The sequence below is a fragment of the Mesoplodon mirus genome (genome assembly GCF_964341445.2).
Source record: "Mesoplodon mirus genome assembly, chromosome: 14".
In the NCBI taxonomy this organism is placed as follows: Eukaryota; Metazoa; Chordata; class Mammalia; order Artiodactyla; family Ziphiidae; genus Mesoplodon; species Mesoplodon mirus.
The window spans coordinates 1073255-1217433 of record NC_138990.1 but is presented as its reverse complement, the minus strand read 5'-3'; the positions used below and the strand labels follow the sequence as shown (position 1 = coordinate 1217433).

Here is a 144179-nt window from a genome sequence, read left to right as displayed (position 1 = left end):
CCTCAGCCAGCTCCAAAGCCAGACGCTGCCAAATGAAGTAAAAAGCAGGGGCTTTATGAACCAAGGACTTCCTATACAGGGATGGGGAGGCTGTTGTTTTAGTGGCAATGTGGGCTGAGGCTGAACTTGCTGAGAGGGAGGGCCCAGAGGGGACAAGCCCCAGGAGGGCAGATCCTAGTAGGCAAAATGAATGATGCAATTTCCACTTCAGGACCTTCTTCTAATTGTGAGAGGTGAGTGTGTGTGTGTGTGTGTGTGTGTGTGTGTGTGTTTGGGGGAGGTGAGCTCAAGGCCTCAGCTTAGAGCTAGACACTCTGGGGGAGGAGTGGAGTCTCTTGGGGGGGAAGTGTGAGTGACTTTGGTGCTTAAAGTAAAACTTTCCTATTGTCAAAATTCCCTTCAATGACCTGCATCTGCCCATGAAGTCCAATGTTCAGGATAAGCATATCCTACTCTGCTTAGGAATTCATTTGCACACTGACATTTAACACTTAAGAGCCACTAATGATGGTGGTACAACCTTGTAGATGTAATGAATGCTCCTGAATTGTACACTCAAAAATGATAAATTTTATGTTATATATATTTTACCACCTCCCGCCCCTCCCAAAAAAGAACCACTGAGCTGGACTAGAGGTTGTGATAAAAGGCAAATCTATATATATGTGGATGTGGGACATTTAAATAATTCTCTTTAACCTCCAAAAGGAGGATAGGTGGTCAATTTCAAAGAGTTCTTGCTTGTCTACAGGATTTATTACATTCTGACCTTTCTCTTCTTGAACTTTTTATTATGAAAATTTAAAAATACACTTAAAAAGTGGAGAGAATTGAACAATGAACCCCCTTTGAATCCAGGACCCAGCTTTAACAACCATCACCTTTTGCTGTTCTTGTTTATTTAGCCCTCTAACTTTCCTTTCTTTCTCTTTCTCCCTTTCTTTTCTTTTCTTTCTTTCTTTCTTTCTTTTCTTTCTTTCTTTTCTTTCTTTTCTTTCTTTCTTTCTGTATTTTAAAGCATATCACAGGCATGTTTACAGTTCATCCATAAACACTTCAATTTTCCTATTCTAACATTAAGTTTTCATAGCTTAAATCTCATTAAAGGATTCATTTGCTGCTGTAAGCATTAACGAGATAAGTTAGCTTTGTCATTATCATTGCTATTATTAGGTTCAAAAGTCAGCTCAGTTTCTAAGTTAGTATTTGCTATTTGGACCACCATGTAATAGGTGATCCAATCTTCAAAAACTTTACACTCTACCTGAAAAAACAAACAATGGATATAAAATAAGATTGTGCAGAATTAAAGGCTACAATCACCAAACCACAAATGTCAAAGGGCAGCCAGTGTAAATTCTGTAATAAGACCTGAATCTTGTGCATGTCAGCTGTGCAGGAATTCAAGAGAGAGGGCTGCCTCTCTGAACCAAGCAGTTGGAGAGGTCAAGATAAGAAGATATCAGGAATGGGTCTGGAATAGATAATCTCTATTCTTGGCCCTGAACATTTGGTGTCCCTCACAAGATCATTTGTAACTGGCAAGATTTAGAGATCTAGATTGCTAGTCTTTTTTAGTTGATAATACCTTTCTTTTCTTTTCTTTAAATAGATCTTTATTGGAGTATAATTGCCTCACAAAACTGTGTTAGTTTCTGTTTCACAACAAAGCAATTCAGCCATATGCATACACATGTCCCCATATCCCCTCCCTCTTGAGCCTCCCTCCCATCCTCCCTATCCTACCTCTCTAGGTTATCTTCCTGTGCTATGCTGCTGCTTTCCATCAGCCAAATATTTACATTCGGTAGTGTGTATATGTCGATGTTACACTCACTTCGCCCCAGCTTCCCCCTCCCACCCTCACGTCCTCAAGTCCATTCTCTATGTCTATCTCTTTATTCCTGCCCTGCAACTAGGTTCATCAGTACCATTTTTTTTCAGATTCTGTATATATCCGTAAGCATATGGTATTTGTTTTTCTCTTTCTGACTTACTTCACTCTGTATGACAGACTCTAGGTCCATCCACCTCACTACAGATAACTCAATTTCATTTCTTTTTATGGCTGAGTAATATTCCATTGTATATATGTGCCACATCTCCTTTATCCATTCATCTGTCGATGGACATTTAGGTTGGTTCCATGTCCTGGTTATTGTAAATAGCGCTGCAGTGAACATTGTGGTACATGACTCTTTTTGATTTATGGTTTTCTCAGGGTATATGCCCAGTAGTGGGATTGCTGGGTCATATGGTAGTTCTATTTTTAGTTTTTTAAGGAACCTTCATACTGTTCTCCATAGTGGCTGTACCAATTCACATTCCCACCAGCAGTGCAGGAGGGTTACCTTTTCACCACACCCTTTCCAGCATTTATTGTTTCTAGATTTTTTGATAATGGCCATTCTGACCAGTGTGAGGTGTTACCTCATTGTAGTTTTGATTTGCATTTCTCTAATAATTAGTGATGTTGAGCATTTTTCATGTGCCTCTTGACCATCTGTATGTCTTCCTTGGTGAAATGTCTATTTAGTTCTGCCCATTTTTTAACTGGATTGTTTGTTCTTTTGATACTGAGCTCCATGAACTGTTTGTATATTTTGGAGATTAATGCTTTGTCTGTTGTTTCATTTGCAAATATTTTCTCCAGTTCTGAGGGTTGTCTTTTTGTCTTGTTTATGGTTTCCTTTGCTGTGCAAAAGCTTTTAAGTTTACTTAAGTCCCATTTGTTTATTTTTGTTTTTATTTCCATTACTCTAGGAGGTGGGTCAAAAAAGAACTTAGTGTGGTTTATGCCAAAGAGTGTTTTTCCTATGTTTTCCTCTAAGAGTTTTATAGTGTCTGGTCTTATATTTATGTCTTTAATCCATTTGTAGTTTATTTTTGTGTATGGTACTAGGTAGTGTTCTAACTGCTTTCAAATCCTCTGCTGTATACTATTCCTTCATTTCTCCTATAACCTTCTTATACCACTGGTCCCCATCACAAACTCTTTATTCAGTTCTCTCCTTGGGCGTGCTTCCATCTACTCCTTGCTTCTTCTACCCCAGAACCTTCCAGATTCTGTTTATGTTGGTCACTGGGAAGGCACTGTCCCATCAGCCTTTCTCCAGCCTCCTGGTTCTTTAGTGGGGCTGTGGTGGAGCCCACTGCTGCTGTTTGAAACCAGTGAACTTTGCTTGTTTTTTGGACTTGAACTAGCCATGGACTCAGAGAGAGAGCCTGATGGGCAAATCCATGTATATGGTGAATGCAGGACTCCAGTGACTAAAAAGCAGTGGGTAGGGGAGGGAAGAAAAGAAGGAAGGGAGAAAGGGATGAATTAGGAGTGTAGCTGAGGGTGTAGAAGGGGCTGGTGGCAGAGGTCCAGTGCTCAGAACGTCTGGGGCCCAGCTCAGCTAGGACAAAAGCAGGACCTGATCATTACTACTCAATGCCCTCCTGGTCTATTCAGGCCATATCAGGGAAAATTCAAGCAGAAATCTAAGTCGGGTCAGAGTGAACAAATTCTGGAGGGAGAGAGATGAAAGATGACCTGAATTGGCAACAGGCTGATGTCAGGTAGTAACAGTACAGTGGGATTTAGGACCCTGGCAATCTGTAACCTCTAGCTTCCTGTTCTAGACACTTGTTACTTAGAGTGTGGTTTTGGGATTGGCAGCATCTGTATTACTGGGAGGTTGTTAACAATGCAGAACCACAGGTCCTGCTCAGACTTACTGAATCAGAAACTTGGGGGTGGGAATTCCCTGGCAGTCTAGTGGTTAGGACTCTTTGTTTCCACTGTGGGGCCCGGGTTCAATCCCTGTTCGGGGAACTAAGATTCTGAAGCAGCGCAGCACAGCTGGAAAAAAAAAAAAAAAGAAAGAAAGAAAGAAAGAAGAAGAAAAAAGAAACTTTGGGTTGGCATTCCTTGGCTCATGGCTACATCACTCCAAACTTTGCTTCTATTGTCGTCATATCCTTCTCTGACTCTGACACTCCTGCCTCCTTCTTATAACACTTGTGATTACATTGGGTCCACCTGGATAATCCAAGACTTCTATCCATCTCAAGATTATGAACTGAAGTACATCTACAACATCCCTTTTACCATGTAAGGTAATATATTTGAAGGTTCTGGGAATTAGGATGTGACATCTTTGGGGGCCCACTATTCACCCTACTACAGGAAGCCATTAGAGAAGTGACAAAACTTGACATATATTTTAAGAGTAATTATGGCTTCTGTTTTGAAAATAGTTTTGTGGGGGCAAGAATGGAAACAGGAAAATTAGTAACTATATCAGGGTGAGTCTTTAAATTCTAAGGACCTTGTTGGCTGGTCCCACATAAGCGAGCATATAATTCTGTTATGGGCTGAATTTTGGCCCCTAAAATTCCTGTGTTGAAGCCCTAACCCCTAGTACCTCAGAATGTGGCCATATTTGAATATAGGGCCTTTAAAAGGGTGATTAAGTTAAAATGAGCCTGTTAGGGTGGGCTCTAATCCATTCTGACTGCTGTCTTTATAAGAAGAGGAAATTTGGACAAATGAAGAGACACCAGGGATCTACGCACACAGAGAAAAGACCATGTGAAGACACAGTGAGAAGGTAGCCACCTGCAACCCAAGGAGAGAGGCCTCAGGAGAAACTAACCCTGCCAACACCTTGATCTTGGACTTCCACCTTCCAGAACTTTCAGAAATAAATTGTTGTTGAGCCACCTAGTCTATAGTATTGAGTTGTGGCAGACCTAGCAAACTGATACAAATTTAAAATGTCTTCCTGAAATCCAGATGCAGACTCTCCTCCTGATGCCTCAGTTCATGATTCTTGTCAGAAAAGGAAGTCGTGTCAGAAAAGTAGTTGGCAGGATCTTCCTGAAGTAACCTCACCTACATCCCAAGAGTGAACACTTAAAACAATCTTTGCTCTTTAAAAAACACTGTTTAAAAAAGGAAACGAAAAGCCACAGACTGGGAGGAACAATTTGTAAAACACATACCTGATAGAGGCTTGTATCCAGAATACATAAACCACCTAAGTAAGACATGGGCAAAAGATTTGAACAGATACTTCACATTAGACGAGGTACAGATGACAAATAATCACACAAAATGATGATCAACATCATTAGTAACTAAGAATATGCAAATTAAAGCCATAATGAGCCATCACTATGTACCTACCTACTAGAGTGGCTTTAAAAAAACTGACAATACCAAGTGTTTACAGGAATTCAGAGCAATAGAAACCTCATACACTGCTGGTGGGAATGCAAAATGATACAGCCACTTGGGACAACAGTTTTGTAGATTTTTAGAAGGTTTAAACATACTCTTACCGTATGACCCAGCAATCTTACTCTTAAGTATTAAACCAAGAGAAATAAAAATGTTTTACTGAAAGACCTGTGTGGGAATATTTAGAGCAGCTTTATTCATACTATCTCAAGCTGGAAACAACCCAATGTCTCTCAACTGGTGAGCAGATGAACAAACTGTGTCACATCCACACAATAGAATACCACTCAGAAATGAGAAGGAATGAACTATCAATATAAGCAAGAAAATGGATGACTCTCAAAAGCGTTATGCTATGGAAAGAAACCAGAAAACAAAGGCTACATACTGCATGTTCCATGACTTTTTGAAAAGGCAAAACTATAGGGATATAAATAGATTGGTGGTTGCTGGGGGCACACCAGTTGCCCGGGTGAATTTTGGAGAGGTGATATATAATACCATATAATTGTGGTCGTCCTTACATGACTGTATATATTTGTCAAAATTCATTAAATTATACATTTAAAATTGGTAAATTTAAATGTGTGTGAATCATACCTTGTAAAGCTGATTTAAAACAATAAGACTCCATACTACCTGGACATGGGGAGAGGATATCTAAGCTATGACTCGGGATAGACACAGTCCCTGTGCCTTGAGTCCTGATGGCTACTTCTATACAGGTCACTCTACCACAGTGGTGGAGCACTGAACCCCCAGCTGTCCTTGTCAGTGGAGGAGACATCAGGATCACTCACAGGCAGCTGTGACAATGTCTTTTTCCACGATGTAGCTGAAGAGCAGGGAAATGATTTTAATGCATATTAAAGTTTGAAAACCACTAGTTTAAAAGAAGGGTCTTTAGCAGTAATGTATGTGTGCACACAGGAGGTGCTATCTCTCTCTCTCTGTGTGTGTGTGTGTGTGTGTGAGAGAGAGAGAGAGAGAGAGAGAGAGAGGGAGAGAGAGTATCTGTCTGTTTGTAGGAGGGAGGCTGAGGGGGAGGGAGCAAGTATATAAGTGCAAGTAGAACGGGGAAGGCAACCTATGAGATTTTAATACCCTTAGATAATCTATGCCCAAACTACATTGGGAGAGCTAAGAGCCTGTTGATAAACATTATCTTTGGCTCCAACTACCTTCTCCACCACTTTTTCCCTGTGACTCCAAAGCCTCTCCCCCATCAGAGGCTCATCCCTTCTCCTTGAGCTTTAGGGACCTTATCATTGTTTTCATCAGCTGTTAATGAAAGTTGCTTAAATCTGTTCCTCAGTTCCTCACTGTTACATCCTATTATCATCCACCTTTTACAAAGAAAAAAGTTTCTTGTCCCAGTTTACCCAGTGAGTAAGTGGACAGCTTCCAGGTTTCCAGCTCCAGGGTCTCCTGGGTCAGATGGTTTCCATAATTTCCCACTACCCCTCACCATCCAAGAGTTTAATTCTGAATATTCCCTTTGTGACCACCAATCAGAGTGAGGAGAAAAATGGGGTGGTGGGGAGAGGGGGCCTGGCAACAGGGTACAGAGGTGACCAGGAGAGAATGACCAGGAGATGATGGTTTTGAGCTCCCTACAGTTTCTGTTCCAGGGCATTTGGCTGGGGACAGTGGGGGACAGAGTTGGGGAGGGTACACCTCTATAAGAGAAAAAGCTGCTAGAAGTGGCAAACAATGTAACTATAATTGTCAGGAGACCACCTCAGGAAGTGGACAACATGCCACAACATAGTCACAACTATGAGACCTTGGTAGAAAACCTCACCACGTGGGAAGAGCAGAGCCCGGAGCCTGGAGATAAAGATTTCTGTCTTGACTTATGTTTACTAAACCTTGAACAAGTCACAAACCCTCTTTCAGCAAACGGTTAACCCAAATAAGACAACATATTCCAATGCGTTTTGTAAAATGCTACACAAGGAGATATTATTTCAAAAACGGGCAAACCTTCATTAGAAGAGCAATCCTTGTGACATGAAAGAATGTCTTGTACCACCTTTCCTGAGGCAACGGTGCTGCTGCTTTACACTTGAGCATTTAAAAGCCAGCACTTGAAAGATTTATTTGCAATCTTTGCTCCAAAGTAACTTGCTGGCAACTCACTCTATCCTTTCTAACCCGGCACAGGCACAGCCAAATGTCAGTGTCAGTTATGTCTTGGGTAGCAGAATTAGAGTTGATTCTTATTTTATTTTTATATGGTTCTGCATTTAAGAAAACAAAGGCATAGACATGTGAAATAGTGGGGAGGTTATGGATAACTACAGGAGGTCAGGTGCGTTTGGAAGTTGGAATATTTGTGGGAGGAGATGGGATGGGAGCTTGATGACAGCCGTGCTGGGGACTGTGCTTGTGGAGTCCTCTTTTCAAAGGCCATTAGCCTACTCTGCTCTGGGTTTAAAGCTGTGGCCCTCAAAATGTGGTCCTTAGACCAGCAGCACTGCCCTTTCCTGGAAACTTGTTAGAAATGCAAATTCTTAGGCCCCACCCCAGATGTATTGCAGCTGAAACTCTGGGGCTAGAGCCCAGCTCTGTTTTAATTAGCCTGCATGTTGAAACCTGAAAACCACTGGTTTAAAGCATGCCTAAGCTGGGACAGTGCTCCTTGCTCCTGGTGAGCTGGCAAAAAAGAACCAGTTGCCTCAATCATCTATTAGCCCACTGTTTGTGTGGGGTTCCCTGGGTTGGTTCTTTAAGCCCTGGATAGGTCCTCTTCTCTGACATAATGGCAGTGAGATGAGGTCTTGCAGTTGAGTGATTAGTTGGGATTTTATTTACAGTCAGAGAAGCATCTGGGAGGGACAAACTTCACAGTGCTTGCTCAAATTTAGTTGCTTCTCACTTTGGGTTAAAAAAGATCTGGGACTTCCCTGGTGGCGCAGTGGTTAAGAATCTACCTGCCAGTGCAAGGGACATGAGTTCGATCCCTGGTCCGGGAAGATCCCACAAGCCATGGAGCATCTAAACCCATGCACAACAACTACTGAGCCCATGTACCACAACTACTGAAGCACGCGTGCTCTAGGGCCCATGTGCCACAACTACTGAAGCCCGCATGCCTAGGGCTCGTGCTCTGCAACAAGAAAAGCCACCCAATGAGAAGCTCATGCACAGCAATGAAGAGTAGCTTCCACTCGCTGCAACTAGAGAAAGCCCATGCGCAGCAACAAAGACCCAATGCAGCCATAAATTAAAAAAAAAAAAAAAAGATCTGGAAGTAACCCAGAAGAGGTCCTCAGAAGGCACCGGGTCATCTAGTTCTAGGGTGTTACAGTGTGCTCCTTGCTGGTCCTCAAGACTCTGCAGTTGCTCCCTGCTTGTTCCCATTATCCAAGGACAGCGCCTCCCACCTGGGCCTCCCCACAGAACAAGGAGGTCAGGGGCGCATCCCTCACGGCCACCAGCTCCAACACCTTGGACTCTCAGATCCCTCACCTGGAAACCATCTCTGCTTTACCTGCATTTACTTTGCTCTGAAACCCTACTTAGAAATACAACCACCCCTGTAGGTCTTATCTTCCTTACAGTCTAAAGTGTTTAGTATATAGTAAAGAGTTCAGTAAATAATAGTTACTACTATGGTTATTATTATTTTGTGTTAAACAGGGAGAGAAAGGGTGGAGGGCACCCCAGTAAGAGGAAACAGCAGGGTCGGCTGTATGGTTTGTAGGGCCCATTGCAAAGTGAAGCCTGGCCAGAGGGCTGAGAAATCATTCTCCCCTTCCCACGGGCTCACTGCCCCAACTCAGGTCTGATGGGTTTCCCCCAAGAGACTTCAACCTCTGTGCAGGGACATGCTGAGAACCTGTGTCAGGGGTGGGAAAGGGGTCGTTACTGAGTCACCTGCCAAAAATCATCACCAGAGCACTGCCAGATGAGGGCCTCCTCCAGGAAGAACACCTCACCTTGACCCTCCTCACCCAGGCACTCATTGCCCTGAGGCTGGAGGACAATGGAGGCAATGACCTGGGCAATGGCCCAGTTGCCACACAGGCAGAGGGCAGCAGTTGTTATGAAGTGGGAAGGGGGACAGTGGGCTCCAGGGCAAGGAGCAGATGGCCAAAACCTCATCCCACGTAGGCAGTGGAAGTGGGATCACACAGGAGCCGAGGCTCTGAGCCTTTGTGCATGCTCCATTACCCCACTGGACTTCACTTACAAATTCAAAGACATAATTATTAAGAATTTCAAGACAGCAACCACCCAGAGAGCCCTGTAAGTGTGGAGCCCTGTATGACTGTCCTGGTCATGTGTCCATGAAGCTGGTCCTGTGGGACAGAATATGTAAAGACATGGCATATAGTGAAACTGCAAGATGGTCCATTGTAAGAAAAGAGTAAGAGTAAGCTCTGAGATGAAGAGGCGTAGGAGGGGAGGCTAGAAAGACAAACAAGAATATAATATTTAAAAGATAGGCAAAAGTAGAGCCATAAAACTTTGATTTAAGTTAAAGGATATAGTAATATATAATCAATACAAAAAAATGGAAATATGGGACTGTATTAGTTTCCTAGGGCTGCTGTAACAAATTATCACAAATTGGGTGGCCTAAAGCCACAGAAGTTTCTTCTTTCATAGTTCAGGAGGCCAGAAGTCCAAAGGTCAAGTTCTTGGCAGGTTGATACCTTCTGGAGTCTCTGAGGGGGAAAGCTGATGCCTCTCCTAGCTTTTCCTGGTTTCCTGGTTGCCAGCAATCCCAGGCATTCTTTGGCCTGTAGATGCATCAATCCAGTCTTCACCTCCCTCTTCACATTACCTTCTACTCTGGATCTTTGTCTTTTCCTCTTCTTATAAGGACACGAAGCATTGGATTTAGGACCCACCCTAAATCCAGGATTATTTCATCTTGAGATCCTTTACTAATTATTCTTTTTACAAATAAGGTCACATTCTGGGGTTCTGACTGGACATGGATTGGACGAATTGGGGGGCGAGGGGACATTATGCAACTCACTACAGGGACAGTAAAAAGAAGAAGAATAAAATCATCCATGCTTCTGCTACCTAGAGCTAACATTGATGAATATCTTGTTATATTGGTGGTCAGTGCTAAGCACTAAGGGCTTGAGCGAAAGATGGGAGGCCGCCTTGAGAGGAGTTTGGGAGCCATGCAAAACGATTAGCAGTTGAATTTTAGAAAGATAATAACTTTAGAAAGATAAGACTTCCTTCTGGACTTCAGCCCCGCTACTCCCACCTAGCTTCAAATGTCTTTTACACTCAGAATTCAAGTTTCATTCCAATATATCTCTGGAACCATTGGTTATCATAAACAAACCTCCTTATTTTATTTATTAAAAAAATTTTTTTAAACATCTTTATTGGAGCATAGTTGCTTTACAATGGTGTGTCAGTTTCTGCTGTATAACAAAGTGAATCGTTATGCATATACATATATCCTCATATTTCCTCCCACTTGCGTCTCCCTCCCACCTTCCCTATCCCACCCCTCTAGGTGGTCACTAAGCACTGAGCTGATCTCGCTGTGCTATGCAGCTGCTTCCCACTAGCTATCTATTTTACATTTGGTAGTGTACATGTGTCCATGCCACTCGCTCACTTCATCCCAGCTTACTCTTCCCCCTCCCTGGGTCCTCAAGTCCATTCTCTACCTCTGCATCTTTATTCCCTTCCTGACACTAGGTTCTTCAGAACCATTTTTTTCTTTAGATTCCATATATATGTGTTAGCATACGGTATTTGTTTATCTCTTTCTGACTTACTTCACTCTGTATGACAGACTCTATGTCCATCCACCTCACTACAAATAACTCAATTTCATTCCTTTTTATGACTGAGTAATATTCCATTATATATATGTGCCACATCTTTATCCATTCATATGTCGATGGACACTTAAGTTGCTTCCATGTCCTGGCTATTGTAAATAGAGCTGCAGTGAACATTGTGGTACACGTCTCTTTTTGAATTATGGTTTTCTCAGGGTATATGCCCAGTAGTGGGATTGCTGGGTCATATGGTAGTTCTATTTTTAGTTTTTTAAGGAACCTCCATACTGTTCTCCATAGTGGCTGTATCAATTTACATTCCCACCAATAATGCAAGAGGGTTCCCTTTTCTCCACACCCTCAGCAGCATTTATTGTTTGTAGATTTTTTGATGATGGCCATTCTAACTGGTGTGAGGTGATACCTCATTGCAGTTTTGATTTGCATTTCTCTAATGATTAGTGATGTTCAGCATCCTTTCAGGTGTTTGTTGGCAATCTGTATATCTTCTTTGGAGAAATGTCTATTTAGGTCTTCTGCCCATTTTTGGATTGGATTGTTTGTTTTTTTGTTACTGAGCTGCATGAGCTGTTTGTAAATTTTGGAGATTAATCCTTTGTCACTTGCTTCATTTGAAAATATTTTCACCCATTCTGAGGGTTGGCTTTTCATCTTGTTTATGTTTTTCTTTGCTGTGCAAAAGCTTTTAAGTATCATTAGGCCCCAATTATTTATTTCTGTTTTTATTTCCATTTCTCTAGGAGGTGGGTCAAAAAGGTTCTGGCTGTGATTTATGTCATAGAGTGTTCTGCCTATGTTTTCTTCTAAGAGTTTGATGGTGTCTGGTCTCACAGTTGGGTTTTTAATCCATTTTGAGTTTATTTTTGTATACAGTGCTAGGGAGTGTTCTAATTTCATTCTTTAACATGTAGCTGTCCAGTTTTCCCACACCACTTATTGAAGAGGCTGTCTTTTCTCCATTGTATAGTCTTGCCTCCTTTATACAAAATAAGGTGACCATAGGTGCGTGGGTTTATCTCTGGGCTTTCTATCATGTTCAATTGATGTGTACTTATGTTTTTGTGACAGTACCATACTGTCTTTATTACTGTAGCTTTCTTGTATATTCTGAAGTCTGGGAGCCTGATTCCTCCAGCTCCATTATTCTCTCACAAGATTGCTTTGGCTATTTGGGGTTTCCATACAAACTTTGGCTATTTCTGTTTCCATCAAACTGTGAAACTTTTTGTTCTAGTTCTGTGAAAAATGCCAGTGGTAGTTTGATAGGGATTGCATTGAATCTGTAGATTGCTTTGGCTAGTATAGTCATTTTCACAATGTTGATTCTTCCAATCCAAGAACATGATATATCTCTTCATCTGTTTGTATTATCTTTAATTTCTTTCATCAGTGTCCTATAGTTTTCTGCATACAGGTCTTTTGTCTCCTTAGGTAGGTTTATTCCTAGGTATTTCATTCTTTTTGTTGCAGTGGTAGATGGGAATGTTTCCTGAATTTCTCTTTCAGATTTTTCATCATTAGTGTATAGGAATGCCAGAGATTTCTGTGCATTAATTTTGTATCCTGCTACTTTGCCAGATCCATTGATTAGCTCTAGTTGTTTTCTGGTAGCATCTTTAGGATTCTCTATGTATAGTATCATGTCCTCTGCAAACAGTGACAGCTTTACTTCTTCTTTTCTGATTTGTATTCCTTTCATTTCTTTTTCTTCTCTGATTGCTGTGGCTAAAACTTCCAAAACTATGTTGAATAATAGTGGTGAAAGTGGACAACCTTTTCTTGATCCTGATCTTAGGGGAAATGGTTTCAGTTTTCCACCATTGAGAATGAGGTTGGCTGTGGGTTTGTCATATATGGCCTTTATTATGTTGAGGTAAGTTCCCTCTATGCTTACCTTCTGGAGGATTTTTATCATAAATGGGTGTTGAATTTTGTCAAAAGCTTTTTCTGCATCTATTGAGATGCTAATATGGTTTTTCTCCTTCAATTTGTTAATACAGTTTATCACATTGATAGATTTGTGTATATTGAAGAATCCTTGCATTCCTGGGATAAACCCCATTTGATCATGGTGTATGACCCTTTTAATGTGCTGTTGGATTCTGTTTGCTAGTATTTTGTTGAGGATTTTTGCATCTATGTTCATCAGTGAAATGGGCCTATAGTTTTCTTTATTTGTGACATCTTTGTCTGGTTTTGGTATCAGGGTGATGGTGGCCTCGTAGAATGAGTTTGGGAGTATTCTTCCTCTGCTATATTTTGGAAGAGTTTGAGAAGGATAGCTGTTAGCTCTTCTCTAAATATTTGATGGAATTCTCCTTGAAGTCATCTGGTCCTGGGATCTTGTTTGTTGGAAGATTTTAAATCACAGTCTCAATTTCAGTGCTTGTGATTGGTCCGTTTATATTTTCTATTTCTTCCTGGTTCAGTCTCAGAAGGTTGTGCTTTTCTAAGGATTTGCCCATTTCTTCCAGGTTATCCATTTTATTGGCATATAGTTGCTTGTAGTAATCTCTCATGATCCTTTGTATTTCTGTAGTGTCAGTTGTTACTTCTCCTTTTTCATTTCTAATTCTATTGGTCTGAGTCTTCTCTCTTTTTTTTCTTGATGAGTCAGGCTAATAGTTTATCAATTTTGTTTATCCTCTCAAAGAACCAGCTTTCAGTTGTGTTGATGTTTGCTATTGTTTTCTTCATTTCTTTTTCATTTATTTCTGAGCTGATCTTTATGATTTCTTTCCTTCTGCTAACTTTGGGGTTTTTTTGTTCTTTCTCTAATTGCTTTAGTTGTAAGGTTAGGTTGTTTATTTGAGATGTTTCTTTTTTCTTTTTTTTTTTTGTGGTATGCGGGCCTCTCACTGCTGTGGCCTCTCCTGTTGCAGAGCACAGGCTCCAGATGTGCAGGCTCAGCGGCCATGGCTCACGGACCCAGCCACTCTGCGGCATGTGGGATCTTCCTGGACCGGGGCACGAACCCATGTCCCCTGCATTGGCAGGTGGACTCTCAACCACTGTGCCACCAGGGAAGCCCTGTTTCTTGTTTCTTGAGGTAGGATTGTATTGCTATAAACTTCCCTCTTAGAACTCCTTTTGCTGCATCCCATAGATTTTGGGTCATTGTGTTTTCATTGTTGTTTGTTTCTAAGTGTTTTTTGATTTCCTTTTTGATTTCTTCAGTGATCTCTTGGTTATTTAGTAGTGTATTGTTTAACCTCCTTGTGTTTGTATTTTTTACAGATTTTTTTCTGTAATTGATATCTAGTGTCATAGTGTTGTGATCTGAAAAGATACTTGATACGATTTCAATTTTCTTAAATTTGCCAAGGCTTGATTTGTGACCCAAGATATGATCTATCCTGGAGAATGTTCCATGAGCACTTGAGAAGAAAGCGTATTCTCTTGTTTTTGGATGGAATGTCCTATATATATCAATTAAGTCCATCTTGTCTAATGTATCATTTAAAGCTTGTGTTTCCTTATTTATTTTTATTTTGGATGATCTGTCCACTGCTGAAAGTGAGGTGTTAAAATGTCCCCAACTATGATTGTGTTACTGTTGATTTTCCCTTTTATGTTTGTTAGCATTTGCCTTATGTATTGAGGTGCTCCTATGTTGAGTGCATGTATATTTACAATTGTTATATCTTCTTTTTGGGTTGATCCTTTGATAATTATGTAGTGTCCTTCTTTGTCTCTTGTGATAGTCTTTATTTTAAAGTCTATTCTGTCTTATATGAGAATTGTTACCCCAGCTTTCTTTTGATTTCAATTTGCATGGAATATCTTTTTCCATCCCCTCACTTTCAGTCTGTATGTGTCCCTAGTTCTGAAGTGGGTCTCTTGTAGAAAGCATATATATGGGTCTTGTTTTTGTATGCATTCAGCCAGTCTATGTCTTTTGATTGGAGCGTTTAATCCATTTATATTTAAGGTAGTTATCAATACGTATGTTCCTATTACCATTTTCTTAATTGTTTTGGGTTTGTTTTTGTAGGTCCATCTCTTGTGTTTCTCACTTAGAGAAGTTCCTTTAGCATTTGTTTTAGAGCTAAAGGATTATTGTGTTTTTGCCCAGCTCCTTTAGCATTTGTTGTAGAACTGGTTTAGTGGTGCTGAATTCTCTTAGCTTTTGCTTGCCTGTAAAGGTTTCATTTCTCCATCAAATCTGAATGAGATCCTTGCTCGGTAGAGTAATCTTGATTGTAGCTTTTTCCCTTTCATCACTTTAAATATATTGTGCCACTCCCTTCTGGCTTGTAGAGTTTCTGCTGCGAATCAGCTGTTAACCTTATGGGGATTCCCTTGTATGTTATTTGTTGTTTTTCCCTTGTTGTTTTTAATATCTTTTCTTTGTATTTAATTTTTCATAGTTTGATTAATATGTGTCTTTGCACGTTTCTCCTTGGATTTATCCTGTATGGGACTCTCTGCACTTCCTGGACTTGATTGACTCTTTCCTTTTCCATATTTGGGAAGTGTTCAACTATAATCTCTTCAAATATTTTCTCAGTCCCTTTCTTTTTCTCTTCTTCTTCTGGAACCCCTATAATTCAAATGTTGGTGTGTTTAATGTTGTCCCAGAGGTCTCTGAGACTGTCCTCAATTCTTTTCATTCTTTTTTCTTTATTCTGCTCTGCATTAGTTATTTCCACTATTTTACCTTCCAGGTCACTTATCCGTTCTTCTGCCTCAGTTATTCTGCTATTGATTCCTTCTAGAGAATTTTTAATTTCATTCACTGTGTTGTTCATCTTTGTTTGTTTGCTCTTTTGTTCTTCTAGTTCCTTGTTAAACGTTTCTTGTATTTTCTCCATTCTATTTCCAAGATTTTGGATCATCTTTACTATCATTACTCTGAATTCTTTTTCAGGTAAACTGCCTATTTCCTCTTCATTTTTTTGGTCTGGTGGGTTTTTACCTTGATCCTTCATTTACTATGTGTTTCTCTGTCTTCTCCTTTTGCTTAACTTATTGTGTTTGGTGTCTCCTTTTTACAGGATGCAGGTTTGTAGTTCCCGTTGTTTTTGGTGTCTGTCCCCAGTGGCTAAGGTTGGTTCAGTAGGTTGTGTAGGCTTCCTGGTGGAGGGAACTGGTGCCTGAGTTCTGGTGGATGAGGCTGGGTCTTGTCTTTCTGGTGGGCAGGACCGTGTCTGGTGGTGTGTTTTCGGGCTGTGGCCTTATTATGCTATTAGGCAGCCTCTCTTCTAATGGTTAGGGTTGTGTTCCTGCCTTGCTAGTTGTTTGGCATGGGGTGTCAAGCACTCTAGGTTGCTGGTTGTTGAGTGGAGCTGGGTCTTAGCGTTGAGATGGAGAACTCTGGGAGAGCTTTCACCATTTGATAATACGTGGAGCTGGGAGTTCTTTTGTGGGCCAATGTCCTGAACTCGGGTCCCTCACCTCAGAGGCACAGGCCTGACACCCAGCTGGAGCACCAAGACCCTGTCAGCCACATGGCTTTTGGGAAGTCTGCAGTCTTCTGTCAGCATTAAGTAGGTGTTCTGTAGGAGTTGTTTCACATGTAGATGTATTGCTGATGTATTTGTGGGGAGGAAGGTGATCTCCACATCTTATTCCTCGGCCATCTTTAAGGTCTTCCTAGAAACCTCCTTGTAGCCTGAATCTCTTTAAAATAAACAAAAACGAACAAACACAACCTTCCCCTGCCTTTTGGAAATCTGGTTCTCTCTGGGAAGCACTGGGCTGTTCATTCACCAGTTACCATGTAGGGAGTGGGGGGCAGGTTGTCAGAATTCTTCTAGCATTTTGTTGCTCTTCCTGAAACATTTTCCTTCACCTTCTTCTAAAACCCTTTCTCCTTTGGGACAGTACCCGCCTGTCTTACCGGTGTGCTCTGTGGCTCTTCTTCCTAGTCCTTGAGGTTCTAGTGTCCCAGATTATTGTGTTTTTGCCCAGCTCAAGTTCTGTGCCATCTTGGGCAATTTTAACCATGAGGTCAATCCACCTATATCTGGATTCAAAATTTCCTGATCTCATGATTTATTTAATAGATCTATATTAAATTTTTGTATCCTATAAACAGAGAATATATAGTATTTTCCAGCATTCCTGGGATATTTAGCAGGAAGCGAAGGTTATCACTGCTCTCAAAAGTCTTTCCTAACACGTCACTCCTCTGCTGTCTCCTTTGTTCTTCAGAAACCAATCTTTTGAGAACCATGTCACTTTGTCCCATCACTGACATTGATGGTTCATGGGCATGTGACCTGTGTAGCTACATCAGGGCTCCATGCTCAGAAGGGCCCCACACTTGGCTTAATGATCTGCTGTTGCCATCTCGAAATTCTTAATAATTTTATCTTTGAACTTGTGTTTAGTAAGTGAAGTCCAATGAGACAATGGAGGATGAACATGAACAGAGGAGATACTTACAACATGTGTCTGCTAGTCCTTGCTGCCCATCCATATGGCATTCATGATGCCTGATGGGCACAGAATTCTATTTTATAGCCTCAGAAGCCACATTTTCCATTTCAACTAGGACTTGCTTCACATACAGAAAAGAAGGCATTTTAAGAAACAGAAACAATTGAGGAACACTGTCATATCCTTTCTTACTGCATCAGCCAACCGCTTACTCTGAAAATGATGACATATAGAAAGCAAAGTTCCTTCTCCTTTCAGTCCTTCCTTACTCATCAGTAAGCCTAAGGTAGGTAGAATTGTATACATTAAGAAGTGAAGTTAAAACAGGTGAGTTAGTTTTGTTCTGATAAAAATGAAATACTCACTTTGTAGCATGTACCAATTAAAAAATACAGATTCTGTGACTTTAGTGATTCTGCATATGAGTTATATGATTTAAATGCTCTTGCATTTGCATATAAAACTGGCATTCCACATAAAGATGAACAGTATACTTCATACTAATAATTTAAATTTTTAATTTTTTCTGTACTCAGAACGACATTAAATAGCAAATGAAAAACATCATGGGGACTTCCCTGGTGGTGCAGTGGTTAAGAATCTGCCTGTCAATGCAGGGGACATGGGTTTGAGCCCTGGTCTGCGAAGATCCCACATGTTGCGGTGCAACTAAGCCCATGCACCACAACTACTGAGCCTGCATTCTAGAGCCTATGAGCCACAACTACTGAGCCCACGTGATACAACTACTGAAGCCCACATGCCTAAAGTGCCTAAAGCCTTTGCTCCACAACAAGAGAAGCCACCAAAATGAGAAGCCTGCACACGGCAAGGAAGAGTAGCTCCTGCTCGCCACAACTAGAGAAAGCCTGCGCACAGCACTGAAGACTCAATGCAGCCATAAATAAATAAATAAAATAAAATAAAATAAAATAAATAATAATTTTAAAAAAGAAAAAGAAAAACATCATGGTAGGGCTTCCCTGGTGGTGAAGTGGTTAAGAATCTGCCCACCAATGCAGGGGACACGGGTTCTAGCCCTGGTCTGGGAAGATCCCACGTGCTGCAGAGCAACTAAGCCCGTGTGCCACAACTACTGAAGCCCGGTTGCCTAGAGCCTGTGCTCCACAACAAGAGAAGCCACCGCATTGAGAAGACCGTGAACCACAACAAAGAGTAACCTCCTCTCACCGCAACCTGAGAAAGCCCATGTGCAGCAAGGAAGACCCAATGCAGCCAAAAATAAATAAATAAAATAAATAAATTAAAAAAACCCCAACATCATGGCAAGTCAAGAGAGAAAACATGGAAGAAAAAAAGCTTTATAGATTTAAGATCATGACCCATATGGTTCCTCTCCACTTGGCATCATGCTGTGCAATTTCAACACTCATTTGTTTGATCCACAGTTCAGAGATATATGTTTTGGAAAAAGACAGTGTGTTTTCTTAAGGTATAAAGTTGTACATACATGAAATACTTAGAAAAATTGACCCTATTTTATACAAGTATGTTTATTTCAATACTTCTTATAATAGTAAAATTTTGAAATGACGTTTATGGAATATAAGGTATATGGAATGTAACATAAACCCTTCCCTGAGCCTCCAGCCTGCTGGTCTGTCCTGCAGATTTCAAATTTGCCAGTCCCCCCAATCACATAAACCAGTTCCTTAAAATAAATTCCTCTCTTTATCCACACACATCCTATAGGTCCTGTTTCTCTGTAGAACCCTTACTAATAGAAGGTTCTACACTTTTCTTCACTTGTCCATTTCTATGAACCACATCTGGATGGTGTCATGATCAGAACCAGTACCATCTCAGAAATCTTGTACCCATTTAGCACCTCAGATGGCATGCTTCTCTGACTTTTAGACCTGTGTCTACACACCTGTTTCTTCAGTCTCATTGAGGTCCCTGGTCTTGTCATCCTTCTATTTTCTCACCATCCATTGAGCCTCTTCTGGTTGACTCCTTTGTCCTTCCCACCCAGCTTAAGCTTCCACAACCCATTATTTCAGTCACTCTTATGCCCAAACTTTCAATTCCCTTTCCTTTGTCCTTTTGCTCCAACTGCCTTGCCAATTGCCAACTTTGGACCATCCTAGCTAACTGTTACCTTCACTTTTATAACCACAATTGATGTATTAGGGTTCTCCAGAGAGGCAGAATTCCTTCTTCCTCTGGGGTATGTCAGTATTTTTCTCTTAAGGACTTCAATTAATTGGATGACTATGGAGAGTAATCTGCTTTACTCAAAGTCTACTGATTTAAGTGTAATTACATTTAAAAGATAGTTTGACCAAACATCAGAGCACCAGAGCCTAATCAAATTGACACATAAAGCTAACTATCACAGCTAAGTAGCTGCAAAAACACACATTTTCATTTAACAAATATTTGTTGAACACATAGGATATGCTGTGTGATGAAAACACAAAGATGGATAAAAAACACAGTCCTTTTCTCCCCAAGGAATTTATCATCTCTTAGCGTGAGGCAGACACAGAAGCAGACACTTGTGATACAAGGTGATAAGTGCTATGATGAAAAATGTATTAGAGGTAATATCTGTTAGTAGGATACAAAATTTGATATGGATCTATTAAGTCAATGATAAGATCATGAAACTTTGAATCCAGACATAGAATGAATCAACCTCATAGTTGAAGTTGTCATATAGGATGACACAGAACTTGGGCTAGATAAAAAGGTGGTGACTGAACTGCATCTTGGAGAATAAGTAGGGATTGGGTAGGTACTGAAGGTAGAAGAGGACAGGGCATTTCAAGTTGGAAAGTAGGGCGATAAGGGAGCACATAGCTTGAGTCAAGAATCAGAGATAATGTGGTGCATCAGGAATTTGTGTTACTCGAGTGGAAAGGTGGGGAAAGCAGAAGGAAAGATTCTTGAGTTCCAAGAAACAACATCTGTTTACTGGGAATCTGCTATTGCCAGATACAAGTATGTGTATGAGGGTTGGGGGAGAGAGGATGCAGTGTGGGGTGCGTTGAAATGTTTCTACCTCCATGGAGTTAAAGCATAGGTTGGGGACACACACACACACAAACCCCCCACTATGGGTTCTCCATGGGCTGGAGTGATCAGAGGTGACTTTGGCCACTGTAGTTATACGTATCTTGTATTGGGGGCGGTGGAGGAGGGGCACTCCTAGGTGGAAGGGAAGGACAGCAGAGAGAAAAGGTGCAGCCATAATGTAAACAAAGGTTCAAAGGAGGCTCATAGGAGCCCATTTTCCACTAAGAAGAGACCAAGCTTGCCAGAGGGGAGAGTTTGTGCCAGGGAGGAGAGTAGGACAGGGAGAGTGATGATTACGAACTTAAGTGGTTTGGACTTGACACCATGTGCAATGAGGCTTGATCAAAGCAGTAGTGTGGTAAAAAAAAAACAAAAAACAAAAAGAAAACACCCAAACCCAAACAACTTTAGGTGATATGGATGTAGACACAATTACTAAAGTGTAGGGCTTCTGAAGGTGGAGGGAGGGTTAGGAGACATGGCAATATTATGAAAGGCTTTGAATGATAAGCTAAAGGCTTGAAGTTTATCTTTCAGGCTAGCATTTTTCAAAAAGTTTTAAAGCAGTGGAACTCTTTTTTTTTTTCCTCCAAATAATCTTAACAGAAGTCCAATATATCAAACAGATACAAGCAGCTGTCTATCAGGTTTTCCTGGTTTGAAAGCCCCTGATGAATGTGATGTGGATCCGAGGAAGTTGTAAACTCTGATGGCCATGTAAGATCTGGGTTGGAAGGGGAGAGGGTGAAAGCTGAGAGGAAGCTTAGAAAGAGATGAGAGTCCGGATTTTGGAGGAGGCAGCAGAGATGAAAGAAGCAGGTGGATTTGAAGAATTTTAGAGAGAAAAACAGACGAAGTGGTGAGGAAGCAGAGTCCAGCTTTAGTCAGGAGGGAGGAAGGAGAGCTCTTGGTGTGGTGGAGGGGTGAGGATCTTGGCTACCATCAGTGAGGAGAACTTAAAAACATCTGGTCCAGTTGTGTGACCACTGTTACAGATGATCATTATTTCTTGTCCCTCAAACTTCATTCAGTGCTGAGACTTTTTGGAAGAACTTCTGAAAGAAGCTTTCGAATTTAGAGTCTCATGAAAAATGCAGTACTATGTATTTGTTCATGCAGTCTGACAGTCTGAAGAAATAAAAGAACTCCTCCATTTGGGTGCCAGGGAAGTTTTATTTGAAAGATCCAACATGGTTCTTGATATCCTTAACACTGCTGTTAAGTCCTGTGCTAAAATTACCTTCACAGGTGCCAAACAGTCAAGAATTGTGAAGGGTTTGAGATTTTATCTGACTTGAAAGCTACAAGACTGCCTCATGGATGCTGGCAGAAGACACAAGATTCCTGGGCCAGAGACAAAGGACAGCTTATTACTCACAGCAATAGTAGTAGCTAGAGTAACACCATTTTTGCATTGTTTCATCAAACCCCAATTTCTACAGGGTGACATGAAAGAGCCAAGTAATGCCTGCACATGTAGTGGGTTACATTTTAAGAGAGGAACCCCAATTTTAGGGAACTCAGATCTTTTATGATGGATAGTAAGCCTACCTGAACTGTGTCCTGAAGGGAGACACTATCTTTTTTATTTTTTAAATTAAAAAATTTTTATAGAAGTATAGTTGATTTATAATGTTGTGTTATTTTCAGGTGCATAGCAAAGTGAGTCAGTTATTTTTTTCAGATTATTCTGTTATATGTTATTGCAAGATATTGAATATAATCCCTGTGCTATACAGTAAATCCTTGTTGCTTATCTATTTTATGTATAGTAGTTTGTATCTGTTAATCCCGTATTCCTAATTTGTCCCTCCCTCCCTCTCCCCTTTGGTAGCCATAAGTTGTTTTCTGTGTCTGTGAGCCTGTTTCTGTTTTGTATATAGATTCATTTGTATATTTTTAGATCCCACATATAAGTGATATCATTTGTCTTTCTCTGTCTGGTTTACTTCCCTAAGTGAAGTACTTCACTTACTTCCCTAGGTCCATCCATGTTGCTGCAAATGGCAATACTTCATTCTTTTTTAAGACTGGGTAATATTCCATTATATATATATATGTATATGTATATATTTGTGTATATATATATATACATGTATATATTTGTGTGTATATATATATATGTGTGTGTGTATATATGTATACACACACATATATGTGTGTGTGTGTGTGTGTGTGTGTGTGTGTGTGTATACCACATCTTAAGTCAATTTTCTGTTGATGGTCACTTGGGCTGTTTCCATGTCTTGGCTATTGTAAATAGTGTTTCCATGAACATTGGGGTGCACGTATCTTTTCAAATTAGAGTTTTCCTTTTTTTCCAGATGTACACCCAATAGTGGGATTGCTGGATCAAATGGTAGCTCTGTTTTTAGTTTTTTTTAAGGAACCTCCATACTGTTTTTCATAGTGGCTGCACCAATTTACATTCCCACTAACAGTGTACGAGGGTTCCCTTTAGGGAGACACTATCTTTATCATACTGGACAGTAAACAAATTTGTCTCATACTCTGGAGGAAGACACCATCTCTGTCTTCAAGGTGGTTTGCTGTATAGATATTCCTGAAAACATAGTCTGGAAAAAAGGCAGGCAGAGCTCTGATCCCAAGATATGCAGAAATGCCAGAGAAGTCTGGAGAATTGTCCCTTAACGTGGCAAGGCTCTAATAATGATGATCCAATGGGGTGATTAATTTCCTTCACTTCCTACCTCTTTCTCCCATTGGACCTATAATACACAGGTGAATTTTCCAGTTGACCTAAAAGGTCAAATCTTCTATTACACTGGCATTCTTTAAAATGTCTCAAAGATCTGACCATTATGTACCTGAAGGTCTCCCTTAAAGGGAAGTTCCACTTGTCTATACACAGTTTAATGATCCTTCACTGATCAGGTCTTCAAGCTACTTTGATTCTTTTTACCTCAAATCTCTCAGGTCCCTTTCTAGCTTGAAATTTTGTAAAACTTGATCAATTTTATTTATTTGGACCCACATCCTGAACTTATAATTAAGAGGTGTATAAGGAATGTTCAAAAACTCTCCGAAAGAATTTTCTGAAGTTTGAGAGAAATAAAATGCATATAGATCTTTGCAGATAAGTGTTGTAAAATAGAGCAGTAATACACCCTGGTGAAAGATTTTATGAGGTAGTTGAAGAGAGTAAGCTTCCACCCCTGGGAAGTCCTTCTAAGCCACCAGTCTACTTACTTTATATTCTCACTGGGATGGAGATTCACCTTCTGACACCTTCACATGAGGATGAGTTATAGCAACAGCCCTAAAGGTGGGACTAGGAACTGTAGTTCCTTCAGGCCAATGTTCTCAAGGAGGGTGTATCCTCTGCCTCTTCTGAGGCTAGAGGGCTGAAGTGGAAGCTGCATCTGTTGCAGTGACCCAGGCCTGTACATTGAATGAGACTAAGCTTGTTTCCAGGACAATGACTTACTGAATCAGGAATTGTTATCCATACCAAAGGCAACTAGGTATAGACTGAACATCATGGAGCTCAACCCATTTTGAGGTGGCTTGAAGAAAAACTTAGCTCAGTAAAAGGGACCTATATTGAATGGGCCAAACAAGTCCAACCAAATACTCCTTATTGAGGAATATAAATGTTAGATCCAAAAAAATAAATAAGTTAAAAAAAATAAATGTTAGATCCACAGAGAGACATTGGCAGACCCCTGGTAAGCAAAGCTGCAGTGTTTGAGTTCTCCTTGAGGCCTGCTGGTCATCCAACTTCTGGATCCACTGAAACCCATACAAACAGATTCTCTAGTATCTCACCTCTGTTTCTAACCCATCCTTGAAATCTTATAGAGTAATATTATTATGCCCTAACTGATTAAAAGACCTTTTAATCAAAGTGTGAATAGACCCAGAATCAGAGGTAAAGAAGTAGAGAATAAATCAAGGATTCTCAGTCTAGGACATCATAAACACTGAGTTGGTCAAACATCTGCTGGTAAGAAAAGAAATTAGTTTCACCTGTCCATACTGCTAATACAAAGGTAGAGACTTGCTCCTAGGTGCTTCGGAAAAAGTTTATGTGGCATGGTTGCTAATGAATGGGAGACAAAAATTTCAAACACGTTAGAAACTAAAGCTTCTTTGTCCACACTCCATCACTAGGGGATCTCATCCTTTCCCATGACTTTAAATACAGTCTTATGCGGGACAACTCCCACGTTTTATCTCCAGCCAGATCTCTGATATGAAAAAAGTCATAGAACCAGCTGTCTACTTGTCATCTCCACTTAGATTAACACAAGCATTTCAACTTAGCATGTCCAAGATGGTACCCTGGATCTACCTGCTGAGTCCATTCTTCCCCATATTCCCCTCAAAAAATGGTACTATCCATTTGCTTAAGCCAGAAACCTGGAGTCATTCTTCACCTCTCCCATCCAATCTACCAGCGAGTGTTGGTGGTTCTATCTCCAAACATGTCTTGACTCCGCACTATTCTTCCTCTCTGCAGCCATCACCCCTTGCTGCATCCTTCATCTTTTGTTGGCTGACTCAAGGGCCTCTTACTGGTTACCTACTCTCTTCCAATCCATGCTCCAGACAGTAGTCAGAGTGGCTTTAAAATATTTATACAGTGAATTGTGTCGCTCACCTGTTTAGTACTCTCTAGAACATAAAGTTCCTCTCGTAGCCCTCTAGCTTCTCCATGAATCTGAGCCTCATCTCACACCCCTTCCTTTATGTACTTCCCACAGTGACTTGTCCTTGCCAAACTGTTTCCTATTCTGTTCCCTTTGAGCATACTGTTCCCTCCCCTGGAAGGCTTTTTGGCCCCACTCTGCCTGGCTGGCATCTGGGATACCATGCACATCATGCAGTGTCCACTGAGGATACGTATCAAGGCAGCCCTCTTTCCTGATCACACAATTCAAAATGGGCTGCTGGCTTCTCACTCTCAGAGCACCACACTCTCCCCTCATAGCTTGTATCATAATTTGTATTATATATTTATTTGGGTTTTTACTTTTTAACTGTCTTGAAAATGCCGTAAGCTCCATGAAGGTAAAAAGCATATTTCTTATGTTAACCACTGTCTGTCCGAGTTTAATACAGTGCTTGGTATAACAGGTACTCAATAAATTCCTGTTGAATTAATGGATGAATGAATGAAAGCCTACAGGGCAAGGGAACAAGGTCTTACAGGCTGAGTAAAGATGAATTAAGCAGCAACATGGCACCAATACTGAGAGAACTTGAAGCATGAGGGCGTGACATGCTGGGTGCTTCTCTGAGAGTCCCATCTGTCAAAGCTCTTAGAACTGTGTGCTGATCGTTCTCTAAGTGGGAATAAATATTAACACACTATTATTACCCTGAATGCGAACTCAGCCTGCACAGTACTAGGCCTTATCTCTTGAGATGTTCACCAGACACAAAATGAAGAGAGATGGGTATTCTCTGCCTCAGCCAGGCTGAACCTCTGCCTTTCTCCCTCCTCTTACACCCCCATTCCATACCCTGATATTCTTTGCCCCTTCAAGCTGCTGTGTTCTGCCTCTGCTACTTATTTATCTTTTTGGTGCTCCATTCTCCACGCCCAGAAGGCTGCCCTCTCTTTTTGGGCCCTGCATTGCAGAGGGGTCTCCGGCATTCTGGCCCTTGCCTTGGGGGTGACTGCTGAATCAACATGGTGCTTGCGTCCTTCCCTCTGGGCTTGCCAACTGCCTTGGCTAGAGAGCCTCCACCTCCTGCCTGCCCCCACCAGCAAGCACTCGCTCTCACCACCAGTAGGTTAGCTTTGTGACCTGACACCCACTCTCTGAGGCTACACTGTAGCTGTCTCTCATGAGGGAGGGAGAGCTGTTCCTCATGCTCTTGTGGTTTAAGAAAGCAGGCATTACTTCATCACTAAATGCCTAGAGAAACCAAACCCCAGAATAAAAACAGACCCTCTCTAGAGTCTCTTTCTACTTCCTTTTTTGTTTGTTTGTATCTACAGTCAATAGAAATTAGAAGCATAACTTAATGGACACCAGAGTTCTGCTGGAAAAAACTGCCTTAGATATATTTATTAATTGTTTAAAATTTCATTATATTTTATAATGATGCACATGCTATAAAATTCAGCAGGTATGAAAAGGTAAACATGAAATGTTGTCTCTCTCCCCTGCCCACACTGCCCCCACTTCCCCTCTGTAACTTTCTTGCATAACCTTCTGGAGATCTTCTATGTAGTTACAAACATGCATATATTTTCACTCTCCTTCCCCTCCTCCCACTCTTACATTGTTCTGCAGCCTTCTCTTTCCTTTGAACATGTTCTGCTTCAATAATCCAAAAGCTTTACAACTTTTTATAGCTGCATATAGTATTCCATTATTTAGGCAAATTTATAATTTGCATTAATAAAATGATGTGTAATTTCACACATATTCAGGTATATCTGTGAATATATTCCTAGAAGTCAAAAGGTATGTTTATTTTTAATCTGATATATTGTCAAATTGCTGTCTGGAGTAACTTACAAGAGTGTCTATTCCCATACATTTTTGTCAGTGTAGTTTCTAAAATCTTTCAAAGTTGTCAATATGTGAGCTGAAAAAGTGTATCACTATTGTAACTCTAATTTGCATTTTTTCTATTATAAGTGAACTCAAGTATATTTTCATATGTTTAGAGCATTTATATTTGCTTTTCTATGATCTCTTCATATTCTTGCCCATTTTTTCAAATAGGATAATGGTCTTTTTCTTATTGAATTGTAAGTAATTATATTTTAAGGAAGGTTGTTTATGGTAGGTTTGTTTTGATAAAATTTTTTTAATGTAGCTAAATTCATCTTTCTTTTAAGGAATCTGGGTTTTTTTTTTTTTTTTTTTTTTTTGAGGGCCTCTCACTGTTGTGGCCTCTCCTGTTGTGGAGCACAGGCTCCGGACGCGCAGACTCAGCGGCCATGGCTCACGGGCCCAGCCGCTCTGTGGCATGTGGGATCTTCCCGGACCGGGGCACGAACCCGTGTCCCCTGCATCGGCAGGCGGACTCTCAACCACTGTGCCACCAGGGAAGCCCAGGAATCTGGGTTTTTGTGTGATGCTTAGAAAAGCTTTAATTGGAGGTTACTGCCAAAATTTTCCCATGATTTTTTCTAATAATTAATTTTTTAACATGTAAATCTTTGTTTCATCTGGAATTTATTTTGTTGTAAGCAGTAAGATAATAATCCAAATTAATTTTTCTTCACCGATCATCACCCTGATGCTCCAACACTATTTATTAGTTAATCCATCTTTTCTTCACTGACTTGAAAAGCCACTTTTAGCATATACTAAACCCCTATATGTCTCTGGGTCTGTCTCTGGGTCTGTCTCTGGTCTGTCTAATCATGATTTAAACTCTTTAACTTCTATCATTATGTCAAAGGGGTTACAACAGTATTTTAGGTTAGTGTTAGGGGTGCTGATGGTATCTAGCAAAGCTAACTGGGCCATGTGGAGACTGAACTCTTAATCCTGGCCTAAATCACTCATCATCCAGTCCTTTGCCAGCTACAACACAAGAGGGTCTGACACTTTAGGAGCAACGGGCCGGGGGTGTCTAGACACCACATCTTGCTCTCAGCTGAGCTCACAACCACCCTATGATGTAGTGTGTTCCTTGAGTTATTTTGGTTGCAAGAAATAGAGACTCTCTTGGGTTGGTTCAAAAAATAAGTGGCACATTCTCTTGCTATATAAATAAGGGGGTCATGAATCTCAGCCACCTCATCAGAGGAAGCCCACAACAAGACCTCATAGGAAGGTCTCATGTTTTTGTCTTTGTAAATTGCACATCATTTATATAGTTTAAAAACATAAGCATACACAACTCATCTTACAAGGTTGAATGCATGCGTGTTTAATGACCTATAGCAAACATACTAGAGCGTTCGTCTATGATAAGTGTTGGGGAGGAAAAAGGTGCAGCTATCAGGGTTGAAGAGTTAAAAAAATGAAAATGAAAAGAAATGAACTACAAGTAGAGGGACATTTCATGGGCTGATGAGAGTGTGCTGTGCATTGAAGAATAGTGAACCATTTACATCTGAGATTCTTTTAAAAATTAAAAGTCAAAATGTGAAAGTCCAGGCAGAACTCACAGTTCACTGGACTCCTTGAGGCAGGTCTCTATTTGGGGGGCAGGTTATACAGGGATTGATTAGAACTCAAAGAGGTAGTGGTGAGCTCTTCTTATAGGAAGAATAGAAAGCACAGGGTAGCCAGGTTTCATGGGCACTTAACTCCTTGTGACTCAAAGTAAGGTCCATGGACCAGAGACATGACTGTTACCTAGGAGCTTGTTAGAAATGTAGAATCTCAGGTCTCACTCCAGACCTGCTTAATCAGAGTCTTCCTTTTAACAAGATCCCCAGGTCATAAGAAAAAATCATTAAAATTTGAGAACCTCTGCTCTAGGACATAGTTTGGGAAGAGGAAGTGTGCTTAGAATCCAGTGCAACTCAACCTACTGAGCCATTTCATCATACCTCCATTGCATCATAGCTTTGACTGCAGAAGGGAAACAATTCTGAGTGGTGACAAGGTTCAGGATGTAGACTCAGAGAGAATGACCAGAATACAAAGAGGGTGGAGGTCGCTGGATATGGAAAGGTCCAGAAGCTATGAGGCTGGGGTCCTTGGTAGTTGTCCATGGGGCTGTTGAAATCTCCCAGGATTCTGCAGGACTTGGAGAAGACAGGAAGACTATGATCCAGGTGCCCAAGAGGGCAGGATGTCAGTAAAATGAGGAAAGACCTGGGGTGACCCAGCTGGAGGCCGTGAGTCTTAAAGAAGTGGGACTTTTACTCAAGAATAGAGCCAGCATTGGCACTGGGAATTCCGATCTCACCTGCCAACCCTCAGGAAGAGAAGCCTCTAGAGGAGAGCTAGGGTTCAGGTAAGGTCCAGAGGTAAAGGACACATTCTGCGGAGAAGCTAAGGATGTAGGAGAATTTCTCTGGTACAAAACTGGGCCTCCAGAAGGCATACTGTAGACATTGGGGTGTGAAAATAGAGGTAGGAAATTAGATGGAGGAGAGCAAACTTGGAGTAATACATGGAGAAGATGCAGGAGGAAACAAATGACTGGAGGGGAGCCAACATTTTGGGGACGGTATCAGTCAGGATAAAGTGGGTTATACTCCCTAAAACCAACATTACAGGTTGACATTACATCTGCTCCATGTCATCTTCACTTAGGGATCCAGATTGATAGAGGCTGTCTCTGTGCTTCCATGATATAGCCAAAGCTCAGTTTTTGGTGTGCACTTGCTGAAGTTTTCATTGACCAAAGCAAGTCACATGATCACATCTAAATTTAAAGGGACGGGGTTATGCAATCCTACTGTGAACTTAGAGGGAGAACTAGAAATATTTGGTCACTAGAGCTAATGACTACCACAGGTAGTGACTATAACGTATGGGGATATGAACCATGGGGTGAACGAAGTTTTAGGTTTAATAAAACTAAGTTATAGAACAGAATTCTGGGATAGAGTCATGTTGGCATGGAAACCAGCTGCCATCCACTGGGGGTGGCTGAGTCCTGATGACACCAGAAGTTTGTGCCTGTTCTGTTGGCATGAGTTAGTTCTCAAGATATTTCCAGAGGCTTAGTAATCAGAAATCTATAGACATACACAGTTTCCAGGATGGCATGTCAACCCTGTTCTTTGCTCTAAAAAGTTGGTCTTCGTAATTAATGGTTTTGTTTTTAGGCTAAAGAGATACTGGACAAATAACCGTCTCAGCTAAAAACCAAAGAACAGGGATATATTGTTCTGGATGTTTTAGCTGATACTTTAATCTTGACTCCCTGAACTTCCACGTCTCTTTGAGACACACACCAGTGTTGCAAGTGGAGCAGCCAACCACATATTTTCTCTGATGGCTAAAATCCTACCAAGAGTGATGTCACACTGTCCCCTCTGATAAGGTTTAGAGAAGCAAAGTTTTAATGTTCTTTGATTGACCAATGAGCAAGTGTCTTGTGGCCATTTTGAGTGCCAGCCTTCTAGTTTTGCAAAAATATAAATATTAAATCACGAATGTTAGCCTCACTGGGTTCTGGGACTATAGTTCCATGTATTCTGTTTGGATTTCTCCATCAGTTTATAAATTCTGTGTCTGGATTACTCTGCAGGAGGCAGGTGCTGGACCCTAACACCTTTGAAGAAGTAATATAGGGGACATTGTTGGCTGCCTACCACATCCCTTCTTTTCCCTAAAAAAACCTGATATTGTTTGGGGTCCACCAAATGACTAAGGGAAGGTAACCCTGTCCTCAGCTCCAGGGATGGCCCCTGGTTGGTCTAAGCCAGGTGTCTCAGTCTTGATACTCTTGACATTTTGGACTGGATAATTCTCTGTTGTTGGGGCTTTTGTATGATTATAGAATGTTGGGCAGCATCTTTGCTAGTAGCACCTCCAACTCCAGTTGAAACAACCCAAAATGTCTTCAGTTATTGTCAAATGTCTCCTGGGAGGCAAAATCACCCTCCCAGCATAGAACCACTGGTGTAAACAAACCATGATAACCTTACTCCTCTTTCAAGATAACTGGGTTTAGAATGGGTATGTGGCAATTTGGCTAATGAGATTAAGGGGAAAGAAGGCTGCTGGGAGTTTCAGGATATGTTTTTTTTTTTTTTTTCCCTTATAAGAAAGAAACCCAGGAGGAGGCAAGTCCTTTCTCTTTCTATGGATCTTGTAGTTTGTGGATGAAATCTGGACACATTGCAGCTATCTTGCTACCAGCATGAAGATGAAGCCAGCTCAAGGAGCAAGACAAGGCCAAGACATTCTCAGAGAAGTGGGGCCAGAGCCCTAATACACCCAGCCTGGAGCCCAGCCCACCACCAGGAAGCTTTTAATTTGAAACAACAAGTATCTTTATTGTTGGAGTCAGAGTGTTCCGTTCCTTGAACCTGAAATCATCCAAACTGAAGTCATCGGGTGATAGGGCCCCCACTCATTCCTGCTGGGACAATTGCCTTCTTAATTAAAAGTAATACATTTCCCACCACTGAAGTGACAGGACGTTAAGAAGTTTACTTGGCTTTCTGGCAAGTTCATAAGAAAACTGAGCTCCTGTTGTCTAGGGGGCAGGGGTGAGGAAGCTACAAAGATAAGGACCAGATGATGCTGGGCCAGAAACAGATACAGAGAAGTGCAAAGGGATCAAGCTGTGCTTAGGGGGTGGAGGAGTCAGATTTCAATGCTAAGACTGACACAGGCTCAGCTGATCCCCCCCAAACACTGAAGCCAAAACACCAGAGTTGCTACTGTTATTTTTTTGTTTAAACCATTGCCTGCACATTGGAATCACCTGGGGAACTTTAAAAATTATTGATGCCTGGGTTCCCCCTACCCTCCTCACAAGATTCTGATGTAATTGGACCGGTGTGTGGGCTGAGCATCGTTTTTTTTTAACTTAAACTTTTCACATTTGGTAGATTCATGTGTCTAACCCCAAGTCCTTGTCACTCGATTGTGTTGCCTTCACACTAGTAGGTAGTTTTATTAATTTAATTCCTTTTTTTTGGTGAATAAATAATACTTGTACCTGGTGTAAAAGATTACACAAAAAAGTCTCCCTCCTATGCCTGTCTACCAATCACCCAGTTCCTCTATCCAGAAGAAAGTTTATGACTATACTACACAGGTATATGTTTATTTTATTTTCAGTTCCTTTTTATACACTAATAACTTTGTATGCACACTGTTCTACATCTTGTATTTTTTGTGTGTGTGTGTGTGGTACGCGGGCCTCTCACTGTTGTGGCCTCTCCCGTTGCGGAGCACAGGCTCCAGATGCGCAGGCTCAGCGGCCATGGCTCACGGGCCCAGCCGCTCCGCGGCACGTGGGATCCTCCCAGACCGGAGCATGAACCCGCGTCCCCTGCATCAGCAGGTGGACTCCCAACCACTGTGCCACCAGGGAGGCCCCTTGTATTTTTGACTTAACTGAATCTTACTGATCATTCCATATTAATACTTAGCCTCTTTGTTTTTTAATATGTGATGACTAAGTAATTCCATTGTGTGGATGTGCTTTAATTTACCTAACAAGTCCACAGATAATAGGATTTAGGTTGGTCCCGGCCTTATTATGACAAATTATGCCCCAGTGAATAAATTTACACAACATGTGTAGGTATGCCTGTAAGAAAAATGGGATCTCAGGATCAACGGGCAGGAGTACTTGTAATTGATGGACAGTGTCAAACTGACCTCATGGAGCCTGTGTTCTCCTGTCAACAATGTGCTGGAAAAAACAGTAGCTCTCCCTGTGGTAGGGTGTGTTATGATTATTTGATTTCTGCCAAGCTGATGGGTGAAAAATGGTACATCAATATGTTTTAAATTCGCATTTTCGCTATTCTGAGTGATGTTAATAATTTTTCATACATCAAATAGCCATTTGTTCCTTTCCTTTGAACTGTCTCCTTTACTCAAGGTTGGTTTTTTTTAAATAAATCTATTTATTTATTTATTTATTTATTTTTGGCTGCGTTAGGTCTTCGTTGCTGCCCACGGGCTTTCTCTAGCTGTGGAGAGCAGGGGCTACTCTGCATTGTGGTGCGTGGGCTTTTCATTGCGGTGACTTCTCTTGTTGCGGAGCACAGGCTCTAGGCGCGCAGGCTTCAGTAGTTGTGGCTCGTGAGCTCTAGAGCGCAGGCTCAGTAGTTGTGGTGCTCTGGCTTAGTTGCTCTGTGGCACGTGGGATCTTCCCGGACCAGGGATTGAACCTGTGTCCCCTGAATTGGCAGGCGGATTTTTAACCACCACAGGGAAGTCCAACTCAAGGGTTTTTAAAATTTATTTTTCTTATATATGGTACACCATTTTTCCAAAGAGCAGCTCAACGCTGAGAACCACTATCTTGGACTCTTTCCTGTCTCCACCCCTCACTTTCAATCTTTTATTATGCCCTGTTTGGGCTATCTCATACTTTTCTCACTAATTTCACATCTCTGTCCTTCTGTCATAAGCCTAGTAGTGGCCTTCAGCATCTTTCCCCAGGACTTCAGTCTTACTTCCCACCAGTCTGTCCTCCACAGTGTTTCCAGCCTAGGTGCTGTGCTTTTGAGTGCTGATGGGATCCTATTACTTCCCTTTTGGCTGAGCCTTCCCTGCCTACCTGCCCAGCTTCCCTCCTGCCAATCCCCACTGAAATCTGCTCTCTAGACCAGAACACTGCATGCCATTCAGAACAAACCAATCTCTCCTATGTCCCCAAGATAGGACATTTGCTGTTTCTGACATCTGGAGTTTTCTTTAATCACTGAGTTCTTACCGCATAGACACTTGATATTATGAGTGATGTGCTTAGGTAACTGGTATTCAGGATCCACCATGTACCAGGCTCTGAACTAATGTCTTTGTATATTCTGTCTCATGATCTCCACTTTGCAGAGGAGGAAACTAGGGCTCAGAAAGGCCTGAGACCACACAGGGTTCCCATGTCACCCTCAGCATGCCACCATGCTCTTCTCAGGCAAACTGTTTGGGGGATACATAATCCTGTGGCTATCGGGATGAGGGGATCAGACATGATAGCCCTCATGTTTAGGATGGCACTGCAGGGGGGACTCATGGCAATATTTCATAGTGGCCTTTTCCTCATTTACTGTGACACTGAATACATCTGTGGAGAGGCACTGGGTTACAGAATGTGTGTGGAGAGGGTGAATCATCCAGCCAGGTCAATTCATTTATAGTTAGTTCTCCTGGTGTCATTTAGCCTGCTGACTATTTTCTCCTTCCCATTGAATACAGATACCCTATTTTAAAAGTTCGTTTGTTCGTTTGTTTTGTTTTTTAGATATAAGTGAAATCATATGGTAGAGGTCTGACTTATTTCACTTAACATAATAACCTCTAGGTCCATCCATGTTGTCACAAATGTAAGATTTCATTCTTTTTAATGGCTAAGTAATATTCCATTGTATGTATATACATCTTCTTTATCCATTCATCTATGGATGGGCATTTAGGTTGCTTCCATATCTTGGCTATTGTAAATAATGATGCAATGAATATAGGGATTGCACATATCTTTTCAAATTAATGTTTTTGTTTTCTTTGGAAAAACAACCAGAAGTGGAGTTAGTGGATCATATTATAGTTCTATTTCTAATTTTTTGAGGAACCTCCACACTGTTTTTCATAGTGGCTGCACCAATTAACATTCCCATCAACAGTGCATGAGGGTTCACTTTTCTCCACACCCTCACCAACACTTATTTGTTGTCTTTTTGATGATAGCCATTCTGGTGGTGTGACGTGATATCTCATTGTGGTTTTGATTGGCATTTCCCTGATGATCAGTGATGTTGATCATCTTTTCATGTGTCTGTTCGCCTACTGTATGTCTTCTTTAGAAAAATGTCTATGTAGGTCCTCTGCCCATTTTTAAATTGGATTGTTTGTTGAGTTGTATGTGTTTTTGTATATTTTGGATATTAACACCTTATCAAATATATTGCTTGTAAATATATTCTCCCATTTAGTAGATGGCCTTTTCATTCTGTTGATAGTTTCTTTCACTGTGCAAAAGCTTTTTAGTTTGATGTAGTGTCATTTGTTTATTTTTGCTTTTGTTTCCCTTGCCTAAGGACACATAGCCAAAAAAAAATATTGCTAAGACTGATGTCAAAGAGAGTACTGCCTATGTTTTCTTCTAGGTGTTTTATGGTCTTACACTTAAGTCTTGAATCCAGTTTGAGTTTTTGTATGTGGTGTGAGAAAGTGGTCCAGTCTGATTCTTTTGCATGTAGCTGTCCAGTTTTCCTAACATCATTTATTGAAGAGGCTGTCTTTTCTCCACTTTATATGCTTGCTTCCTTTGTCATAGATTAATTGACCATATAAGTGTGGGTTTATTTCTGGGCTTTCTATTATGTTCCATTGATCTATGTGTATATTTTTGTGCCAGTACATACTGTTTTGATGACTGTAGCTTTGTGGTATAGTTTGAAATCAGGGCACGTGATACCTTCAGTTTTTTTCTTCTTTCTCAGGATTATTTTGGCTATTTGTGTTTCCCTACAAATTTTAGAATTTTTCATTCTGTGAAAAGTGCCATTGGTATTTGATAGGGATTGCATTGAATCTGTGGATTGTCTTAAACTTTGCAATGCAGCGCATTCAGTGACTGTTGGGTGTGGTGGATGTGTTGTCAAGCTTTGGGCCTGCCCAGCCCCTTTGAACACCCTTCTTAATTTAGGACTTCTCCAAATTGTGACTCCTGACCCCATGGGCCTGTTTCCCCAGCTTTCCTTGCAGCTAGAGCATGGGCATGTGGCCCAGGCTCTGGTAACCAACAGTAAGATGTCAGTTCAGAAGCAAATACCATAAATAAAGGGGTGCCGTGCAGAATTCCTTCTAGCAAGGATGATGAGAGACAGACATCTAACTGTCAAAGGTGTCTATGGCACGTCCTGGCTGTAAAATCCTGTGCCCAGAATCAGGAGTTCGGCAGAGATATCTGAGCCCAGTGGCCACAATGATAGCATTTTTACCAGTGGAGTTTGATGGTATAACTTGCACATCATGCTTGGATGGCTAGCCTCTGAGTCTGAGTCTCTGGCCCTGCTGAAGATCCTGAAAGGGACTATAGATTCTTCAGTAAACTCCTTTTCTGCTTAAACTAGCTTGAATGGGTTCAGTTTGCAGCTGTGACAGATAAAATTAGATTGCTGTGTACACTGTGGCTTCTATTTTTCAATTTTAACTGCTTTTAAATGCCTCTTTTCCCCAATCCCTCAAATTCATACATTGAACTGTGAAACACAAGAGATTATGCAGATTATTAGTGTCCAGCGTTAAAGACAATGCAATACAAGTAGTCCTAATATTTATATTCAGGGCAGGCCCACGCTCAGTCTTAAAATTCTCTACGAAATCCCATTACTTATAACATGTTGCAAACTTGATAAATTCTAATTAGAAAAAGGAATATTTGGCAAGTAGAGGTCTCTTGGCAAAGTGGCCTTTTCCCAGTGCAGCTCCCTGAAGCCTAACAGTCGGGCTCAGGTCAGTCCTATGTGAGGCAAGAGCCAGCCTTGTGTAAAAACAGACTGTTCTGAACATAGCAAGGGTTTGCTTAATAAATATTTGCTGATTGGTTTCTCTCTTGGGGTTGTGGAATGTAAATTACATGGATGTGTTATTACTCTTCAACATTTGTGTGTCTCTCTCTCTGTGTGTGTATGTGTCTGAGAGAGAGAGAGAGAGAGAGAGAGAGAGAGAGAGAGAGAGAGAGATCTAAGGATCAATATATAATAAATTCCAGGCATGGAGTTTGGAGCCAGAAAAGTCAAAGATGTAAGTCTCAGCCTTGAGTGAGTAATACCTTTTAGTTTCCCATGTATAAGTTGGGGCTTATAACAATACCTACGCCAGCCACCGCTCAGGATTGGGAGCTTTGTAAGAGATAATATGCACTTAAAGTACCTTGTGATTATTATCTGGTCCATGAAATGGGACCAAAGAGGGGAGTGGGGAAAAGGCTCTAAAATTAGTGTGTGGAGAAGGGATCATAGCTAACATGACCCACTGGGTTTGGTCCCATTTTCCTGGGGTCAACAGGTTTTGTAGCACTGGACCATTGGGTTTCCAAGTATTTCTAAGCAGTAGGTATCCTCCTCTTCCTCCCCCACTCCTAGCCAAAGCCGTCAATTCCACCTCAGGCTTTGAAACATCTAAACCTATAGCCTGACTTCCCTACCCACCCTTAACTTCGTTCAGGCCCTGGTCCTATCTTTCAGCTTCAGCCTCTTTCTGCCTCTGGTCTCTGACCTCCTTCTCCTGTATCCACACGGAGGGCAATTATTGCCCTAAAAAAGCAAATCAGATCACATCACTTCTCTAAGAATCTCTGTTGGATAGCTAAACCTATATATCTATGGTGTTTCTATATCTAAAGAGGGAAGCCCAGTTATGAGACTGTTGCAATCAGGTGAGAGATGTTGGGTGTATGAATTGTTATAAAAAATGTGAAAAATGGCTATCTCTAAGATTTTTTCTATTCATTTATCCAACAAATATTTATTGCCTGCCTACCATGTGACAGGCACCATTTTAGGCCCTGTGGATATGAGGAAACAGCATAGGTACAGATCCTGCCCTAAAGAATATACGGAAAATCAATAGGAAATCAGAGTTATGTGATAGTGACTTGGGGAACTCCTTGAGATAAACTGGTCAGGGGAAAGTCCTCTGAGGAGGTGATATTTTGGTTGAACCTCAATATGGAGGAAGAGACAGCTGGACACAGATCTGGAGAAGAATATTTCAGAAAGAAGAAAAAGGAAGAGTTAAGGCCCTTGGGTGGGAAAGAGTTTGACATTTTCGAGGAAAACATCCTAGGGTGAGTGCCAAGCAGTGTACTGGGGAAAGTAGCGTAGAGTGGGGTGGACAGGGAGGCAGAAGCCATATCATATAAAGACTTAGAGGCCATTGTCAGGAGTTTGAATTTTATTCTAAGTTTGGAAGACATTAAAACTTAAGCCCGGGAGAGACACAGAATGGTTTATATTTTACAGGTCACTCTGGCCCCTGAGTAAAGAACTGACTATAGGGGTCAAGGTGGAGGTAGGCATGAGTGGAAGCAGGGGGCAAGGTAGGGCAATGTGGTATCGGCTCTGGCTGAGTTGCTGGTGGCTTGGCTAGGAGGTGTCCGAGGACACGGAGAGAAGAGGTCAATTAATAGGATCTATTTTCGGGACCAAACTGACTGCTGATGGATTAACTGGACATGCAGGTGAGTGGTAGGAAGGAATGAAGGATGATGTAGGGTGGGTGGTGACACAATTTGCTGAGACAACCGGGAAGGGAATAGATCTGGGAAGAGATGTTGAGTTCAGCTTTGGACGTGTTAAGTGTGAGACGCCAGTCACTTCAGTGGGAGATGACAAATGGTAGCTGGAGAAATAGGTCTGGAACTCTGGGAGAGGTCCTCGCTGTAGATTTACATTTGTGAGTCATCAGCGTGTAAATGATATAACTGTCATGGGGCTGGCAGGGAACACCAGGGAGAGAGTGTAACTGGATCAGAGAGGAGGGTGAAGGACAGCCCTGGAACACGCCAGCATTTACCAGTAGTGAAAACGGGGGCGGAGGAACCTGGAGAGTGAGGGTAGAGCTTCCCTGGCTCAGCAGAGGATGGTGCGTCCAGATGAGGGATTTGGTCAACTGTGCACAACATCCCTGAGAGGTGTAGTAAGACAAGGGTACAAAAGAGATAGGAATAGATAACCAACAAGCACCTACTGCTGTGTGGCACAGGGGACTATACTCAGTATTCTGTAATAACCTATAAGGGAAAAGAACCTGAAAAAGAATATACACACACACACAACTGAATCACTGTGCCATACACCTGAAACTAACATGACGTTGTAAATCAACTATACATCAAATGAAAAATTAAGTTAAATTAAAAAAGAAGAGATAGTAACAGACGATTTGGCACTTTGTAGGTCATTATGGTGACTACGACCAAAGCAGTTTTGGACCCAAGCCTGATTGCAGTAAGGGAGGGAGGGGCGAAAATGTGTAGTTGGCAAGGGTACATAGCTTTCAAGAAGTTTTGCTGAGAGGCTAGATCATGGATGTTTATGTTTTTTCTATTTGTATATTCTTATTTTCCAACAACGAACATTTCATATTCTGTTTTATTATTATTATTATACATTGCAGATAGCACCCCACTGTTTATGAGAGAAGGAGAAACTCCTCAGGAGAACACTGCAAACCCTCACCTTCCCTCCCCTGCGGCCTTTCCAACCCCAGGCTTGCTATTCTCCACAATCACCAGTCTCCCGGAGGGTGCACTCACTCTTGCTGGCTTCCACCATGTATAAAAGTCTGGTGCCAGCATATGATCCAGCAATCCCACTCCTGGGCATATACCCAGACAAAACTATAATTTGAAAAGATACATGCACCCGATGTTCACTGCAGCACTATTTACAGCCAAGACATGGAAAAAACCTAAATATCCATCTATAGATGAATGGATAAAGAAGATATGGTATGTATATACAATGGAATATTATCCAGCCATAAAAATGAATGAAATAATGCCATTTGCAGCAACATGGGTAGACCTAGAGATTCTCGTGCTAAGTGAAGTAAGTCAGAAAGAGAAAGACAAATATCATATGATATCACTTATGTATGTAAGCTAAAATACGATACAAATGAACATATCTATGGAACAGAAAAAGACTCACAGATACAGAGAACAGACTTGTAGTTGCAGGTGGTGGGGAGGGAGGAAGGATTGGGAGTCTGGAGTTAGCAGATGCAAACTATTATATGTAGGATGGATAAACAACAAGGTCCTACTGTATAGCACAGGGAACTAGATTCAATACCCTGGGATAAACCATATGGAAAAGAATATGAAAAAGAATATATAAAAAGAATAAGATATATAATATATATAGATAGATAATATATAATTTATATATATAATTTATATATTATATAAATATATATATAATATATAATATATAATATATAATATATATATAAAAAGAATATATAACTGCTTCACTTTGCTGTACAGCAGAAATGAACACAACATTGTAAATCAACTATACTTCAATAAAATTAGAAAAAAAAAAAAAAGGAAAAACAAAAAAACGTTTGGTGCCAGGCATTAGCTGTGGCTGGGGCTCCTACTCCTCTCAGCATCCATAAGCCACCCCACCCCACACATGTCCAGGATCATTTGGTTACACACTTATCACCCACCCAATTTCACCCATGCATCAGTCCTACAGCTGCAGACAAAGTTCTTTTCCTGCTTTCTACTTCCCGGCTCTTACAGTGGCAGGATGGGATAATAGGGAAAAGAATAGGGCCTCAAAGACAGACGGATGTGGGTTTCTTCCCTTACCTGCCACTCATTAACTGTGTGACCTTAAGGGCTCTGTTTCCTCATCTGTAAAACAAGGTTAGTAAAACTCACATCCATTCAGTTTTGTGGTGCCTGGCATAAAGTAAGCAGCAGTTGCGGCGGCTCACTTTGCATCAGCATTGCGCGGACGCCTGGAGCCACAATAGGTGAGAACTAAGATGCTTCAGAAATGTGACCCAGTAGCGGGGGCCCCTCACATGACCCCGAGATGCCAGACAGTGTTCCTCTCCCGCCCAGGGCGTGTGCAAGTCCGGTGACCCGTCTTTCCAGTCACCCCACACTCCGGGTCTGTGATTATGCGCCCCCCCCCACCCAGAGCTGGGCCTGACGCGGCGGTGGCTCATGCGCCTTTCCGCCCCAGCCTGTTGCCACGGACCACACGTATCATCCATGCTGCCTGGCCCCTCCCCCCGCCCCGGGTGCGCCCCTCCAGCTTGCCGGCTCGGGTGTCTGAGCGGCCGCGCCCGCGGGCCGTCCGCTCTGACTGGCTGCACCGCGGCGGCGGGCGGCCCGTGGGCACACACACCCTCCCCGCGCAGCCAATGGGCGTGCGCGCGTCACTGACCCGGCGGCCCGCGAGCCGGCAACCCCTCAATAAGCCACATTGTTGCACGAAACTCCAGCGCAGGAGTCCCGGGCCGCCGCTAGCACCAGCGTGTCATCGAGCCGAGAAGATCCGCGGGCGAGAGCAGAGCGCGTGTGAGCCGGAGAGGTCCTGTCGCCCTAGTGGAGCCAAGCTGCTATTCTTCTCAAGTTGAGCCTTAGTGATTCTGTGGCTGAAGTTAGTACCTTGACAGTGGGGCATCCCAGCACGTCGCTGGCAGTGATTCTTGGTCCTTCAGCAGCTGTGACTATCAGAACCTGTTTTTAGAGACCCGAGACCCTGCAGCTGGGCGCGCCATCGTGCGCCTTCTTTGTGTGCCTCCCGGACTCACCGCTCCCGACCGGGTCTCCAAGCCCGGCTACAAAGCGGTCACACCGCGCCGCCCTCCTCCCCCGCACGCGCTCCAGCCAAGGTTTCCCAGCTCGGCGCCGTCGGGCCGCGGCAGGATGATCGCCTCGCATCTGCTCGCCTACTTCTTTACGGAGCTCAACCATGACCAAGTGCAGAAGGTAAGTAAGCGCGGGCGGGGGCGGCTGGCTCGCCTGACAACGTTGCTTTGTCCCCGGCCCTCTCTCCGGGGTCCCGGCCGGCTGGGACTCTCCTCTTAGACCCTGCGGGGACCCGCTTCCTCCCCATTCCGGCCCGCGGACGCGGAAAATATCAGCGCGGCGGGGAAAGTCCTGGGCTGGAGGAGCCACGTCCGCTAGGCACGGGCAGACGTGTGCGCGCGTGCGAGGCTCCGGGGCTCGCGCACCGCGCGGCTCTCCCTCTCTGCGGCCCTGCGCGCGCTCGCGCTTTTTTTTTTTTTTTTGGAGGGGCGGGCCACCCGGCACGTAGTCTTTGACTGCTGGGCCCACGTGGGAGGAGCCCCCCTTTCGCAGCCTGAGTTCCGGCCAGAGCACGTGGGGAGAATCGTGGCGGGGGGGTGGGTTGGGGGAAGGCTCCGCTGCCGCGCGGGGTTGCCTGGGTTCCTCCCGCGCTAAAGGACCACATTTTGGGGACCTACGATTCCCCCTAGCGTTCCTCACGGCCTTGCGGAGGTGGGCTTGGGGAGAAGACCACGCGGGAAGAAGCTGGGAAAGGGTCAGAGAAACTCCGCCCGCCGCACCCCTTCCCCGGAACTGAGGCGCCCGGAACTGTGGCTCCGCGAGGGGCGTACGCCCCCCACCACGCCCATTCCCAGCGCCTGCCTCGGGGCCGCCCCGCCTTGAGTACCCCATCCTCGGGCCCACCTCCAAATGGGGGGCGGACTTTGGATGTTACTTCTGGTGTACCTAAAAGTTTCTCCGAGAGGACCAACACCCCCCTTTTCCCCTCTTTGCCGTCTTCCTGGAGATTTCTGTCCTTCTGAAAACGAGCTTTTCCCTGTCGTAAGCCCCGACCTGTCTGCCCACTTCTGTCTCAGCAGCACCCCGCCTAAGTCCGAGCTCTTGCTCGGGCCAGGTCTTTTACGTAAGACAAAGCCTCTGGCCCCGCCGGGGAGCCTCGCTCTCTGTGCCTCTGGGTATGGAGAGGGGGTGGGGCTAGGCTGGGCCCCAGGCGCTCTCTGGGGAGAATTGAGTTTCTGAAACGCTCGGGATTTCGGGATTGGCTCCTGGCCCTGGGCCTCAGCTAGGACTTGAGACGAGAGGGTGGGCTGGGGCGGGGGTGGAGGGTGTCCAGATCTGTGAGTCAATGACAGCGTTGCTCAATTACATACTTGAAATATCTGTATCTCAATGGGAACACATTTTTGGGCAAAAGTTTTGACATTATCTTTCTGTGGGGCGACCTGCTCATACTCCCATTCTGGGGATCCTGAGAGCAAAGGAGAGGAAAGTGGGTTGCCATCACAGGATTTTCAAAGCCGTGGCAGATGAACCCCAAGATACCATGACATTACTTAGCCTCAGACTGGAGTAGGGAGCAGACGGCCGCTGGTTTAGTTGAGTTTTAGTCTGCTTGTAAGTGGCTGTTACTTTCTAACTCAATCCTGGGATAAGGCTCTGCACTGCACTTTAATTCAGTTTATTTAAGAACGTGTCTGTGATCCGGCATGACCTTGGCAACTTCGTTGGGCTTCTTTGCCCAAGAAGTGAGTTAACCCTTGTGACTGTCATCTCTTGGCAAGTCCCAGCTGGAGGACCATTAATTCAGGAGAGGTCTTCTCAGTTGGGTGAATATTGCCCCAGGACATTTAAATTTACTCACCCCCTGTCCAGAGGAAGGAACCTAGGACCACAAATTTATCCTCCCCCAAACCAGAGGATGGAGGCTAGGACTGGAACCTTCCTGGCCTGGAGTGGGGAGGGGTCATAGCTTTAGTCCCAAACTGGAATGAGAATTAACCAGATTATGTAGAAATGAGTTCTAATCTCTGTTTTGTGGTTTATTAACCACAGGACTCTGAGCAAGTCACTTTGCTTCTTTGGACTGCCAATTTCTTTTTGTAAAGCAGGGATGACAACAGCAACCTTCTTCACTTTAGGAAGTTGTGATGATTAAGCACAGCAATGTGAAAAGGTCTTTCTTGTAGTCTTCTCTACATTTGCAGCCTGTCAAGTGTCTCAGGGACACTTGGGTGTATTTCCTCCAAATTACCAATGGGGGCAGAATTGAGTCAGGCCTTAACTGAGCAGGTGTGGAAGCTGGGACTTGGCCTCCCAGCTTAGGTGAGCAAAGCTGCCTGTTTCCAGCAGCAGTTAGGAAATAGGGAGAGAATCAGAGAGAATATTTTGGAAGGATCTTTTAAAGTTGCTACTAGAAGGAAGAATTAGGAGAGAAGGTTGAAGCTTGAGTTTTACAGTCTTTTGAAAAGGCCTTGATTTGAACTCTTCTGAAATCCCTATCATTTTACATAATCTGGGTTGTAGACTGAGGCAGGGAAAGTTTAGGTTCACCTGCCCAAAACTAGCCCCATCATTATCACTTGTCCCCTGATAGACAAGCCCAGTGTTTTGTGCTGATTGACACTTTGAAACTGAAGAGCAAACACATAGCATTGACTATGAACCACGTGGTTTTAAGCTCTTTACATATGTTAGCTCGTTAACATTCATAACAACACCATGAAGTAGATACTATTAGCAGCATCCCTGTTTTACTGGTAAGGACCTGAGGCACAGAGTGACTTGTTCAAGGTCACTAGCTTTTTTGTAAAGGCTGGAAATGGAAGCCATGCATTTGGGCTCCAGAGGCCCATGCTCTTGACCACACCCCCTGCCTCTGGGACCATCAGAAGACCCCATCCTGACCCGTGTCTGTGTTCACTCTTGGATGCTGGCGGCACCCTCACCCAGCATGTCCAGAAATGCAGCTAGCTCTTCTCTTGGTCAGATTAGTGGCACCAGTACCCTCTGATTATTCTGACTGGGAGCCCTGGACCCATTTCACTGACTTTCCTTTCTGATTGCTTTACCTTGGTCAGCTGGTCTCTGGGTTACTTCAGAGGCCTCCTAGGGTTTGTTTCCAGTCTCTTTCTGGAGCCAGACTGGATCATTTCAGAAGACTGCATACTATAACTTATATGTGGAATCTAATATGACACAAATGAACTTATTTATGAAACAGAAACAGACTCACTGACATAGAAAACAAACTAATGGTTACCAAAGGGGAAAGGGGGTGGGGGAAGAATACATTAAGAGTTTGGGATTAGCAGATACAAACTACTATATATAAAATAGATAAACAGGGGCTTCCCTGGTGGCGCAGTGGTTGGGAGTCCGCCTGCCCATGCAGGGGACACGGGTTCGTGCCCCGGTCCAGGAAGATCCCACATGCTGCGGAGCGGCTAGGCCCGTGAGCCATGGCCGCTGAGCCTGTGCGTCCGGAGCCTGTGCTCCGCAACGGGAGAGGCCACAACAGTGAGAGGCCCGCGTACCGCAAAAAAAAAAAAAGAAAAAAAGATAAACAATAAGGTCCTCCTATATAGCACAGGGGACTATATTCAACATCCTGTAATAAACCATAATGGAAAAGAATAAAAAAAAATATATATATATATGCATAACTGAATCACTTTACTGTATACCAGAAACTAACACAACATTGTAAATCAAATATACTTCAAAAAAAAGACTGTATACTGATTGCTCCCTGACCCCACCCCCCACCTCAGCCTCATCTTCTCTATCTGCATTCCCGAAGACTTGAATCACCATTCCTCTAAATGTCACACCTGGTCACCCTAGGTGATTTTGTGTGGCATTTGTATAATTCCATCATACATTGGAGTTGGTGGTTACAGGGCAGGGAGAATCCTAGCTGTTCACCTTTACAGCCAGTTTATGGCCACCGGTGAGGTGTTCAGTGAGTCCAAGAATGAAGGAGTGGACCTTCCTGGGGAAAGAAGCAGAACAAGGGCTGCAGGAAGTGGAGGAGGGTGAGAGGCAGCCGGCGGGGGGCGCTGGTACTGGGCTGAAGGGGTGGGTATCCAAGGGTTGGGGGGGCGCTTGGAGGGAAAGACAGTGAGCTATTCCCTCCCCAAGGCCTGAGGCTTGGCGTGAGACTGATCCTGAGGGGAAAGGGAGGCGGGGAGAGAGAGGGGGAGAGAGAAAAAGGGTGTCTACTGTCCTCCAGCAATCAAGGGTTTTTGTCCTGTCTGGAGAGTTAGAGGATTCTTTTAATTAATTGAGCTATAAATAGTATACAAGATACAGGATTTTTGTCTCTTAAGAATGAGAATCAGGATTAACCATGGAAGTGAAATGAAGTATACATGCCTTCCTTTAGCCATTAACCGATTATTTTAACACACACAGACTGGCGACATACAATCTTGGAATATAGATAGTTCACTTGGGCTCTTTACTACGTTAGTGAGGGGTAGCTTTCAACTCTGGAGTTAATGAGAGGGGGGAATATCTTGGAAGCAGAAAGACTCAACAGAATCCCCAAGAGATAAGAGTTTAATGTTTTTTGAGAACCTACTGTGGGTATAGTTACTATGTGGGAAATTGAGACTAAGACACCTTTCAGCTGTCTGGTGAGATGAGGCTCTAGAAATAGATACTTTACATCCACTAAAAGGTCATGGCAGTCATTCCCATGGGATAGGGAATTAGGGACCTCAAGGGAATCTCAACTGATATTTTTTGAGCACCTACTATGTGCCATTAATCTTCAGATAGGGGATGAAAGTATGGGAGTAAAGTACTGACTAAAACCTTAGTAAGATTATTTTTGGCTGACTTAACTGACATTGACAGGTACAATTTGCCTCATTTGTTCAACTTAGTATCTTAGTACCAAGTCTCTTCCCTGCTCCGAAGACAATTGATGGTAGCAGGAATATTTTGTAGCTTTTACTAATCATCCATTTGTTTTGTATTGTCAAATTTCTATTTCAGAGAGCGGCCAAGAAGCACTTTTTTCTTTACCCCTGAATGAATTAAAATTCTCTCTGAGGCTCCTCAGACAAAGCCAACATTTTTTTTTTTTTTAACATCACTTTTCAAAGTTGAACTTTTCTAGCACCCTGAGGAGTTTGAGGGCAGCTAGGGACCCTTTTCCAGGGAGACTCAAAACAACACCAACCGCAACAGTTTTCTCAAAGTCTGGCAGCCATAGTAAGGAGGTCTGATATACTAAAAGAGCTCAGGAGCCCCAGAAAACTGGCTTCCTGTGTTCAGATACTTCCGGTTTAAAAGATGGCTCTTGATAACTGGTTCCTCATTATCATTGTTGAGTTTTGAAGTCAGCAAGTTTGGTTTGTTTTCCAACACTGTGTGTTGTCTGTCTTTGACTTTCCAAAGTAGTGGGGGTGGAGGTGTGGCAAATCAAATCACGGAGTTCGCTGGCTGCAACTTAATATCTCACACCATAGATCACAGGTAGATGTTCCTGCTTACCTCTAAAGCAGGTCTCTCAACCTTGGTGCTATTGACATTTTGGGCTGGATAATCTTGTGAGGGGCTACCCAGCCTATCATAAAGAGCAAGAGTTTCTACCCTACCCCAATTTACAAGGGCGAAGCCTGTGGTTTTTTGTTGTTGTTGTTTGTTTGTTTTTTAACTACTCCTTTAGAGCAGTGGTTTTCAACTATTAGTGATTTCATCCCCCAGGTGGACTTTGGTGGTGTCTGAAGACATTTTTGGTTGTCACAGGCAGGTGGATGAAGATGTGTTTTTGCATCTAGTAAGCAGAGGCAAGGGATAATGCTAAACATCCTACAATGCCCAGGACAGCCCCCCTGCCAAAAAAAAAAAAAAAAAAGACTTTTCTGACCCTAAATATCTATAGGTTGAGAAACTGCATCAGAAGAACATGGTCTATCCCCCATTCCAGTATTATAGTGCATTGCTAATGGTCATACAGCTACTTAGTAGTAGCTGCAACTAGGACCATAGTTCTTAGCTCTCAGTGTGCCATGTCATGGGATAGTCATGGTGGGAAGTGGCCTTTTACAAAAGATGAATTTAAGGTGAGGTCTGCAGACCACAGTAGTTAGCAGATGTCCATGACCCCTGGCTGAAGTGTGGGTTACCTAAGTAACTGTTTTTCTGTTTTCAGCCAGAAAAATGTGGGCAAGGTAAGCACTCCAGGAAGCCAGTGGGAGAGACGTTTGCTCAGCTGACCCCAGGAGAACCTCACCCTGGCTGTTGCTGGGGTTTCCCTGAAGGCCAGGCATCTTCCAGGCTTCTGAACAAGGCAGGCATGTGAGCTGGTGGAACTCCTATCTCAGGGACAGTCCAGCAGTCACTGGGAGAGGCTGTGTGCTGAGAAGTAGAGCCAGGCTCCCTGGGGTGGAATCCTGGCTCACCACAAACCAGCTGTGTGAACTTGGGCCAGTTATTTAACCTCTCTAGGCCTCAGTTTCTTCCACTTGTAAAATGGAGAGTGGATAACACCTTAATGGGGTCTTTGTAAGAGAGAGTGAATATATGTGACGTTCTTAGAGCTGTGCCTGCTACATAGCCAACATTTTATGTGTCAAATATTAGTACATAGAGATAGACACACTCTTGGATACCTGACTGCGCTATCCATCTAAGGCAGAAGCAAAAGGGGCCCCACTTCTTTTTTCCTAAGGACTTTTAGGGCGTAAGGGTTCTGGCCCATTTCTGTTCTCTGTCTTACGTTGGATTAGGGCAGAGGACAGGGCGGACAGAAGGATGGAAAGTCCCTAAAGCTGAGGAATAAGGAAGCTTCCTCACTGCCCCGTCCAATGTCTAAAGCCTTCTCTCTTCTGGGCATAGGAGACCCATTTCTGAGCTCTTCCTCTAACTTGCTTTCCTTCTGGTCTTCTGGGGATACAGCATCCCCATTGGGTGGAGGGGGGCGTCTCTGGGTTGCCTGGGGCATTTTGGTGCACCTCAGCTTGAAGCGTCCTCCTTGGGAAGTCATGAGAGACAAAGCTTCACTGAAGAGTCACAGCATTTTCCCACCCCTTTTCCCTGTAGAAGTCTAGTTCGCTCCTTGTCGGTACCTCCCCTGGAGGGCAGAATCACAGGGGCTCCAATGGCAGTTGCTGAGGCCACTTATGCTGAAGTTGGCCAATGAGATGCTTGCTCACACTTCCTCACATCTGCCCCAGACGCTGGCTTCCCACTGGGGGAACCACTTGAGGTGCCTTGTTCTGTTGAGTCATAGGACCGGGTCATGGTAGGTTTCAGTCCACGGACCCCTGGAGTTTCAATGAAGGGAACAGTCATCCTCACATTTTCTGGCACATTGAATGGAGAGTCCCTGGCCATCTTGGTTCTCAGCAGAGAGCTCTATGCCCCTCATAGGTAGACTCTGGGCCCTTCTGACACTGAGGTGCTTGGGGTTCTTGACAAAGCCTGAGAGGACCCTCTGTGTGGAACCCACTCTCTACTCCCCCCATCCCTGTACAGCCTTTGTCTTGTCCAAACTTGGTTGGGAGTCTTGGCCTTGTTTCCATGGGAGCAGGAGCTAGACAATCTCCTTTTCCTTGAAGTGCCATGCTTTTTGCACTTTTGTCTGTGGATCTCTACGTAATTCCTTAATAGTCCTTCCCTGGAGAGTGAGTCAGACCTGAGACCCTGGCTCTGGGAGCCCTCGGTGCCCACCCACCTCACCCAGCCTTCCTGCCTCTTCTCACCTTTAGCTCAGCATCCCTGCCCGGAGGCCTGGAGATGGTCTATGTTCTTGGAAGGCCTTGTTCCCAACCTCTTCCTTCTGGCTTCGCCATATTGTCTGATAAAGGAATGAAACCAGATAAGCCATTGGACAGCTTTGATTTGGGCTAAGTAAGGGAATTTGAAGCTGTCACTTTTCCTTTTTCCCATTTGAGGGAGAAAAGCTCCTCCTGCTTCCTCCCATGTTTTCCTCTCTCAACCCCTTCTAATGGAGCCTTCCAGCCATGTCCCACCAGTTCTCTTTTCCCCTCAATTCCCAAAGGTCTTAAATTAAAAAACATGTACACCACTTACGAAGTGCTGGGCTCTGTCTGTGAACTCTACTACAACTCAGGACATCCTCAGGCAGCCCTCCAGGGTAGACATTATTATTACCTATTATTCAGATGAAGACACCAAGGCACAGAAAGGGACAGTACCTTGCTCAAAGGCAAGCCAGAATTCAAACCCAGGCAGTATGATTCCAGAGCCCAGGCCCTTAGCCCCAGTGTGGGGCTGCCTGGGACAACTGGAGATAGCCAGTTGTCTTTCAGTTTCATGGGGTTATCAGTCCGGGGTCAGTTGGGAAGGGACCTTTGAGATCATCTCGTCCAAATCCTTTATTTTGCAGTTGAGGAAACCAGGTGCCATGTACTAAGGGACCAGCCAAGAACCCAGTTTCTCCACCATTTCCTGAAAGGAAACCCAGATTCCTTTCAGCACCATTGGCATAGAATGAGCTCTTCTCATCATTCAGGTGTGGAGTCCCCAAGAACCATGAGCAGGATTTGCTTTGTAGCCTGTACCTAAGGTGACCCTATAATTTATTGTCCAAACTGGGCCACTTTTGAGAGTAAAATGGGACACTGTTAACAGTTATGGTGCTACCACACTGTAAACAGATTGTCCTGGGCAAACTGGGATATATGGTTGCCCTGCTTATGGTGGGTGTGTCTGGGGTGGGTTGAGTAGACTGGGAAGGTCGGGGCTGGACATGGTACAAGGAGACAGACCCAAAGTGATTTGGTCCAGCAGGTGGACAGTTGGCAGCAGACAAGAGTGGGGAGTTCAGATGCCCCTGTGGGCATATGGGCTCAGGGGCAGACTCTGGTCCCTGACATGGGGCTGGCCAGGGAAGGCAGAGTTCGACCCCTAGGGGATCTGGGGTACTGGCCAGGGCAGCCAGGTAGATGGAGAGGAAACTCTGCTGCTGCCAGGATCACATGCAGTGTGGACCCAGGCCTGAAGAACAAGGCCAGGCTCTGAGCACCTGGGCAGTCTGCAGTAGCCAGCTCTTCCCCTGTACCCGAGTTACTCTCTCACTCTTCTCCTCGGCATTCCTGTCACCCCTTGACGTCACCATAACAAATATGTCTTGAGCATCTACTGTATCTCAGTACTGAGATAGCTCTGGCATCACAAATATGAAGCTGGGAACATGTAGTCAGTGCCTTTTAGTCCTCTGGGACCAGTGAGAGCAAGAGACACAAGTGTCAAAAGTGTGTTAGTATAACCAGCTGGGAATTTGGGGAAGGTATTTGGGGAGAGGCCGTTTGTATGGGCCCTGAAGGACAAGTGGGAGTTTGTTAGGCCAGAGTAGGGGACCATTCTAGGCATGGGGTCAACACACATGTTTAACCTTTTCAAGACAAAAACTCCTCAGAATTGTAATGATGTGTGTGATTTAAGTGATTGTAAATCTGTCTTTTGTTCTAGTGAAAGAAAGTGCTTACTCTCTTTCCTTACTCCTTCAGTTTATAATAACTTGTTGACATATTTGCCTCCTACCAATAGACTGAACACTTGCAGGCAGAAGGGTCTTCTTTCTCCCAGTATCCTCAGCACCTGGCGCTGGCACGCTCAATGTAGTGCTCAGTCATTATGTGTGGACGAATGGGGACATATTATTCCTTCGCACTGCTGCTCCATAGTCTGAGGATAGGAGGGTCCCAGAACAGGCGTCCCAAATGCCTGTCTCCTGGACCCCAGACAGGTGCTACTGCCTGAGGTCTGTCTGGCTGTAACTCGATGCAGCCCAAGAACTGGAAGAACAGGAAACCCTGTGACTCACGGCGCAACAGGATCCTGGGAGGAGTGGCCTGTAAGCCTCCTCAGTGAGCTCCACACTCACCCTGCACTGCTCCAGCCATGTGAGTACACAGTGCGTCAGCTGGAATCTCCCTGAGGTGGCACGCCGCCCTAGTGGGGGTCCGCCTTGTCCCATCTGAAAAAAGTGTCGAGGCAGATCTGTCACTTTGTTAGCTGCGTTTCAGAGGACAGGAGCCTTAAAGAATCCAGGATCTGCTGTGTCTTTTTCTCCCCAATTCATCCTTTTTTAAAAAATCTTATCGGAAACATCTGGCCTTGGCTTGGCAACATTACAGGATAAACTTGCTGCTCTTTGCGCAATCTTGGTCCTCCCAGGAGGAGTCTGTGAAGACATTATTATTAATGAGGCCACTGACAGCAGTTAACTAGCTTTCCCTGTGTGGGCACACCTATGCCCCAGGTTAGGGCACTCATCTGGGCACTGGATGTTATGGGTCCTGTCAGGGACTTTGGCCTATGGTTTGGGGAAGCTTCTTCAAACCTTGCTTTCCTTGTCAAAGATTTGCAGTAAAACACTGGCAAAGGAATAATGAAAGATATGAAATTCTTTTGAAACTAAGTTGCAAGCATGTGTCAGCACATAGAGTCACTGGAAGGCTGTGTATGGCTGCATTTAGGTTATGGCTTTCCCCTCTGATTTGACCTCTTTGGCCCTACCATGTGAGTAGGTAGACTAGGGCCTAATCAGTGCCTTGTCCTTTTTCCTTCCTATGTTTTTAAATAGAAGTATAATTTATATAGAAAACTGAACACACCAGGTAACCACCACCCAGATCCAGTAACAAATTATTACCAACAATAGCAGGTATACCTCCCACTAAATATAATCACTATCCTGACTTATATCGGCATAGATCTGTTTCTGTACTTACTATAAATGGACTCATATCATCTGTTCCCTTTTGTATCTGGCTTTTTGTACCCAACTTTATATTGTGACATTCATCTATATATGTAGTTGCAGGTGACGGTAAGTACTGCCTTCTCATTGCTGTATAGTACCCTGCCCCTGCCTCTCTAACCCTGTTTTGACTATAGTTGAATTAAAGCAGATGAGACTAGTCAAAGCCCTTCACTTCAAGAGGGTGTGATCCTTCCTAAATTTCTTTCTAGGAGGCTAGGTTGGATCCTTGGAGTCTGGTCTAATATATATATATTATATATATATATATATATATATATATATATATACATATATATATATACATATATTTATAATATACATATATATTATATATACACAGTATATATATAGTATATATATACACCTGATTGTATCTTTAGGACAAAAACACGAGTGCTAGGAAAGCTAAAATTCAGTCAGTTGGTGTGCTTGAGGTCTAGAAGAAGCTAAAATGTAGGAATTAGCTAGTGTTCATTCAACACCTCCTGGAGAGAAGGTTCTAGGTACTAAATCAGAAATACCCAAAGACTGGAGAAAGAAGTCCAGCAGTGCAATAGTGCCTCAGGGTGTCCCTGTGTCCTTGGCTCTGACTATGCTTATGGAGTTGCTGTCTTATCCAGTTTGGTCACTTGAATTCACCCTTCTACCAGGAGGGTGGGTTCTGTAGGGATGACTGATGAGCATTTGCTCGATCATGTATTATTTAGTTTCTGCCTACTTATTAAAAGAATTAGGTGATATGGTTCAGCTTCCATTGAAAGGACTTCTAGAATAAGAGTCATGGAACAGGCAGGAATGATTATCAAAAAACTTAGTTCATTAAAGTCGAGTACAGAGCCCTGAGCTTCCTGATAGTCGAGGCAAAAAGGACAGCTCTCCTTTTTTCAGATAAATTTATTTATTTATTTTTGGCTCCTTTGGGTCTTCATTGCTGTGCGCAGGCTTTCCTTTAGTTGTGGCAAGCGGGGGCCACTCTTCTTTGCGGTGCGTGGGCTTCAGTAGTTGTGGCACGTGGGCCCAGCAGTTCTGGCTCACTGGCTCTAGAACGCAGGCTCAGCAGTTCTGGAGCATGGGCTTAGTTGCTCCGAGGCATGTGGGATTTTCCCAGACCAGGGCTCGAACCCTCAACCCCTGCCTTAGGCAGGTGGATTCCCAACCACTGCGCCACCAGGGAAGCCCAGGACAGCTCTCCTTGAGTCAGTTGTTTTAATTTCATTGGCTTGTAGCAGGAAGCACAGTGACTCTGGGCAGCCAGACTTTCTCCTGACACTAAACCCTACAGAGGATTGACTGATCAGTGAACAACACAGCAACTTTACACAGTGGGGTGATCTTTATGATTCTTCCTTCCCATGATTAAAGGTGATAGGATTAAATCCTGCTAATATGAAGGCATTGCAAAAGGGAGCTAATGCAATGTAGTGAGGCGAGTGGCTTTCTGGTTCTAAAGTTCATAACTTCCTTCTAGGATCTTGGGCTTGCCCACACCTTCTGAGCCTTTTCACATGATCTCCCTACTATCCCAACGTCAACATACATCCAATGACATGTATGTTGGATATGTATGTTCTTAGCCCGGAAGAAATCTCCCCGGAATGCCAGTCTCACAGGCCACTTACTCATACATGTGACACTTCCCATGGGCTGCTTTGCATTGCTCTTGCCTTTCTTATCTCCTAAGACCCATCCCTCCATTCATTTCAGAGACATTGATGGAGTCTATAATGAGTTGAGTTCTGTGCTGTCTTGTAAAGTCCTAGAGAACAGGAATCCTGATTTCTTAAAAAAATTTAAAAAACATTTGTGTGTATGTGTGTGTGTGTGTGTGTGTGTGTGTGTGTGTGTGTATAAAGTTGACCCTTGAACAATATGGGTTTGAACTGTATGGGTCCACTTATATGTGAATTTTTTTCAATAAATATATTCTATAGTACTACATTACTGCATGATTTGCGGTTGGTTGGATGCATAACTATGTATAAGGAGTGCCGACTGTGGATTTTCCACTGTGTGAGGGCTGGCACTCCAACCCCTGTGTAGTTCAAGGGTCAACTGTATATATATTTAAAGTGTACAATTCAGTGGCATTAAGTACATTCACATACAACTATCACCACTATCCATCTCCACAACTGATTTCTTTTAAAATTATGTTCCTGTATACTATAGTGCTTTGCATGTAATTGGTTTTCAACATAGGCTATAAAATGAGAGAATCTGGGGTCAGCAATTCAGGGGTTGTATGATAGGAATCTTACAGATTTAGATGTTGAAATTTAAGGTTTCTTCTACACTTTCCTTTGAGACCTCTTAAGGTATTCAAGGTAGGATTCATAGAAGTTTATATAACAAAGTCTCAACGTTGGAATATTGTTCTTTTCTGGATGTAAGTAGTTTGATCAGGACCATTTTCCCACTGGGGCCAGATAGGGTGTCCTCACAGTCCAGGGAAGGTCACTAGCCATTCAACTGAAATTGGCCTGCAAGGTGATATAGGCCCTTGGGGATGCTTGGGGGTAGGATTATCATTTATTGTTTCTGACAACAGAGTAAGGGATCTGGGTGATCCAGATTCTAGTGTCAACTCTGTGACCTTAGTCAAGGCTGTTACCTTGACCTCAGTTTCTCTGAGGTTCCTTTCTAGCTCTCACCTCCAGGCTTTCCTTGCTGGGCTTCCTCATACCAGGCTGGGGCTGTGTCTGCCACACCTGAGCCACTGCACTCTTTGAAGTGGAGCCTCTACAAGGGTGATATTCTGCTTCCTCCATCCCTTGCATCATTGCTATGGCACAGTTTCCCCTCTTTAGTGCTAGTCTGGAGGAAACTGTGGGCACTTAAAGAGATGGGCTTTCCATTTGGAGTGTTATCTTATTTTATAAATAGTATGGGGTTAATTTTGTTGTTGAACATAAGCTCACGTGCCCGACAAACGGGTGGGGCCAAATACACGGAAATGTTGGAGTTTGGATAGGTTTGTTGCAAGGACCATGCAGGGAGAACGGGTGGCTCGTGCTTAAAAGACTTGAACTCCCTTGATTGTTTTCAGGGAAGAGTTTTCATAGGCAAATTTTGGGGTGAGGGCTGCAAGGTATGTGACTTTCTTCTGATTGGTTGGTGGTGAGGTAACTGGGCGGTGCTCCAGGAATCTTGTGCTGAGCCTGAAGTTCCCATCCTCCATCTGGATGGGGGCCTTAGTTCTTGCAGAAGAACTCAGAGGTAATTGTTATGTGTATCCCTTGAGGAGGAACCAAGACTCTGCTTTATCGCTTCACTATTGTTTCTTGACTGCTCCTCCTTTGTTTCTGCATTCCCTCCCTTCCCTAGTTAGTAACTGTTTGAATCTACCCTTTAGAACTCTGCGAAAGCCTAGAAGGCTGAAGCCTTTTCCCCACAAACATGAACCAGGGCTCGGAAAGGCTTTTTTTTTTTTTTTTTTTTTTTTTTTTTTTCAGTACGCGGGCCTCTCACTGCTGTGGCCTCTCCCGTTGCGGAGCACAAGGCTCCGGACGCGCAGACTCAGCGGCCATGGCTCACGGGCCCAGCCGCTCCGCGGCATGTGGGATCTTCCCGGACCGGGGCACGAACCCGTGTCCCCTGCATCGGCAGGCGGACTCTCAACCACTGCGCCACCAGGGAAGCCCCGGAAAGGCTTCTGTACCTGGGAAGGCCCTAAAGGGCCTGCTTGTTTCCAGTTTCTCTTTAGAACTTCTCCTGCCTGTACCCACAGTTCTGTAGAGGAGGCAGGCATGGACTGGTGTGTTAGGGGAAGAAAGAAATTGACCAGAATTGCCCAATGAGGAAGTTCTAATCTCAAGATTGCTAAATAGATGTATCTAAAACTACTATCTCTCTTTAGTTCCTTGTCTCTGGGTAGCCCCTGTTTTGCTAACCCCAATATGACTAAATAGGGTTAAGAAATGTCCTTGATCCTCTGAGGGTGCCCCTTGGCAGAGATGAGTCTGGCAGAAGAAGAGGAAAACGGGTAGAAAACAAGGTTAGATGGATGGAGAGCTTTACATACGTCACCTCATTTATGCCAGTGACTCTGTTGTGAGTGCTAGTCCTCCCACTTTAGAGGGAGGAAACTGGGACTCAGACACCTGAACAAATGCTACAGCCAGGATTTGAACACTGATTTTTCTGATGCCACAGCCTGTACTTCACCACAACCAGCTACTAAATAAGGGTTGGCTTGAATGTCTCTACTTTGATAGTTTCCAACAACTGAAATTTGTTTTCAACAAGTACAGGGTTTGTCTCTCCAACTCCCAGCGCCCAGGATCAACACAGGATTATTTCACACTTTAGCCTAATGTCTTAAGTAATGACTTTCAAAGATCCCAGGCAGAAAGTGGTAAAAATGACCTTGAGCAGTGTTGACCAGAACATAGCCCATCATTATTACATTATTGACATGGTGGATACCAGCCAAAGGAGAGGGGGAGATGTTTGAGCACCCAGACAGACCTAAAGGTGTCCGTTTGATTAGTCTGGAATAGATCTTTGGAATTCTTAGTGTGTCATTGTAATGTGCAGCCAAGTTTGGGAACTATTATCCCAAGTGGCAGAATAGAGAATAGATGGAAATTATCAGAAAGTAGATTTATCTCAGATTGAGGACAAGCTTTCTAATAACTAGAGCTGACCAACAGTAGAAGCTAACCAGCTTTGAGAAGTGGTGAGCCTGTCATGCTTGGAAGCATTCAAACCTAGGCCTGATGACTACTGGGGTGAGAGGAACAAACTAGGTAAACTCAAATGCTATGATCAGTGGGATTCTGAGCTCACATTACCCCAAGATCCCTTCTAAGAGTTAGTAGTTTTTAGCCATAGTCTTACTATGCTGTTTGCATTTGGTAACAGTAACGACGTTCTCCCATGACTTTGCTCCTTCCTTGCGCTCCCTCCCTCTGGCTGCACTGTGAGTGCAAGTTGGCAGGATTACGCCAAGTTCATTTCCTTCCTTCCCAATCCAGGAGAAAGGCCTCTGTACGGAGACTGCTTCTTGTTTCTAACTTCTGCTGCCCTTGGCCACCCTTCAGTCAACACAGCAGTGCTGACCAAGGCTAGGTGGGCCTCAGTGGTGTGTTTAGGAAGCTGTAACATCAGGTGATTAATCATCCCTTCCTGAGTGGCCCTAAGAAACTCAGGGAGGATGCATCATCATGCCCATCATCATGGCCCAAAGAGAAGAAGTTTGGGCCAAGGTGCTATAGTTGCATTTTTCATAGCTGTCCCATCTCCTTTCTCTTAGTCTCATCTGATGGAGAGGAAATCAAAGCACTGAGGTCATCCAAGAAACTACAGGGCAGAGAGTGCCCTCCCGCACTAAGAGGGTCCACAGGAAAGGCGACGGTGGTGGTCCTAAGGGCCTGGCTTTAGAGCCAGACGCCTCAGTTTGAATCCTAGTTCTGCCCCTCACCAAGTGACCTGTAAGACAGGGATGTAGAAGTTTTACAGAAGAACAAGGAAGTCAAGTCAGTAAACCCATAGGATGGCTTCTGGCAGGTAAGAAATGCTTGGTAAATGTTTAGCTACTGTAACGATCATCATCATCATCGTTTTCATCTGTCACTGGACACTGAAAGATGATTATAATCTCTTGGGTAAAGGGCAACATGATTTGAGTAAAGTCTGACTGTTTAGCTTGTTAGGTTCTTTGAGAGTTAGGCCTGGATCTCCGACAAGCCTTGTAGCAGTTTAAACGTCCGAGTTAAGTTACGCATGGCCGCTGTAGAGTCATGGCCATTCCATATCTGCCCTTTTGTGCCCATGACCTCACACTCCAAGAAGTGACGGTGCAGCCTCTTAACAAGGCAGTACAGGCTTTGCTTTCCCACACAGGAGCTCTCTTGCTTCCTTTGCAACATCCGGAGGCATCCATGGAGGTGGGGGTGGGTGGCAGTGAGGGCCTCTGGACCTCTCTTCTCTTTGGGAAAGTAGTAATGTGGGAGCTCCAACTTAGTCATGTGTCAAACTCATGATAGTGTCTAGAGATATGTCTGCTGCCTTCTGATCTGCCAGGGCAGCCCCATGGGCCATGCCCTCCACTGTTTGCCCTTCATATCTGTGTGGTGGGATGACTGGAATAGAAGACGGCCTTTTAGTGGACATGGCCAGCCTGAATGTGCTGTAGTGCCATTTGGCCTGTATAGACCCTGCTGTTCAGCAGAGAGGGGCGTTCGTCAAGCAGAGCAGACAAGAGCACAGGTGAGCTGGGCTGCCCTGTCCAGTCCTGGCTTAGCTTTTTGCACCTGTGTGATGTTGGGCATGTTGCCTTTCCCTTTTGGTAGAATGGAGGAGATAACACTACCTACCTCACAGGGCTGTTATGAGGATTAAATGAGTTAATGGGTATAAAACCTTGAAAACAGGTTTTGCTGAAGGGTTTGCTGTTATTACTGTTGCCTCTGAGGGCCTCTCAGGCTGTACCTGGACGTGGCTTGGCATTAGCCTCTGGTCTGGTGGCTGGGACTTTGTATGCTAGCACTGAGATGTGTAAGCCATAATGTAGTGTTCCTGGGCCAGCCCAGGCGTCATGGGGTCTGGAACAGGAGGCCTCTGGGGTGATTTAAGTTGCCTTGGGCTCAGAGTCTCCAGCAATTTGTCTCCCACTGCACTAATAGGGAGAGAACTTGTCTGAGGCTGTATGCTTTTTCCTCCTGGGAGCCTCAGATGTCATTGTGGGGGAGGTCAGCCTCCTCAGGAGCACCCTGGCTCCCCAGGATTGTAGGAAGCCCAGATCAGTGACCCAGCTTGGGGTGGGGGCTGGTGCCCCACAGCCCTAGGAGGCTGAGGCAGACAGTGGGCTCAAGGCAATCGAGGTGCCAGGAGCCTGAAATCAGAAAACAGAATGGATGGTTGGAGTCGTCCTGGTTTAGACCAATGGAGTTAGATGTCTGCTGTAGCTCCTTAATAAAAGCTGGCAGCAAGGGAATTTGGGGAAATCCTCATTTCTGCAGATTTAAAACCCTGAATGACAAGCAGTGGTAGTGGTCATTGGCCAAGCTTTGCCCTTGGGAATCCTGGAGTTTTGAAGCTGGGAAGGCCAGGGTCCCTTCTTGTCCCCCAGTCTACTGATGAGGCTGGGAGTACCAGGACCACCACCCTCATACCTTGAGGGCACAGCTATGACCTGGTCCAAGGGTCCTGATTGTACTCCTACCCTTTGTGGCCAGCAGCCTTACCTGTCCTGGACACTGCTGCTGAGAACAGGGATATTGTGGAAACTTGTGCGCCTCCTTGGATGGATATCTATCAGACGTTTTCCTGATAGGAGAAAACTGGGAATATCCATAGCCGGGGCAGATGACAGCTTTCAAGAAACAGACTGTCTGAGGGGGACTTCTGTTGTTTTTCCTTCTCCTGGTGTTAACTCTGGGAAAAGTTCTTGTAAATTTATGTCGGAAGCAAGATAAATGAAATGACTAGGGAGAGCTGCCTCTGCCTCTGAGGTTGGGGGAGGTTGCTTTACCTCGTGTATCGAGCCTCTGTTAATGTGTCAGGCAGTGTGCTAGGCTCCAGGGATGCAAGGTGAACAAATAGTCATGGTTCTTCTTGCCCTTGGTGCTTATGATTTGGACACTAATCAATATGTATTTCCAAATTGGGGATGGTGTTGTGAAGGGAAAAGTCTGAGTGTGCAGAAAAAACAGTGAAGCCTGATTGTTTTATTAGGGAGAGTAGAGAAGGCCTCCGTGCAGAGAGGCCTGAAGGATTGGTGAGGGACCCGCAGATGACGGGCGGGGTGAGGAGCTGTGGGGCATGGACGGTCTTCTAGGCAGGGAAGGGCAAGTCGGGTGAGCTGGGGGACTGAACCAAGGCTGATCTGCACAAGGAGTGCAGAGGCACACAGTGAGATGGGCAGTGGGAGAGGCCTGGCTATATAGGTAGGGCCTTGGAAGGATTTAGGGTTTGGTGCCAATGGGAAGACTGAAAGGCTTTAAGCAGGGGAATAGTAGTCTGTCTGGGGATGGAAAATGGATGGAAGAGGTAAAAGTATTGTAGAATTGGGGATTTTATTAGTCCAGGCAAGAAGCTATGGCTGCTTGGCCTGCGGTGAGGGGTAATAGGGTTGGTGTGACTGGCCTTACGAGTGTGGGGCAGGACAAGAGATGAGGGCCAGTAATGAACCCCAGCTCCAGGGATGTTGCCATAGGCGTTTAAACTCAACCTTTCTGAAAAGAACTCTTCTTTTCCCTAATTGGCCTTTCCCCTGGTCCTTAACATTCTCCAGAAATAAAATTTAATTTTAATTTTTAGTTTAGTTTTTTTTTTCTTTTTTTAAAGCCAAGTCCTGTCATAGAGTCTGGTTAAACGGTCTTTAATAATAACCTTCCGTACATAACAGATTTTATCCTTTTGAGGAGCTGAGTGATGTTCCATGATGTAGATGTATGCCATAATCCATTTAACATAGAGGTTGCTGCCCTCATTTTCCTCTTTCAGGTTGACCAGTATCTCTACCACATGCGTCTTTCTGATGAGACCCTTCTGGAGATCGCTAAGCGGTTCCGCAAGGAGATGGAGAAAGGGCTTGGAGCTACCACCCACCCCACTTCTTCAGTAAAAATGCTGCCTACCTTTGTGAGGTCTACTCCAGATGGGACAGGTACTATGCCCCTGGGGGAAGGCTCTGGGTGCTCCATTGCCTGGGAGAGATTTGGGTAACTTTGCTTAGGGACCCAAAGAACTATATACAACAGTGAAGGTTCTTCGGTTTCAAGCCTCAGAAGCCAACCCTTGTTAACTTAAGCAAGGGTTAAGCAGGGATTTGAATGGAAGTCCCGGCAGTCAGGGGAGAAGTAAATCTTCGTCAGCCTTCCGGGGTACTGCTATCAGCCATTTGTTTCCCATCCATGTGCTGAGAAAGGCTGTTTGGCTCAGTTTGGGATTTTACAGCTTCACTGAGATTGCACACAATGAAAGTGATGAATAACAAACGTGCCTAATATGGTCACGGCCATAGGCCATGTCAGTCACTCTAGGGCCCATCTAACTGGCACATTCCACAGACTTGTTGCAGAAACAGTGTGGTATAGATTGTTCTAGACTGTGTTTTGAACTCCATGGATAAAGACTACTAGAAGTCCAAATAAAGTTGGAAGAATGTGAAAGAGACATGGTACATATTAAGGTATTAAAGGCTCTGAAACTGTGCAATTCGAACCTGTCAAGCTTTGTGTTATCCCCTTATTTGGATACAGAGTCTATTTCATGATGCACCGCCCAGCAAGTGATTTAATTAAACTGGAGAAAAGGGACTTGATGGAGACTGAAGTTGGAAGGTGGGTTGGGGCTAGATTCAGAAGGCCTTGCATGCACACCTGAAACACTGAGTCTTTCTTCAGTAATAGGCATTGGGGAGTCACTGAAAGTTTTTGAGGGGCGTGAGCAGAACTGTCTTGGTAATGCACATCATCAGCAGTTTATGTAGCATGGGGGAGGGGGGTGGTGATGGGTGGGTTGTAGAGCAAAGGGCATGGTCCTGGTGGAATGTAGCGGGCAGAGGCCAGAGAGGATTCAAAGGTGATGCCAGGGTGTTGAGCCCAGCTGCCCAGGGGTGGCAACATCCTCAGAGAAGGGGACGGAACTAAGTCGTGCCAGCACTTTCACACAGTTTGTTTCATTTAATCCTCATGACAACCCTCCATTTTAGAGATGAGGTACCTCTGGGGCCACGAGGGGCGAAGGGTGTGGGATGGCTATATATAGAGGGTGAGAGAAAGAGCCCAGGGGGCAGCTGCCAGGGTGATGGAGGAACCAGGAAGCCCAGAGTCTGAGAACCGGAGGGACGACAGAAGTCCAAAATGCTTCCTGGTCGCTGATGAAGCATCTGCATCCGCAGAGAATCCCTGGGGAGGGGCGGGCGGGGAAAGGCACAGGACAGGGCTTGCTTGTCTGCGCCACATGCCTTCAGTGTTTCCGTCACGTCTGTGTCCCTGAGGCTTACTTGCTTGAGAGCCTTCGGGGACCTGTTCGTCTGACAAGATTTTGTACCTTTCTACAATTTCTAAAATAAGTATGTGTTTGCTAAAGCCTTAGAACCCAACGTTGAGGGTGTGACCTTGTTCAGGATTGTTCTGAGAGTGTGTGTCTCAGCCCTTCAAAGAACTTCTTGAGGTGAGGGGCCTCCTCCAGTTCTCGGATACCCCTCATGTGCCCTCTTGAATGGCACATTTACTACCTACCACTCCCTCTGACTGGCAGCCACACCTGCTTTTACTGTTTTTATTTGACGTTCTGATAAATTTACTAGCTCCTTAAGACCAGGGACCTTGTCTTTATTTCAGGCACTAGCATTAAGCAAGTATCCTAAATATTTTCGAAATATATATTATGGGCTAGCACCTACATGTAGTAACTTATTTACTTTTCACAAAACCCTATAGGGTAGGTACAAATTTTAAGTACTTTTTTTTTTTTTTTTTTTTTTTTTTAAAGATGAGGAGTTGGGAGCCTGGATGGTCAGATAACTTGCCTAAGGTCATATAGCTAATGAGAAGCTGAGTCAGGATTCAAACTCATATATGCCAAACGCCAGGCATCAAGACTGAACTTGATACATTATGTGTGTATGTGCACGTGTGAGCCTGTACACTCAGGACCAGAGGACGCATATGCTCAGTGGAAATTTTTTGAAATGGGGTTGGGAGTGGATGTCTGGCCTGGATTAAGTTTGTAATTACTTAAGTGAGTAAGTTTGTTGGGGAGAACTAGGTATGGGGCCAACTTTTTCTATTCTCATTGTTTTCCTGAGATTGGAGCATGGAGACCTCCCACTGCCTCTTAGAGTTTGCATCCGTTGCTGTATTGTGTGGTCATTAAGTCTCTTTCCCTGACCTCGGGCCAGAGTCCTTGGAGCCTGTCTTTGTCCCATCTCTACCCACAGTGGAGCAGCAGGCATGATTTTGGCTTCTATGCATTTGAGTTGCCTGGACTGAGGACAGGCGCCAGAGGCTGACTCCTGTAGGCTTCTCGGGGTGGGAGGGTCCTGGTGCAAGACTTGTCTGCCTGATCTTCTTTCCACACAGAAGCAGGGAGATTTTACATGACTTTTGTGATACCCAGAGTACCTCTTTATAACCTCAGATTCTACAGTGTAAACGGAGACAGCGTGTGAAAGGAATACTGTGTATTGGGATGTTTTATTTACTTAAGCAGAGCAGGTGCCCCCTAGAGTACTAGAGACCAGACTGTAGGAAATGGGGTCCCCAGCCCTTTCATTCCTCATTTGCTGTGGGCCAGCTCCTCATCCCAGGTCTCTGGGACTCAGCCTTTTCTCCTTTGTAAAAATAAGAGGTGGATCCAGCAGTCCTGGTCTGTTCTACACATGTCCTGGAGGTAGTGTGTCAGTGTATTTATGCACAAAGTTCCTTGACTTACTGTAATGAGGGAAAAACCCTTTAATGTCCATCAGTTGGGTACTGGTCAATTAATGCAGAAAACAGTCCTCTGCAACCCATCATAAAGCATGAGATAGATTTATGTAAATTCATATTCTGTAAAATCACGTGTGTGATTTTACAGAATGTATATATACACATCTATGTATATATGCGTGTACAGGGGTGTAAAGTCTCAAGGCTATGTATTGAGCTATTGGTAGTGTTCCACCCGGAGTGTGAGGTTGGCAGTGACTAGTTAAGTTGAAAATATATGTATATGACAACTAGCAATTCTACTTCCAACTATACCTTGAACAGATTCCCATGTGAACTCGAGGAGACAGGTCTGAGAATGTTCATGGCAGCGCCGCTTATAATGACGGCACACTGGGAACCGTTTATAGACTGTGCGTGTGATGGGATACAGTATAGCATGTTACAAAAATGACCGTGTATAAATATGGATACATTTAAAAAACAAAGAGTGAAAAATTGCAGAAGGACATGTACCTCATAGTAGTTGAATATTATTTTAAAAAGTCCTCTCCAAGTAATGCTCTATGTTGCTCATGGACACACACACATCCTAAAATTGTTAGGATATAAACTGGAAAATGTGTACCAGATAAATGATAGGGGTTGCTTCTGGAGAGAGAGAAAGAAAATGGAACTGGGAGGGGAGCCTGAGGGAATATAATTGAAAGCGCTCAACATCAAGGTTTTGAGTTGTGTATTTTGTTAGTTGGGCTGTGTGCTGTGGAGTGTGGCAGTGAGGGCCAGTGACTCTTCACTAGATAAAGCCTGTCAACAATGAACATTCTTCTTTTTATTGGCACCCCAGTGAAGTGCCGAGAGGAGGAACGCGAGAGCGGTTGTGTGCAGGGACCACTGCCTTTCCCTGGACGTGGCCACACAGCCTGTGAGGCTTGGCTGGTGCATCTGCTGGCCAGGGCCGCAGTCCCGGCACTGTTGCTGCTGTTGGTGACTGTGCTTCTCTTCTGCAGAAGGCTGGAGGCCTTGCTCAAGTGGTGCCTGCTGCAGGCTAGCCTTCCTCAGAACCTTGCTCAGCCCTTTCCAGTGTTACTTTTTCATATCTGGGAAATTAAACCTCATATCTAAACCTCTGCTCTAAAGGGACTTAGTCAGTGGCCCTCTAACTTTTTTGGACTACATACTCACAGCAAGAAACACATACGTATGAATGTTGATATACAACCAAAACAAGTTTCAGGAACTAATGTTTATTCTTTTTTTTTTTTTTTTTTTTTTGCTCTATGCGGGCCTCTCACTCTTGTGGCCTCTCCCGTTGTGGAGCACAGGCTCCGGACGCACAGACTCAGTGGCCGTGGCTCACGGGCCCAGCCGCTCTGCGGCATGTGGGATCTTCCCAGACCGGGGCACAAACCCATGTCCTCTGCATCGGCAGGTGGACTCTCAGCCACTGCGCCACCAGGAAAGCCTAATGTTTATTCTTGAATGTGACAGAGATCTATTATCTTCTTTTTTAAAAAAATTCATTCATTCATTCATTCTTGGCTGCATTGGGTCTTCGTTGCTGTGCACAGGCTTTCTCTAGTTGCAGCGAGTGGGGGCTACTCTTCATTGCGGTGTGCGGGCTTCTCGTTGCAGTGGCTTCTCTTGTGGAGCACGGGCTCTAGGCGTGTGGGCTTCAGTAGTTGTGGCATGTGGGCTCAGTAGTTGTGGCTCGCGGGCTCCAGAGCTCAGGCTCAGTAGTTGTGGTGCACGGGCTTAGTTGCTCAGCAGCTTGTGGGAACTTCCCGCACCAGGGCTCCAACCTGTGTCCCCTGCATTGGCAGGCGGATTCTTAACCACTGCACCACCAGGGAAGCCTCAGATCTATTATCTTCTATACTTTAAAACTGTCTCTAGTCAGGGCTCAGTAATTTCTTTTTCAGCTTGCGGTGTGAAAGCCACTGTCTTAAACGCTCCTTACTCAGTTTTGTCCTGGTCAGACCTTTGTAAAATTGGCTCTTTCTTGCCGGGACTGAGAGGTGGTTTCAGGGCAGTGTGTGGTGAGGGGTGAAGATCAGAATTCTAGGTTTAAAAGGGTTTGAATTCAAGCTGTGTGCTTTACAGCAGTTCATTTATGCCCTATTCCTCCATTTTCTCATTTGTAAAAAGAAGAAACATCAGAGGGTTGGCTCTCTGAGAATTAAGGGGGAATCGGTTATGTAACCTTCCCATGTGTGTTATAAACCCAATTCTATGCAGCCACCGTGGCAAGACTCACAGCCAACACCGATTTTACTGAGAGAGGGTGAGTGAATCTCCCAGGTCCTTTTGATTGGAGGGAGCAGGTATGAGGGTTCATCCCCATCGTTGGAGGCCCTCCCTGCATTTTGGAGCAAGGACCAGGTTCCAGCTTTCATAAATCAGGTCTCAGCTATTTACTGGTAATCAAAGACCTGGTAGAGAATGTGGGAGAGACTTCAGGAAGTTTCAGGCCATTCGTTTATGATGGAGGCTTCCATTACACACATGAAATATGAACTTCCAAATTATGGTTTGAGCTCTCTGTGAGAAGGAAGAGAATGTCACCAGTCAGAACCCTGTGGGGGCTGATTTTAAAATATCTGTGCTTCGTAGACTGTGTGGACCATGCAGTGCAAAGAAACATAGTTGGCACAGATGAAAATGAAAATGTAAATGGTCCAAGAATATCTTACTTAGGTGACTGAATTTGGTGTCAGCTGGTATGTATATAAAAAATGCTCCTTATTTGTTTTTTTCTCTAAGACAGTTTAAAAAAGTTGAAAGAATTGTATAATGAACATCCATATACAGACTACCTAGAGTCTACATTGATATTTTAACTAGATTTGTTTTATCACACTCCTCTATCCTTCCTCCCATCAGTCCCTCTTGTTTTATTTGAGGCATTGCAAAGTAAATTGCAGAAATCAGCTCATTTCAACCCCAGAACTTCAGCGGGCCCATTATTAACCAGAGTTCAATATTTGCTCTTTTTTCTTTTGTTGTAAAATTTCGTACGAGATGCAAATCTTAAATATCATCTGATGAGTTGACAAATACGTATACCTGTTTAATACAACCCCTATCAAGATAGAAAACATTATCAGCCCAGGAAGCTCCCTGCTGCACCTTCCCAGGCTGTCCCTGTCCCCAACCCCCAGAAGTAATCACTGTTTTAAATTTTCCACATGTATTTGTTTTGCCTGTTCTAGAACTTCCCATATATACAACCATATAATATTTACTCTTTATGCAAGGCTTCATTTACCCATCAAAATGTGGGCTTTATCCGTGTTGTGTATATCAGTAGTTCCTTTTTGGTTCCCGATTCTGAGGTGTGATCGGAATCCTATATGACATGAATTCTATGGACACCTGGGCTGTTTCCAGTTTTTGATGAAAGCTACTATAAACATTCTTGCACAAGCTTCTTTGTGGACATATGTTTTTGTTTTCTTCCTTTTCTTGAGTCAACAACTAGGAGTGGAATTTCTGGGTCATAGGGTTTGGGATGTGTTTAATTTATAAGAAACTCCCAGACCAAAGTGGTTTGAACTTTGGTTTCCAAGGTGGTTGAGCTATTTTATACTCCCACCAATGCTGTGTGAGAGTTCCACTTGCCCCAATAATTACTGTCTGTGACTCCCCCCAACCCTTTTTGTTTTTGGCAGTGCAGAGTTGAATAGAGAAAATGTTTATTTGTATCTGTCAGGAATCTCACCATCTTGACCTCTCTGTAGGCAGCCCTAACCTAAGCTGGATTATGCATGTGATTGCAGTACCAGCCCCAATCACAGCCTTGTCAGAGGGCCCACTACACACATCACAAGGTATCTGGCTTTCAGAGGACAGTTCCGTCTTAAGGGGAAATGCAGGAATAGCTGATATCATTTAATGACCACCCATGATATCTGTTTATGTAAACAGTCTGTTTTACTCTCCATGCAAACTCTACAAGAGAGACATTTCCAATTTAAAAATAAGGCAACTGAGGCTAAAAGAGATTGCAAGGTCACCTGTGTACAGTTAGTGGCAGAGTTGGACTTTGAGCATAGGTAGTCTTGAATCCAAGGCCCTAAGATTCATGCTTTACATTGGCTCATGTTGCTGAACAAGAGTTTCTGGAGCAAATCAGATGATTATCTTTTAAAATTGACCATAAATATGGATTGACTTTGTACCATTATAATAAGAAGCTCAAGTAGACCCAACTAAAATTCTACAAATATTCCAGCATGCCAATTTATTTATTTATTTAATAAATAATTTACATTTTTAACAAGTTTTTTTTTTTCCAGCGCCCCAATTTAGAAATAAATTATCTTTGTAGCACCTTTATTGCCCTCATTGTCTTGGCAAGATTGTTTAGATATAAACATGTCTTATGGCAGAGTGAGATGAAGCCTTTGCTGTATTGATCTTTTGATACTTCCCCACTTCCCTGAATTGTGAATTATTTTTTTACAGGTGAATGTATCTCTACCCTCTAGCTAGACTTCATTCCCTCGAGAGCAGGGAATGATGATGATGATGATCATGATAATTTTAAAATGTAGGCTTATAAATGCCAGGTACTATGCTAAGCACTGTATTTGAGCTATCTCATTAATTCTCACAGTGATTCAATGGTAGACATCATAAACCCTGTTTTAGAGAAAAAGAAACTAGATTTAGAGAGATTAGGCAACTTGGCCCAAAGTCACATAATGAGCAAGTAGAAGCATTGGGATTTGAACCCAGCCATCTGTGTTCCAAAGCCTGGGCCCTTAGGCATATCACTAGAGGCCCCCAACACATTCTTCTATTTGTAACTCAGACCTAGCTGTTCAGTTCATTCAATAGAGTCCCCTCTGAGGCTGGTCCTCTCTGGGGCAGCAATGTGCTGAGCAGCCTTGTGCCCCACTTTTGAAGAGTGCAAATTACTGGGGACATAAGGATATCATTTATCATCATAAAGGAAATGATACTAGGTCATATAATGCAAGCACATGACATGATAAAGAGAGACTAGGCTGGTGATAGGGTGCATGGAGGCTGGTAAAGGAGCCCTTTACCCTGAAAGGAGCCCTATCTTGGTTGCTCAGCATTGTATCAACAGCTATGTAGTGGAGACATAGATCAATAGCTCACATACATGCAAATTAATAAGTGGATTTATATGGTGACTACAATATAAAATGAAGATTGTATTGATAAATAGCCTCCATATAGTGGTAACTGGAGTTTATTAAACATTTTATATACACCAGGCATTGTGCCAAACACCTTACACATTCATTGCATTGATTCTTGACCAAAGACTGTGTGTCTGTGTGTCTGTGTCTCTGTATCCTGGTGAGTAATGGGGAGGTGCTGGTTAGACAGGAGGTTATGACTGTCCCCTTTTAACAGATGATGAAATCTGAGTATCAGATTTCTAATAACTTACCTGTATTTATATGGCTAATACATGTTAAAATGGGATTTGAACCCATGTCGGCCTGCCTGAAAATCTTAACACACTCAACGCCTGCACAGTACTGAAAGATAATCATATTTTAATCCTTTGAAGAGTGGTTTCACATCTGTAAAGCTAGTATAACATTTCTCTGTGAGTGGCACATATTTTGAGCTTAAGAAACATTTCCTGAGTATAAAAGCAGCAGGGTGGTGCTTTCTGATGGTGTTTTGGGAGTTTTGGGGGCCACTTACAAAGTGGTATGTGCTCCAGGCCCCTCCCTTCAACTGAAGCAGCTTTATGTTTCTCTGTTTCTACATTTTGGCATTCAGCATCTTGTTGTTGTACTATAATGGAGTATCCAAAATCTTGGAACTTAAAAAGAGGCTGCCAGAAGTGGTAGTGACTGTGGTGTTTCCAGGTACTTGGGAAATACGTACCTTGAAACCTGTGTCTGGCAGAGTTAGTTTTGCTGGATTACCTACTCAAGACCTAGAGATTTTTAGTCGCCTCTCAATTGGAGTCCGTGCCATACATTCTTAGCCGTCTGTCGCGGAGTGCTAGCAGGCACTATGGCACCTTCAAGGATCCTCAGAGCTCTGGGAACGCTGCATCAGAGCTGTTTGTTTAAAGGAGGCCTCTGAAGAAGTCCATTTGATCACCTGAAGAAGCCCTGCCCGGGGTGAGGGACTGGGCTCTGGCTCTAGCCTGAACAAGGCAGGGCTCTGCTACTTCTGGACACAGTTGCCTTCGACAAAAGGGCACTGCTGCTTAAAAATGCAAAACCAAACCGGACCTGTTCTGTTCACAAGTCTTCCTTTGTACACTGGCTGGCACACTGCTCTGAGCGCCTGATGGGAGGAACAGGTGGTGATCTATTTTAATTAGTGGCAAATACCTAGTGATTGAAAATAGACTGTTGGGAAATTCATCTGGCCGTCACCCCTCACACACTGCGTGGACATTGTTAGTGGGTGACTTGAATAATGCTGGAGTTATGGCCTGCTCAAATACATTAGTGATGTCCCATCAACCGAGATGACAGTGACTATCACGTTCAGGCGGTTACTTTCTTAGATGCCATTTTAGTCCTCTTCAGCCTTTCCCTGGGACAGGTGAGTTCCCAGGAGAAACTGAAACCCCTTTATCTCGCTGACCGTATGTATTTGATAAGATCCCCACTGCGAGTGGGCAGAATGGTAGTCCAGGGTGGGAAATGAGTCAGCAAACACTCTGCCAGGGGGAACAACTTGAATCCTTTTTTAAAAAATAAATTTATTTATTTATTTATTTATTTATTTATTTATTTATTTATGGCTGTGCGCAGGCTTTTCTCTAGTTGTGGTGTGCGAGGGCTACTCTTTGTTGCGGTGTGCGGGCTTCTCATTGCAGTGGCTTCTCTTGTTGTGGAGCACGGGCTCTGGGCACGCGGGCTTCAGTAGTTGTGGCGCGCGGGCTCAGTAGTTGTGGCTCACGGGCTCTAGAGTGCGGGCTCAGTCGTTGTGGTGTGTGGGCTTGGTTGCTCCGCGGCATGTGGGATCTTCCTGGACCAGGGCTCGAACCTGTGTCCCCTGCATTGGCACACAGATTCTCAATCACTGCACCACCAGGGAAGCCCAGCAACTTGACTCTTAACCATTGGGTAATTCGATGGAGGGTGGCCAGACCTAATACTCCTCTCGCCAGTTCCTCTTAACTATGAGTCCTTATTTCCTTTTTTATTTTTTAAATTTATTTATTTTATCCTTGGCTGTGTTGGGTCTTCATTGCTGTATGCGGGCTTTCTCTAGTTGGGGTGAGCACGTGCTACTGTTCACTGCGGTGCGTGGGCTTCAGTAGTTGTGGCTTGCGGGCTCAGTAGCTGTGGCTCGCAGGCTCAGTAGTTGTGGCGCACAGGCTTAGTTGCTCTGTGGCATTTGGGATCTGCCTGGACCAGGGCTTGAAGCCGTGTCCCCTGCATTGGCAGGCGGATTCTTAACCACTGAGCCACCAGGAAAGCCCCCTTATTTCCTTTCGATAGAGGGTTGTTACCTCTTCTTTTGTCTGCTTTTGGAAGGGGATGTTCTTAATTAGGAGAACCTTCATCAGAGAGAGATTGGAGAGTGTCCAGTAAGGTGGGAATGGAGGTTTGGTATAATTGTATGAGGCGGTACCAATCTGCGGTTACCAAAAAAACCTGCCTCAAAAAGCCTTAGTAGGTCCTGGGTTCCTTTGGGGAGAAGGGTGTGTCACCTCTTGCCAGTGGATGTGTGTCTGCCACCTCCCACTCAAGTTTGAGAACATTTGGCCCAGAGGGATGGGCCAAATTACTGATAAAGATTAGGGAATTTTTGCTGTATTTTTCATCACTTTATGGCCTATTTGCTTCCATCCTAGATTCTACGTCAGGTAATCCTCAGCTTCCAGGAACCAGCACCACAAGAGATATGGGTGAGGTGCATAGGGACTGTCACGGATGCTGGGGTCAGATGAACTTGGGGTCAAATCCAGCAGTTGTTTACCCCTGTATGATCTTAATTAAGTGACTCAGCTTCTGAACCCCAGTGTCACTTCCTTTGCCACCCAGGCCAGCTTAGGGCCTGTGGCAACCTCTGGGTTTTATGCTCTTGGCATCGATAATGAATTCCTTTTTTTTTTTTTTTTTTTTTTGCCACACCACGCGGCTTGCAGGATTTTAGTTCCCCAACCAGGTGCTGAACCCGGGTCCTCAGCAGTGAAAACGTGGAGCCCTAACCATTGCACCACCAGGGAAGTCCCAATAATAAAGAATTCCTTATTTGAGGATTGACAACTTTCTCATGAGCAGCCTTCTTGCTCACTGCAGTAGAAAACTTTGCTAGAGAGCTAGACTTGGATTTAAATCTTGGTTTCAGTTACTTGACCTGAGCCTTAGTTTTCTTATCTGGAAATTGGGATTATGATGTCCAATAGGATTAATGAGGATTAATGAGATAATGTTTATGAATATCACACAACATATTTCTCTTCTTTTAAAAATATCTACATGGTGGGCCTTAAATTAACTAAACCTCCTCCACACCTACCTCTGTCTTTCCATTGTTTTATTGCCACAATAATCCAGATGCAAGTGGGAAGGTCTGAACTGTGTCCCAGAGACAAGAGAGATGAAGACAGGGTTCTGGGCTTCATTTTTTTCAAAAAGTCACATAAGAAAGTATAAGATGAATTTGATCTTTTAAATAAACCTATGGTGAAACCTTGCTTCTTTTATTTTAGCAGTGGTGGTGACAACATTTAGAAGTAACTGGAGAGATTTGGAAAGGGCAGTGAAGACAAATATCCAACTGGAGAAAAATAATTGCAGATATACAACCAACAAAACTAGTTTCATTAATATGCAAAGAGCTCTTTTATGTTATTAAGAAAATAATGAATATATATTTTTAAAAGACAAAACATGTGAGCAGAAAATTCACAGAAGAAAGAATTCACAATGCCAGTCAATAATTCAAAATGTCTAACCTACACAAAGGAAAGAAACCAAGTTTAAAAAATGAGCTGCCACTTTGACCTATGAGGTTGGCAAAGATTAATTGTGCATAACATAGGACACTGGTGACAGTGACACCCACCTGTTGGTTTATGTGGAATTTGGAGGGAATTTTTAGGAAGTTAATTTGCTAATATCTTTGGTAATCAAAAACATAAATCCTTAGAACCAGCAATTCAAACTCTTTTCTTAGAATGTGTCAGTTAACAGTCTTCCCTGTTTTTATAATATAAGTGTATCTAAGGACACTCAAGAAACGTTAATAATGGTTCCTTTTGGGGCATGGAGAAGAGAAGAGATGTTTGCTTTTCATTTTTTCCACTTTTGTACTGTTTGAACATTTTAAAAATCAGGTATTAAAATTGTTTTCTAGACATAACAGCATGCTTAACAATAAAAGAAATCTTACCTCTGGTCTTACGGTCTCCTCAAATATTTTGTTTAATAAATGAACCATCAATAAGCAGATGCAATATGAGATGTTTTCTTAATACATTGCCTCAAATACCAAGTATACTCATTCAGCAGAATGATCTCGCTGGACCTTACTGGGTCGTCCACCCTGGGGCTGTGTACTCAAGAAACCTGCTGTAGACGTGTTCTCCTGCCCCACAACCTCGCTCCTGCACGTCCAGTCTGACTGTCCCAGGCCCATAGGTGCCATCCGTCTTCACACGACATCACACACTCTCTGCTCTGGGCTTCTGGGATGCCCCAGAAGGTTGACAGTGTAGGTAGGACCTGGGCCAGGAGTAGGATAAGAGTAGGTGGGGATAGGAGAGGAGCTACATAACAAAAGGAGTAATGACAGCGACAGCAACACTGTTTATTGATGGCTTACGGTGTACCGATACATTCACATACTGTGTTCTGTACTTCACGTAAGCTCATGACCCCTGGGAAAGTCGGCATTATGAGCTCCGTTCTGCAGCTGAGGTGACACGCTCAGAGAAGCCATACAGGTAGTGAAGCGGCTGAGCTGGAATTCAAAGCAAAACTTGCTGGTTCTCTGTGTCAGGGCCTCTCATGGGTGGTGTAGAGGCAGGCACTAGGGTAGGGGTCCATCCACTGTCCCAAGGGGTCACCTTAGGCTTTAGCTCCAGGAGTCATGATGCTGGGCCTGCCTCAGAGGTATTGGACTCTGGAAGGAATAAAGTCTTTGGCTATGGTAGTTGTGATCATGTGTTTGTGGAGGGAGCATCAGGGAGGAGGGATGCAGAGGAGTGTCTGATCTGGTGGAGTCTGAAAAGAGTGACATTCCTTCCTGGGGACGGAATTCTCAGCAGCACGGTATGCCTTGTGGTTTCCCTTCAGTCCATCAGCAAATACTGCAAAACCACCATTCTTGATGGAGCTGTCCTCTCCAGTGAATCCAGCTGGGCTGGCCTTGAATCATGACCAACCAGGGGCAGCCTCGGCAGCCTCAATCCCCCACGGGTGCCGATTCAGCAGATTCATGTGTCCTGGGGCAGAGTGCTGATGCAGGCAGTTCATCTTTGATTTTCCTTTTCATCCCCCATGACAACCACACATAGTTTTCCCTACAAACTGGCTGACGTCCCACTACCAGGGGAGGCTCAGAACTGAAGTGCCTGGAAAAGTCATCCATGGCCACAAGAGGGGCAGTCTCCCCAGGTGGTGTTGAGGTTACCCAAGCTATCTAGTGGCTGTAGCGAGAGGGCTGGGGGGACCTCCAGATGCCAGGGAAGGGACGGAAAATTAGTACCCCTGAGGAGGAATGCTAAAGTCACTGGAGAAGATTTCAATGGCTTTCCTTGGACAGGTTTCTTCAGTCTCCCCTCAGAATGTTGCTTTTACTTGTTTCAGTCTGAGAGGAAGTCCTATTACTGGGCCTGGGAGACTTTTAAGTGTGGGTGTCAGGCAGTGTTTGCCGAGAGCGTGGATGGCAAGTTTCTAGTACTTATTTAGTGTGTCCTGAGTTCTTGGCACTGTGCTGGGTACTTGACGCACATTATCTGCTCTTCCCCTCACCTCAGCCACATGAGGTATGATGTTCCTGCTCTAGAGATGAGGCAGCTGAGGCTCAGAGGCTCAGGAATTTGCCATGGCCAAAAAGTGGCTGGGGTTCTGATGCAGGTAATGTGGGCTCCAGAGCCAGTCTCTGTATATTGTTACCAGCAAGCCATTGTTGTGTGGAGGCAAATCCCCATGGAATGTCGGGTGAATGATGCCCACCCCAAGTTGCCCCTCTGGACTGTAGGGGCTGTGTGGGTAAGTGCCCTCAGGGAGCTGGGCAGATGTAGCTTTTCTCAGGGCCAAACAGTTATTGCTGCTGAGAGGAAGTGGGTCAGAATAAATCCTTGTTTCATTTAGTCAGAGCGCTTTCCTGACCCTCCGATCCATTCTCCCTTACTTCAGTGGCAAGTCTTCCATCAGGAAAGGGGCCGAGTGTTGACAAACATGCCAACAAGTGAATCCCCCCGGAAATAATCATGTATCCTTCAAGAAGGTGTGCGGCAGGACATTGGAAGACTGGTGGAGCGGTACTGGTTGAAGAGGCTGCTGAGGGGACGAGCCCGCCTTGTTCCCCAGCCCTTGCCTGCCCCGCTGGGCCCCAGCCCTGGCTCTGGCCTCCGAGCCTCTTCAGCACTTCCATTCTGTGCTGTACGATGGCACGTGTCCCCGTAGCTGGTATTATCGTCTGGAATCTGGATGTTTCCTGTTCTGCGCTGCTTATTTCCTGGAGAGACTGGACTGTACCTTCCTGGTGACACCTGAAGACCTTGACCCACTTGAGTCTGTGGAGGCTCCTTCTCCCGGCTCTGCCCCAGCCTTGTGGCTTGTCTGAGTGGCCTGACTCTTGTCTTATATACTCTTAAGTCAGCACCTGGGATCTTTTATTGGTGGGGGCACCTACGTGACTTATTTGCTAGGCCTCTTAACTTATAGCCAGCTGGGTCCCATCCCACTCCATCATGTGACCCTCATCCTGCCAAGACATGTTGCTGTCACTGTATGCAAACATTAAAGAATAAATTTTGTTCAGGGATCACAATTTGGCAAAAGGCCCGGGGGCCACAAGCTGGTAGCAGCGTGCTGGGTGTCCTGGGGCCATGAAGAACAAAACTGAGGCCTGGGGGACTTCCCTGGTGGCGCAGTGGTTAAGAATCTGCCTGCCAATGCAGGGGACACGGGTTTGAGCTCTGGCCCAGGGAGATCCCACATGCCACGGAGCAGCTAAGCCTGTACACCACGACTACTGAGCTTGCGCTCTAGAGCCCGAGAGCCACAACTACTGAGCCTGCACGCCTAGAGCCCATGCTCTGCAACAAGGGAAGCCACCGCAATGAGAAGCCCGCACACCGCCATGAAGAGTAGCCCCCGCTCGATGCAACTAGAGAAAGCCTGTGTGCAGCAACAAAGACCCAACATAGCCAGACATGAATGAATTAATTTTAAAAAACAAACAAAAACACCCCCCAAAAACTTGAGGCCTGCTCTCCTGGTGCAGGGCTTGATGGGCCCTGTGAGTTTGATGGGGACTTGTCTGAAAGCCCTTGGGAAATAGCTCTTGTGAGGGGGTGGGCACCCTATCAATGGATGTGAAACTGTCTGATTCTTTATGTGAATTCTGAAAGTAATATAGAAGTGTTTAGCATTAAGAAAAAGAATCAGACAATACATAAAAGTGTGTAGAAAAAAGACCCGCAGGCCACCTCATCACCCAGAGATGACCAGTGTTTATGGCAGGATTCTTGGGTTTTAAGTTTTGGTCTCTGTGAAACAGTTACACCTTGTCCTTCCCAAACTAATAGTGGTCCGTCTCTCTGCAGAACATGGAGAATTCCTGGCTCTGGACCTTGGAGGGACCAACTTCCGTGTGCTTTGGGTGAAAGTAACAGACAATGGACTCCAGAAGGTTGAGATGGAGAACCAGATCTACGCCATTCCCGAGGACATCATGCGAGGCAGTGGCACCCAGGTATGACCCGTCTCTTGCAGTGGCCACTGGGGCTCTGGGCCCCACAGGAGCGGATACTGCTCCTTCTCTGTGGTCTGGAGGGAGGAGGTCTTGACTGAGGCTCAGATTCCCTGTCCTCTCTTTGCGGGGTGGTCCCCCTCCATGCCTGGAGGCTAGGTGGGGGGCCTCCATCAGGAGACGTGCACATGGCCAGAGGGCAGGGAGTGTGTGCACAAGGCCCCAGGGTCTGGAGGTGCTTTAGTGGGAGAGCTTTTGATTTTCCATCTCATTTGAGGTGTGCTTGCAGGCACTGGTTATTGAGGAAAGCCTGCTGCCAGGAGGCTGGGCCAATATACCTGGACACCTATGGTTAGTGTCAAGTAACGTAGAGTACACCGCTGTGGTTTGACACTGCCACCTGCCACGGTGGTCATTCTGTAGCCCTCTGACTCACAGTTGTTAGCATAGCATTGCATGAAATGGAACCTGCCTCTTTGCCTTTTTGGTTATTTGCTCTCTCTTTTTTGTGCTTTCTGAAACAGAAGAGGTTTTACACATAGGAATGGGAGCCTGTTGAGAAAACACTAAAATCCAGCTTCTGGGAGTCTGTTCTACCTGGCACTGCAGTGGGCTCCGCGTGCTTCCACTCTGACCCCAAATCATGCTTACTCATCCCCATATCTCTGTGACCTCTAGAGTCACATTTTGTACTCAGCACATACAATAAAAAGAGTGGATGGAGAAGAAATGTGAAATCCAAGTAAGAGTCGTCTCAGTAATAGCTAGAAGAGAACGAGCAAGGATGGCGTTGCTGTCATGATAGTGTCCAAACATGTGTTGAGCATCTACTGGACCCTGGGCCACTGATCCTTGCTGGGAATCAAAGTCCTGGTCCTCCCCCTCCAGGGCTTCAAGTCCAACTGGACCACCAAGACACACATATCAGCCCACAGAAAGTAATACATGTTGCGTTGAAGTGGCTGAGCAACCGTCAGGAGGAAGAGCTGACAGGAGTCAGGCTGAGTGAAAGCGCTTTGTATAGATTTCCTAATTTTACCCTCACACTAGCCCTAAGGCTGGGTTCTCCTACTATCTCCATTTTCTAGATGTGGAATTGGGCTTTGAAAGATTGAGTGACTTGGCCTTGGATTACAGGGGTGGGAGGGGCCAGAGGCTAGACACAAAGTCAGACCCATATGACAGGAGTCTGTGTTTGTCCAACTCCAGGAGGCTCCACTGTTTAGGCCACATTATGTAGTCCATGGGTGCTTCCTGGAACTAGGCAACATGGTGGTCCAGGGTCCCTACTACCTGCCCCTGCTTCCAGAGTAGGGAGCACTCTCCAAAGGGGCTGGTGCTCATGCAGATGTGAGATCCTGCAGGGCAGGCCCTCTGGGGCTCTCCCTCTCAAGAGTTCTCCCAGGAGAGCCTTCCTACAGAGGAGGCACTCATTGCTACCACACCGGAAGTATCTGGCTTGTTGGTGGGTGATGGCCACAGGTCCAGCCACTGTTCTCTGCTCTTGGGTGTCCCCTTTCACCTGCTCTAGAAAAGCTTCCTTGGGATGTTCTTTCTACTCCTACTACAGCTGCTCTCAGTCCATGGAGAGGAATCACCAAAGACATTCATAGCTCTAGGGATCACTCTTGAGTGCTGGCTATTCCTGCTGTATTTTATTATACCTAATATGTACTCAATAAAAGAGTGAATGGAGAAAATGAAATCTAAGTAAGATGCTCTTCCTGCATGGTCATCTCTTGAGCCTTAGAGCTTGGAGGAGGTGGAACCTTCTCACTTCCAGTGCACTGTTCTTCCCACCACAGCAGGCCACCTGGGAAAGGAATTTTGGACCATGAATAGGACATATGGGGGAGATATTTTTAGACCCTTTTATGTCCTTGGGGGTGGCCCTGAGGGTAAACCCGTTTTCCTTGTTTTAATGCTGGTGTTGGACATGGGAGGCTGAGTCTCTGGGACAGTGGGATTTGAGCTGCACTGAGGTTGTCACGTGGCTCCGGTATACTGAAACAAAATGTGTTAGTCTAAAAGAATCTATGAGACCCATCTGGAAGAAACTATGAATCTACTGTGATATTAAGAATCCTTCAAATAAATGGAAAAACTGCTATATAAAAATGAAACAAAGAAAACTAGAAAATATAGGTGCTTATTCCATCCTAAGAAAGAGAAAGAATGCTATTGTCCTAAAAGCAGCAGAAAACATTTGGTAAAAAGATTGGAAGGAAATTCATTGTTGCTATTTTAGGGGTGGAATTACTGATGCTTTTTTTCCTATCTTTTCCTTTTTCTTTCTTTTTTAAAATATTAGGTATCAATCTTTTAATTAACTATAGGAAAACAAATGGATTTAAAAAATAAAATTTAGTTTAAACCGAGACCAAATCACCAAACTCAAAACTTGCAAAAGTTTTTGAAGATCTATGAACCTGGGCAGTGTGGGTCCCTGGGCAGAGTCTGTCTTCTGCCACATGAACTTCCACATGAGAGCAGTGAATTACAAATGGTAATAGCAGCCACTTTAGATTTTTTAAGGTGTTTCCTGCGGGAAAGGGAGTGAACAGATTCTCAGACCAATAAGGAAGAGGAAACCTTTCTACTTTCATAAAATGATGCTCTTTGAGCCTTTTTTATGGCAGGAAGGTGTTAGCTGTTTCTCCCAGTATCTTATCCTTAGATCATCAGCTAACTGAAAAGGATATAGTCTTCCTTTAAAGGAAGCAGATAGTTTCCTTTTACCCTCTTTTAAAGAGCTGTAGGTTCTTCTAACTCAGAACTGTCCAATAGAACTGTTTACGGTGGTGGAACCATTTGATATCTGCCCTGTCTAGTGAGGCAGCCACTAGCTACGTGTCGTATTGAGCACTTGAAATATGGCTAGTGTGACTGAGGAAGGGACTTTTTAATTTTTAAAAATTCTAATTAATTGAAATAGCCACAGATAGCTAGTGGCTACTGTATTGGGCAACACATTATTTAATGCCTCTTCACTGTCTCTCTCTCTTTTTTTTTTTTTCTGCCTCCCCCTGTTGGTAGTGCAATTGGAAAGAGAGCAGTGATCAGGGCTGGTTGAGGGGAAACCATTTTACTTTTTCCAACCCCTCCCCCCATCTCTGTTGATTGGCCTTATCTCTTTGAACAGCTTCTTCAACTTCCTTTTTTTGGATAAAAACTATTGTACTAAAGATCATTTTGACTAGAGCACCAGGAAGAAGGTGCTGGGAATTTGTTTAACCCTCTTGTAAACTTTGTCTCTGATCAAATTCCCAACAGAACAGAACTTGCTGAGTATCTGTCTAGAAACCCTATTTCCACATTAAAATACTTGATCTCTGCTCAAGGGAGTTGGCACTTTGCATTGGGGATCCTCTTAGTGAGTGAGCCCTGTCATTGCCCAGTGTTTGCTCTTGAGAATGTTTTGGTTTGGAAATTGAGAGTTTCAGCATCAGCTGAGGTTAATTTTGCACATGATCAGACAGAGAGACAGGATCGATGTGGGAAGTTCAGTTAGAGCTGGTCCCCTTCTAGGAGGGGCTTGTCTTGTCTTCCTAGCCTCTTACTGAGCATACCCCAGACATCTGGGGAGCCAGTGCATCTCTCAGTCTACCCTGCCACCCCAAGCCTCTCAGTCCTTTATAAATGCAAACACTTTTGTGGTTTAGTGCAGTGGTTCTCAAACCACTGCTTCAGGATCACCTGGAGCTCTACCACACCTTCTGATTCAGCAGGTTTAGGTTTGGGCCCTAGAATTTGCATTTGCATTTGTAACATGATGGTGTGCTGCTGTGGACCACACTTTGGGGACCCCAGGTTTAGTGGAATCTTCCTTGCTCCTGCCTGGAGAAGGAAAGGAATATTGTCCACTTTCACCTCCCTTGGCCTTTAGATTTTACCATCTGGTCAACATGGCCCTTGGAATCTGCTCAGTCTCTCTCTCTCTCTCTTTTTTTAACATCTTTATTGGAGTATAATTACTTTACAATGGTGTGTTTGTTTCTGCTGTATAACAAGGTGAATCAGCTATACACATACATATATCCCCATATCTCCTTCCTTTTGTGTCTCCCTCGCACCCTCCCTATCCCACCCCTCTAGGTGGTCTCAAAGCACTGAGCTGATCTCCCTGTGCTATGCGGCTGCTTCCCACTAGCTATCTATTTTACTTTTGGTAGTATATTTAAGTCCATGTCACTGTCTTACTTTGTCCCAGCTTACCCTTCCCCCTCCCCGTGTCCTCAAGTCCATTCTCTATGTCTGCTCCTCAGTCTTTTTGACCTTTGCTTACTTTTTGCACCAGAATGTTCCTGGCCTCAGTCTCTGGAATGGTCACCAATTTCTCTTTGGGGATGTTGAGTGGGCAAAAAGGAAGCCATGGGGCTGCGAGCTTTGGGGCAGATTGAAAGTCTGGATGATTTCTTAGGCTTAGGATTTTTCCTAGGGACCTTGGGCCCTCCTTAGAATAGTGACGCTTGTGAGGCTGCCCACCCATAAAACCCTATTTAATCTTCAGGGCTGTTTGCGGACTCACTTGGGTGTTCCATACTGAAGTTAGAAAACAAAACTAACTTCTCGGAATTGCCCCCAGGAAATTGGTTTTCTAGAGCGGAGGAAAAATATAACAGTTATTTATTTTTGTTAAGTTCATTTATAGAATGCTAACAGAGAATGTCCCATCCCCTCCCCCAATCACAAGAGACAGGGATGCTAAAATACTTCTTGGCAGTGAGATGGGCTGCCCTTTCTGGTAAGACAGTCAGCTGTGCATCCACGTCAAGCGAGGCTCTGACAGAGCCACCAAAGGATATTCCGTCCAGGGCTCGTGATGCCTTTCTGATTAGCTTTGGCCATGATTTCCCCTGCCTAATGCAGTTATTTTGACAGTGGTTTGGATAAATGGTTTAAGTGGAAGACAATATTTAATAATCACGAACTAGTGTTAAGTCCTTATATGTATTGACTCATTTAATTCTTTTGGTAACTCATGGGCAGGTACAATTATCACCCCCATTTTATAGATGAACAAATTAAAACTTCAGAGGGGATACATATCTTGCACGCATTCAGCTAAGCTGTTCCTTTCTGAGCCCAAAGTCCATGCTCTTAATCTCTATGCTATTCTGCCTCCCTGCTCATCTTCCTGTGTTGTGTGCCCTTAGCTGTTTGACCACATTGCTGAATGCCTGGCCAACTTCATGGATAAGCTACAAATCAAAGACAAGAAGCTCCCTTTGGGTTTTACCTTCTCATTCCCCTGTCTCCAAACAAAACTAGACGAGGTAAGATGAGTTCTTCAGACACTTTTGTTGCTTCCTTCTTTGGACTGGGAGGACTGGGAAGAACTCTGAGCCACCTGCTACCTTTACAATGGAGGTTGTAAAGGAGGTTGCTCTGATGGATCGAGTGGACAGTGTTTGAGTATTGGGAGTTCTGTCCTTCTGGGAGAGTTTGTGTAAGTATGTGTGAGAGTGATGGTAAAGGGGTATCGGAGAAAAGGGGTCTTTATCACTGTCAGATGGCAATTTGCAGGACCATATACATTGCACATTATCCTTATTCCTCTTAGGGAAACAGGAGTGAGAAAGTAGTCTGGGACTCCTTTGTTCTAAAGTGTTATGACAGACATCATTGAAAGCTAATGACGTTAGGATACAAGTGTCTTATTTTGGCATTTCTACAACCTGCTCTTTCCACTTCTTGGGGGCAATAAATCATTTAGTCTCCTTTCTTGGTCATTGACAGAGTTTCTCCTTCCTAGACTAGTCAGGAAGAAATATACAAATTCAGTCATGACTTTAGTTTAGTTTAGCCCCATGGAAGAGGTCTCCTAATGATGAGGAGTGTGGTTGAGTTTTGTGGCGAATCAATATTCCTTGGTCCTTTTCCAGAGTTTCCTGGTCTCATGGACCAAGGGGTTCAAGTCCAGTGGTGTGGAAGGGAAAGATGTGGTTACTCTGATCCGGAAAGCCATCCAGAGGAGAGGGGTGAGTAGGGCAGAGACGGGGAGGCAGGAGCTTGGGGTCTGGAGGCTCTTTACATTCTTTTGGGTCCACGCTGAAGTCTTTCCCTGTCGGTCCTCAAATCAGCATGAGAATATTTTGTGATTCTTAATGAGAAGTTTTCTTTTCTTCTTCTCTGCTATGTTACTCAATAATCTTTGTTTTTTTATAAGTTTAAGGTGTGCTGCATAATGACATACCTATATTGAGAGATAGTTAACACGCCAGTGATCTTATATATGATCAAATGCCTTTGGGGTCTTCATATTAGCATGATGGACAACTAATCTTAGTCTTGGTACAAGAAAAAAGCCTTTAGTTCTTAATCTGAAGAAGACTCGAATATCATTTTCAAATGAGAAAGTTGGGATGATATTGATATCAGGGTAGAACAAGATAGCGAAAGGACATGATAAAGGTCTTGTCACAGAAGGACAAGACCTTCCGGGAGGGACGGAGAGAAAGAAAAGAAAAAAGAGAATGAGAAGAAAATGATAAGACGGGCTCTTCTCAGTGCAGTGATGGCTGTGAACTAGACCGCAGGGCTGCGGTCAGCGAAGTCCTCCAAGATGAGGACCAGCAGGGTGGGGAGTGAGATGCTGCTGTTAGACTGGATCTGGACCCAGTTTCCAGCTCTAGCCTTGCACTTGAGCTGTGTGTCTTACTGCTCTTTCTCTTCATCTTCACATCTGTAACCTTTCTGTAACAGTGAAAGTCAGAAGCCCCCCTTTTATCCCTGCAGGACTTTGATATTGACATTGTGGCAGTGGTGAATGACACAGTTGGGACCATGATGACCTGTGGTTATGACGACCAGAACTGCGAGATTGGTCTCATTGTGGGTGTGTGAGCACTGGGTGTGAGAAGCAGTGCTGGCTGATGGATTGCGGGGGTGGGCTGCAAAGAGAGGAGGGGTCCATGGCCTGGATGTTCCTTTGTATTGAATACTTCATATTGGAAGATAATGGTGCGGTCACTTTGGAGGGCTGAGCCAGGACTTGTGGAGTTGTGGGTGGTAGTGGGTTGGACCATGTTGGGACGTTGGGAGTCTGCACCGAGGAATCCCAGCCACCCTGGGTGGTCTCAGGACGGAGGTTTAGGAGGGATGTGGGGTTTGGGGGGAGGATGGTGCGGGTGGGTGCTGAGCAGTCCCTTGTTTTGTCCAGGCACGGGCAGCAATGCTTGCTACATGGAAGAGATGCGCCACATCGACATGGTGGAGGGCGACGAGGGACGTATGTGTATCAACATGGAGTGGGGAGCCTTCGGGGATGATGGCGCGCTCGATGACATCCGCACGGAGTTCGACCAGGAGATCGACATGGGCTCTCTGAACCCCGGGAAGCAACTGTAAGCAGCCACCCTGTGTGCGGTGGGCTCAGGGGGTGGGCTCCAGAGCTGAGGTGGGGGCTGGCCAGGGCCGGGGGTGGTTCTCATTTTTACTTTACAACCTTAGAGCCCCCAAAAGTTGCCAAGACACCCACTGCTTTATGGGAATGCTGTGCTTCCTAATACATTGTGACTATCAGTTGCTGAGAGATCTCTAAAAAAGATAGAGCAAGCGGACAAAACAGATTGTGGGTAATGATGTGACTGGGTGTCTCAGAGCAGTCATTTTAGAAGGTCGTATTCTTCGTATTCCAAGTGTGCAGCCCGCTCTTTCTTTCCACCTTCAGTCTGTAAGCTGTCCATAGAAACAGTTTGTGCACCACGTAAGGAAAGCCATGTTGAGATGGCAAAGAGTAGGGATCTGAAAGCTCCTTTTGTAGTTCCCAGCTCTGTCACTGCCCAGGGGATGAAGCTGTGAGAGTTGGCTCCTAATTACTGGCTGAGGTTCTGACTCAGACCCCTGCAGCGTTGCCTATTATGAGCTAGGCTGGGTCGCAGCAGTCCCAGGGCATCCCGCTCCAGCCGTAGCCAGACCCAAGGCCTGTAGAAAAGTTGGTTAAGGAGCCCATTTGGCCACCTTCCCTGGACCTGTGGTCCAGCCAGGATCCTGGAGTGGACTGGAGGAGGGGCTCTAGCATTTTGGACCCCTGAAGTCTCTCCAACCTGGTCAGACTTGGTTTTTAGTTACTTTTTTTTTTTTGCGGTACGTGGGCCTCTCACTGTTGTGGCCTCACTCGTTGCGGAGCACAGGCTCCAGACGCGCAGGCTCAGCAGCCATGGCTCACGGGCCCAGCCTCTCCGCGGCATGTGGGATCTTCCCGGACCGGGGCACGAACCCGTGTCCCCTGCATCGGCAGGCGGACTCCCAACCACTGCGCCACCAGGGAAGCCCTTTTGTTACTTTTGATTCTTACAAAACATTATTTCACTCTCACAAACATTTGCCCAACGTCCTTATTAAAGATCTTGAAACAGGGATTGCTGCAAGCTCTGAAGGCAGTTACAAAACGTTTTGAGCAATCAGGCCGTCTCTGGTCTTTTTTCGAGGCTTGCGGGATCTTAGTTCCCCAACCAGGGACTGAACAGGGCCCTGGGCAGTGAAAGCGTGGAGTCCTAACAGCTGGACCACCAGGGAATTCCCATGCCCACTCTGGTCTTACTGGTTTTGTGACTGTTGTAGGAAATCTTCTAGTACCAACCCCTGCTTGGAGAGGAAAATCTAACCCTATAAACCAGCTTTATAAAAGAGAGTCCTTTTCTTTACAGGGGGAGTCCTTGCTTCCTCAAAGCACAGTTTATTTAAGTCACAAGCTTCTCTCACATGTTGAAACATGAGTCCATTTCATAGACTGGCTGTGTCTGCCATGGCTGGTGAGAAATCCATGGACTGAAAAAACTGCTCAAAAAGAAAAAAAAAAGTGCTGAGAGGACATGTACCAACGTGTCAGCTGTCCCTGAAGTTATTACTGGGCTTGAGGAGGAACTTTTTTTCACTCTTTATATGTTTCTAAATAAATATTTTCCAAACATTGACTGAAACAAAGTGTTTTTAAAAACTGAAATAAAAACTTTTACCACTCACACTTCAGAGCCCCACTGGCCCCCTCCCCTATCTGTCGTAGAACCAGCTGTTTTGGAGAAGGCTCAGAAGCAGACCTGTGAGTTCCTTACTGTTGAAGCTGGGCTACCTCTCAGGCAGCGTGCCTGTGCTGGTGCTTAAACATTTTAAACATACCTTCTGCTCAGGCAGTTTTGCCAGCTCTCCACTTAGCTCCGGTTCTGCCATACCTGGCTTTGGGTCTTGAGCAAGTCACTTCCCGAGGGCCCGGCTTCCTCTCTTTAGTTTGCACCAGGTGACGTTGGAATCCCATCCACACCCCTGCTCTGGGCCTCCTCTGAAGGTCTGCGTAGATTAGTGCCCCAAGGCCCTGCCCTGCACGCCTCCTCTCTCTAGGACCTAGATCCTTTCTAAGATACCAAGAAAGGGCCTTTTTTGCTAGAAAGAATTGTAAGGGCTTGGTTTCTCCTGTCACATATCTAAGCCAGAAAGACGATCTTGTAAAGAAAACAGTGTCACCTAGTGTTGAAAAATAAATTACCCAACTGCCCTCTCAGCTATCCTGTCACCTTCCTCCTCGGAAACTTCCAACATGGCTCACTCCCAGATTCCCAAGACCACCTGGCACTTGGTCCCCCTTCTCACCTGTCCCAATCTGTCCTTCTACTCTTGTCTCATCATCCTCCCCACCCCAGGTTGTTTTCACAGTTTTCTCAGGAATCCAAAAATGGCCTGCAAGGGGAGGGACAGTGTGAGGTGATGAGCTGCTGGCCCTGTGCCCCCAATTTAATCAGACTGACCTTTTTTTTCCTCTTGTAAATCAATATTGAGGTTCTACATAAGATTTCATTTTAAAAGAGCGTTTCCTTGCCAGAGAAGGAAATGCCATCACTTCTCTACACCTCTCACTCCTAGTCAGTGCCGCATAAGTTAGCGCTTTGTCCTGCATCAGCCCCACGTGTGTGCATGCTGCTTCCACAAGGAGGTTGCGAGTTCACTGGCAGCAGAGACTTAATTTTTTTGGTGTGTCCCTCCCGGCAGATTTGAGAAGATGATCAGTGGAATGTACATGGGGGAGCTGGTGAGGCTTATCCTAGTGAAGATGGCCAAGGAGGAGCTGCTTTTTGGGGGGAAGCTCAGCCCTGAACTCCTCGCCACGGGCCACTTTGAGACCAAAGATGTTTCAGATATTGAAGGGTAAGCTTCGGGTCCTTCTCTGTTCACTGGGACCCCAGAAGGGTGGACAGGTGGCTGGGGCATGAGGAAGACACATGGGCCCTTGATCCTTCAAATGTGGATGGCAGGAGGGTCTCCCCCAGTGTGAGGCCTGGGCCTCACATGGCAGGCCTGTGGCTTGATGTCACCGGCCAGAGAGTCTCCACTCTTGTCTGTCTTGAGCGTGCCGACTACTGAAGTAACTCATGGTGCTGGGGACAGCTGTCCCCCATGCAGGGACTCGTGCTTTTGCACTCGTGTTCCTGCCTGGCCCAGGGACCTAAGCTTAATGCTGGGGGCTCCCTGTGGGTCCTTTAACGACTCACTTGCATCTACTTCCTTTCCCTTCTCCTGAAGCTCTGACATTTCATTCCCTGTTGGTGATTTTCAAAAAGGGCTCTGTCCTGACCCTGCTTCATAACAGAAAAATAGGTCCTTGGATGGCCCCGAGATTGACCCCTTTATTTCCAAAAGTTAGGGCTGAGGCCTACCTATGTCTTCACAGAGCGGCAGGCGTGGGAGTGAGGATGGCCTGAGTTTTGTTTCCAGTTAACAGCATCCAAAGGGCTGGGTCTGGTTTCCTGTCCTTGAGACTTCCACTTGTCGCTGGATGAGGCCTTGTCTCAGGCACCAGATGGTGGGGAGGAGGTGATTTTGGTGCTAAAGAGAGCAGTGAGACAGTTCAAATGACTTTGTTTTAAGTGGAATTCTTGAAGGAACGGTACCTACTTGTTAAAGTTGGAGGGGATGACAGTACTCATATTTGTGTGGCTCTTAGTTCCCCTAAGAAGAGAGCTAATCTCATAGCATCAACCCTTTATCGCCATCTTTAGACGCAAGGTAAAGCAGCGCTGACTCCATTGTGAAGTGCAATAGACTCTGACTGCCTTATAGAGAGAAAATAGGATGGGCTCCACAGCTGGGCTCCTGTGGTCAGCGGGACACCATTCCCACTAACCTGAGGAAGGCAAACTCACACACACACAACTTGGTGCATAAAAGCCCCAAGGCCAGGGCCGTGTCCTCCCATAGGATGTGCGTGAGAAAAATCAGTTGTTCTCGTTGGGGGAAAAATGGGCACCTGAAATACTCTGTGTGTGCGTGAGTGTGTGTGTGTGTGTGTGTGTGTGTGTGTGTGTGTTCCTCTCCTCCTTATTCACTGCTCCCCGCCCCCCCATAGGTAGACAGAGCAGTGAGGTGGGTGTCTGCCCTCCCTGGGACATAGTGTTTGCTGGAGCCGAGGGCTTTCTTTGTCGGCCCACATACCCCGCCCACTGGCCACAGTGAGTGGACCCCTGCCCACACGCTGTTTCTGTTTCCCAGGGAGAAGGATGGCATCCGGAAGGCCCGTGAGATCCTGGTGCGGCTGGGCCTGGACCCGACACAGCAGGACTGTGTGGCCACTCACCGGGTCTGCCAGATCGTGTCCACACGCTCAGCCAGCCTGTGCGCGGCTACGCTGGCAGCCGTCCTGCGGCGCATCAAGGAGAACAAGGGCGAGGAGCGGCTGCGCTCCACCATCGGGGTGGACGGTTCTGTCTACAAGAAGCATCCCCAGTAAGCGAGCATTCGGGGCCTCTGAGAGGCCTGACTCCACGGGAACCCTGTTTGGCACTGTGGGGTGGTGGAGATGGACCACAGAGTTGAGGTTCTTTGTAGAATAAAAGCTCCCAGTGGGGCAAGCGGGAGCTGGGAGTGTGTTTTCCTTGGCGTGGGTGGAGGCTATTTCTGAAGTCTGCCAACTAGGGCTTTACTCAGAGCTCTCCTGGCTTCTAGGGGCTCTTTTTCTGCACCCTCTTATTTCCAGCTTCTCTGGCTCACCTGGGTATTGATTTGATCCTGACCTGCCCTCCGTGTTTTGATCCCTTGGTCATAAGTGCAGAAATACTCAAATTTCAGTTGGGACCTGAAGGATTTCTCTCAATTGTGCCCGCTTACTATCCCATCATTTTCACCTAATATGAGTGCCAGGTCAATGGGCCTTCATTAAGTGAAGGTAGATGTGGAAGGTCTCAGCTATTCCATTCCCTGGGCTCCTCGTCCAAAGCTCCAAAACTTTAAACTGCACACGAATTACTTGGGGATCTTGTTAAGAGGCAGATTCTGATTCAGAAGGTCTGTGTTCAGCCTGAGATCCTGTATCTCTAACAGCCCCCAGCGATGCTGGTGGCCTATATGCCACGCTTGGAGTAGGCCCTGGAGACCATGGCTCCAAGCAGCCACCACACAAGAATTTCTTGCTGGACACACCTATGATCTTTAGCTGTTCAGACACCTCTAGGATTGTTGGCAGAAATGGGCCAAAGAGAAGCCAAAGTCCAGGAGAGCATTTTGACTTTTTTATTTTTTGGGTCTTTCATAAGCAGCATCTAATGAAATGAAGGATGAAGCATGAATAGTAGTTGGTGTCAGAATCACCTGAGGCTGATAAGTTGGGCAAAGGAACTGTGGCCTAGGGGAAGGGGGTCTTCTGTGAGTGCGTGCAGGTGACACTGGCTTCCCAGAAGGCCACCTGAGCTTTTATACAGTGACCCTTAACTTGGGAGAGAGTAGGGGGAGGATGTGGGGTGTCATTTGGGTGAGCTACTACCCCAGCCATGTGTACCATTTACTCTAACTGCGGACACCCACCTCTTACCCCACGTCTGTGACTGCAGTTTCGCCAAGCGTCTTCACAAGACCGTGCGGCGCCTGGTGCCCGACTGCGACATCCGCTTCCTCCGCTCTGAGGACGGCAGTGGCAAGGGGGCAGCCATGGTGACAGCCGTGGCCTACCGGCTGGCCGATCAACACCGAGCCCGCCAGCAGACCCTGGAGCCTCTGAAGCTGGGCCGTGAGCAGCTGCTGGAGGTCAAGAGGAGGATGAAGGTAGAAATGGAGCGAGGTCTGAGCAAGGAGACTCACACCACTGCCCCCGTCAAGATGCTGCCCACCTACGTGTGTGCCACCCCTGATGGCACAGGTATGCGGCAGGGCTGCCACCCAGCTCACCACAGGCTTCAATCGCTGTGGGAGGACTCCCTTAGCCTTAGCATTGGGTGTTCAGGCCAGACTGTTGACCATGTTTCTTCAGCTATAGTACTGGGAAATTCTAGTGTTCAGTGGTCTCAGCCAAGGCATTCCTCTGCTAAAACTGAATGGTGATAATAGTGAATACTTAATGAATGCTTACTATGTGTCAAATGCTCCTCTAGGCATTCTACACATATTAGTTCATTTAATTTTTAACTGTTAACAGAGATTAGCAGTTAATTTTGTTTGTTAATAAGCTATTCCGTTTTGCACAAAACCTAGGCACAGAGAAATTAAGAAACCTGCCCAACTTCACACAGCTCGAAAAATGGCAGAGCTGGGATTCAAATCAGGAATTTTGGTCCCAGGGCTAGCTCTTATAAGGCCAGGGGTTGGCAAACTGAGGTCCATGGGCTAAATATGACCCACTGCCTATTTCTGTAAATAAAGTTCTATTAGTACACAGCCATGCCCATTTGCCTACATGCTGTTTATGGCTGCTTTGCGCTACCACGGCCAAGTTGTATGGTTGCAGCAGGGACTATGGATCATAAGGCCTCAAATGTTTACTGCCCAGCCCTTTACAGAAAAAGATTGCTGACCCCTGCTCTAGGTCTTGCAATCTAAGAAATGGAGGTCTTTTCCCAATTCAGAAAAATGATCATTGACCAGGCCAGTGTGGTACATCTGGTACAGGTTCCAGAGCTGGAGACTGGGACTCGGTCCCAGCTCTACCATCTTCTGGCTATGTGGCCCTAAGCACAGCCAGATCTCTCTCCTCCGTAGAGGGGAATGCAATGCCTCCCTCTTAGGGCTGCCTGAGGGTTGCATGGGAACTGTGTGACACGCGTAGTGCGTTGTGACTATCCTAAAAAGGAGGGTTTTCTCATTCTAGAAAAATGTCCCTTCAGTTTCCTTTAAAGAGTTGGACTCTGTTGTTCCTTCTGTATTCTAGAAACTTATATAAGGTGGCCTTTGATTTAGTACAAGTGGCGTGTCTTTGTATTCTGGAGTATACTGTCACACCATTTCTTTCCTGTGCTCTGGAGCTCTGGAGCTCATTGTGACTCCTGGGGCCCCACAACTTGAATTCATTTGAGAACCACTAAGGAGCCAGCAGGGTTCTGGTCCCGGGGAGCTTATTTTCTTCTTCATTAGGTGGAGCTCACAGTCCATCACCCTGAGGTTGTCCAGGGCCTCCTGGGAGAGCTCCCCGTTAGGGGAAGGCGTTTAGACTGTCACTCTCTCCAGCCCCAACGCACCATCTTCCTGGGCTTATTTTCCAGAGAAAGGTGACTTCCTGGCCTTGGACCTTGGGGGTACCAATTTCCGGGTCCTGCTGGTGCGCGTGCGGAATGGGAAGCGACGTGGAGTGGAGATGCACAACAAGATCTACTCTATCCCGCGGGAGGTCATGCACGGCACAGGGGATGAGGTGAGGCAAGGTGGCACCTCTGGGAGGGGACCGCAGGAGACACCCACTTCTCACCTGGGAGGACAGTGCTTTCTCTGCTCACCTGTGGTCCTGGGGAGGGCTACATGGGCTAGGGCCCTGGGCTGGCCTTTGCTTAGGTGTGTGCCTGAGCTGGTGTTTCTCCTGGGTGGAGGCCTCGAGCTGGTGCCCAGACCCTGGTGGGGCGGCACGCCCGGGCCAGGGGTCCCCGTCTCAGAGCCCCATTTCTCCTTGCAGCTTTTTGACCACATCGTCCAGTGCATCGCCGACTTCCTTGAGTACATGGGCATGAAGGGTGTGTCCCTGCCTCTGGGTTTCACCTTCTCCTTCCCCTGCCAGCAGAACAGCCTGGACGAGGTAATAGTGCCTTCCTGGAGGGCTCTCCTATGGGCTATGCTGACTCTGAACCAGCCGGAGTTTCGAGCAGGGGAGAATGCTGAGCTGAGAGGAAGAAAACAAGGGCATGAGTGACCAGTCATGGGGAAGGGCTTGTTGATGGGAATGAGCAAGTCAGAGCTGGTAGAGGTCAAGCAGGTAACAATCCTTGGGATAATCATGATGATGCTAATAATATCAACAACTGACATCTTTACAGCATTTTATGCGAGGTACTCCTAGGCTTCCTGTGTGTGTAATCTCATTTAACCCTTAGAGCAGCCATATAAGGTAGGTGTTTGTATACCCGTTTTGCAGAAAGGAAAACAATGTCTGGGGAGATGCCAAATATCTTTCAGGTCATATAGCTTGGGAGTGGCTAAGCCATGATTTCACTCCGGTTTCCTGACACATGAGTCCATGCTGTCAGTTAGGTTCAGCTGCTCCTGAGGCTCCTGTTTTGGGCTCAGGACATTTCACTCCATCTCCCTTGGCTGCCCTGGTGTTTCTCTAGTGTCACCTTTGCTTTTCATTCCCTGTCAACTTGCCTCGGATGAAGGAAGCAGGTAGTTGAAGAGCTGGTGCTCCCACATATTCTGGACGTGGGTGTGTTGAAGTGTAGGAGGGCTGAGTAGGCAATGCCTAGGCTTACTCAGGGCAGATGATCGGTATGTTAGATATCAGAATACTCTTATTTAAGCAGTTGTTTCTCTCTGTCTCGATCGGTGTTCTAGAAGCTTACATGCTTGGTACAGGTGGACATATGCTGTGGATGGAGTTACCAGGGTACAAAGGACATGGTTCCTGCTATAGGTGCTTACAAACAAACTGGACTGAGGAAGCAAGCTCAGAAAAGCAAGAGCTGCTCTTTGGAATGGGGCAGCAGTGGAATGATGAAGCCCTGAGGGTGATGTTACTCTGAGCACATACCTGGAAGGCATGAGGAATACTTGGTCAGAAGAATGAGTTGCTGAGGAAGAAAGGCAGGCAGGCCTGGCAGTATGGAGAAAGGCGTGTAGGTGGGAACAGTCGTAGGTACAGTGGGCTTGGCCCAGTGGCAGGAAAAGGCCTGCGTTTCCAACAGGGTCCCCGGAACAGCAGGCCTTACGCTTCTCAGTTGAGTTTTGTAAATGCCTCCTACTCCTCCCTTCTGAGAGTTAAATTCACCACGTGCACTAGCACAGGTAAGGTTTTAGGAAGTCCCGCAATAAAGACCCTGCCTAATCCAGTATTTCCCAACAGCTGTTAACGTTTGTCCAGTGTTAGCTAGCCCGGTATTGCTTTTAGCTTTTCCGACTTCTTTGTCTCAACATATTATTCTTTTCAGTGTCAATGCATTGGTTTTTAAAGCCTTCACATTTGCATCAGTTTACCAAAAGGACTTATCAAACTTATCAAATATTTATGTGATATTTAATGAAACATTGCTTATTATAACAGTCAGTAGAAACAAACCAGGTTGTCCAACAGTTGGGAAATAGTTAAATCATGAGTCATTCACGGCCTCATATCAGCAACTACTTTTTTAAAGAAGTTTCAATGATTTGGGAGAACACTGGTGGTAAGACTAAAAAAATATTTTTAAGAAAAGTATAATCTCTATAACATAGAAATATATAGACCATGATTAATAGGAGGATAAAAACATAACATTCCAGTGTATATGCTTCCAGACTTTTCCTACTGAAATATTTTTAACAGACACTATCTTACTTTTCAAAGAAAGCAACATGTATATATGTCTATATATTTATCTAGTAGCTTCCAAGGCATGTTAACTGTTTCTGTTAGTGCTTGAATTGTAGAATTCCAGGTCATTGTATTGGACTTTATACCATATGTTCTAAGTTTCTGTGAGGAGCATGCATTCCGTCTAGAACTGTGAAAACTAAGAACAAACGAAGCAGAAGCCGGGTTTTGTCTGCTGTTCTGTCTGTAAGCTGGATTCTGCTCTGCTGAGATCACCTTGTTGATGGGAAAACCAGCAGGTGCTGAGGTCCAGAGGCCTCAAGCTGCCTGGATTAGCTGGTGGCCACGGGCAGTTCTCCTCAGCTGTTGGGGCCTCTCCATGTCTTATTATTAAGGACCACCTACAATAATGTAATTTGAACATTTTGTACATTTTGAAAGTGCCAAATACAAAATTTCATCAGAGACGTCAAGCTAATTTGTAGACAAGAAAATCAGGTGGAGATAAGCACATAGTTGTTTGGATGTGGGTGTGTAAACCAGGCCACTGCTGAGATTGTACTTTGTTTTTCCGAATTTCCTGGGACCTGAACACAGCGGGACTTGTGAGACCAAACTCCTGGGCCATGAAATGCCAAGCTGGTTGGTATAAACAACCAAGCAAGTCGTGGAGAAACCATACAAGTGGGTGGATAGTGAGCACACAGCCCACTTATAGGTTCTGACCTCTCAGGAAGGGGGCCTGAGGGTCCTTGATGTTTGTTCCCTGATGGGCTATGGCAGCAAAGAGGGAACGAGGGAACAGTATATGAAACAGTCCCCCATATTGAAAGCCACCATGTGTCTGCTCCTGGAGAGCCCTTTGACACAGTGAAGGGTACTTGTTCACTTCGTACTGGAGTCTGAAAATTTAGAGACACAAACCCACCCCTCTGTACGATGTACAGGGCCAACTGCTTTTCCCAGTGAAAGAACCAAGCGTATAGAACTTAGTTCCTTGGCAGGGGCAGTCGTATGGTGCTTATGAGCCCATCCATTGGAATTGGTGGGCCTGGGGGTGAGTCCTCCTCTCTTCCAAGCTGTAGGCCTTGGGCAAGTTACTCCAGAGCTACAGTTACCTGTAAAATGGGCATGATAATGAGAAACATTTCACAAAAGTGCTGTGAGGATTAAACGTTGTGACACATGGGCTGTGCCTAGCCCAGTACCTGTCGCACAGGAGGCACTCCCGGTAGGTGAAACAGGTTTAGAACAGTTTGTGGGTGAGATGATTGGTTTCTAAAGGACATCTGTGTAACCAGTGAGGTTGTGAACTAGAAAATGACCCAGGAGCCCTTCTCTGATATCCACATCCCTGCCCGTGTGTGATTTTCAGAGCATCCTCCTCAAGTGGACTAAAGGCTTCAAGGCATCTGGCTGCGAGGGTGAGGACGTGGTCACGCTGCTGAAGGAAGCCATCCACCGGCGAGAGGTGGGAGAGGCGTGCCGTGAGGCCCGAGTGATCTGTGTGCTCAGAGCTGGGGGAAGGGTTAAGTGCAGTTGTGTTGGTCAGAGGGAGAGTTAACTTAGTCCTTCAGCAGTTGGTGAGTGTACACTGTGTGTCAGGCCCTGCTCTTGGCAACTGGGGATTCAGGAACGCCCACAGAAAGCTCTTGTTATACAAACAATCGCATGAGCTAATGTCAGGTGCTCCTGAGCTATGAAGGAGGATGAAGCTGGGTGGGGACAGGGTGAGCGGGCTGGGGAAGGACAGTCTTAGCATAACCAGGGAGGGTCTCTGAAGAGGTGATATTGGAGCAGAGAAAATGAGCCCTGCCTTACACGTTCTAGATACATTTAAATCTCCCTTGCAAGGGTCTGAAGGGAGAATATTGTGGTTCATTTGTGGATTGGGATCTGCTCTTGCTCTCAGGAGTTTGACCTGGATGTGGTTGCTGTGGTGAATGACACAGTTGGGACTATGATGACCTGTGGCTATGAAGACCCTCACTGTGAAGTTGGCCTCATTGTTGGTAAGGACTCGGGCTGTCCTTCCTGCGTGGGGACACACAGCCTAGGGTGGGAGGGCGGAAAGTGCAGAGTGAGGCCCTGGCGGACGTCTCTTGATTGGCAGGCACGGGCAGCAACGCCTGCTACATGGAGGAGATGCGGAATGTGGAGCTGGTGGAAGGGGATGAGGGGAGGATGTGTGTCAACATGGAGTGGGGGGCCTTCGGGGACAACGGATGCCTCGAGGACCTCCGCACAGAATTTGATGCAGCTGTGGATGAACTTTCCCTCAACCCTGGCAAACAGAGGTAGGCACCCGACTGCATGTAGGCCCTGGTATGTTCATCTCAGAGCTGAACATTGACGAGTGATCTGGTCCTCCACAACAGCAAATCCCGGGACACCCATTCTCTTGAGATGTTAATAGAAGAGACGTCTTTGGAAAGGGCTTCTTGTCAAATACATCTGGAAAGTTCTGGGTTAAGTCTTTTTCCCCCTGCTGGACTGTGAGGTTCTTGAAGTCCAGCTGGGAAAACAAATCACAACAGTTATGTTGCAAGGAGAATTTCATAGGGAACTGGTCACACAGGTTTTAGAGGGATGAAAGGACAAAAGGGATGCTGAGGAGCAGTTAGTATAGGTAGCAATCAGCTCCTACCCTGAGGTCTAGGAGAACAGGTGGGAGAGAGTATTAAAACCTAGATCTGGAACTTGAGGAAAAACAGACAGTTGAACCACCTGCTGCCTTCAGGGTGAAGAAGCATTGCTGGGGTGAGGCAGATAGGAATAGGAAGCAATAACAGCAAACTTCTTTCTCCTCCATCCATCCAGTATATAGCACCCTCTACTGTCATACTGGACAAGGGGGTAGCCCCAGCATCACAAAGCCCCTGGTATGGTGGGATCCCATTAGGAAGAGGTTGAACATAGTGTTTCCTAACTAGATTAATCAGGGACCATACTTCTGCAGAATCTACTTTGCAAAATATTTGTTTATAGTAGAGGTCACAGGCTAAAATGCCTCCAGGAGCCAGGCAGGCAACATTAATGAAAGAAACAGGCTGGAGTAAGACAAGATTGACTGATGATGGGGTTTTGGTTGAAACCGAGAACACTGAGTTTTTAAAGGCGCGAGGTGGAGCCAGAAGACCCTCACGCCACTGAGTAGTCATGTTTCGTCCTAGTGGCCGGAACAGGGGTCTCCAGCTGGCACTAGTTACTTGAGCAATAAGTGACTAGGCTGAAGAGAAGGCATGCTAAATTCTCAGCAACGCAGGGGATTAAGACAGCATCTTACCCTTCTGGAAGTGTGGTGGGGTTTGGGTGTGGGTTCCTTCTTGAGGAGTTGGGAATAAGCCTTGGAAGGGAAATGAAACCATAAAACGGGGTCAATCTCAGGGAACCCCTTGGGCCTCAGGACACGTTTTACCGAAGGCTATGAGTCAGTATGTGTGGATGCCAGGAATCCTGCCTCAGTGAGTCAAATAGCATTTCCTCCCCACGAAGGGGAACCTGTATGCCCTCTACCTTCTAATGCGATGGGGGTGACGGAGCTGGTGTGTCTCAGCACATCCCGCCATCTTCCTTCTTAACCTCCATGAACATTACCTGCATTGCAGGTTCGAGAAAATGATCAGCGGCATGTACTTGGGCGAAATTGTGCGTAACATCCTCATCGATTTCACCAAGCATGGGCTGCTCTTCCGTGGCCGCATCTCGGAGCGGCTCAAGACACGGGGAATCTTTGAAACCAAGTTCCTGTCTCAGATTGAGAGGTGAGAATTTAGGACCTGGAATAGGATAGACTGTATATTCCCCTTTTCATGGACAGACAAGCTGGGATTTGCACAGTTCAAGTAAGATCAGGGTGTGGCTTACATAAAGGTCAGTTTAGTAGCTCACATGTTTGTATCTATATAGTGTTGTTTTAAAGTACGTTATGAACTGTTGGCATTTTAAGGGAAAATATATAATATTCTCATGAAAAATCATGGTAAGCTGGATGAGCCTGTGCAAAGAAGTACTGTTGGGTTTTAGACCAATTTCAAAGGTAGAAAGAAATATAGCTGCTCATAGAATGTAAATTGGAATGCACGGAGGAAGATAACCCACTAAGGCACTTACGCTTGGCAAAAGGGTTCTTCTTAAGTGCTGGCTGCAGTAATAAGGCAACCAGGATTGGGTGAGGTTGGCATGTCAGGCAATGCAGAAACATGCCTTGTGGCGGCTCATTAAAGCAAAGCCTTCTTCCTCCAGTCTAGTGGTGGAGAAGTCTGCTCCAAATTAGAATACTGAATTTCAGAGCCTTTTAAAAATTAATGCTGCGTCATTATTACTCTCATGCATATAGGAAAACAGGAACTGGTTGGCGTACATGAGTGGGGCCCTAGGGCATCTGCATCAGTGAATAGAATATTGTTCTAGTTTGCATGTCTGTTTATTTTCTTCTTATAATTTTATTTATCTTTGTTTCATAAATAGTGCACAAGTAGATTTCAGACAACCCAGAGTGGGGGAGTAGGAATAGAACAGGCATTTAATGTTGGTGGGTGATGCTTGTCCTGCTGACCTGTGAACAATGAGAGATTGGACAGGAAAGGGCTTTGAAACTGAACACTGTCGCATGTGAGCATCATCACTGTCTTTACTGTCAATATTTCCAAATAAGTGGAATACATGGACAGTGAATTTCCTTTTGTTTTGAGTGTCAGTTTTGTAGCAGCAGTGCCCTACCTTGCCTGGGCAAAGTGGCATAAGGAGCTGTTTCTTCGTGTTCTCTCTGTGAGGGTCAGTGAGATGAGCACTAGTTCCTGAACTGAGTTTAAGAACGGAACCACCTCTCAGGGGCAGTGGCTTTTACCCCCAGCTCTCGGAAGGCCAGGTCCCCCAGAACCACTTCTGATGAAGGAGCCAGGCCCCGGAGTGGCAGGCCACCAGGCCCTCTAGGTATGTGACTGACCACTCACTCTCTCCTCCTGGCCCAGTGACTGCCTGGCCCTGCTGCAGGTCCGCGCCATCCTGCACCACCTAGGGCTCGAGAGCACCTGTGACGATAGCATCATTGTCAAGGAGGTGTGCACGGTGGTGGCGCGGCGGGCAGCCCAGCTCTGTGGTGCAGGCATGGCCGCCGTGGTGGACAAAATACGAGAGAACCGTGGGCTGGACACCCTCAAAGTGACAGTGGGCGTGGACGGGACCCTCTACAAGCTACACCCTCAGTGAGTGCCTGATCTCCACTCTTCCTGCCCATCTTTCGCCCTCTTTCTCACCATTCTTTCCTTGCTTTCCTTTCTCTCTCTCTCTCTTTGTTTTATGGCAAATTAGCAGACATTCCAAAGAGTGCATATAATATATATATATATATATATATATTATAGTTTAAAGATTAATAACTAGAAGTAGGTCTGTGTTTTACCACCCAGCTAGGAAGCCCCCTGTGAGCCCCTCCCAACTGCACACTTCAGTCCCCCCTACCATGAGTGAGTGCTGGGGTGATTAAGTCTATGGCTTCCTTTTCCCCCTCCATATATCTACCTATGCATCTACATTGTTTAGTTTTACTTAATTTTGAACTTACCATATGACATCTTTTCTTTTGTGACTGACTTTTCTCACACCACATTTATGGTTTTGAGATGCATCCACATTGAAGTCTGCAATCATAGTTAATTCATTTTCAAGGCTGTATAGCATACCTTTGAATGACTATACTATAATTTATTCTAATGATGAATATTTGGGTTATTTCTAGGTTTTGATTATTATAAGCAGTGCTCCTGTCAACATTCTAGTAAATGTATGCTGGAACTCTGGATCAAGATTTTTTTCTACAGTCTAGGGGAGGGGTTGGCAGATTATAGCTACAAGTGTTTTTGTAACTAAAGTTTTACTGGAATACAGCCACGCCCACTTGTTTATGTGTTGTCTGTGGCTGCTTTTGGCTATAACAGCAGACCATATGACCTACAGAGCTCAAAATACCTATCGTCTAGCCCTCTGTAGAAGAAGTTTTCCACCCTCCCCTGTGGTATGGAAGTACTGAATTCCCTTTTCTTTTTACTCTTTTTCCTGTCTTTCTCCATCTCTTCTCCCTTTTCTCCTCTCATCACTATTTCTCTTCTCCTTTCTTCCCTCACTTGCATATGTTGAATAAATTGTTTTAAAATTAGGAAGTGCCTCAGTCCCTCTCCCCTAGAAGCTCTTCAACTAAAAGTTAAAAGAATAGAGCTGTGCCCCTTGCCTGGACATGAGGTAGGATGGAGAGACTCATCGATTGAATGGTCACCTGCTGTCACCATGATTGTTTCAGGGAGCTGAGAAACTTGCCCAGGGTCTACACAGTTAGTGAAAAGACTGGACCTTGAGAAGTTCCGAGTTTCTCTTGTTGATGATCAGTGTCATTGTGAAAATAGGAACCTCAGTCCCAAGTGAGGGTCGGAAGGGGGCCAGAAGTCCAGCCACCAGCACTGGGGCTTGGTGTTAGGAGCCTCTGTCCTCAGCTCTGCAGATGGGGAGGAGCAACTTGTCCCTGCTATGGTGGGGAGATGATGACAAACTGTCTCTTTCTCTAGTTCCATATCAGGAAGAATCTGTGATTTCTGTCATCTTTCAACACACCCTCCTAAGTCTGCTCCTTTTGCCTTTAGTGACATTTTGGGTTAGATATGAGTCTGATGTGAGTTAATACCTCTGGAAAATAGAATATCACACACGTGGCGCTTCATCCTTCCCTCCAGAGTTGATGAACAGGTTATATATACACTTCTGCAAGGTATGCTTGTGGAGTCCACGACTGCTGAACTTCTCTTTCACTGCTTAGTTTTAAGAACACAGCTTGCCAGAGTCTCAGACTTTTGTCCTAGAGTTGAATCTTAGCTTCCCACTTGCCCACTGTGACATAGAATTCGGACATGTTGCTAGTCTCTCCAAGCTTCAGTTTTCTGAAACACAATACATAGTGTTTAGTACATGGTAGCTGTCATCCTCTTTCCCATCTCAATTATTCCTGGGTTTCCAGCATCACTTCTTAGGGTCCCATCTCTGAGGACACAAATCAATTATGACTAAGGTATTTTTTTCTGTCTTCTTCCCAACTTTTCCAGCTTTGCCAAAGTCATGCATGAGACGGTGAAGGACTTGGCTCCAAAATGTGATGTGTCCTTCCTGGAGTCGGAGGATGGCAGCGGGAAGGGGGCGGCTCTCATCACTGCTGTGGCCTGTCGCATCCGAGAGGCTGGACAGCGGTAGAGCCCCTGAAATTGGAAGGACTTCCTCTGGTTTCCCTTCTTTCCTGCTTTAAATTATAAGTTGATCCCCTTGTGTCAGAGACAGACCCCTTGGCTTTTCCTTGGCAGAGAGGACATTATTGGACGGGGTTTTGTCTCTGTCTACTCACTGTAGAGTTTGGTACCCAAGGCTTAGCCCTCCTGAGATAAATACAATTTGAAGTAAGGGTTTGTTCACACTTGTCACAACAATTACCATTGGTTCTCTTAAAACTTGAAAAAAAATTTAACCTTTAGTAATCCCCCTGGCCAAATTCCATGTCCCTGTATAATCCTACAGGGTGGGGACACTAATGAAAAAATATGGTTGCTTCACCTTGGAGCCTGAACATGACATTTCTAGGTGGAGAGCATCCCCCAGCATGGAAGTTGATGCTATTTCTCCTCTCAGAGATCTGAGAGGTCTCCACTGACTTGAGCCTGATTCTCCCATAGGCAGGGAGGAGGGGCCGCAATGGAGGGGAAACCCATGGATAGCCATGTGGCAGCCCCTCCTCAACCTCATCTTTAGACGTTTGCCTAGTGGGTTCCAGTGGATGCTGTTCCTGGAATCAAAGCATCCTGAGTCTGAGCAAGCAAAACCAAAGCCAAGAGTCCTGTGAGTGGGCTTGTTGTCACGTCTCCTTGTGGGTTCACAAGTCATCCATAAGCAGTGGACCTTTGGGGGAGGGAAGACTTTTTGTTCTGTTTAAACATTTTTTCCTGCAGAAGTGGAAACACTGTATTTTCGTTTTAATTTATATTTGAAATGTATTTAGTTCCTGAAGTACATCCGCTCCTTCATTTTGACACTGTACGTAACGATCGGTTGTATGTAACGTATTTATATGTTAATTTGTTAAGTCTGTAAATACACAGGGTCTCATTAGTAGACCAGTGTAGTTAAAGGATGGGAGATGAAGACACTGATTGGTTACTAGAAATACCTCATTCATCTGCAGGAAGAGAAGGAACGCCTCTTTAGGGTGAGCGAATGGCCAAGCAGCTCCTTGCCAGCTCCTTTCCCTGCAGACTCAGAAACTTGGAAGGTGGCTGGGGACAGCGTGAAGGAGCCTGGGGCTATGGATTGAAGAAACCACAGAAACTGGCTGCTCAATCTAGGGACTTTCCTGGAGCCATATTACATGAGATGTTAACAAAGGAAACAGGAATCATTTCAAATAGACTCTGCTTAGAAATCTCCATTCTTAGGGCAGTTATTAGTATTTTAAACCTCTCTAACAAGATAAACGAAGCCACCAAAAACATTTAAAAAATTGTCTAATTGTTGATAGCAAACCAAACCAAAACAAACAATCAAACAAACGAAACTTCAGGGACGGCGCTTTTGGTGGATTTGTGCCCTCCTAGCAAACTTCACCTTCAGTTTGTTTTGTGAATGTTCTACGAGAGGTGTTGTCCACAGACTTCCTTACGCTGAGCTGTTTTGGCAAGAAGTGTTTATTTCAAACTGCTTGGTGCGGGGTTGGGGCCGTGGTGAGGGGAGACATAAAACCTTCCTTACCCTGCTGTTTAGAGTACAGTTAATTCTGAATCTGAAAACCCACTTCTGCCCTAAAATGATCGCACCCCCACACGTTAAACCTGAATACTTCATAATAAAGAGGGGATGGCCTTTTAACAATGTTGAGTAGGATACGAGGATCAAAACAGAAAAATGGAAAGACACGACTCAATAGCACCCAATTTTTGCACATTTATCAAACTTGTACTGGAACAGTGTCTAGATTTGTGTTTCATTAAAGGATGCTCAAGAAATAGAAATGAACCTTAACTTTTCAACTTGAAAATTAGGTACCATCTATGAAATTGCACATTTTTAAAAGGTAGAGCTGTGTGTGTGGCTATTTAAGATGTGTTGTTGGTTTCCAAAAAGGAAAGCTGGAAAATGCAGTTTGAATGTTTGTGTTCCCACAGTTAGGTGACAGTTCCTTGCTGACGCTGCTTTGCCCGTGTAAATACATTGACTCTCAGTCTTTGACTGGGATGTGCTCAATAGCAGATCATCTCAAATCCTTGAGCCCTCAGTCTAGTGAAGATGTTGTCATGTACAATAAAGAACTAGTTGAATTAACTGTGTGATGTTAACTATTAATAAATTTTAACATTTTTCAAAATATTCAGTGTGTGATTCATGAGCATTTTTCAAGAGTGCAGTCACCTTTTGAGGATATTAGTACTTCCTGGCCCATCTGAGTAGTTGATGAGTGTTTTGATTTTGACTATATGTGCTTGACAGGCATGTAGCTAACTCTTGGCCTTGACCCCAGATATTTCTCACTCCAGAAACACAGTCCCAATGGAACGGGAAGGTAGATGACTTTCCCTAGGCCGTCTTTGAGCCCCTAGATTTCAAGCACCACTGAAGAACCATGGCTGGCCCAGCAGTCTACTGTTTAAACAGTTTGGCTGAGATGTAGCAGAACCCTCAGGGACTCTGGGTAGTCTCTGTGTAGGCATATGTGACTCACATTCAGGATATAAAGCCCTTATATGAACATCTAAAAAGCACTTGCCTCTGTCCTATCCTTACGGTCTTTCAAACCCTCTCCCTAATAAGCAGAATACAAACCTAGGAAATAAACTTCTCACAGGTTCCTGGTGATGCCCACTGACTTTGACATGGCCCTGTTTGACAATAACTGAAGGGAGAGGCAGATCAAGGCTAACAGAGTGCTAGAGATAGCCAGCGCACAAAACTCAACCTAGCTGGTGATAAAGGAAAAGGAATTTAAATTAGACCCTATTTTTCGGACTTCACATTAGTGAGATTATAGGAGCATTCTCATATACTATTGGTGGAAATGCAAGGTATAATTATTTAGGAGGGAAATAGGCAATATCCACCAAAAATAGTCAATATCCATGTTTTGTGTACTTTTCTAGAAATTTGTGCAGAGGAAGTACACATAGTTGGAGACCAAGATTTAGCTTTAAGGGTACTGGCAACTGTATAACTTAAAATAACAAAATAGGGGAACTCCATACCGTGGGTCTGCCTACCTTGTACCAGGGTCCGGTCAGGAAGACAATCTACTCCAGTTATTTCGAACAGATTTTAACACAAGGACTTGGTTATGCAGGTGATAGGAGAGCTAAGTCCCACAGTATAGAGAAGCAACCCAGAGATTAGCAACATCAAAAAAACCCCACTTCTATCCCAACGGCTGGGCCAGATTCCGAAAGCTGGAACCACAGAGCTGGAGTGGGAGGTGGTTAGAAATACCCTGGCTTCTCCCTCCCACCCTCCAGTTTTCTGCAGTGTCTCCCGTTGGCTTACCCTACCTGTGAGGCAGAGGGGAGCAGGGGAGGGTGGGACCTGGAGCTAAATAATAAGTGAGGGGCATGTACCCTGTAAAACCATTACAGTGTTACTGAAGGATATTTGGTATCAGAAAATGTTGACAGGATGCTGAAAGTATGTTACAAAACAGTATGGGGCCTTAGCCCCATTCCTCAGCAGCTCTCCCTCAGAGTTCCCCACCTCTGTGACTTGGACACCCCTGTGGGGCTCTGGAGCAGGCCACTCTGCTGGACCTGCCAGCTTCAGCTGCCAGCTGCTCAGGGCAACTTTGGTAGCACCGCCCTCCTTAGGTCGCTGCTGCTCCATCACAGAGCCTCGGAGAAGAGCCCTCCCTTTTCCCAGTGGGACTCCTGGGTGGACATAGACCCTTAATTCCCCATAGATTATAATACTGGACAAGATGCTCAGAAGGGAGTTTTCTCAGGTTTCTGCACTCAGAGACCCTGAAAGCCTCTGGGCCACCCGTACTCATGGGTTTCCCACAGGCTTCTCCCTACCCAACTCCCACCTCCTCTGTAGGGATCCTCACCACTGGGAAGTCTATTTCCTGCACCCAGGTTGCTTCCAGCTTGGAAATAGCTTTTCCAGCCTCTGCCAGCCTGTCTTACCTTTCACTCCCTTCTTTGTTTTCATTTTATGGGGGCACCAGGGGCAGAAGGCTAGATTACTCACACCCCACCTCCCTCGATTCAAGGCATTTTCTAGTCTTTGCAAGGGTCTTTTATCCTCTTGTCCATTCTCCACTCACAAGTGGCAACCATGTTATTGTATTGATGTGCAGCTTATTTTTGTGTCTTGTGTGCATGCTTTTTTAAAATTAATTTTTATTGGAGTATAGTTGCTTTACAATGTTGTATTAATTTGTACTGTACAGCAAAGTGAATCAGTTATACGTATACATATATCCCCTCTCTTTTGGATTTCCTTCCCATTTAGGTCACCACAGAGCACTGAGTAGCGTTCCCTGAGTTATACAGTAGGTTCTCATTAGTTATCTATTTTATACATAGTATCAGTAGTGTGTATGTCAATCCCAATCTCCCAATTCATCCCACCCCCCCCACCTTTCCCCCCTTGGTATATGTTTGTTCTCTACGTGTGTGTCACTATTTCTGTTTTGCAAATAAGATCATCTATACCATTTTTTCTGGATGCCACATATATGCTTAAATATACGATATTTGTTTTTCTATTTCTGACTTACTTCACTCTGTATGACAGTTTCTAGGCCCAATCACCTCTCTACAAATGACCCAGTTTCATTCCTTCTTTTTTTTTTTTTTTTTTGTGGTACGCGGGCCTCTCACTGTTGTGGACTCTCCTGTTGCGGAGCACAGGCTCCAGACGCGCAGGCTCAGCGGCCATGGCTCACGGGCCCAGCTGCTCCGTGGCATGTCGGATCTTCCCGGACCTGGGCACGAACCCGTGTCCCCTGCATCGGCAGGCGGACTCTCAACCACTGCACCACCAGGGAAGCCCCTCGTTCCTTTTTATGTGTGAGTAATATTCCATTGTGTTATGTACCACATCTTCTTTATCCTTTCCTCTGTTGATGCTTTTTTAATTTACAAAATGCTATTGGCTAAAAATTGTTTTTTGCCTTTTTTTTTTCTTAAAGACTCATGGATGCTGCTATTGGGCACATCTGATTCTTTACTTCCAGTTATTGCATAAATATCTCACTGTGTGCATGCTCTTTGTTTTCCCACCTGTACTTCCAGTAATGGACATGTGGATTGACTCAGCTCCAGCTACACCAACATCACTGCGACAAGCATCCTTGCACATTAATCATCTTTGTAATTACCTCTCTGGGCATGTACCCACCCAGGAGCAGGAGGGCTGGAGCATAGGTTGTGCTTTTGCTTAATTTGACCCTCTCCTGCCAAGTTACTCTCCCCCGAAAGTCTGCCCCCAGCCACTAATCCCACCAGCAGCGAATTGTCACAACACTTGGCATTATCCTGTTTTCTACTTTTTATTAATGTGATTAAAATGAGTTCGTATGATTGTTTTAATTTACGTTTCTCCACTATGACTTTGAGCATCTCTTTTTATGTTTCTTTCAGTTAATTGCCTGTTTGTATTCTTTGCTGATTTTTCAACCAGGGTTCTTTGTTTTCTCTTCCTGATTTGCTGGAAACCCTTATTTAATCTAGATGATCAGTCCTTTGTTGGCTTCAGGTATTGTATCTTCTCCTAATCTGTCAATTTAGTCCACAACATCATTTGTTGACTAGGAATATTTTCTTTTGGTATAACCAAATCCACCAATTCTTTTTGCTTTATGTTTTGTACTTTTGACCTTTCTTGCCCTTAGCCCATTAACATTGTCATATTAATTTTATTAATAGTTTTACTTTTTATTTTAAAGGGTTAATGTAAAATCATTAGGGAGTCCATCTTTCTATGTAATATCAGGCAGAGTACATTTTTTTTTCTTCATGTTATTAGTGAGTCTGCCCTTTCCCACTGATTTGTGACCCCTCTTCTGAAATATATTAAGTTCCCAAGGGTCTGTTTCTGAGTACTTCTTTCTGCCCCATTGACTGTTTTCAGTTGTTCTTGAACCACTAACAGACTGTTTCTATTACCATGACTTTCCAGTGTGCCTTAATATCTAGCAGGGAAAGTCTTCCCTCTTTTCTTTTTCAAATTTGTGCTATTTATGGTTGGTCCTTTATTCCTCCATGTAAATTTTAGAATAAGTTTATCATATCTCTGAAAAAATCAGCTTAAATTTTGGTTAGAGTTACAAAGAAATTACTGATTTGGGAGGTAGAATTGACCTTTCGAATGTTTACAAGAATGTTACGAGATTATGTGTATTATAATCTTTTCTGCTTTTCTCAGATTTTCAAAGTTTTCTTTATAGAGGTTTTGTGAATTCTTTAAGTTAATACCCAGACAGTTTATACTTGTGCACAATCCTTGATTTTTATTATATTTTCTTGTTGATTATTACAGGGATTCTTGGCCTTGGCACTGTTAAGATTTGGGGCTGGATGTGAGGGCTTTGGGGCTTTGTTGTGAGGGCTGTCCTGTGCCTTGTAGGATGTTAGCACCATTCCTGTCTTACACCATCAGATGCCCATAGCAGCCCTTCCCTTCAAAGTCTGAAAATGTCTTCAGACATTGCCAAAAGTCCTGTGGGAGTGGGATACCCACATAAAACACTGAACCCAATATTTTGTCCCATGGGACATGTTTAATTATTTATTTCTTATCTAAAATTCAAATTAAACTGGGTATCCTTTTAAATATTATTTGTTCAATTTATCAATCCTACCTGAGAGGCAAAATCACTCCTTGTTGGGAAGCACTGGTGTAGAGAAAAGTTAGCAATTTGTGTATGTTGATCTTATTTCTGATAAACTTGCTCAATTTTATTATTAATTGCAGTAGGTTATTTATTCTGTTGTTTTTTTCTATGTAGATTACCATATTTTTAAATAAATAATTTGTTTTATTTTTCCCTTCAATTGCTAAAACTTTTTGTTTTCTTTTCATACCACATTGATTAGGATCTCTAGCAATGCTATACAGTATCAGTAAAAGTACACTTTTTAAAATTTATTTTTTATTTACTTATTTATTTTTATTTTTGGCTGTTTCTGGTTTTAGTTGTGGCACACGGAATCTGTTGCATGCAGGCTCTTTGCTGTGGCATTTGGGCTCCTCTCTAGTTGTGGCATGTGGGTTTCCCTTTCTCTAGTTGTGACACATGGACTCCAGAGCGTGTGGGTTCTGTAGTTTGCAGCAAGCGGGCTCTCTAGTTGAGGCATGCAGGCTCAGTAGTTGTGGCACGCAGGTTTATTTGCCCTGTGTCATGTGGCATCTTATTCCCCTACCAGAGATGGAACCCATGTCCCCTGCATTGCAGGGTGGATTCTTTACCACTGGACCAGCAGGGAAGTCCCAGTAGTACATTTTTGTCTTCTTCCCAGTCTTAAAAGAAATGTGCCTAAATTTTCTCCATTGAGAAAAATGTTTGATGTTGGTTTTAGGGTACCAATTTAAGGAACTTCTTTTTTCTATTCCTAGTTTGCTAATATATTTTTTTAATTATAAAATCTTAAGCAGATGTTGTACAACATTAAAGGATTTTTCTGCATCTATTGAAAGAGATGCATGTTTTTTCTCCTTTAGGCTTTACTGTAATGAATAGCATCGATGCATTCTCTGGAAAATCTTCCTTTATTACTGAGATAAATTATATCTTTTAGTACGTTGTTGGATTAGTTCACCTGGTATTTTATTTTTTGCATTCTCATTCATAAGTGAATTATTTTTTGCATTCTCATTCATAAGTGAAATGAGGCCATCATTTTTTTCTTTTGTATTGTCCTGATCTGCTTTTAAATAAAAATTACATAGCTTCACAAAAAAGTCTGAGCAGTTTTCTTTCTTTTTTCATTTACATATGTGAAAGTATACAGAATAGATTACTGAATCCTCTGTGTTTCAGTAGTTATTAACTCATGGCCAGTCTTATTTGGTCTATAGCCCCATGCTCATCTCCTCATATTACTTTGAAGCAAACCTCACACATTTTATCATGACCACTACAAATGCTCTGGTATAAAGATAAGAACTCTCTTTTTCCAGCCTATCCACAATGCCATCACCTCCTCCCCAAATACTCCTAATTCCTCAATGTCAAGAAACACCTAGTCAGTTTTTAGACTTCCAATTGTCTCATAAATGTCAATACAATTTTTTAAAATAATAATCCAAACAAAATCTACATGTTGTGCTTGGTCACCTGTCTTCTAATCTCTCATAGCCTTCTGCTCCCTTCCAACTCTGTTTTCCTCTCTTCTGAAGAAATCACATTGTCTAGAGTTTCCCATGATTGCATCTCTAGTTTGACATGCTCCCCTGTCCTCTGTATTCCTGTAAATTTGTAGTTTAATCTCAATTCTTCATCAAATGTATTGATAGATTTAGTATTTTAGCAAGACTACTTCAGAGTGGTTCTTGCATTATTCTTTTATTTTTATGTGTCTGTAATTGTTCCCCTTTTATTGTATATTTGCATATTTCAATGTATAATGTCTCTTTCTCACCCCTTTTCTTGATCAATCTTGCCAGAATTTTATTTCATTAATCTTTCAAAAGAATTAGCTTATGAATTTTGTTAATTTTTTTGTTTTTTTCTCCTTCATTTATTTTTCACCCTATTTTTTTCCTTCTTGTTTCTTGAGCTTGCTTTGTTGCTCCTTTTTCAGCTTCTTAAGTGAACTGTTTAGCTTATATTTGAAGTTATACATTCCCCTCCATCTACTGTTTTTAAGTCCCACAAATTTTAATACATTGCCATTTCACTGGAATTCTAAGTAATTAATGTAGTATATGCTTTTTTTCACCTTATAAAATTCAGTACTCTCTTATTTAGTTTGCAGTACTTTTTTTTTTGGTCTACTTTGGGTCTTTGTTGCTACGTGCAAGCTTTCTGTACTTGCAGTGAGTGGGGGCTACTCTTCGTTGCGGTGCATGGGCTTCTCATTTCAGTGGCTTCTCTCGTTGCAGAGTGCAGGCTCTAGGTGCGTGGGCTGCAATAGTTGTAGCATGCAGGCTTCGGTAGTTACAGCACGTGGGTTCAGTAGTTGCGGCTCATGGGCTCTAGAGCGCAGGCTCAGCAGTTGTGGCTCATGGGCTTAGCTGCTCCATGGCATGTGGGATCTTCCCAGACCAGGGCTCGAACCCGTGTCCCCTGCATTGGCAGGCAGATTCTTAACCACTGTACCACCAGGGAAGTTTCCAGTAATATGTTTTTTAGACTATCTTTTGTTATTCATTTCTAATTTTTTTGCATTATGGTCTGAGAACATGGTCTGTTTGATATTCAATATTTGGAATTTGTCAAGTCTTCCTTTGTGGTCTAGTATATGGGCAATGCTGTAACCCTTCTAGAGGTGTCTAAAAACTCTGTATTTCTCTGGTATAGTGCATAAAATTAGGCAAAGAGAGAGAGGCACAAGCACAGAGGCAGAGTGACTGTGGATAAGTTCTAGATGATTAACATAAGTTACTTCTTAGTTTCTTGGTGGTAAATTATAGGTGGCCTTTGTTTTCTTCTTGGACAGCAGTTTTTGTTTGTCTGTTTCCTAATATTCTTGAAATCAATGTCAAAGATTTCACATGGCACTCACTGCCCTAGGTTGGTAAGAGCACTGGTATGGACAGAGGATGACATTTGCCACTGTAGATTGTGTGGATGACTCATCTACATTTCTTGGCCTGCCATCCTGCTCTGTAAAATTAGGGGATTTAAGCTCCTCACCCAGCTTGAACATTTGTGTTCTGTTATTTGTAAGCTCTGTCTGCTGCTGGTGTGGTTACCCGAAAATCCTTGCACCTTGGTGGTCATCCAGGCTTAGGTACAAGCATCGTAGGAAACCTCACAAAACAGGCCCTCAGGGTCCCACCCACAGGCAGTGGGGGCGGGGAGGAGGCCTTCCTCTCTGCATTATCAGGAGATGATGTGGCCTTTTGCCTTCCATCGTTTAGTGATAAACACGTTTCTTTCTCCCATGATGATCTCTGTTCTCCAGGCTGCAAAACCATTTCCAGGGAATGCAGGCATGAATGGTGCCAATTGGAACGTGGAAATAAACAGGAATCAGTACCCTTGGCAGTGCTGAGACTTCAGGTCCGCTGAGGGACAAATGTGTACTCTCTGTTTTATTAAATGTTTTCCTTCTTAATAAGCAGTGGGAAATGCCAGAACAATCTGCAGCTGCTTGCTGACCCTGGGGACTGGGAAGGGTGTATTTCTGAGACTATTTTTGGTTACTCAGTCATGCCAGAAATATCCTCACCTTGGGGTGCCAGAATTGCCCCAGGGGACCAGCTCTGCCTTCTATCTGGGTGGGACCAAGCAGGACCAAGTGACTCTTTCCTTGGCAAGTTTCTACAAATTTCCAGGCCTCAGATGTTGCCCTAAGGCCATTTTCCCATGCTCCATACAGCAAAAACATCTGGAAAATGACCTTTGTACATTTGCATTATTTAATTTATATACATTATGCAGAAGAAAGTAATAATTTTCTTCACAACATTTGGATGCAAGAAATGTCACAGTACTGAAATTAGCTCTGAGCCCTCCCTCACCAAGAGAATGAGATGTCCAACGTCAAGTATTATTGGAGTTTTTTTCCCCTCCCAAGGATGAAGCAGGAATCCCTGGGAGGGGCACAGTCCAGTGGCACCTGAGAAAGTCCTCTAGTCTTTAAGCACACTGCGGTCCCCCTGCTTTCTGAGCCAGCCCAGCCTGTTGGAGAGCCCCTGCTACCTGGAGCCTGTCACAGCCCTGCCCAGGAACCCATCCCATCTCGCACCAGATGCTGCCCAGACCCTGCTGAACAGATGGCAGCCCTGGAGGTCATACTGGCACCCCATGCCTGGGCTGTCAGGAGCTCTGCCTCGGAGACACCCTGTGTGGTTGGTTGTGGGGGCATATGGGAACTGCCCCCACTGCGGGAACCATCCCACCATTCTCTTCCTGATGATCCCTGTCCCAAAATTCCTCTTTGGGTCTCTGATTCACTTTCAAGACTGGAAGCAGCTCCAGCCTTAGGCACTGGATGGATATTTTTTATTTAGATTCTCCAAACAAGCAGATTGATTTAAAATTGTGTGTGTTTCCTTTGCTTCCTACATTATAGACAAGATTTCAAAGGAGGAGGGGATGGAGAAGGGAAGAGGGAGGAAGACGTTGCTAAGAAGGCGTGTCCACTCCTGGTGAGAGTAGTGAGGTATAGGGGGAATGAGCAGAGTCTTTGTCTGCCATGTGTGTTCAGGGCACCGTGCAGCCGCTCACTCTACCGGCAACTCTAGGACCTCTGGGTTCCCATTGTGCATATCCTCATCCCGCATAGGTACCCCCAACAGCACCCATCTACAGCTAGAGAGGGCTGAATATCTTAAAGAGATGGCCAGACTTCCCAAGGCAGGTGGTTCACCCTGGACAGTCTAAAAGAAAAGCCACAGTGGTGTGCTGTACATCAATAATAACTCAATAGTCAGTTAGGTTTATTGTAAATCAATAATCTAGATTTCCCACCTGAATGTGGTAGTGGGAGCAGAGTGCAGGCTGGCTCTGAAGAAGTGCACTCTGTGGAACTCGCGCCTGGGTAGCCTGGCCTCTCACTGAAGTGCTTGGGGCCTCTCCTGGCTTTGTTTCGAATACAGAGACTTTCAAGTTCTCTTCCCTCTGTGTTTATGGAAACCCTAGAATTCTTATTTTTCTCCTGCTCACACTGTTTCTTTTGCCTTTCTATCATTGTCTCTTCTGGCTCTCTAGAATAAATTTTTTTTTGCTGATGATTCAATGCTGAATCCTGACTTATCTGTAAATTGGATGAGGGATACTTTTGTAGAAGGCTAGGAAAAGACAGTTAATCAGCGTGTGGAGCGGGGAGAGCTATGTAATATTTCCCACTGGCACCACCTCACTAGGCAGAGTGAGGTCAGGGATCAATACCACCCCCACCAAAAGCTAAAGGAGAGGCCTCCAGGCCCCTCACTGCACAAGACCATTGTCACTGGGCAGAGCCTGCCCCAAATAGGCAGAGCAAAATCTGTCCACTAGCTCCAGCATCCACCCTGCGTAGGGTCAGCGGGAAAGCACACCTCACATGACAACTCTGATTTCATCAGTCAGTGTTGCAAACATTCCTTTCCTAGAGTTCTTTTCTCTTCTATAGCCCCAACATCTCCAGACTGCCCGGAACTTTCTTTCTCTGATCTAATCATTCACTCCGTCCTCCTCTCAACCCTTCCTCTAGGCCCCTGGAACTCCACAACCAGTAAATTACTCCAGATGCCCAATCTCATATCCGGATATTCCCTCTCCCTCTTGCCTCAACTCACTCATTCATTCAGTCATTTAACACCCAGGTTAGAGAACCTTCAGGTGATATGCAATGTCTGCATGTGAAACTTGGTTTGGTAACTCAGTCTCATACCTTGAATTAATGGGCTTTGTGGTAGTTGTGATGATATTATATATTATAGCTCATGTAATCATCTTTCTAGCCCCTGCCTCTTTTTATGGAGTAAATGAACGCACACAACAGGCATTACTCCTTGCCTTGAGTGTGGGGCTGTGAAACTTCTCAGATGTTTGATTCTTGGCTATGTAATAATCAAAATAGAGTGATATTTTGAAATACGTGGCAAAAAATTTCATTTATCCAGGAGGATAGCTGTCACTGATAAGGAAAGCCTTCGGGCAGTCAATACAAACGCAGTGGGGTATCGCTGGAAGCCAGGTACTTTTCATATGCCATATGCCAGTCCATTTATTCCTGTCAACCACACTGCCTCCACCCTGCCCCCACAAATTATAGCAGAAGTGATTTGCCGAAGTTGAGCTCTGTTACAGAGGGATGCTCTGTCTGAGGATTATCTCCAGTCTCTCAGCATGATTTTTAAAAACTGGATAAATGGATACAAGAAAGAATGAAGGACAGATAACAGCCCTATAGCAAATACAAGGGTGATAAACTAAAGTCAAAAACTCAGGCACATGGACACAACAAAGCAAAGGACTTTAAGATACTTTGGAGGGGAGGGGTGGCAAGCAGCTCCACTTTATATAGCTCACTAGGTTCTGAACTTATCCTTATACTAAATTAGGGTGGAAAATGTGACACTAAATAATGAAAATTACAAAGAATCAAAAGAAGTGAGATTATTATTGATGTACTCTGTCTAAGAAAACAAGAGCATAAAGAAGGAAACAAGAGCATAAGTTTTGATATTAAGAATATTTTTTAAAAAGATTATTAAATTAAAGATATTTTACCTTTTAAGCCTGTCAATAAATGTATCCACTTTCCCCTATATTTAAAAAATAAATATCATAAATATCATTTAATACATGAAAAAATATATTTTATAAGTTATATGATAAAGCTACTTTATGAAGAGGAAGATAAAAAGGTTTCGTACAAGCATATTCCCTTTATCTCCATGAATATAAAGACTAAATTATAAAACTTCTTGATAGACGCAAATCATACAACTGTATTGGGTTCTATAATGCAGTTTCCCCATAGCATAATACTAACTAGAGATAATGTATACAATGCATTGTTTGCACCAGACACTCAATTATGGAATATGATCTTCATTCTGAATTCAGCTCCAATGGTAATGCATAATCTCTAATTATTTTGTGTTTCATGGACCACTAAGGAAAGTACCAAACTCTGAATTCTAAAATATTCATTTTAGCAATTTTACTTTCTCGAGACAAATCATGATCACTCTTTTCTCTTCATTTTGAGATGAGGCCAAGTTATGTTTATAATAATGGGAATAAAAATAGGGAATATAATATGGAATAAAAATAAAGTGAATATTAAAAAAAAAGACCTTACAAATCATTGTAAGGCTGTTGGAACTTGCTCCAAGTGAAATGAGAAGTCATTGGAAATGGTTTTGAGCACAGTAATGCCAAGAGCTGAGTTATGTTTTTAAAAAGAGCACATTTGCTGCCATGTAGAGAATAGGCAGACACAGAGAAAACAGTTATGAGGCTATTGAAATAAATCAGGTGACAGATGATAGACCAGGCAGGTAGAAGTGCCAGAGGTGAGAAGCTGTCAGAGTCTGGATGCGTTTTGAAGATAAAGTCAATAGATTTGCTAGTAGAATAGATAGGGAATGTGAAGGAAAGAGAGGATCAAAGCTGACTCAAGGTTTTTGGCCTAAGTAACAGGAAGAATGGAGTTGTCATCCACTGAGATGGGGAAAGCACTAGGAGAGGGGCAGGTTTTGAGGAGAAAACAGATCTGTTTTGAACCAACTCAGGAACAGCAGTCACCCTAGCACCCAGATTATGGTCTTCAAACATCATGTCTCAGGTTTGCTGATCCCAGATCAGAGGCAGGAAATGCAGATGATCCTGGGGCATCTTGAAACATCAGGTAGCCAGGAAGTTATCAAAGACAATTATGACCCTGGCAGAAGGACTAAACCGTTTGCTAAAGATGGGATACGGGGAGCATCAATAAGGATCAAACTGCAATGGATTTAAACATCATCAAAGATGTTTAGAACAAAGATGTTTATGATGATATGAAAATTGTTCTCTCAATTTGTTTGTGTGGGAAAGTGATAGGGGACCAACCCATTATTCTGAAAAGTGGTTAATAAAAGGAAAGAATCAAGCGTTTATCCTGCTTTTCCTATATAAACTATACCCCAGGGTAACAAAATAGTAGATGAGGGTAAGTTTCTCTTCACAGAAGTACCCCAGCTAATGAATGAAAAAGAATGATAGAATTTGAATATCACCATTTGACAATATTAATGAGGTATTAGGCCTAGGCAATGAGCATAAACTGCTCTGAATATGACAAAAAGAGAGAGAAGCAGACATTGTGTGCCTCCTGATGGAAGGCTGAACCTCCATGTCTAGAATCCAAATACCAATTTGCAGGTAATACAGAAGAGTGTGGGACGTGTTAAACTAAACCATGGGGTGCATTCAGCAAAATCCAAAATGAGGAAAATTCTGTGGAAGAAATGGCCTTGTTTCAACAAGTAAGTTGAAAAGAAAAAGACAAGAGGAAGAACCTATAGATTAAAAAAGACTTAAAATATATATCAAAAAATCACAAGGCAGCTATGGCAGAGGAGTGAGACATGGAGATCCCATTCCTCCCCACAAATACATCAGAAATACATCTACATGTGGAACAACTCCTACTGAACACCTATTGAACGCTGGCAGAAGACCTCAGACCTCCCAAAAGGGAAGAAACTCCCCACGTACCTGGGTAGGGTAAAAGAAAAAAGAAAAAACAGAAACAAAAGAATAGGGACTGGACTTGCACCAGTGGGAGGGAGCTTGAAGGAGGAAAGGTTTCCACACACTACAGGCCCCTTCGCGGGCGGAGATGGGGTGGGGGTGGTGGTGGTGTGGTGGTGGGGAAGCTTCGGAGCTATGGAGGAGAGCGCAGAAACAGGGGTGCAGAGGGTAAAGCGGAGAGATTCCCGCACAGAAGATTGGTGCCGACCAGCACTCACCAGCCCGAGAGGCTTGTCTGCTCACCCGCTGGGGCGGGCGGGGGCTGGGAGTTGAGGCTCGGGCTTCGGAGGTCAGACCCCAGGGAGAGGACTGGGGTTGGATGTGTGAACACATCCTGAAGGGGGCTAGTGCACCGCAGCTAGCCTGGAGGGAGTCCAGGAAAAAGTCTGGAACTGACTAAGAGGCAGGAGACCATTGTTTCAGGGTGTGCGAGGAGAGGGGATTCAGAGCACCTCCTAAACGAGCTCCAGAGATGGGTGCGAGCCATGGCTATCAGTGCGGACACCAGAGATGGGCACGAGGCGCTAAGGCTGCTGCTGCAGCCACCAAGAAGCCTGTGTGCAAGCACAGGTCACTATCCACACCTCCCCTCCTGGGAGCCTGTGCAGCCCGCCACTGCCAGGGTCCCATGATCCAGGGATAACTTCCCCGGGAGAACACACGGCATGCCTCAGGCTGTTACAACAGGTTCGCTCCGCATTCCGTACCCCTCCCTACCCCTGGCCTGAGTGAGCCAGACCCCCGAATAAGCTGTTCCTTTAACCCCATCCTGTCTGAGAGAAAAACACACACCCTCAGGAAACCTACATGCAGAGGCTGGACCAGATCCACAGCTGAATCCTGGGAGCTGTGCAAACAAAGATTAATAATCATTTTTTATTTTAATGAATTTATTTCTATTTATTTTATTTTTTCTTTCCTTGTTCTTTCTTTTTTTCTCCCTTTTCTTCTGAGCTGTGTGGCTGACAGGGTCTTGGTGCTCTGGCCGAGTATTAGGCCTGTGCCTCTGAGGTGGGAGAGCCGAGATCAGGATATTGGTCCACCAGAGACTTCCTGGCTTCATGGAATATCAAATGGTGAAGCTCTCCCAGTGATCTCCATCTCAACACTAAGACCCAGCTTCACTCAACGACCAGCAAGCTACAGTGCTGGACACCCTATGCCAAACAACTAGAAAGACAGGAACACACCTCCACGCATTAGCAGAGAGACTGCTAAAATCATAATAAGGTCACAGAAACTGCAAAAGCCACCACCAGAGGCTGTCCTGCCCTCCAGAAACACAAGATCCACACTCATCCACCAGAACACAGGCACCAGTCCACTCCACCTGGAAGCCTACACAACCCACTAAACCAACATTAGCCACTGGGGGCAGACACCAAAAAACCCGGGAACTATGAACCTGCAGCCTGCAAGAAGCAGACCCCAAACACAGTAAGTTAAGCCAAATGAGAAGACAGAGAAACACACAGCAAATAATGGAGCAAGGTAAAAACTCACCAGACCAAACAAACAAAGAGGGAATAGGCAGGCTACCTGAAAAAGAATTCAGAGTAATGATAGTAAAGATGATCCAAAATCTTGGAAATAGAATGGAGAAAATACAAGAAACGTTTAACAAGGACTAGAAGAGCTAAAGAGCAAACAACCAATGATGAACAACACAATAAATGAAATTAAATATTCTCTAGAAGGAATCAATAGCAGAATAACTGAGGCAGAAGAACGGATAAGTAACCTGGAAGATATAATAGTGGAAATAACTACTGCAGAGCAGAATAAAGAATAAAGAATGAAAAGAATTAAGGACAGTCTCAGAGACCTCTGGGAAAACATTAAATGCGCCAACATTCGAATGATAGGGGTCCCAGAGGAAGAAGAGAAAAAGAAAGGGATGGAGAAAATATTTGAAGAGATTATAGTTGAAAACATCCCTAATATGGGAAAGGAAAGAGTGAATCAATTCCAGGAAGCACAGAGAGTCCCATACAGGGTTCATACAAGGAGAAACATGACAAGACACATATTAATCAATCTTACAAAAATTAAATATGAGGAAAAAATATTAAAAGCAGCAAGGGAAAAACAACAAATAACATACAAGGGAACCCCCATAAGGTTAACAGCTGCATGCCAGAAGGGAGTGGCAGGACATATTTAAAGTGATGAAAGAGAAAAACCTACAATCAAGATTACTCTACCCAGCAAAGATCTCTTTCAAATTCGACAGAAAAATTAAAACCTTTAAGACAAGCAAAAGCTAAAAGAATTCAGCACCACCAAACCAGCTTTACAACAAATGCTAAAGGAAATTCTCTAGGAAGGAAACACAAGAGAAAGAAAAGACCTACAATAACAAAACCAAACAATTAAGAAAATGGTAATAGGAACATACATATCGATAATTACCTAAAATGTAAATGGATTAAATGCTCCAACCAAAAGACATAGACTGGCTGAATGGATACAAAAGCATGACACATATATATGCTGTGTACAAGAGACCCACTTCAGACCTGGGAAACATACAGACGGAAAGTGAGGGAATGGAAAAAGCTATTTCATGCAAATGGAAATCAAAAGAAACCTGGAGTAGCAATTCTCATATCAGACAAAACAGATTTTAAAACAACAACTATTACAGGAGACAAAGAAGGACACTACATAATGATCAAGGGATCAATCCAGGAAGAAGATATAACAATTGTAAATACTTATGCACCCAGCATAGGAGCACCCCAATACATAAGGTAAATGCTAACAGCCATAAAAGGGGAAATCAACAGTAACACAATCAGTGTAGGGGACTTTAACACACCACTTTCACCAATGGACAGATCATTCAAAATGAAAATAGATAAGGAATCATAAGCTTTAAATGATACATTAAACAAGATGGACTTAATTGGTATTTATAGGACACTCCATCCAAAAACAACAGAATATACTTTCTTCTCAAGTGCTCATGGAACATTCTCCAGGATAGATCATACCTTGGGTCACAAATCAAGCCTTGGTAAATTTAAGAAAATTGAAATCATATCAAGTATCTTTTCTGACCACAATGCTATGATACTAGATATCAATTAAATGAAAAAATCTGTAAAAAATACAAACACATGGAGGCTAAACAATACACTCCTTAATAACCAAGAGATCACTGAAGAAATCAAAAAGGAAATAAAAAAATACCTAGAGACAAATGACAATGAAAACACGATGACCCAAAATCTATGGGGTGCAGTAAAAGCAGTTCTAAGAGGGAAGTTTATAGCAATACAATCCTACCTCAAGAAACAAGAAACATCTCAAATAAAAAACCTAACCTTACACCTAAAGCAATTAGAGAAAGAAGAACAAAAATCCCCCAAAGTTAGCAGAAAGAAAGAAATCATAAAGATCAAATCAGAAATAAATGAAAAAGTAATGAAGGAAATAATAGCAAAGATCAACAAAACTAAAAGCTGGTTCTTTGAGAAGATAAACAAAATTGATAAAGCATTAGCCAGACTCATCAAGAAAAAAAGGGAGAAGACTGAAATCCATAGAATTAGAAATCAAAATGGAGAAGTAACAACTGAAACTGCAGAAATACAAAGGATCATGAGAGATTACTACAAGTAACATTATGCCAATAAAATAGACAACCTGGAAGAAATGGACAAATTGGTAAATTTGAAAATAGAAATTAGAAAAGCACAACCTTCCGAGACTGAACCAGGAAGAAATAGAAAATATAAGCATACCAATCACAAGCACTGAAATTGAGACTGTGATTAAAAATCTTCCAACAAACCAAAGCCCAGGACCAGATCGATTCACAGCCAAATTCTATCAAACATTTAGAGAAGAGCTAACACCTTTCCTTCTCAAACTCTTCCAAAATATAGCAGATGGACAAGCACTCCCAAACTCAGTCTATGAGGCTACCATCACCGTGATACCAAAACCAGACAAAGATGTCACAAAGAAAGAAAACTACAGGCCAATACCACTGATGAACATAGATGCAAAGATCCTCAACAAAATACTAGCACACAGAACCCAACAACACATTAAAAAGATCATAAACATTGATCAAGTGGGATTTAACCCAGGGATGCAAGGATTCTTCAATATATGCAAATCAATCAGTGTGATTCACCATATTAACAAATTGAAGAATAAAAACCATATGATCAACTCAATAGATCCAGAAAAAGCTTTTGACAAAATTTAACGCCGATTTATGATAAATACCCTCCAGAAAGTGGGCATAGAGGGAATCTGCCTCAACATAATAAAGGCCATATATGACATACCACAGCAAACATCATTCTCAATGGTTGAAAGCTGAAAGCATTTCCTTTAAGATCAGGAACAAGACAAGGATGTCCACTCTTACCACTATTATTCAACATAGTTTTGGAAGTCCTAGCCACAGCAATCAGAGAAGAAAAAGAAATAAAAGGAAAACAAATTGGAAAAGGAGTAGTAATACTGTCACTGTTTGTATATGACATGATACTATGCAGAGAGTCCTAAATATGCCACCAGAAAATTACTAGAGCTGATCAATAAATTTGGTAAAACTGCAGGATACAACTTTAATGCACAGAAATCTCTTGCATTCCTATACACTAATGATGAATATTCAGAAAGAGAAATTAAGGAAACACTCCCACTTACCATTGCAACAACAAAAACAAAAATAAAATGCCTAGGAATAAACCTACCTAGGGAGACAAAAGACCTTCACTGAGAAATCTTTAAGACACTGATGACAGAAATTAAAGATGATACAAACAGATGGAGAGATATACCATGTTATTTGATTGGAAGAATCAATATCGTGAAAATGACTATACTACTCAAAGCAATCTACAGATTCAATGCAATCCCTATCAAACTACCAATGGCAATTTTTACAGAAGTAGAACTAAAAATTTTAAAATATATTGGAAACACAAAAGACCCTGAATAGCCAAAGCAATCCTGAGAAAGAAAAACAGAGCTGGAGGAATCAGGCTCCCAGACATCAGACTATACTACAAAGCTACAGTCACCAAAATAGTATGGTACTGACACAAAATCAGGAATATAGATCAATGGAACAGAAAGCCCAGAGATAAACCCACGCACCTATGGTCAACTAATCTATGATGGAGAAAAGACAGCCTCTTTACTAGGTCGTGCTGGGAAAACTGGACAACTACATGTAAAAGAAGGAAGTTAGAACACTCCCTAACACTATACACAAAAATAAACTCAAAATGCATTAGAGACATAAATGTAAGACTGGACACTATAAAACTCTTAGAGGAAAACATAGGCAGAGCACTCTTTGACATAAATCACAACAAGATCCTTTTTGACCCACCTCCTAGAGTAAGGGAAGTAAAAACAAAAATAAACAAATGGGACCTAATGAAATTTAAAAGCTTTTGCACAGCAAAGGAAATCATAAACAGGACGAAAGGGCAACCCTCAGAAAGGGAGAAAATATTTGCTAATGAATCAATGGACACAGGATTAATCTCCAAAATATATAAACAGCTCTTGCAGCTCAATATAAAAAAAACAAACAACCCAATCCAAAAATGGGCAGAAGACCAAAATAGACATTTCTCCAAAGGAGACATACAGATGGCCAAGAAGCACACGAAAAGGTGATCAACATCACTAATTATTAGAGAAATGCAAATCAAAGCTACAGTGAGGTATCACCTCACACCAGTTAGAATGGGCATCATCAGAAAATCTACAAACAACAAATGCTGGAGAGGGTGTGGAGAAAAGGGAACCCTCTTCAACTGTTGGTGGGAATATAAAATGATACAGCCACTTTGGAGAACAGTATGGAGGTTCCTTAAAAAACTAAAAATAGAATTACCATATGACCCAGCAAGCCCACTACTGGGCATACACCCAGAAAAAAACATAATTCAAAAATACACATGCATCCCAATGTTCATTGAAGCACTATTAACAATAGCCAGGTCATGGAAGCAAACAAATGCCCATTGACAGAGGAATGGATAAAGAAGATGTGGTACATATATACAATGGAATATTACTCAGCCATAAAAAGGAATGCAATTGGGTCATTTGTAGAGATGTGAATGAATCTCGAGACTGTCCTACAGAGTGAAGTAAGTCAGAAAGAGAAAAACATTATTGTATATTAATGCATATATGTTGTACATAGAAAAATGGTACAGATGAACTGGTTTGCAGGGCAGAAATTGAGAAACAGATGTAGAGAACATACGTATGGACACCAAGGGAGGAAAGAGGTGGGAGGGGGCTGGTGGTGTGATGACTTGCAAGATTGGTATTGACATAGATACACTAATATGTATATAATGGATAACTAATAAGAACCTGCTGAATAAAATAATAAATAAAATAAAATTCAAAAAAATAAACACGCATTTTTGATAAAAACCCTACAGAAAGTAGGCATAGAGGGAACTTTCCTCAACATAATAAAGGCCATATATGACAAACCCACAGCCGACATCGTTCTCAATGGTGAATAACTGAAACCATTTCCACTAAGATCAGGAACAAGACAAGGTTGCCCAGTCTCACCACTATTATTCAACATAGTTTTGGGAGTTTTAGTCACAGCAATCAGGGAAGAAAAAAATAAATAAAAGGAATCCAAATCACATGTCACTGTTTGCAGATGACATGATACTATACATAGAGAATCCTACAGATACTACCAGAAAACTACTAGAGCTAATCAATGAATTTGGTAAAGTAGCAGGATACAAAATTAATGCACAGAAATCTGTTGCATTCCTATACACTAATGATAAAAAATCTGAAAGAGAACACTCCCCTTTACCATTGCACCAAAAAGAACAAAATACCTAGGAATAAACCTACCTAAGGAGACAAAACACCTGTATGCAGAAAACTATAAGACACTGATGAAAGATATTAAAGATGATACAAACAGATGGAAAGATATACCATGTTTTTGCATTGGAAGAATCAATCTTGTGAAAATGACTATACTACCCAAAGCAATCTACAGATTCAATGCAATCCCTATCAAACTACCAATGGCATTTTTCACAGAACTAGAAAAAAACATTTCACAATTTGTATGGAAACACTAAAGACCCCAAATAGCCAAAACAATCTTGAGAAAGAAAAACGGAGCTGGAGGAATTAGGGTCCCTGACTTCAGACTATACTACAAAGCTACAGTAATCAAGATAGTATGGTACTGGCACAAAAAAAGAAGTACATATCTATGGAACAGGATAGAAACCCAGAGGTAAACCCGTGCACCTATGGTCACCTTATTTTTGATAAAGGAGGCAAGAATATACAATGGAGAAAAGACAGTCTCTTCAATAAGTGGTGTTGGAGAAACTGGACAGCTACATGTAAAAGAATGAAATTAGAATACTCCCTAACACCATACACAAAAATCAACTCAAAATGGATTACAGACCTAAATGTAAGACCAGACAGTATAAAACTCTTAGAGGAAAACATAGGCAAAACACTCTATGACATAAATCACAGCAAGATACTTTTTGACCCACCTCCTAGAGAAATGGAAATAAAACAAAAATAAACAAATGGGACCTAATGATACTTAAAAGCTTTTGCACAGCAAAGGAAACCATAAACAAGATGAAAAGGCAACCCTCAGAATGGGAGAAATTATTAGCAAATGAAGCAACTGATAAAGGATTAATCTTCAAAATTTACAAGCAGCTCATGCAGCTCAATATCAAAAAAACAAACAACCCAATTGAAATATGGGCAGAGGCCCTAATAGACATTTCTCCAAAGAAGATATTCAGATAGCCAGCAAAGACATGAAAGAATGCTCAACATTACTAATCATTAGAGAAATGCAAATGAAAACTACAATGAGTGAGCACCTCATCCCAGTCAGAATGGCCATCATCAAAAAATTTACGAACAATAAATGCTGTTGAGGGTGTGGAGAAAAGGGAACCCTCTTGCACTGTTGATGGGAATGTAAGTTGATACAGCCACTCTGGAGAACAGTATGGAGGTTCCTTAAAAAACTAAAAATAAAACTACCATACGACCCAGCAATCCCACTAATGGGCATATACCCCGAGAATACCATAATTCAAAAAGAATCATGTACCAAAATGTTCATTGCAGTTCCATTTACAATAACCATGACATGGAAGCAACTTAAGCGTCCATCGACAGATGAATGGATAAAGAAGATGTGACACATATATACAATAGAATTTTGCGCAGGCATAAAAAGAAACGAAATTGAGTTATTTGTAGTGAGGTGGATGGACCTAGAGACGGTCATACAGAGTGAAGTAAGTCAGGAAGAGAAAATCAAATACCATATTATAACATATATATATATAGAATAAAAAAAAATTGGTTCTGAGGAACCCAGGGGCAGGACAGGAATAAAGACGCAGATGTAAAGAATGGACTTGAGGACACGGGGAGGGGGAAGTGTACGCTGAGACAAAGTGGCATGGACTTATGTGTACTACTAAATGTAAAATAGACAGCTAGTGGGAAGCAGCTGCATAGCACAGGGAGATCAGCTCGGTGCTTTGTGACCACCTAGAGGGGTGGGATAGGGAGGGTGGGAGGGGGATGCAAGAGGGAGGAGATATGGGGATATATGTTTATGCATAGCTGATTCACTTTGTTATAAAGCAGAAACTCTCACACCATTGTAAAGCAATTATACTCCAATAAAGATGTTAAAAAAATCACACTGTGTAGGTCTTATTTGGATCCTGATTCAAACAAACTTACCAAAAAATTATTAGTCTATTGGAAATGCGAATACTGACTGGCTATGACATTAAGAAATTGTTATTTTCTATGACCGCCTATTGGTAAGATGATCGTGTTTTAAAATGAGGCCTTATCTTTTAGAGATAAACATTGAAATAGGCACAGTTGAAATGATGCAATATCTATGTCTGGGATTGGCTTCAAAATAATACAGGGCTGGAGGGAAGAGACACAAGACTGGCCACAAGTTAGTAATGGTTGAACCTCTGTGATGGGTGCATGGGAATTTGTTACACCAGTCTGTCTATCTACTTTTGTGGATGATTGAAATTCCCTATTATTATAAGTAAGGAAAGAAAGGATAAGAAAGAAAGAGAAGAAGGGAGAGAAGAAGGGAAGAAGTAAGGAAGAAAGGAAAGAAAGGAGGTAAGTTTTGTTTTGGACATGTGGAGTTTGAGCTGCTAATTTGATATCCAGACAGAGATGTTGAGTCAGTAGTTGAGCACGTGAGACTGAAGTTCTGGAGACGGTTAAGGCGAGGGACAACAGTTAAGAAGTCCTAAATTAATAAATATATGAAAATCATTTGACTTCATGAGAATCACCTGAAAAATGAGTAAAACGTGAGAGAAAGAAGATGCTACAGACTAAATCTTAAGAATTTCCAAAGTTGAGAGGCCTGGAAGATGAGGTAGGAAAGGAGCTGCACTGTTGACCATTGCGTTTGGCAGAGGGAGGTCACTGCTGATCTGGATGGACCACAGCAGTTTGAGGGAGGGTGAGGTGTTTTCCAGAAGGCAGAGAAGGAGACCAGAGGCAGTGAGTATTGTTGAGTCTTTAGAAGAGTTCTGTAAGACAGCAGAAGGGAAATGAGACAGAGAAGTGAGTGGGATAGAGGACTGACAGGTTATTTTTCAAGATGGGAAGAATTGCAGCATGTTTTAATTAATTATTTATTTATTTTTAACATCTTTATTGGAGTATAATTGCTTTACAATGGTGTGTTAGTTTCTGCTTTATAAAAAGGTGATTCAGATATACATCTACATATATCCTCATATCTCCTGCCTCTTGCATCTCCCTCCCACCCTCCCTATCCCACCCCTCTAGGTGGTCACAAAGCACTGAACTGATCTCCCTGTGCCATGCGGCTGCTTCCCCCTAACTATCTATTTTACATTTGGTAGTGTATATATGTCCATGCCACTCTCTCACTTCGTCCCAGCTTACATATCCCCCTCCCTGTGTCCTCAAGTCCATTCTCTACATCTGCGTCTTTATTCCTGTCCTGCCCCTAGTTCTTCAGAACTTTTTTTTTTTAGATTCCATATATATGTGTCAGCATACGGTATTTGTTTTTCTCTTTTTGACTTACTTCACTCTGTATGACAGACTCTAGGTCCATCCACCTCACTACAAATAACTCAATTTCGTTTCTTTTTATGGCTGAGTAATATTCCATTGTATATATGTGCCACATCTTCTTTATCTATTCATCTGTTGACAGACACTTAGGTTGGTTCCATGTCCTGGCTATTGTAAATAGAGTTGTAGCATGTTTTTAATATGATGAGAATGACCCAGTAGAGACAGACAGTGAATAAATAATGATGGGGGAGAGAAGGGAAATTGCTAGCTGGGGGTCTTGGATCTTCCATGTGAGCCCAAAACAGGTTCATGATCAGATTAATTATGATGCATTTGGTGTCAGGACTCTTGGATCAGCAGAGGGTGCCTTTGTGATGTTCTGTGACAGCCCAGGTTGAACTCATTTTGGAGAGTGTACTGACTCAAGTGTGTTGAATGCTGCTGACAGGTCACCTAAGATGAAAACTCTCAATGTGGAGTGATTATTGATCACAAGAAAAGCAATTTTGGTGGAGCTGTGGGAATGAAATTGACTGAAATGGCTTCAAGAAAAAATAAGAGGAGAGAAAGTGGAGTCTGAGTAAAATAGAGTGGTGATGGTGGGGAGAGATTTTGGGGTCAGGGAGTTGGTTTTAGGATGGGGGAAATTATAGTGGGTGTATGTTTTGGGGTATGATTCAGTAGAAAGATAAAAAATTATTCAGGTGGTCTGAGATGAGCCAATGGAAGAAGTGGTCGCCGTGAGCAGGCACAAGTTGGGATCCAATGGAGGCCTGCATTTGGGAACTGAAGCCTCATCCTTCCTGGGCAGGGTGGGGAGAGGCAGAAATATAGGTACAGATGCATAGGGGTTGATGCAGTGCCGGAAGCATGGGTAGAACAGGGGGCTGTTCTGGATGACCAATTAGTTTTTTCAGGTCTAAAATTTATCTCAAAAACAAATTTTTATTAGAGTCTCATTGTCAGCTCTTTCTTAGTCTTCATCTTACAGATCTGACAATCATTAAATACTGTTGGTTCCACCTACCAAGCAGGCCTTGACTCTACTCTTACCCACTGCAGTGCTGCCCCTTTCACCAGCACCACTGGCTTTGCTCATCCCGCTGAAGAGCTCAGGCTCCACAGCTGGCTGACTTTGAACTTAGCTTGAATCTGGTGGGTTTGAACTTAGCTTGAATCTAGTGGGCATTTGATGGCTGCCTGTTTTATCCGTTGGTAAATTGGAATAATGATAGTTCTTAACCAATAGACCAATTTAGAGGATTAAAAATAAAACTGGATATCAAGCGCTCTCTCTGCATGTCCCTGGCACATATAGGTTTGAGCTGTTAGCTTTCTCTCCCATCTTCACTTCTGCATTTCGGAGTGAGCTTTCTATTGCACAGAGCTCTGCTTTAGAACCTCTGATGCTCCCTGCTGCCCTTTGGATCAGGTTTGAACTTTTTCATCTGTCAAACCAAGCCCTTCAGGATCCGACCACACCTCCTTTTCCAGTCCCAGGTCCAGAACTTCTCTTCTGTGTTTCTTTCCTTCAGACACAGAAAATTGCCCCCCTCCAACCCATATCCTTTCTTTTTGCTTCCACAATTTTACAGAAGACACTCTTCCCCCACCTCCCAACCTGGCAAAATCCTGCCCATTCTTCAAGACTGGAAAATTGGAAAATTTCCCTGACCTCCCTCTGGACACCTCTAATTCCTTCTTAGCTCTGTCCCTTGCAACCAAGTCCAAGCTCCTACCACTCACTACACAACAGGCCAATAAATTGAGAGACAAGGTGGTGGAGCAAGGAATAATGACTTTATTCGGAAAGCCAGGAGTCCAAGAAGACGGTGGACTGTGACATTACTAAAGAACCATCTTGCCAGGGTCTCGATTCTACTTTCTTTTATAGAACAAAGTGGGGAGATGAGGAGGTACAGTGAAAAGGCCATAAATTGTTGCAAATATTTCCTGGTTTTGGCTAGATAAATTGAGATAAATAAAATCAATACATTCCCAGGAGGGGATGTATTAATTTCTTCTTCTCTGCAGCCATTCACAGGTGGGAAGGGTCAGGAAGTTTTCTGTGAGCTGAGCAAGGATATTTTAGTTTAACGTTCAGGCATGGGGGCAGAATTCCAGAGATGGACCATATGTATACTTTAAGGTATAGGCAACATCGCTTTAGTGATTAACTTGTAGCAAAAACATCAGAAAACAAAGATTAAAGTAAAAAAAAAGATGTAATATGGAGTGAGATTTGTTATTTCCTATTACACCTTACCTCTAAATTTGCTTGTCTGTCCTCCGCACAATGAGCTCCCTGGGAGCAGGAGCACTGTTTTGTTCCTTTCTTTATTTTTATTGCCTTGGACTGTCTCTGGCACCAATAAACTTCTCGGGGGATGACCGTGTTAGTTATTCCTTCCTTTGTATCCATCTCTTTTCCAGCCCTTGGTATTGCACATTTGTTGAGGGTCTGTCTTCTCCATCATGCCATGAATGCCATGGGAGAAGAGACGTTATCTTTACTTCTGCCTACATTGCCAGAGCTTAACACACAGCAGTGGCTTAATAAATGATTTAAAGGATGAAATAGAATGAAAGGACCTTGCCACCACCCGAAGTGCACGCGGCACCCCCGCAGATTCTGAGGTGGCCTCCAGATGGCGCCCGCTGCTCTCAGGTCCCCCTCGGCAGTAGTCCCGGTTGCACCGGCGGGGCGCACAGCCGGCGTCAGGCAGGTCCCTGGCAAGAGAGCAGCCTGGGCCCCAGTGGACGCGCTGTCATCTCTGGGACAAAACATAGCCGTGGCAGGGGGACTTCGCCTCCCCTAGCTCTTGGGCCTCCTTGCAGATAGCTCTGGAATGTTAGTTGGGGAGGGAGAAGGGGACTGCTGCCTTGTGGTGCCTCTTGGGTGATATCTAAGCCTCTCATGCCAGCAGGTGAAGGAGTCACACCTCTGCTGATGGCTGACAGTTGCAACACGCCCACACACAAAATGTTATTTGTGTGTGGACTAAGAATGCCACCTACCATATCAGTAAATAAAGGATGTTGCAGCCATCAAGCCATCAGCCACTGTAGCCACCCCGATGGTGAGCCCTGAGGGAACTCAGGATGGAAACAAACAGGCTGCCCAGTGGTCACACACTACAGCCACCCCCAGTGGTGCACGCGGAGGGGACTCAGATTGGGAAAGCACAGGATGCTGGCCCCAGATAGCTAAGGTGCGTATCAAAGGAGTGAGTTCAATGAGCCCAGACTCTAGTATTTTCCCCTACATAGAAAGCACTAAGTTCCTTAACTTGAGGTGTCTGGTTTTCTTTAATTAACAGTAATCTTTTGAGGTTCTGACTCCCTGGTCTTTGTTTCAAAAACCCTTAGATAACCTGGCTCCTCCCTTACCTCTTTGGAGCAGTCCTTCAGAGCTGAAATGCTGCCTCCTGGGCTTGAGTCCTCAGAAAGTCTGCCGGATAAAACACAGCTCTCAACTTTTAGGTTGTGCATTTTTCTTTCAGTTGACATCTATCATAATAACAATAACAGCAAGTGCGTGGCTTTTCCAGCATACTTACTCGGTGTCAAGCATTGTTCTAAGTACTTTATCCACATTACCTCAAAGGTACATAATAAAATCATTTTTAAAATATAAATTTCTGTTTTATAGTGAAGAAACTCAGGTACAGAGGTTAAATAATTTGTCTAAGATTGCTCATTTAGAAAGTCGCAGGGGTAGGGCTAGAACCCAGGCAGTCTGGCGCCAGCATCTGCAGGCTCCCAACTCGGCAACCTGCTTCCCTCTGTTGATCTGAGCACTGTGGGGGAGGCGGAAATTTCTCCCTTCGCCCCTCTTGAGTCCTTGTGGCTGGACCAATAATAACATTGACACAAGACAGATTAACAGGAGAAAAATAAAGTTTAATTAATGTTCATGGGGGTCTCACTGAAATGGGACCTAAGAAGTGGCCAAAGCAGGCACAGCTTTAATACTTTTAGACAAAGAAAGAATACATTTGTGAGGAGTTGACAAGACAAAAACAGTTAGGTTTTGGGTGCCCAATTAGTGAAGAATCTCTAAACAGAGTTTGGGCTTGGGGTAGTAAATTAAAGAAGTAATAAGTGTCAACTGAAAAAGTGCACAACCTGAAAGTTAAGAAATATGTTTTATTTGGCGGGCAAAACTGAGGACTTCGGCCTGGGACTCAGCCTGCCAGATGGCTCTGAGGGACTGCCCTGAAGAGGAGAGGGAGGAGCCAGGGTACACAGGAGATCTGCAACAAAGCCCAGGTAGTCGGAACATCAAAAGATTACTGTTAATTAAAGAAAATCAGACATCTCAAGTTTAGGAATTGAGCAATTTTCTATGTATGGGAAGATGCAAGACTCTGGGCTCACTGAAATCATTCATTTGATATGGACCTCAGCTATCTGGGGCCAGTATCCTGTGTGTCTTATCCTGAGTCTCCTCAGGATGTACACTTGTGGGGTGGCTGCAGTGGCTGATGGCTTGATGGCGGGCATCCTGTTTCTATTCTGAGTTCCCTCAGGGTTCATCATCAGGGTGACTGTAACGTCATGGCTTGATGGCTGCAATATCCTTTGTCTACTGATATGGCAGGCAACATTTTTTCACTCATACAAGGTTTGTTTATATAGGCTTCTGGGCCTAAATTCCCTGTCTCTGGAGATAAGGGACTTTACCTTCAGAGGCAGGAGTGCACCTTTATTTCCTGCCCTCAGGGAGACAGAAGGGAGGGACAGGGTGTCCCTCTTGCATTGGGCATTTCTTAAGTAACTTTAATTCAAAATAATCAATAGGCCATTGAGGCACATTTTGCAGTAGCCTGCCCTGTACTCCAACAATAGCCATCCAGCTGTCTAGCCAGGTAGTGCCCAGCAAACCATTTCTCAAACACCTACTATTTACCAAGTACCTTGTTTGCATTGCAGATGAGCAGGTGAAGGAGAAAGTGTCTCCCTTTCAGGAGCTCCAGGCTGTGAAGGGAGACGAAAGTGTTGGGAGTGAGTATACCAAGAAGGTGTCCCCGAGAGGAGGGAGGAAAAGGAACTTGGCTGTTCTCTGACGGTGCTTTCTTATTCAAACCTCCCCTTTCCCTCTGGTTGGGAAGGAACAGGAGAGGATTCTGTCCCCTCTGCTCAGTGCTGGTTCATGGTCCCAAGCTCCCTGGGCATCTCCTACCATTTCTTCCCCCATTTGAACCTTTAGCACTCACCTGGCCTGGACCACAGCCAGGTCCACTCTTTTCCTGTCTCACATTGTGCTCCTGCCAGGGTCCCTCCCAAAGCACCTCAAGCGATATTTAGGAGACAAAGAAATGAGAACACTGAGTGGATATTTGATGATATTAAGGAATTTTTATCTTCCTTAATAGAGGCATTGAGGTAATTTTTTTAAATAATCAATTTAAAGAGATATACACTGAAATATTAAATGATGAAGCCAAATGATACTTGGGATTGCCTCAAAATAACACAGGAGGGGAGAAATAGATGGGATTTTGGATAGAACAAGATTGGGGTGATGGGTACATATGGGTTCATTGTACTCTTCTATCTACTTTTACCTTTCACTGAATTTCTCCATATGAAAAGTTTAAAAAAAGATATATTAGGCACTAAAATGAAGGGTTGTAAACGCAAGAACTCTGAACCTTAAGAGAGTATGGTGGTGGTGGGCAGAATTGGGAAAAGACTTAAAATTGACAAGCGCAACAAAGTGAAAACATCATATTTCTGCTTTTCTAGAGTCAGTTTGTAAGCAACTACCACTTCACCTTCCCCCTGCCCACACCATCAACCAGGGTGTGGCCCAGTGTCCATCATTGGAGAGCCCACCTCCTTCACCTGTCATGCGGGAATCCTGGAGGTCTGTGGGGGTCTTAATGAAGCTCCTTCAGGCTTCTGATAAGGAAGTGGCCCCCTGGCCAGCCTGCATAGCTGTGGCTACCCCTGCCCTCATTGCCACAGGACACTGCTGTTGAGCACTGGCCCCTTACCTTGACTTCTCCTGCTTCTTGCCCTCGTGTAGGGGTACCTGCTTGGGTGGGGACTGCAGAAGGAGGCTGGCTGCCTAGTGACTCCTTCTGGGCTCTGCTTTACCCAGGCAGCCTCTTGTCCTCTCAGGCTACAATCCTGAGCCTTGATTTCAGGACGCTTGTCCTGGCCCTGGTGGGGGCTGACCCCTTCCCACAGGATAAGAAGTCCACAGACCAAGAAGTCTGTGCCAACCAAGGTCAGTCCCTCCCTTTAGACTGTATTTGGGTACTTGGGATTCAAAATTCCATGCCCAAATACCCCATTCTCTTCCAGGGCTTCATGAGCCTCTTCCCCATCTGTCCTGCCTATGGTGAGCTCACCTAAGTCTCAGGGGTAGCTAAGGGCAGCTGTTTGTAGAGGGCTTTTGGATAGGATTTAGACATGTGGTTTAAGGTGTGTGTTTAATGCCTGCTGGGTGGGATTGGGAGTGGGAAGAGAAGGTGGGAGTATGGGCCCACTGTCTCCATGTATACTCTTACAAATGTTAGGGGCAGGTGTAAGCTTGGGTTGTATTTGGGAAAGGAAAAATATTATTCTTTCCTTCCTGCTGAGTCACCCCTTTCCTACCCTTCTCTTCCTCTAGGGTGGATTAAAAGATTTCTTGCAGAAAAACACATCAACCAACTTATGAACAAAAAACAACACCTCAAATTATACCTACATACAAATGGGCACAACCCCTGCACCCAGACATTGAACACTGAGTGGACCACCCAGCAACATGCCTTTGAAGGGACACTCTTAAGAGGTTTTGGGGAGGGTTAGCCTCTGAAGGGGACAAACAGGGACTGATACTTGCCTCAGATTTGTAGGGAGAGAGGACATCTCAGAGGAGGAGACAACTGGAAGTCAGCCTTGTTGGCACACTTGGCAGTGGCAGTTTGAAGGCTCTCCCTCTAGGGCAAGGGGCTGCCAGCTGTTGTTCCCTGCACAACTTCCTCTTCAAATGTAAACTGATTTAGAAACCAAATATGATAAATAAATGCAGTGGAGCTATTCTGGCTGAAACAGGGTTGGAGGACAGGGTGACTGTCCTGTTTGGTGACCCTCCCACCTGCTCCTGAGGAACAAGTTGGAAACATCCAGATCTGTTGGAAATGCACTAGATGAGAGAAGCACAGATCAGTCTGCACCTGGCCGTTCTAGGCCCTGAGGGCAGGAGCTCAGGGACAAAGTGGGGGCAAAGTGGACCAATGTTGGACACAGGACAGTCTCCCGTTCTCCTCAGGGCCAGAACACATAGGCAGTTTCTCCCATGTTCTCATTATCTGCCTTTAAATAAGACAATGTAAGAAGTTCTCTGTAATGTGCAAAGAACTAAGTAAACATGGGTGATTTCCACCAGTGAAAGAGAAGGTGTGGGTATTCGTGGCCTGGGTGTTCTATCTCGTCATCTACTGTGATCCTTTTGTTCAAAATCCTGTGCTGGTTATGAAGCTAATGTCTCTCAGCTCAGACCCACCCTTTTACACTCTACTCTGTGACACTGGGGCTGTGACTTTGAAAACCACAATTCTCTGTGGCCAGCTAGCTCCAGGTTAGGCTCTGTCAACAATGTGGGTTACAAGGCTGGAGGAGGGAGCAGGGACTCGCTCCTTCCTCACTGCTTCTTGCTCCCATGAGCATAACTCTAGTAATGACTGTTCTTTCTAATAGCTATGTGTTCTAGTTTCCAATTTTTTCTACACTCCCAGCATCTACCTCACAGATGCTAAGCAGTTGCCCCTCCTTGGAGGTCTGGGTTCCAGCTCTGCAGGGCTCCTCTGCCAAACTTCTAAAGGATTAGGACCTCAATCTCTTCCCCTTGCTCTCCAGTCCCAGAGATGGAGCTGCCTGCTGCAGCTACAGCCTCTGTGTTTATCTTGAAATTCCTTTCTTACCTTTTCAGCCTCCAGTACTTGTATCACCTATTGCCTAGGTTAAATTCTTTCTGTCAAAATAACTGGTGTGCATTGCAACAAAAAGAATAAAATATCTAGGAATACACCTACCTGAGGAGACAAAAGACCTGTATGCAGAAAATTATAAGACACTGATGAAAGAAATTAAAGATGATACAAATAGATGGAGAGATATACCATGTTCCTGGATTGGAAGAATCAACATTTTGAAAATGACTCTACTACCTAAAGCAATCTATAGATTCAATAAAATCCCTATCAAACTACCACTGGCATTTTTCACAGAACTAGAACAAAAAATTTCACAATTTGTATGGAAACACAAAAGACCCTGAATAGCCAAAGCAATCTTGAGAACGAAAAACGGAGCTGGAGGAATCAGGCTCCTGGACTTCAGACTATACTACAAAGCTACAGTAATCAAGACAGTATGGTACTGGCACAAAAACAGAAAGATAGATCAATGGAACAGGATAGAAAGCCCAGAGATAAACCCACGCACATATGGTCACCTTATCTTTGATAAGGGAGGCAGGAATGTACAGTGGAGAAAGGACAGCCTCTTCAATAAATGGTGCTGGGAAAACTGGACAGGTACATGTAAAAGTATGAGATTAGATCACTCCCTAACACCATACACAAAAATAGACTCAAAATGGATTAAAGACCTAAATGTAAGGCCAGACAACATCAAACTCTTAGAGGAAAACATAGGCAGAACACTCTATGACATAAATCACAGCAAGATCCTTTTTGCCCCACCTCCTAGAGAAATGGAAATAAAAACAAAAATAAACAAATGGGACCTAATGAAACTTCAAAACTTTTGCACAGCAAAGGAAACCATAAACAAGACCAAAAGACAACCCTCAGAATGGGAGAAAATATTTGCAAGTAAAGCAACTGACAAAGAATTAATCTCCAAAATTTATAAGCAGCTCGTTCAGCTCAATAGCAAAAGAACAAACAACCCAATCCAAAAGTGGGCAGAAGACCTAAATAGACATTTCTCCAAAGAAGATATACAGACTGCCAACAAACACATGAAAGAATGCTCAACATCCTTAATCATTAGAGAAATGCAAATCAAAACTACAATGAGATATCATCTCATACCAGTCAGAATGGCCATCATGAAAAAATCTTGAAACAATAAATGCTGGAGAGGGTGTGGAGAAAAGGGAACACTCTTGCACTGCTGGTGGGAATGTGAATTGGTACAGCCACTATGGAGAACAGTATGGAGGTTCCTTAAAAAACTACAAATAGAACTACCATATCACCCAGCAATCCCACTACTGGGCATATACCCTGAGAAAACCATAATTCAAAATGAGTCATGTACCAAAATGTTCATTGCAGCTCTATTTACAATAGCCCAGAGATGGAAACAACCTAAGTGTCCATCATCTGATGAATGGATAAAGAAGATGTGGCACATATATACAATGGAATACTACTCAGCCATAAAAAGAGACGAAATTGAGCTATTTGTAATGAGGTGGAAAGACCTAGAGTCTGTCATACAGAGTGAAGTAAGTCACAAAGAGGAAGACAAATACCATATGCTAACATATATGTATGGAATTTAAGAAAAAATGTCATGAAGAATCTAGGGGTAAAACAGAAGTAAAGACAGAGACCTACTTGACAATGGACTTGAAGATATGGAGAGGGGGAAGGGTAAGCTTTGACAAAGTGAGAGAGAGGCATGGACATATATACACTACCAAACGTAAGGTAGATAGCTAGTGGGAATCAGCCGCATAGCATAGGGAAATCAGCTCGGTGCTTTGTGACTGACTGGAGGGGTGGGATAGGGAGGGTGGGAGGGAGGGAGATGCAAGAGGGAAGGGATATGGGAACAGATGTATATGTATAACTGATTCACTTTGTTATAAAGCAGAAACTAATACACCATTGTGAAGCAATTATACTCCAATAAAATTGTAAAAAAAAAAAAATAACTGGTGTGGTTTCTGTTTTCCCATTGAGACCTGATTGGTACACGCCACTGAGAGGCATTGCTTTGAGGGACAGATGAGGGTGTGGCCTTGCCTGGCTGAGCTGCTTTGAGGAACCCAACCTCAGAAAACCTGTCAGCAACCCCAACTAGTCAACATCATGGTAAAGGAACTCTCTTGTCACAGGAAAATCCCCTAATCTAATGCAACATTTATAAACAAACTCAGTCCAGGAGGGAGGGCTTAATTTAAGAAAGCCAGTAGGAACCCTAAATCTTTTCATTCCAATCAAAGCTGTCAGAGTCAGTTAGCTTCAAAGCTAGTCAGGTGGTCCCAAAGCTGCCATCTGCCCAGCAGCTGTCCTGTCACCAAGGAAACCACAGGCTGGAGTGGAAAGCAATGAACAGGGCCCCCAGGAACCAGCCTGAAACTCAATCATCTGACATGTTTGTCATTATCAACTCTGCTACGGTGAAGCATCTCTTGCACGAATGATTCTCTGAAATTCTTCTGCCTCAGTCCACCTGTCTTCTGTTTTCCAAATTGGGAATATGCCACCTCTGAGAAAGACATGTGCTGGCAGGCATAACAGATAACAAGGAGAATCACTTGTTTCCTCAATAACAGATAAGGCAGACTGTCTGCTGCATTGACACCAGGACTAGTGTCTTTGGGGCTCCCTCTCTACTTTCCCAGGCCCTAGTGACTGCTAGTTATCTAGGCCCCTGAGTGGTGGCCATCAAGTTTGCCCACCCTGCCCGTGCAGCAGCACCAGGAGAGCATGCTCTGTAAGTCCCCTTCCCTCTATCTGAGTTGATGTTTGATGTTACCACCCTGCAAATGATTAAACAAACTTCCATCTTATTAATGACTGATAACTTCACATGTGACAAGAGTATTCACTCACTTAATCGATCATTCCACAAGTATTCACTGAGCACCTCCTATGTGCCAGGCACTAGGCTGGGCATTGAAGTTAATAATAATGATTAATCATTTATTAGTGGTGGATGGAACCAGCAGACAGTTAGATAGGATGGTCAGGGAGGGCAGTTCTGAGAAGGGGACATATCGGCTGTATTCCAGACATCTATTGCTATGCAACAAACGACCCCAAAACTTAGCAGCTTAAAACAATGGTAGCTGTTATTTTGCTCACAAATCTGTTATTTAGGTGGGGCTTGGTAGAGCATGTCTCTGTTCTACCTAGCATCAACTGGGGCAGCTTGGAGGATGGGGACTGAACTCATCTGAAATCTTCCTCATTTACATGTCTAGTGGTTGATGCTGGCTGTTGCTAGGGACCTGAACTGGGCAGTCAGCTAAGACACCTGCATGTGTCCTCTCCATGTGGCTCCTTTCATGGTGGCTGGGTTCCAAGGGTGAGCCTCCCGAGAGAGAACCAAGTTGGAAGCTGTATCACCTTTTTTGACCTAGTTTTAGAAGTCAGAGTCACTTTAAACAGGGTCACTTCTGCAGCATTTTATTCATTGGAAGCAAAGGGAGGGAAAATCAGATCCAACATTTTGATAGGTTAAAGCCCAAGAATTTGTAGATGTGTTTAAAACCATGACAAACTATGACCTAAAGAAGAAATTAGTAGAAGAATATTCCAGGAAGAGGTCCTAGTATGTGAAGTCCCTGCGGGTGGAAAAAGCTTGGTGTGTTCAAAGCAATGAAAGGCCAGCAATACTGGAGCACAGTGAGCAAGAGGGTATGTACGAGAGGAGGTTAGAGGTGACAGAGCCATTTGAAGCAGTAATGTGAGTTTGGAATTTATTGTGGGTACAGTGGGAGTCATTGGATTATTTAAGATTTAAATTCACACCTTGAAAGAATCCTCCAGTTGCTACACAGAGCATGGATTGAGGTGATATTGGAATAGGGAAAATCAGTTAGGACACTACTGGAGTGGTCCAGAGGAGATATAGATGATGATGGCTTGGATAAGAATGTTGGCATGGGAGATTAAGAGAAGTAGATGCACTTGAAAAAAAGGTGGGAAGAATGGAAAGAATTTATTAACAGACTGGATGTGAGACTGAGGGAAAAGAAAGTAAGTAAGAATAAGGATTCTGGGGTTTCAGGCTTTGGTATCTATATGGATTGTGGAGCCATTTCCTTTGATTGGAATACTAAGGGAGGAACTCATTGATATGTGTGAAAGGTAAAATCTAGAGTCCATTTTTAAGCATTTCAAGTTTGAGACTTTTGAGAGATATGCTAGTGGCAAGGAATAGACAGTTGGATATATGAGCTTGAAACTTCTTGGAGAGTGTGGGGTTGGAAATATAAATTTGGGAATCATTAGCATATAGATGGTATTTAAAGCCATGGGCCTGGATGAGCTCACCTAGGGATCTAGAGTGAGCAAAAGAGTATGAAGGTTTAGCTCTGGAAAAAGTAGCCTTCAAAGGAGACTGAGAAAGAGTGACTAGAAAGACAGGAAGGAAACTAGGGTACTGGATGTTATGGAAACCAAGAAAGGAGTCTTAGAAAGAGGGAATTCAGAAATAAAGAATTGATCTGAATGACCCTAAAGCTCCTCCAGATCTGAATGTCTATGATTTTATGAATGTCTCAAATCCCTTCAAGCTTGGAAATTCTGTGACTCTATAGTGTGTTTGGAAAAACAAACTTCCTAATGAATCATTGGGTATCTCCAAAGACTATAAAAATTAATTCTTCACAATGAGGATTTTTTTTTTTTTTTTTTTGCGGCACGCAGGCCTCTCACTGTTGTGGCCTCTCCCGTTGCGGAGCACAGGCTCCGGACGCACAGGCTCAGTAGCCATGGCTCACGGGCTTAGCCCCTCCGTGGCATGTGGGATCTTCCCGGACCAGGGCACGAACCCGTGTTCCCTGCATCGGCAGGCGGACTCTCAACCACTGCGCCACCAGGGAAGCCCCACAATGAGGAATTTTATATCTGGGCCTTAAAGTGATCAAGGGTAAGGTAAAGTCTCGAACAAAATGAGGATCCCTAGAGAGAAGCTTGGGCAACAATGCAAGTGGAAAAATATAAATGGGGTTATCAGATCTCTTCTTCTAGTAGGGATCACTTAGTCATGGTAGACCCCAGGAGTTGGGGACAAATGACAGCCCCTGTCTCTAGACAGGAACATGTGTGGAACCCAATCCTTGGTTTCTCTCACTGTGGGGGTACTCTCTGAACCTCTACTCCACTTGTAGGGTTGACCTGTTGTCTTGAGGAACCCCAAGATTTGTGCCAATAGGCTCCTCTGAGGACTCTTGGCTGGGCCTTGGTCTGGGAGGACAGCCTGGCAACTAAATTGCTCCTACTGGCTGATATGGAATTGTGTGAGATTGGGTCACCAGAATGCAACTGACACACTGATTTAGGGTGACTCTCACATCAGACACAGGGCACTGGGCTACTAATGATCCACTGCCAATACTCAGACTTGAGCTGCATGTGTGGGCCCATGCCTCAGCTATCACTCATCTGTGTTCCAACCATAGTGTCATCTCTGATTTATAGCACTCAAAGGTGTGGGACGGTGGCAGGCATTCTTTATCCTGTATACCCCCTTGCCACTGGGGGTTGTCATCCCATGCCCTCCTCAGGCTTTGTACCATACATCAGAAAGTCCTCCTGGGGTGGCTGTGCATACCTCCTCTGAGGGTTTTTAAGAATATTGCTTTGCAATGCCAACAGGCTCTTCCAACCAATGTCCTCTCTTGTCTCCAAGTGATATGGTGATAGTGTGCTTTCCCAGGTCAGTCTTAAGCTATGTCCAACAAGGAATAAACATTTTTTGTGTTACCAGGACTGTTTTCCTTGCTCCATTCATGTCTCCTTACCTCTCCTCCCTGTTGATGGTAGTGTTTGGAAGCAGGACTGCAGGCAACACTAAAAATGATTACATTCTAAAAATGCAGTGATTACAGCCTAAAGAATTCAAGAGAATATGTGGTTTGAAGGTGTGCTGTTCTATGTTAACATTATCAAACTTCAAGCAGAAAATTTAACGTAATCAGAAAATTGATTATCATTCATACTTTCATGCATACAAGACTTGGTAAGGCTTGCATTTTTTGGTCATCATCAATGAAGCACAGAGACACCATTTGAGAGAGTATGCACAGGTGCCATGATCCATGTTGCAGTGTCATGAGTAATGATGCAAGCAGAATTAAATAAATGGGATTAGAGGACTGAAGAGGCACAAAAAAACAAACAAAAAACCCAAACACAAAACCATACTGTTTCAATACAAACAGGTTTCAAAGAGCTCTAGCATTGTGAGTAATTGCTATCGCTATTGTGTTGCTGCCTTTTTCTCACTGTGAGAGATGTAACATAAGCCAAAAGAGCATAAAAAGATGTTTCCTGCACCTGAACAGGAATAATTGATGCCTGGACTCTATGAAGAGTCTTCATGTGCAGTCTTAATACAATGAACAAATATGTAAATACCTCTATTGATGATGCTAAATCTTCATTGATTAAATATCAACACTTCACATGGGCCCATAAATTTTGAAATACATTTTAAAATCAAATTGTTTAGATAGACAAGAGCCATTAAAAACTATCTTTCCAGGTTCCTGCACATCAGGGGTGGCCCTGGTCATTGGTGATCTTGAAAATGCAGCCTCAGTGGACTGGTGGTGATAAATACCTCACTGGAATAAGTGCAAAAGGGAGCGGAAAGGGAAAAATTGGAGACAATGAATATAGATAAGTGTGCAAAAGACTTCTGTTGCAAATAAGAGCAAAGAAAGGAGGCAGAAGGGACTTCTCTGGTTGCGCAGTGGTTAAGAATCCACCTGCCAATGCAGGGGACACAGGTTCAAGCCCTGGTCCAGGAAGATCCCACATGCCGTGGAGCAACTAAGCCTGTGTGCCACAACTACTGAGCCACAGGCCACAACTACTGAAACCCACAGCCCATGCTCCACAACAAGATAAGCCACCGCAATGAGAAGTCTGCACACCACGATGAAGAGTAACCCCCGCTCGCTGCAATTAGAGAAAGCCTGCATGCAACAAGAAGACCCAACACAGCCAAAAATAAAAATAAATAAATAAAAATTAAAAAAATGTTTTCAAAAAAAATGAAGCAGAAGTTGCAGGAGTCACGAGTGAATTTTTTGTAAAGATGTATGCTGCCCTAACACCATACACACACACACACAAACCTCAAAAGGGATTAAAGACTTAAATGTAAAGCCAGACACTACAAAACTCTTAGAGGAAAACATAGGCAGAACACTTTATGACATCAATCACAGCAAGACCCTTTCTGACCCACCTCCTAGAGAAATGGAAATAAAAACAGAAATAAACAAATGGGACCTAATGAAACTTAAAAGCTCTTGCACAGCAAAGGAAACCATAAACAAGATGAAAAGATAACCCTCAGAACGGGAGAAAATATTTGCAAATGAAGCAACTGACAAAGAATTAATCTCCAAAATATACAAACAGCTCATGCAACTCAATATCAAAAAAAAAAAACAATCCAATCCAAAAATGGGCAGAAGTCCTAAATAGACATTTCTCCAAAGAAGATATACAGATTGCCAACAAACACATGAAAGGATGCTCAACATCACTAATCATTAGAGAAATGCAAATCAAAACTACAATGAGTAGCACCTCACACCAGTCAGAATGGCCATCATCAAAAAATCTACAAACAATAAATGCTGGAGAGGGTGTGGAGAAAAGGGAACCCTCTTGCACTGTTGGTGGGAATGTAAACTGATACAGCCACTATGGAGAACAGTATGGAGGTTCCTTAAAAAACTAAAAATAGAACTACCATACGACCCAGCAATCCCACTTCTGGGCATATACCCTGAGAAAACCATAATTCGAAAAGAGTCATGTACCACAATGTTCATTGCAGCTCTATTTACAATAGCCAGGACATGGAAGCAACTTAAGTGTCCATTGACAGATGAACAGATAAAGAAGATGTGGCACATATATACAATGGAATATTACTCAGCCATAAAAAGGAACGAAATAGAGTTATTTGTAGTGAGGTGGATGGACATAGAGTCTGTCATACAGAGTGAAGTAAGTCAGAAAGTGAAAAACAAATACCGTATGCTAACACATATATATGGAATCTTTAAAAAAAATGGTTCTGAAGAAACGAGGGGCAGGACAGGAATAAAGACACAGACCTACTAGAGAATGGACTTGAGGACATGGGGAGGGGGAAGGGTAAGCTGGGACAAAGTGAGAGAGTGGCATGGACATATATACACTACCAAATGTAAAATAGATAGCTAGTAGGAAGCAGCCACATAGCATAGGGAGATCAGCTCGGTGCTTTGTGACCACCTAGAGGGGTGGGATAGGGAGGGTGGGAGGGAGACGCAAGAGGGAGGGGATATGGGGATATATGTATATGTACAGCTGATTCACTTTGTTATACAGCAGCAACTAACACAACAATGTAAAGCAATGATACTCCAATAAAGATGTAAATAAAAAAATACTGGACCCACCACTACTCAAAAAGGACAAATAGATTATAAGGAGTCATGGAAAATTCATTCATGTTATATCAAGCAAGTAGAAGACTAACTAGAACGTCTCCCATTAAGTACAGGCAACATTTTTAAAAATAACAAAAGAGTATGGAAAATGTACAAATATGCTACGGTAAAATATTAAAAGAATGGAAGGTGGTACACAAAAGACAGTTGAAGAACCCCATCTGGAAGAAAACATGCTCTATGAAACAGAAAAATTGCCCACAAGTGCTTCATGTGATTTAAAATTTTAATAAGACTTAAAACAAGAACTCAGATGGCAAATGATGAAAAAACAGAATGAGATTAAATGGTGGTTTATATAGCTATGGAAACAGATTAAGAGCCGAGATGCCATTATTATAAAACTGATAAGTAAATTAGAAACAAAAGAAAGCAGATAAACACAGCTATAAAATGAATTACTGACATGAAACAAAGGCTTAACGTAACCACAATGAATGAAAAAAGAACAAAATCAAAACAATTATAAGGCAATCAACATGGAGGACAAAGATGATCTAACTTGGGGATAACTAGTATCCCTGAAAAGATATTCAACCATTAAAAACACCATAGGGCCTTCCCTGGTGGCGCAGTGGTTAGGACTCCACGCTCCCAATGCAGGGGACACGGGTTCGATCCCTGTTCGGGGAACTAGATCCTGCATACATGTTGCAACTAAGGGTTCACATGCTGCAACTAAGACCTGGCACAACAAAATAAAATAAATTAATTAATTAACCCCCCCAAACCACAAAAAAACCCACCATAAAAACAAAAATTATTCCTTAAATGAAGTAAATCTGTATACTGAAAAAACACACAATAGTAAAACAAAAATTGATGCATACATATCAAAACCCACGTGTTAATGTATACGTGTATGTGCATATATTTACAATATTATGTAAAATATATATTACATAACGTTACATGTGATGTAATACATGTAATGTACTTTCTACATTTTTTCTTCTATAAGGCAAAAAAAAAAAAATCAAGCTCATTTAACAGTTCTCCTCAGCAACATCCATTGCCAGAAGCTAATAAAGGGGTATATACAAAGTTCTAAAAAAAAAAAAAAAAGATGTATGCTGATAGGGATGGTTCAGCAGAGGGAGAGAAAGACAGCAAGGGACCAAAAGCAAGAGAGAGAAAAGAGATGCCAGAGTGATTTCCTTGAGAAGGTAAGAAGGGTTAGGAATCTAATGGACAAACGTGGAGGGGATGGCTTTGGAGAGGATCACTGACATTTCAGTCCAGTGGCAGGTGGGAAGGCAGAGCATCTGGGTGTAGGTACTGTTAGGTGTACAGGCGTAGTGATGAGAGTCGGCGGAAGCTCCATTCTCAGTGCTTCTAGTTTCTCTGTGAAATAGCAACCGATATCATCAGCAGAGAGAGCCAAGTGGATTGAGGAGAAGGTGTCAAATAATCATCTGGTGAGTAGGCAAGTGGGCAGAATGTGGTGGGATTGTTGGCTGCCTTCATTTTCACTTGAGACTGAGGACAAGACTGGTAAGACCAGTCAGTTGGTTTTTTGTTGTTGAAGTTTTTTGTTGTTCTCTCTATCCACATACAGCTGCATGGGTGTCACTGTAGTATAGGCATAAGATTCGATTTAACCTGGTGTGGTGTGCCGCTATCAGCCTATTGTCTCTTAGCTCCAGATCCATCTTCATTGCTTGCTGGTGATGTCAGAACGTTTCTTCTCAGCCAGATGATTACGATGTTAGGATGTTATGCTGTATCAGTAGAGTGCACTGGAGGACAAAAGGGGGGCATTTCCTGGTCCCAGTGTGTTTTGGGAGCAGGTTTTTGTGGAGCACAGTGGCCAGCAGTGTGCAGCACCTCTCCTTAGGCATCCTTCCAAAACACCCCAGAGAAGTGAATTGCCCATGAGTCCTGCCAGCGGGCACTTCAGTGAGTCGTGGCTGGCCCTCTGCCACAAGATCTTGATCTCAGCTCTGGTGCGAGGGGGTGCTCTCCCATGTTCATTCCATCCTTGGGTTTTCTACCCCAGCCCCGGGAACATACATGCAATTCCTCTATTCTTCAGACTTTTCTTTGCCCCTTAATAGTCAATTCCCTGTTAAAGGTAGGAATTTTTATATTAAACTTTCCTGTTCAAATTACTTTCCCTGCTCAAACCCTGTGCGGTTTCTTTCTCCTAATTGGACCCTAACTGATATAGATGAGGTTTT

At 43.9% G+C, this 144179-nt stretch overlaps 1 protein-coding gene across 2 annotated transcripts; it reads left to right on the top strand.

The window, feature by feature from the left end:
• The first annotated feature begins 40912 nt into the window (after positions 1-40912).
• On the top strand, positions 40913-102412 carry HK2 (hexokinase 2). 2 transcript variants are annotated; one of them, XM_082642141.1, is made up of 19 exons: positions 40913-41499; positions 60512-60674; positions 76187-76335; positions 81489-81608; positions 82218-82313; positions 83071-83170; positions 83495-83678; positions 85340-85375; positions 86317-86472; positions 87814-88047; positions 89148-89452; positions 90789-90937; positions 91193-91312; positions 94395-94490; positions 94932-95031; positions 95133-95316; positions 96628-96783; positions 97993-98226; positions 100111-102412. In XM_082642141.1, the coding sequence occupies exons 1-19, from the start codon at positions 41437-41439 to the stop codon at positions 100253-100255; spliced, it is 2790 nt and encodes a 929-aa protein (XP_082498267.1). In that variant the 5' UTR covers positions 40913-41436; the 3' UTR covers positions 100256-102412. The 2 variants fall into 2 exon arrangements, with proteins under 2 accessions (XP_082498267.1, XP_082498268.1); XM_082642142.1 differs by lacking the exon at positions 85340-85375 and having other exon boundaries at positions 40918-41499.
• The last annotated feature ends 41767 nt before the right edge of the window (positions 102413-144179 follow it).

Bases quoted from the DNA above. Each gene is read 5' to 3' on its own strand.
- HK2 (XM_082642141.1), top strand. From the start codon at position 41,437: ATGATCGCCTCGCATCTGCTCGCCTACTTCTTTACGGAGCTCAACCAT. The intron at 83,171-83,494 runs GTGTGTGAGCAC...TGTTTTGTCCAG, and splicing joins CGAGATTGGTCTCATTGTGG to GCACGGGCAGCAATGCTTGC. The intron at 85,376-86,316 runs GTGAGTTCCTTA...CCCTCCCGGCAG, and splicing joins GAAGGCTCAGAAGCAGACCT to ATTTGAGAAGATGATCAGTG.